Here is a 130,142-nt window from a genome sequence, read left to right as displayed (position 1 = left end):
AAATTAGTCAGTTTACTATACCTTGTTAAGCTATGCACCCTGATTTACAAACCATAGTGGCGGGATTCAGACGACGTGCTAAGCTAATGCCAAACAAACCACTTTATGGTTTGTACCTTCTGCCATTTCCTTTTTGCCCAGTCATTTAGTAAAATCAGTCAATCTTACTTGGAGATGTTAATTACATTATTCAATGAGAGTAACTTTCTTCTGCATTTTTTAAAAATCTTATACAGAATTCTGGCTGGTTACACTGAGTGCTATCAGACTCCTGAAACTTGGTTTCAGCCATGTGACTTGGAAGAAAAGGAAATATTTGCTGACCTGATTTGTGTATTACACAGGATCTCCTGCAAAACCAAGGCACATTTGAAACAAGGTGGTCCTTAAACCTCTTTGCGGCTTCAAGCTGTAGCTCTGATTGGCAGCTGTGTGCAGAAGAATGCCATATTTTTTTGTATTTTTCTCCAGTACAGAACTTGCAATAAGGGTAACCAAGTTTGAGAAAACAGTATAGAGAAAGAGTTAACTCTCCCACTTATCTCAGATAAGAAACCCACACACCTGCATTTGTTCAAGCAGATGATCTACAGCTGTTAAAAACAGAGGGAAAATGTTTCATTCTAAGTTAGGAAAGAAAAAAGTCTGACACATTCTGATTATACATGTCCAATTATCTATCATTAATCATTTTGGGATTTATTATTTTCCTTAGTATTGGCCCCAAAGGGGCACACATCCAATGAACAATAAATAACAATTCCAAAAAAACTCCACAGCAACAACCATTACAAGAAAACATTGGTTCAATCAATACGTGCATTATCCAGAAATAGAATATAGGATATTGAATAAAATGATAAAACTTAAGAGGCAAAATCCAAATAACTTACAGGAAGGAGAAATAAAGCTCAGCACAGATTAAAAAAAAACAGCAGTAAACAGAAAATTGATATTCTCATAATGTAAGATTTTCTACAATTTAACTGCAAAACTTTGGTTGGCAGCCAGAACTGTTCCTTGTGGCAGCTTTAAGCCAGCTTTTTAAGCATGGTTATGGCAAGCTAAGGGAAAATGGAAGTTTAACTCTAAAATATTTGGAAGTAGGTGATGGGGAAGGCAGTGCTAAGGATTCTCCTGACCCTTCTCTGCTCCCTTCCCCACCTTTCAACCCTAGGGGAAAAAGTTGTTATAGTATCCATGATGGTGTGATTAAAACTCTGCCACTGTGGACATCCCTATTCACTTACAAATTGATTATGCCATCAAGTAGCTTTTGACTCCTAGCAGCCATATAAATAGATTTTCTCCCTTACGATCCATGCCTAAGCTGTTCTTTGAAATATCCCAAAGGTGTTTGGATCACAACTGTAACTGGCTGTGGTTCATCTTTTTTTTCCTCTTTCCTTTCACCTTTCCCAGCATTAGAGCCTTTTCCAGAGTGCTGGGGCTTCACAAAAAGAACCCAAAGTAGCATCATTTTAGCCTGATCATTTGTGCCTTGAGAGAACTCTGGGTTGATTGGGGTTCCCCCCCCCCCATGGTATTCTCAGGAGTCTTCTCTAACACCATCAATTTTCTTCCTATCCTGCTTCTTTAAAGTGCAATTTCCCTTCCACAGAGTGATACGGGGAATACCATGTGGGTGGGTGGGTAGAAGGTAAAAGATTTCAAAACAGAGCAAAAGACAAGGAAAAATTACAGGGGACACTAGAGGTTTGGCTTTTCCACACACCAGCCACCCATTTAGTTTTAGATTAAAAGAATGTTCTTTTAACTGCCAGATGGCAAGAAAGCTCCTGAGTATTAGAGAGAGGTCTGCAAGCAACCTGCCGGCTTTGAGACATTGGCAGATACTACACTGCCTATCACAAACATAACTGCCAAGTCTTCCCAAAATAATTATTAGCTTGATGAGACATTTGCCTCTTCTAACAAAATTGCCCTTAAAAATAAAATCTCACTCCCCCATGGTATCATAAGACTATAGTTCTTAGAGAAATTCAACCACTTCATTGCAAAGATATAATATCCTATACGCTGAAAGTGAATTGCTTTTTTTAAAAAAGGAGGATCATTATTTAAATGTTTCAACTATAGTAGGGGTTTAATTGTTTGATGGCGCCACCGTGTGTTAGGAAACAGCATGGACTTGAATTAAACTAGGAAACGAGTAATGCTTATCAAAAATCTGTATCTGAAATTTATTAATGTATCTTCTAGTTTTTTAATCCATCTTTCCTCTGGAATTCCAAGCCCCCCTTCTCCAATTTCTCCCCAATCCTGAAGTAGGTTGAACAAGAGACTGATTTTAAGTTAATCACTGATCTATCATGGTTGAGGTTGGATTTGAATTTGAATCTTTCCAATCCTAATACAAATAGTGATTAAATGCCCCATATTGTTTCACCACTGGCAATACCTTTATTGTATTCAAGGAAATAATGAAACATAATCAGCTTACACATTCTCTAGAAGTCTTCCTTAGGTTTGGTGGTAGAAAAATGGTAAAACCAAGAAGTTATATATTTACTTAATTTCTTATTCAGACTCTGTGCTGCTACATTTAATATCTTGATTGATCAATTGATTTGTGCTACTAATTCCCATAAGCTCTAAGTGGCTTTCAGAATGCCAAACAAAGGGTTAAAAATATTGCATCATTCCAGTCAACATCCAAGGAGTGTGCATGCCTGTCTGTTGAACCTCCACATTTCCCAAAGCTTTCTCAGATGCCATCTAGGTAAGCGATATGGATTTGTGCACCAATGGGATAGAAAGAGGCAGTGGCTAAGTAAGGAAAAGGACCTTACGTTCTTACAACATCAACCTGGAACCTGAAAAATAAACAATGCAGTTTATGTTAAAAAAAGAAATAGAAAATAAAGTGTCCAGGGTGATATGTTTCTTAACTACAGAGAATTCTGGGAGTTGAAGTCCATCTGTCTGAAAATTGCCAACTCTGAGAAGCATTGATTTTATAGTGTATTAACAGTTGGAATGCCATATATACTGCTAAGCTTGTAAGCCGCCCTGAGTCTTCGGAGAAGGGCGGGATATAAATGGAATTAAAATTAAATTAAAAAATATATAGCATTGGTGATTCCATTTAAAAAAAATACTCAGGAGCTAAAAAAAAGAGTACAGTAACCAAAATTATTTGGAGTCTGCAATGCAATATTTTTTTCTGTAGGAAAGGAGAAAGTCTGTTTAATTTAGAAATTCCTTGGGTGAGTGAAATAGATCATCAAGACTTAAGAGAGGTTTATATTCCAAATCTGGGGGAAAAAATTCTGAGAAGTTTAGAACTTTGAAAGCTATACTGTAATTGACAAGAAATTTAGGGTAAGCAGAACTAATAACATTTAAGCCATCGTTTATTTACTCTGTGGTTAATGTATTAATTCAGCCACTGTAGCTCAGTGTGAAATACAAACTAAGCTACCATGACTTGTTTAACAATGGTTAAAATCTTTCTAGTGATATAATCCATGCTACAATTAACAGTAAGCACCAATTTAGAATATTTTAATGATGGATTGAGGGTGAGAGTGTGGCAAGTAAAGATCTGCCCACATGTGTCCTATCTCCCTGTACCTAAGAATGTTATGGTAAAGGGATCCAGGTAGCTCTTCCAGATGTCTGGCAAAAAAAGACACGTCCTCCATCTGGCAGTTATAACCTTGAAATCAAACATTGTCTGGCTTTTTTGAACTATTTTCATAACAAGTCATTAAACGTTTGGGTATTGTGACCTTGTAAACTGTCTATTAGTTTCTTTCCCTCATCTGTTGACACGACTTAACCAACTAGATTTGTGTTACTTATTTCCTGATTCCAGTATCTGGCTTCAATCCAGCCCCTTCAAATTTATGATTGCTGTAGTCTATAGACCACCTGACCTATCATAAGTTTCTATGTTGAAATTTGAAAAGCACGTCATCATCAATTCTATATTTTCATTTGCATACATTCTTGAAAATAAAGACTAGTTGGAAAGATATCACAATTGAAAAACCGGACTTTCTGATACTGCAGAAAGTAGTTTCATAGAGATGTAGGCTTAAGTATATTTTTGTCATTTGTTTGCTGTAATTTTTGTCATGGATGCCACAAAAGGTAAAGTGTGTGCCCTCTTTTCCTTCCCATTTATCCTCCTTTCCGTCCACGTTTTCCTTTGCTGTTCAAAAATTTTATAACTCCCTAGATCCAATCCACATCATGTGGACAAACCTTTTTTTGAGTGGAGCAAAGAAGCAGCAGATTCCTTAGCATCTCCTTCCACAATGTTATAACACCCCCCCCCCACACACCCCTCAATGTTTTGGACTTCTGCTCCCATCCTCCCCTAACTGCCATGGCCAAGTTTAGAAAAGCTGGGTTAGAGTAATAGGTATGGCTGCCAACTTTATTTTGCAGTTAGGTTGTAGGAGCCTTGTTCTGAGCACTCTTTTTGTTCGGGGGGACACAATTCAGAAGAAAAGGAGAGTGTTTTGCTTGCATTCTCATCTGCTCCACAACTTCTGCAAAAAATAGCTGAAGGGTCTGAATTTGCAACTTGCCCTCAATCTCAAAGTTAAGCAATTTATTATTATGGCGCACAAATGAGCAACTTTGGCATGAATGTGAATCTTCAGATTAAAAGTTCGGTTTATAGAGCATGAGAAAGGAAGGTTTCTGGAGATGCAAGGAAGGAAAATGTATTTTCCCATTTCCTTTCTCACTGAAGCATTTCCCATACTCTTGGAAGAGGGGCATATCACCTGTTTGCAGTTCCTCTGAACCGCTTGATATGCTCCAGTGCTTATTTTAGAATGCGCCCAATTCAAATCATCAGTCACTGGGGTATTTCCATAGTTCCCGGACACAGACTTTCAGGGCTGGCCACCTGGAAAACTGTAGCTTGTTAGCTTCTGCTGTCCTGGTGGTTAGGGGCTTTGTATTTGAATACTATGCACATTCAGTAAAATAAGCTACTCTCAGTTTCTTCTGCCGACATGTAATAAAAACATTTGTGATTTTCAAGGATTTCCGGTTTTGCTTAGATATCCCTCCCTCGAACAGGAGAAATCAACACAATCAGAGAAAAAGAAATTCAGCCCAGCACATTAATCTGAACAGATGCCATTCAAGAAAAATTGCGGTAGGTGAAGTTTTGTGGAAATGTGGTTCAGATAACTGGGAAAGCCAGATTCACTTTAACAACCGTATTACTAACTTAACTGCAGTGATTCACTTAACTGTGGCAAGAAAGGTTGTAAAATGGGGCCACACTCACATAACAAATGTCTCGCTTAGCAACAGAAATTTTGGGCTCAATTGTGGTTGTAAGCCGAGAATTTCCTGTATGGCCATTGGCTTTTTTCAATTTCAAAAGTCCAAGTTGTTCAGGAAAAAGTTGTTCTACAGTATTTGGGCTTCTGGGACATTTAACACATCCACAATAGCTGGGCTGGACCCATGATGCCATGCTGCTGGGAGGGTGGGGGGTCATGACAAATCTAGAGCATCCATTTGATCACAGGTAGCTTAACTATGAGCACATCCCAGTTCTCCCTACTATTGGATTTGCTTTCTTTCTTCAGAAGATGAAATGACAGAAGCCAAACATGGTTTATAAATGTGGCTCATTTTCACTCTTGTACTTAAAAATTAAATCAGTTAATTTAATATGGAAATAGAACACTGATCACTTTGTTCTTGTTCTAGAATGGAATTTGTCTCCTTTGCTGCATTTCCATAAAATAGGCAGTTCTGTTTAGCATTATATTCACATGCAGAAAAATAGTGCCCTAAAAGGTTTTGTAAATGCTAGTGGTAATCCGTAGGGTAGAGGAACAAAACATGGATAATATTAAGTGGAATCCAACCCTAACCTAAGCCAGGATCGATCAGCTAAGGTAATAAATTCAAAACATGAAATGATTGTGCCAAGAACATTTAAAATAATTTGAATCTAAAATATAGCCTGTCTTATGCTACTTTCTCAAACTAAATTCTCCATTTTATGCAGTAAACTTGGCTACTAAATAATTTTCTGTGGCAAAAATAAAACCTGAAAATTAAAATAGATGCCTCCAAACCCACTGGTTTGTGTTGTTCAGTTTCTGCAGTTAAAATTGCTAATGGACTTTTTATCCTTTCTCCATTTTCCTATTGCATATTTAACAGTTAAGTTAGGGCCCTCTTGCTACTCCAGGTAATATATTTTAAGTAATTGCAATTAAAGATAGAAGCATACACACTGATTATAGTCCCCATGAGAACTGCAATTTGAATTCACAGTCCTGAACTTAACACGTATTTAATTTGTGTTTGGATCAATTAACAGCATTTTATTAACACTGTTACCATTTAATTGTTTCATCATTTTACTTTAAAAAGACAAAAGTTCATCTGATAAACAGCAAGTTTTGGCAACAAAATTTTTATCTAGCATTGTAACATTTAATAAAGTATGATACAAAGTGTGCTGAGTCTTTGATTTGTACAGAAAATTCCTTATAATTTCCATTTCACATACAAAACCAAAGTGAGTTAACAGAAATTAACTATTTCATTTAACGACTGTATATTTTCTAAAGGAATGTGCTAATATTCCATACATAAAATGAGTAATAAGGGGCAGCCCATGCCAGAACCAAAATGTTTGTGAAATGGGTACAGAATCAGAACACGCATCCTCTGAACATGAATGTGAGATGGAAGATAACAGGGGAAAACGTAAGGCCATCAGAGATAATACTAGGAAGTGCTAAGAAGATGGAAAAGGATTAGTGGGCCATTTGGGCATGCTGAACTTGAATTCAAGCCCAGCAGCAGTGGCTGTGGAGAAATAAGTGCTGGAAGATTGAGATAAGGGTGGTGTGTTGTACTTGGATTTAAGTGCGGTGGTGATGGGGAGCATGATAGGTGGCGAGAGGAAAATCGGGGGTGAGGATAGGAAAATAAGTTATTTCAACTACATGAAAAATGCAGCACTTTCTTGAAAACTTTGGTCCCTCAAAGTTCAAATAAGATGATCCAAACCAAATGCAGCAATCTAAGGGTATCTACAAGGTATGGTAAAAAAGTTAAGGTAGTGGCTACGACAGTGGAATGAAACACATTTTTACGATGCACATAAAAACCAGGCAGGGATTCAACTGCACTGTCCTGGCCACCATCAAGATTTTTTATTCATAATCTGCAGCAATCACTACATGAGTATTAAAAAGTACGAAGCACTACGATCAAAAGGTCTTAATTTTAATCTTTTCTGAGATTAAAAAAATGCAACACCTATAGTTCCTGTGCACATCTTGATTTTACTATTGAAAATGCTATATATACCAGATAAGCTTGGATTAAGTACTTAATGAATAAGGATTTTCTAATAATCCACTAAGAAAATAAGTGAATGAATAAATTTATATTTTCACAATTGTGCTGGGTCGAAATAGCTGAGCAGTGACATACACCTCACTATCCTTAATAGATTTCAATCAGCCTCTGGAAGGTTAATATAGCACTATTGGTATTAATCAATGATGATTCATCAACTTGGCGAAAGGATTAGCAGGAGCAACAGTATGAAAAGGTAGAGGATGTTTTGAGTAACAGAAATCCACTAGGAACAAGCACAATAACTTATTAAATTGCTTTAACAGTAACTATTTTAAAGAACCCACACTAATACAAAATCTAGTTACGCAAACACACTTGGAAAGTTTAGAAAAGGCTATAGCTATTAATTTTAATGGAAGCATTATTAAAACACATCTTTTGTTAATGAAAGGAAAATACTGTACATTTAAGTTTCAAATTTACAAAGCACGGGATGTTTAGCTCATAAAGATCCATGATGTTCAGTTTAGAACTGAGTAACTGGGAAACTATAGACCAACACACTGGCAATAAAGAGCCAACGAGAAGAGGCAATTCTACATTATCATTACAAGTAGTTCTTGATTTACAGCTATTCATTTAGCGACCATTCAGTTACATCGACACTGAAAAAAGTGACTTTTAATCAATTTTCACTTATGAATGTTGTAGTATCCCTATGATTATTGTGATCAATTTGGATGGGTGGCAACTGGCATGTATTTAATGGTTGCAGTGTTCCGGGTCATGTGATCACATTTTGTGACCTTCTGACGAGGAAAGTCAATGGGGAAGCCAGATTGACCTAACAACAGTGTTACTAACTTAACAATTGCAGTGATTCACTTAACAGTTGTGGCAAGAAAGGTCATAAAATGGGGCAAAACTCACTTAACTGCTTTGCTTAGCAATGGAAATTTTGGGCTCAATTGTGGTCATAAGTCAAGGACTATCTGTATAAGGGTTTTAAAAAACGTATTGTCTAATAAAATTTTGTAGCAATGCAAATAAGCAAAACTAAATTACTTATTGTGTGACACAACTCTTGGAATTTAACCTTGTATTAATGGACAGATAACAACTGTCCATTTCCTATTTTTTCCATAAACTTAAGATTCCTCTCACTATTGCTAGATACTTAAGGATCATTTATTACTATGTATGTAACATGAAAGATGAGAGCATTACATTAATTTCAATTTGTCTATGGAAGTCTATCTTCTGGAACGTTCTTTGTGGACCTGTAAGAAGGTACTGATAACTGTCTATGTAATGTACGTTTAAGCTAGAACATATAAACATGAAAAATAGGGCATTAGGAAATGAACACAGCAGAAAAGGGGAAAAAACAGTCAAAGCCAAACAATATCCAGCTTTATTAAAGGTACATTTCTTAAAACGATCAATCAATGGTATTCAGGCAGGACATGGGCTACAATTCGCAATGTTTTACAACAATTCCAACTCCCCCACCCCTTTTTTTTGCACTACCAAAATGTAAAGTTACCATATAAAATCCAATTAATTGGAACAGGGAAAGTTTAGAGTGAGGGTGGACACTTTTCACATTTAGTATGTTGTTTAACAACTTTTCACAAACCTACCCTGACTTTAAGAGAAAAACAAAAACTGCAGAATTTTTAATCTGAAGATTCACAATAAAGAAGGAAATGTGGCTCAGTTATAAGCCATCCTTCTTCCCTCAGTATTTGACACCAGAAGTCTGGATTGCCTGACACTGTAAGAATGCATTTGGTTTTATGACAGCACGTATCAAATGCCACATGATACTCAGAGAAGTAATAAATGCAAGGGACACTGAAAGAATTAAAATGAGAAGTACAGCTTTAACATTTCTCAAACAGGCATTTTAGGAATTTCAGTATTGTCTCAAGCATTTCAAAAACCAATACGCACTGACAGTATCAGGAAATCCTCTTTGTGCCCATTAAAGATTCCCGCTGGCAAAATTGAAGGGGGACTTTTAAAAGCCCAGATTCTAAGTAACAGAGTCAATGACACTTGTCCCCTCTCTTCCCCCTAAAACACAACAACAAAGCATTCTGTGTGCTAACAACATAGCTTTAAAAAAAAAAGTAAAACAAAATTCTGCATTGTTATAAAACTTGATAAAAAATAGTATTTCAAACTGTACAGTCACCAGAAGTACACAGTTATCAAAAATTCACACAATTCACTTGGCATCCCCAGCACCTTCAGCTTTCTGTGCCTGAAAAAGAAATGCAGTTCATCAGAGAGCACTTTACGTTCTACAGTTACTGTTCAAATGTTTGTATGTAAGATGCAGCTATTGCCCAAATAATCAAGCACTCTTGATAGGAAAAAGATTTAAGCAACAAAGCAAATAATTTTATTATGTTTAAAATATTTCAAATATCTCCAGAACTATACCAAGTTATTTTGCAATTGTTTCATTTTATTTGCATTTGCAGAATTAGTAGTTGTCTCTATTCATACCTACATGTACATATTGTAATAATGTGCTAGTTTTTCATCAAATAAAAAAATATAACTAAATTACTTTTAATGTGAAAATACGGCTGTTTTAAGAATTCTATATTTCTCAATAGAAGATAAAGACTCTATTTACAAAATAAACCTACAGTAATGTTTTGTAAACACGACAAGTTAAATATGCAAATGTGGAACTAGAGGTTTTGAACATGAAAGTCAAGGAAAAAACATTTTGGTACCTGTATGTCAGTTTTAAATTATAATTAAAATGCTTTTTTTAAAAAACTAGACACTGTTAAGGAAAGGTTCAGGATTTATTGGGGATGTGATTACCGTATATACTTGAGTATAAGCCGAATTTTTCAGCCCACTTTTTGGGCTGAAAAATTCCACTTCGGCTTATACTCCAGTCAACAAAAAAAACTTACCGAGGACTTGTGCGGGGCCGAGGCTTTGGTGCTTCCGGGATCGCCCGCACCTCTCCCAAGCCACCGCCGTCCGAGACCTGCCGAAGTTTGGGGAGGTTTGGGGAGGTGCGCGCGCACCTCCCCAAACTCCGCGCCTTGCCTGCCTGCTTCTTTCCGCAGCGGAAAGAAGCAGGCAGGCAGGGCGCGGAGGAACGGAGACTTGCCGACGTTTGGGGAGGTTTGGGCGTCTCCCCAAACCTCGGCAGGTCTCCGTTCCTCCGCGCAGACCTGCCGACGTTTGGGGAGGTTTGGGCGCCTCCCCAAACCTCCCCAAACCTCGGCAGGTCTCCGTTCCTCCTGCCGACCTTTGGGGAGGTTTGGGCGCCTCCCCAAACCTCCCCAAACCTCGGCAGGTCTCCGTTCCTCCTGCCGACCTTTGGGGAGGTTTGGGCGCCTCCCCAAACCTCGGCAGGTCTCCGTTCCTCCGCGCAGACCTGCCGACGTTTGGGAAGGTTTGGGCGCCTCCCCAAACCTCCCCAGGTCTCCGTTCCTGTTTGGGGAGGTTTGGGCGCCTCCCCAAACCTCCCCAAACCTCGGCAGGTCTCCGTTCCTGTTTGGGGAGGTTTGGGCGTCTCCCCAAACCTCGGCAGGTCTCCGTTCCTCCGCGCAGACTTGCCGACGTTTGGGGAGGTTTGGGCGCCTCCCCAAACCTCCCCAAACCTCGGCAGGTCTCCGTTCCTCCTGCCGACCTTTGGGGAGGTTTGGGCGCCTCCCCAAACCTCCCCAAACCTCGGCAGGTCTCCGTTCCTCCTGCCGACCTTTGGGGAGGTTTGGGCGCCTCCCCAAACCTCGGCAGGTCTCCGTTCCTCCGCGCAGACCTGCCGACGTTTGGGAAGGTTTGGGCGCCTCCCCAAACCTCCCCAGGTCTCCGTTCCTGTTTGGGGAGGTTTGGGCGCCTCCCCAAACCTCCCCAAACCTCGGCAGGTCTCCGTTCCTGTTTGGGGAGGTTTGGGCACCTCCCCAAACCTCCCCAAACCTCGGCAGGTCTCCGTTCCTCCGCGCAGACCTGCCGACCTTTGGGGAGGTTTGGGCGCCTCCCCAAACGTCCCCAAACCTCGGCAGGTCTCCGTTCCTGTTTGGGGAGGTTTGGGCGCCTCCCCAAACGTCCCCAAACCTCGGCAGGTCTCCGTTCCTCCGCGCAGACCTGCCGACCTTTGGGGAGGTTTGGGCGCCTCCCCAAACGTCCCCAAACCTCGGCAGGTCTCCGTTCCTGTTTGGGGAGCTTTGGGCGCCTCCCCAAACCTCCCCAAACCTCGGCAGGTCTCCGTTCCTCCGCGCAGACCTGCCGACCTTTGGGGAGGTTTGGGCGCCTCCCCAAACCTCCCCAAACCTCGGCAGGTCTCCGTTCCTGTTTGGGGAGGTTTGGGCGCCTCCCCAAACCTCCCCAAACCTCGGCAGGTCTCCGTTCCTCCGCGCAGACCTGCCGACCTTTGGGGAGGTTTGGGCGCCTCCCCAAACGTCCCCAAACCTCGGCAGGTCTCCGTTCCTGTTTGGGGAGGTTTGGGCGCCTCCCCAAACGTCCCCAAACCTCGGCAGGTCTCCGTTCCTCCGCGCAGACCTGCCGACCTTTGGGGAGGTTTGGGCGCCTCCCCAAACGTCCCCAAACCTCGGCAGGTCTCCGTTCCTGTTTGGAGAGGTTTGGACGCCTCCCCAAACCTCCCCAAACCTCGGCAGGTCTCCGTTCCTGTTTGGGGAGGTTTGGGCGCCTCCCCAAACCTCGGCAGGTCTCCGTTCCTCCGCGCAGACCTGCCGACCTTTGGGGAGGTTTGGGCGCCTCCCCAAACGTCCCCAAACCTCGGCAGGTCTCCGTTCCTGTTTGGGGAGGTTTGGGCGCCTCCCCAAACGTCCCCAAACCTCGGCAGGTCTCCGTTCCTCCGCGCAGACCTGCCGACCTTTGGGGAGGTTTGGGCGCCTCCCCAAACGTCCCCAAACCTCGGCAGGTCTCCGTTCCTGTTTGGGGAGGTTTGGGCGCCTCCCCAAACCTCCCCAAACCTCGGCAGGTCTCCGTTCCTCCGTGCAGACCTGCCGACCTTTGGGGAGGTTTGGGCGCCTCCCCAAACGTCCCCAAACCTCGGCAGGTCTCCGTTCCTGTTTGGGGAGGTTTGGGCGCCTCCCCAAACCTCGGCAGGTCTCCGTTCCTCCGCGCAGACCTGCCGACGTTTGGGGAGGTTTGGGCGCCTCCCCAAACCTCCCCAAACCTCGGCAGGTCTCCGTTCCTGTTTGGGGAGGTTTGGGCGCCTCCCCAAACCTCCCCAAACCTCGGCAGGTCTCCGTTCCTCCGCGCAGACCTGCCGACCTTTGGGGAGGTTTGGGCGCCTCCCCAAACCTCCCCAAACCTCGGCAGGTCTCCGTTCTTCCTGCCGACCTTTGGGGAGGTTTGGGCGCCTCCCCAAACCTCCCCAAACCTCGGCAGGTCTGCGCGGAGGAACGGAGACCTGCCGAGGTTTGGGGAGGTTTGGGGAGGCGCCCAAACCTCCCCAAACAGGAACGGAGACCTGCCGAGGTTTGGGGAGGTTTGGGGAGGCGCCCAAACCTCCCCAAACAGGAACGGAGACCTGCCGAGGTTTGGGGACGTTTGGGGAGGCGCCCAAACCTCCCCAAAGGTCGGCAGGTCTGCACGGAGGAACGGAGACCTGCCGAGGTTTGGGGAGGTTTGGGGAGGCGCCCAAACCTCCCCAAACAGGAACGGAGACCTGCCGAGGTTTGGGGACGTTTGGGGAGGCGCCCAAACCTCCCCAAAGGTCGGCAGGTCTGCGCGGAGGAACGGAGACCTGCCGAGGTTTGGGGACGTTTGGGGAGGCGCCCAAACCTCCCCAAACAGGAACGGAGACCTGCCGAGGTTTGGGGACGTTTGGGGAGGCGCCCAAACCTCCCCAAAGGTCGGCAGGTCTGCGCGGAGGAACGGAGACCTGCCGAGGTTTGGGGACGTTTGGGGAGGCGCCCAAACCTCCCCAAACAGGAACGGAGACCTGCCGAGGTTTGGGGACGTTTGGGGAGGCGCCCAAACCTCCCCAAAGGTCGGCAGGTCTGCGCGGAGGAACGGAGACCTGCCGAGGCTTGGGGAGGTTTGGGGAGGCGCCCAAACCTCCCCAAACAGGAACGGAGACCTGCCGAGGTTTGGGGAGGTTTGGGGAGGCGCCCAAACCTCCCCAAACAGGAACGGAGACCTGCTGAGGTTTGGGGACGTTTGGGGAGGCGCCCAAACCTCCCCAAAGGTCGGCAGGTCTGCGCGGAGGAACGGAGACCTGCCGAGGTTTGGGGACGTTTGGGGAGGCGCCCAAACCTCCCCAAACAGGAACGGAGACCTGCCGAGGTTTGGGGACGTTTGGGGAGGCGCCCAAACCTCCCCAAAGGTCGGCAGGTCTGCGCGGAGGAACGGAGACCTGCCGAGGTTTGGGGACGTTTGGGGAGGCGCCCAAACCTCCCCAAACAGGAACGGAGACCTGCCGAGGTTTGGGGACGTTTGGGGAGGCGCCCAAACCTCCCCAAACAGGAACGGAGACCTGCCGAGGTTTGGGGAGGTTTGGGGAGGCGCCCAAACCTCCCCAAACAGGAACGGAGACCTGCCGAGGTTTGGGGACGTTTGGGGAGGCGCCCAAACCTCCCCAAAGGTCGGCAGGTCTGCACGGAGGAACGGAGACCTGCCGAGGTTTGGGGAGGTTTGGGGAGGCGCCCAAACCTCCCCAAACAGGAACGGAGACCTGCCGAGGTTTGGGGACGTTTGGGGAGGCGCCCAAACCTCCCCAAAGGTCGGCAGGTCTGCGCGGAGGAACGGAGACCTGCCGAGGCTTGGGGAGGTTTGGGGATGCGCCCAAACCTCCCCAAACAGGAACGGAGACCTGCCGAGGTTTGGGGAGGTTTGGGGAGGCGCCCAAACCTCCCCAAAGGTCGGCAGGTCTGCGCGGAGGAACGGAGACCTGCCGAGGTTTGGGGACGTTTGGGGAGGCGCCCAAACCTCCCCAAACAGGAACGGAGACCTGCCGAGGTTTGGGGACGTTTGGGGAGGCGCCCAAACCTCCCCAAAGGTCGGCAGGTCTGCGCGGAGGAACGGAGACCTGCCGAGGTTTGGGGAGGTTTGGGGAGGCGCCCAAACCTCCCCAAAGGTCGGCAGGAGGAACGGAGACCTGCCGAGGTTTGGGGAGGCGCCCAAACCTCCCCAAAGGTCGGCAGGAGGAACGGAGACCTGCCGACGAGCCACGGCTACACAGGGTATTCCTGTGTATTCAGGCTTGCAAAATGGCGGATCGAGCCTCTGCTGGCGGCAGAGGCTTGCAGAACGGCGGATCGGCTTATACTCGAGTCAATAACTTTTTCCAGTTTTTGGGGGTGAAATTGGGGGTCTCGGCTTATACTCGAGTCGGCTTATACTCAAGTATATACGGTACTTAAAATACAATACTGATCGGGAGACTATGGTGGCTTCCTTTTGGATACATGTAATTTCACATAGTAATTTTATTCTGCAGTAGTCACTGACTTCATACATGCTTCTTAGAAATGGGAAAAAAAATTGGAGATTCAATTGACTCTATGAACCAACACAATGTCTGTACTTTTTTTCTGAGCTATAAACGCAATTTGGTAATTCCAAATAAAAATTGATTCGATCTGATGATTCAAACTGATGATCTGATCCAATGATTCTATCTGGCTTGTTGATTCATATTATTCTGATTTGTGTACCCCAAATGCTTATATTATTTTAAATTGTCTGGAAATGAACAAGAAACATGATTAATACCCGCTTCTTTCAAACAGCATACATTAATTTATAAATTTCATTTCCAAAAAATAAAGTAACCTAAGTGTTAATAGTTATTATATACCTGGTCTGTTTTGGCATCTCCATTTTCTGCAGGGTTGTTTCCATCCTTGCCTGCATCAGCTTTCCCCTTCTTTCCCTTGGGTACCTTTTCACCTTTCTGATCATTGGAAACAAGAGTAAGTTAGCTAGAAGTTGATATATTAATTTACTTTACGGAAACAAAACATTTTCAATCCAAGTTGCATAGTGTTAAACTTACCTTTGGAGCTGCCTTTTTAGGTTTGGGTTCTGGCTTTGGAGGAGCAGGTTTCTAAAAATATAAGTACAATTAAGAACTTTGAAATCTTTGTGCACTTGACATGTGTCAACATTGTGACACAAATAATACTTGCTATTAAGAGTTCTTTACACAGATATTATTACTTTTACTAACTTATCTCTCAAAAGCATTTATCATAAAACATACTTACAGCAGATAACCTTGCTGATCTCCGCTGTGGCTATTTAAACATAAGAAGAAAAAAGTTAATTGTATTAGAATCAGCATGGTTCCTTTATAATCTGTTAGAATATTCAAAAGTATAATACAGTTAGTCCTAGACTTACAACTGATGCTACAAAAGTGTAATACAGATAGTCCTCAGCTTATAGTTGAAACAATTTCTGTTAAGTTACATCCAATTTTACAACTTTCTTTGCCACGATTCATTCATTCATTTATTGGGACTTATATGCCGCCCTACCTCCCGAAGGACTGAGGGCGGCTAACAACAATAAAATACAAATAGGATACAAATATTAAGAAGAAATTAAACTATACCTAGCCCCAACTAAAACCAAATCATGCAATTTCTAAGTGAACCTAGCTTCCCAGAATGATGCTACTTGCAGAAAGCCAGCTGAGAAGGTTGTAGTGATCACATAAGGCTAGGATGCTGCAATTTGGTGTAAATTCATTCCAGTTGCCAAGCATCAAAATTCTGATCACATGACTGGAGATGTTGCATCAGTTGTAAATGTGAGAATGGGTTGTAAACAATTTTTTCCAGTGCCATTGCATTGTTGGTCATTAAATGAATGGCTATAAGTTGAAAACTAGCTGTAATGAAAAAAACTCAACATTAAATATGTTAGTAAAGAACCATAAAAGTAAACAAATACCTCTTACCTCATCCTTTGCTTTGGCCTTGTCACCCTTGGTATCCCCTTCAGCCTACAAGAAATTTTAGACACAAAATGGTTGAACAAAACTAACTTCCAAAGATCCTACAAATTTGTATTTAAATACTAAATGCATAACACAAATTGATGTATAGCTAAATTTATATACCAATGTCTTGACTGATTCATTTGTACTTTAAATTTGCATACAACCTCACAACTAATTGAAATGTCTATTTTTCCTACATAACATCAAATAACATTTGAATATTCCTAAATTCCTAAACCTGACAGTACTGTATTTGTAAGTGGTAAACTGTAACGTTTTCTAATAGCAGAGTGGAATCAGCTCACTTTAAGAAACAAAAACAGCAAAAAAAAGCCACAACCAGGTAGACATTTCTTTGGATATTAGACTTTTGGCTGAAGCATCCAAATTTTGGAAGAGAATATCTGTAGCTCAGGGCTGAACTGTGGGTCTTTGATGCTGAGCTTGAATGTTTGTACCCAAATTTTATTTGCAGTGTCAAGTTTCTGAAGGATTATGCTTTCTTTTAGAACTGTTCCAGAATCGAATAATTTCTAGTGTTTAGAATTATTCCAATAAAATTAAAATGTCACTTTTCATATACTGATAAGCACTTTACATTTCTGTGCATTATGCAACCTTTAAAACTGTGCTTGTGAGTTGTGTGATAACAGCACTGACAGATGTCTCTATTCAGTTTATTCTTTATTCCTCAACACAGCAGCTCTAAGCAATATAATGACTGCTTTTATTTCAAAATACCATGACCTCAACCCAATCCATGTTAACACCCAAGATGTTATTTATTTCAGGAATTCTGATCTTACAGAATGAATACTCCTACAACTGCTACAGACTTCAGAAAATAATCTGTACAGCCTTTCTTTGCCTTAAGAGCATTTCTAAATTCAAACCACACACCACTTCCTCAACTCAGGCAGCCTCTTCCCCAACACGTAGCTATGAAATGAAACTCAGAATGCTTCTTGCAGAAGATGTGAACTACAAGGCAAGCAAGTCAAAACAAGAGCATGCTGTAATAATGACTCCTTGCACTGATGCTTTCGCTCTGAAAATTAGATGGCTTCAGCCTAGGCTTCCTTCGTTTTAAACAGCAAATAGGGGCTTCCGACAACAGGTGTGAGGGGGCAAGATTTACCCAGAACGCGCTAGGCAAAAAGAGGCATCATTTATCAGGCACCCTCGCTAATCCACAAGGCCTTTAAAGAGGGCTTGGAACGGGAGTGTCCATCTTACGGTCTTCCCGCCCTTTTTGAATTTACGTGCGGGGGGGGGTTTGTGTGTGTGGAGAGGAAAACAGGGCACAACCTCGTTATTTAAGCGGGTGAAGGAGGAGAAACGAGGCGCCCTCCTCCTTCCCGCCGCCTTCAACGGACGGTACATGTGGATTTCCTTCCGGTCAACGGCCCTCCCGCCAAAAAAAAAAAAAGAACGGATCGCCCTGCTTTCTTTTCCTTCTTCTACTCGACTACTTCCCTCCCTTCTTCTTCCCCCCCCTCCGCGCCTAAATCGGCGCGTGCCCCTTCTCCATTGGCGGGCAAGGCGAGCGCGCGGGCGAAGGGGCAGCCAATAATTAAGCGTTTTCTCGCGCTTCTCTGCGCGCGCGCTGGCCGTCTCGCGCTCTCTTGTCACCAACTACCCCGCCCCGCACGGAGCTTTCTCTGTAATAGTCGCTCGCAGAGTCAACCCCCCCTCCCTCCCTCCCTCCCGTCCCCCGCGCGCCGCCTTTCCTTCATAGGCCACCAAAAATGCGCGGCGGTTAACGGTCGCTTTCCCTAAGCTCCGCCCCCCTCCTCCATCCCCACTTTTTTAAGTCCCGAAGACGACCGTTGAGCCGTCTCGCGCGCACGCGCTTCCCCCCCCCCACTCGTTTCACGACCGTTAATGGCCCGAAGGCGAACGAAGCGGAGGGGGAGGGAAAGGGAGCGAGCCAGCGATCGAGCGCGGGTAGGGAGTAAAGGAAGAAGAGAAAGAAAATGGCGTCTGCTTTGAAAGCTCACCCCCGCATAAGCATCCCTCCCTTCCAAGTACACGAATTCTTCCCTCTCCTCCTTCCCCTTCGCCCCTCTCGCCTCCGGGCCCTTAAGTTTGTTGTTGTTGTTTTTTTTTCCCTCGCCGCAGCCACGTACCTTTCTCTTGGGCATGTCAGCGGCGCGTGAGGGAGGGAGAGCGAGAAGGCGGCTCGGATTGAAACGAGAAAGGCAAGATCTCTAGGAGGAAGGAGAAACTCGGACGTTTGGGAGGGAAAGCCGCGCAGAAAGGGAGGACGGAAAATAAAAACAAGGAGGGGGGGAAAGGGGATCCCGTTTGTTGGGCTCGCTCGTGTAGCTCGCGACCCCACTAATTTGAATCGGGTGTTTATAAAGTTTTATATAGAGCCGGACGCGGCCCAACCGGTTCCAGCCGGATCCCCACCGCCCCGATCAACCATTGGACAGAGCGGGTCACGTGGCGAGGGACAGACAGCCAGGGCGGGTTCTGTGAGGGGAGGTGAAGAACGCGCCCGCGCGCGCGCGCCCCCGCCCGCGCAACTGAACGTCCAACCTTTATCTCCGCCAAAGCGGCCGTTTGGTCCTGCTGCAAGTAGAGCCGGAGATTTATTTGCTGCTTGAAAAGTGAGAACAGGTAGAATAAAAGAAACAGGATTTCCCCCCTCCCTCCCCGCCCGCTGAGCCGAAAGAGATCGAGAAGGAACGGGGTTTTTTTTTCCCCCTCCCGAGGGAGTCGTCCCCCCCCGTTATGTATAAATCTAGCGAATTGATTACAAAATTGAATTTCAACGTCACTTTGGATGCCCCCCCCCACCCCACCGTGGTAAATAAGAAAGACGCCCGGCCCCGGTTGTTAAAGCGTCGCAAAAAAAAGTCATTCTCGGCTGGCCCGGGAGACGGTGCGAACTCCCCGCGACGATCCCAGAGCCCCCGCGGCTCAGGTCAGCCAGCCGAAGCTTGCGGTCTTCGGGGATCCAGGCAGCCTAACGGCTCTTTGCGGGAGGAGGGGAAGGCGGGCTTTCCCGGCGCACCTGGCCAGCCGGGGCGCGCGCTTTCTTCCGGAGGTGCAGAGCGAGGGACTGCCGGGCTTGCGGACGAGAGCGCCTATTCCCCACCGTAAAACCTCGTTTGACAGGAATCTGGGTGCAAAGACGGGGGAAGATGGTGGCCTCTTCCCTGCGCTGGAAGGGAAAGAGGAAGGTGCGGTCATTGCCTCGCCACGGCGGAACGCAACCCACAGCGCCCCCTTCCTTTCCCAACCTTGGCTGCCAAGTGGCAGGGTCTTAGCCGGGACCTGGCAGCAAAAAGGCTTCATATGAAGAAGGCGCCTCTCGTAAAAAGGGGGCGAAGGGATGGCTTGGTGGTCCACCTTTTTTTACCCGAGGCGCTTCCTTCGTGGGGTCGAGCGGGGAGCTGTCCTTTTCAGCACCATGCTGTCTTGCTACCACAATCCCCATCGACTCCCAAGGTCAAAACGCCTGCAAAGAGTAGCCCACCAACATGACCCGCCTCTCACACAACCGTACCAACTACATTTGATCAGCAATCGAAATTAGCGTTTCCTTTCATTGATACTTGGCAACTGGCCTTACAAAATATGGCCGATGTTCTACCCTTGTCGACTGTGAGTTGCCTAGAGGCAACTGGTTGATTACTCTGGGAAGATGATGGACAAGAGTCTTTTTATTTTTGAACCCAACTGGATTGTACCAGGTTGGAAGAGCCTAATTTACATATCTACGGTGTTTCTTCCTCTTCGGTCCCTGGTAGGGACTGAAACTAGCCTGCCACCTGCAAAACGTTCACTACCACTGAATGTGCAGCCATTCTCTTAAGACCACAACAAATCAGGTACAGTAAATAAGTACTAGCTAAATAGTTCTATTTAAAAAGAGACTAGATCTTTATCAGGTGAGCTACATGATTTTGGTTAGATAGTAGCTATGCATGGCTGGCCTTTCAGATTTTGTAGGGAACAGCAGCTGGTGATTCCAGATTTGTGGGAGGTGAAGAAAAGTAAGGCAAGATGATGCTGTTTCTCTGTAGCCACATTGTTGCTTTGAATTGACCTCCCATTGGAGATCAGACTTGCCTCCCTCACTTGTGATATTTAGAAAGCTATGAAAAACCAAATAATTCCGGAGAGGACTTTTGCAACCTTGCCAACTTAATTTCTTCTGCCATTTTTATTTCACTCCTTTGTCACCTATATTGGTATTCTAAGTGGTAATTTGAATCATAATTTTGCTGTATTCATTGTTAGTTGTTGAGAGGTTTTTTGGATACAGTGGGCATGAATTCAATAAGCTCAACAATTTTACTTTGAATTTTCTTTCTCTAAGTGAAAGGCATTAGAAAAATTAGATTCTCAACCAAACACACAACATCAACAATGGCTGGAACCCATCCTTTTACATTTAAAAAGTACTGGAAGACAGACAGTGTTTGAAGCAATTTAAAATACAGTGTTTAAAGTGACAAGTGCCCAAAGTACCCAGCCTCAATTTTTTAACCCATCTGCACTCTACACAATCAGGTTGATATAATTCTAGATTAAAACTATTGGAGAAAACACTATTATCTTCTTGTTGTTGTTGTTAGTTGCGAAGTCGTGTCCGACCCATCGCGACCCTATGGACAACGTTCCTCCAGGCCTTCCTGTCCTCTACCATCTTCTGGAGTCCATTTAAGCTCACGCCTACTGCTTCAGTAACCATCCAGCCACCTCATTCTCTGTCGTCCCCTTCTTCTATTGCCCTCAATCTTTCCCAGCATTAGGCTCTTCTCCAGTGAGTCCTTCCTTCTCATTAGGTGGCCAAAGTATTTGAGTTTCAACTTCAGGATCTGGCCTTCTAAAGAGCAGTCAGGGTTGATCTCCTCTAGGACTGACCGGTTTGATTGCCTTGCAGTCCAAGGGACTCACAGGAGTCTTCTCCAGCACCAGAGTTCAAAGGCCTCAATTCTTTGGCGCTCAGCCTTTTTTATGGTCCAGCTTTCACTGCCATACATTGCAACTGGGAAGACCATAGCCTTGACTATATGCACTTTTGTTGACAGGGTGATGTCTCTGCTTTTTAGTGTGCTGTCTAGATTTGTCATGGCTTTCCTCCCGAGGAGCAAGCGTCTTTTAATTTCTTGGCTACAGTCCCCATCTGCAGTGATCTTGGAGCCCAGGAAAATAAAATCTGTCATTACCTCCATTTCTTCCCCATCTATTTGCCAGGAATTGAGAGGGCCAGATGCCATGATCTTGGTTTTCTTAATGTTTAGTTTCAACCCAACTTTTGCACTCTCCTTCTTCACCCGCAACAAGAGACTCTTCAGTTCCTCTTCACTTTCTGCCATTAGAGTGGTGTCATCTGCATATCTTAGGTTGTTGATATTTCTTCCGGCAATCTTAATTCCAATTGATTCATCTAGCCCTGCCTTTCTCATGATGTGCTCTGCATATAAGTTAAATAGGCAAGGCGACAGTATACAGCCTTGCCGGACTCCTTTCCCAATTTTGAACCAATCAGTGGTTCCGTGTCCAGTTCTCACTGTTGCTTCTTGGCCCGCATATAGGTTTCTCAAGAGACAAATAAGATGATCTGGTACACCCATCTCTTTAAGGACTTGCCACAGTTTGTTATGATCCACACAATCAAAGGCTTTAGCATAGTCAATGAAGCAAAAGTAGATGTTTTTCTGGAACTCTCTAGCTTTCTCCATGATCCAGCGTATGTTGGCAATTTGATCTCTAGTTCCTCTGCCTCTTCGAAATCCTGCCTGTACTTCTGGTAGTTCTCGATCCACATACTGCTGAAGTCTAGCTTGTAGGATTTTAAGCATAACTTTACTAGCATGAGAAATAAGTGCAATGGTGCGATAGTTTGAACATTCTTTGGCACTGCCTTTCTTTGGAATTGGAATGTAAACTGATCTTTTCCAATCCTGTAGCCACTGTTGAGTTTTCCAAATTTGCTGGCAAATTGAGTGTAGCACTTTTACTGCATCGTCTTTTAAAATTTTGAATAGCTCAGCTGGAATACTGTCACCTCCACTAGCTTTGATGTTGCTCAGCTTTTCTAAGGCCCACTTCACTTCACATTCTAGGATGTCTGGCTCGAGGTCAGTGACCACCTCATTGTGATTATCAGGGACATTAAGCTCATTCTTGTATAGTTCTTCTGTGTAATTTTGCCATCTCTTCTTAATCTCTTCTGCCTCTGTTAGGTCCCTGCCATTTTGGTCCTTTATCATGCCCATTTTTGCATTGAACGTTCCCTTCATCTCTCCAATTTTCTTGAAAAGATCTCTGGTCCTCCCTATTCTATTGTTTTCTTCTATTTCTTTGCACTGTTCATTTAAGAAGGCATTCTTATCTCTTCTAGCTATTCTCTGGAATTCTGCATTCAATTGGGCGTATCTTTCTTTTTCTCCCTTGCCTTTTGCTTCCCTCCTTTCCTCAGCTATTTGCAAAGCTTCCTCAGACAGCCATTTTGCTTTCTTGCATTTCTTTTTCTTTGGGATGGTTTTGGTTGCTACCTCTTGTACAATGTTGCGAACCTCTGTCCATAGTTCTTCAGGCACCCTGTCTATCAGATCTAATTCCTTAAATCTATTTGTCACCTCTACTGTATATTCAACAGGGATATGATTTAATTCATACCTGACTGGCCTAGCGCTTTATCTTACTTAAAATCTATTGCTTGAATTATCTAGGAGCCCTAAATACTAGGGCAGTGTTTTTCAACCTTGGCTATTTGAAAATATGTGAACTTCAACTCCCAGGATTCTCCAGCCAACATAAAGTGACCAAGACTGAGAAACATTGTACTAGGGCCAAGAAGTCTACTATGACCACAACAGTCATCAGCTTAGTTGTTCACCCAGGACCCCTGTACAATGGGTATGAATGCTTTGGTTCATTAAGGAGCGACAACTAAGCACATAAAAAGGAATTTCTATTCACGATTCAACTTGACATTTCATTGTCAATTTATTCACCAAAATAAGCTCAATGTATCTGCTGACTGAGTTGTGGAGGAGCACTCCAGCCCACAATAAGCCATATGCAAGACTTTCACATAGGTATCTAGGAGTTTCTGCTAATGGATAAAGCAGATGACTGGCCATAGGACTGTAACACAGATATTGTGCAGTTATAATGCTGCATAGTAATTAGCCTTTTGTTGGATTCTGTGGCACCAAACATGAAAATAGTTGCTTTTTAGTTCCCTCTGTTCATCTAAATATCCAACAGGAATCAATGCTCAATGAAATAAGTTGTTAGACTGGACACTTTACACACACAAGCAGTATCTATAGTGACACCCACTGCAACCCTGAAGGGCTGGAAGCCTACCTTTGATTTCAGTATCATATAGGGATTTTTAAAGATGCAAAATATCTAATTCTCCATTAAGTATACCATTAGCCTTTTTTCAGGAAACTATCAGAAATTAGTTTTTAATGCAGAAACATTAACATATTATTTCCTTATCACTAAAAGATTTTATGTGGTTGGGATTTTTTATTTGTACTCTGTCACAGTAATAAAAAGGATCTTTAGAAATACAGATCAAATGAAGCAGCCCTTTCAAACATGGCAGTGGTAATGTAACAGGTGAAATTAGTGCTTGAGAACAAAATACCCAATAATTTATTGGTCACCATTTTCCCCTTGTATTTGGCCTGAGTTTTATTTTTAAAAAAATAGTTCCAGCAAGTTGTTCAATATCAATAGGCTTGACAACTGGTTCATCCCTCACGATTTCAAAATTAAATGCTTTAGAATAATAGAAGCATACTCTCATTTAGTCTTTGAAAAACAACATGAAATAATAGGTGGCTTCTTTGGAAAAACAAAAGAAAAACAAAACTATAAAAACTATTTATAGCTGATGCCCTTTATCTTTTTCAGTTATTTATATCATGCTGCACTTTTGTGTAAAAGGACATTTTGTAGTACTATCCAAAGGTAAAATGCCTTCTCAAACAAATCTGAAGATAGTGCATCACAAACATCTTGAAGTTCTGTTGTACCCAGCATATTCCCATAATCCAGAAGGATATATAGATTTAACCTGACATTTTCCTAGCTTACTCAAGTTAGAGGAACAATGCATGTTCCTCTGAAACTTACATATAAACCTATATCACATACTGGTAGCAAGAATGGAAAAACAAATGATCCAGAAACAGCTAATCTGTAAAAATGGAAGCAACAAAGAAAAGAATATACATTTAATTTATTCCAGAGTAAATCTGCTTGGCTGTATGCAATGGGATCTTTTTCTAATCTCCTCAGATGCAGCATCTCTGCATTCCAGTGCAAGCAGCTTTTCAGGATTCTGTTAAGTCTTTGAATTGTGGCAGAGCAAAACTGCAGTTTGGAGAATATGGAGCAATCCCTCCCCCCCCCCCCTGCATGCACAGACCTTCACACCTAGAAAGATTTGGTGTTATTCTTTTCATTTGTTAGCTCTACACAAATACCTTTTGTTTCATTAAATTTGGTAAACATACACTTTAAATATCATGGTCCCCAGCCATGTGCATGTACCCATAGAATAAACCTAGGATCCCATTTCATGTCATCCACTGGGCAGCAATTGGATTATTTGCAACTTGACTCATTTTTCCCCTCCTCTCCCCTATCCCCAAGAGGAACCTTTTTATCTTGCGGCTGCCATAGTTAGTTTTTCTAGGAAGTCCACCCTTTTATGCTCCAGGGCCTGCAAAAACCTTTGAATCCTCTCTTCCCGTTTAGCTTTGAATTCTTGCAAAAGTGTCCTGGATTTTTTAGTATCTCCACAAGTTGCCGATCCTTCATCTTTTAATTTCTGTAAGACTTGTGCCTTATCTGTTTCTAACTGTTGCCACTTCCTTTCTTCCATATATAAATCTCTGGCTTTCTGGCAAAAAAAAAAGCAATAATGATGCATTAGGTTTCTAAGCATACATCAGCATCCGTCTACCAGTACCCTCCAAATGTCTTGGACTTCAATTCCCAGGACCTTTTGTCAGTACAAAACATATAAGGCAAACTATATTATGATTTGTTTCACAGCATTCTCTCCTATTTATAAAATTCCCTTTGGCCAGCAAGTATTGAAATTTCAGTCCTCCTGTATATTTTTGTCTTTTTCCCCCCAATCCCTTTCCTCTTAACTGCCACAAACAATTGGCGCTGTCACTATTGAAGATCTTTGATGTTTATACCTTGCCATTAGTTTTTACACAACAGAATGTAATAGCTCAGAAAATCCTTACAAAATGAGAAGCACATTTGCAGCTCATTCCAGATCAGGTTGGGTTGTTGGGGCAAGACTGATTGTAAGCAATTATCATATTACTGTCACTGTCTGCACAATAAAGAATATCCATGGAATGAAAACCCAACAATCTGTAGGTCTTCAGGGCGCTATCTATTGTATCCTGTCAGAACAATCCTATCAACTGTTCGGATTCATTCCAACATCTGTTGTCTCTCCAGTGCCCCAAACCCTCTTGTGTAGCTAGGAATACTGATCATCCTTTGACTTTTCTCCACTATCCTTCCCATCCTGTCCCCTAGCATTAGTCTGAAAAGCCTCAGCAAGCAAAAGATGCTGTTTTTCTGTCTCCGAAAACTTGAGACAGGCAGCTCAATTATTTAAAGTACATATGCTGAGGGCTTGAGAATGTTTTTTTTTACTTAGCCTTTTCTTTCTTCAGTCTTACTTGTAATGCATTGTAGTTCATCTGAAACCGAAGGATGGCCTCGCATAAATTCCAGAATGAATAATCTGGCCACAGAACACTTTGAAACACGAGGCAAGAATGGGACGTCTGAGAAAAGAGAGGCAATTAATACACGGGTTAGAAAGGAAAGGAAGGTAATCAAAACATGCAACATTGCTAGATTATTTCAAAACAAAGTTCCTTTCCAGTTGTTTAGCAATTCTGAAATGGGCAGTACACGCTGTCTCCTATGTCAACTTGGGGGCAGGGACTGTAAAAACTGCTCAAGAAGAAGCAGTCCAGCTTAGAATCACAGTGTGTAAGGATTGGAAGGGACATAAAAAATATATCTAGAAAACTCCATTCAGTGCATCAGCTATACTAAGGAGATCTACACTATGCCATAGGCAGTATACAGTATATACTACAGTATATCCCTTGGAATATAATAGATATATGATAGTACTGTATATTATACTATAGCCCTTGGCAGCATGCATCAGTAAATCTAGAAAGACCAAACTATAACTGTTCCTGCCAGAAAGTTACAAAAGTGTCCTAAGATAGCCTTCTCCATCTTTTTTCCATGCTATTAATGATTAGACTGCACATTCAAAGGCAGATTTATTTTATTACTTATATTTGCAATTATGTTAATGAGTTCTTTTAATATAAAAATATCAAGCAGAAATGCTTAAAATAAAGTTGCTTTCTGGAGCTGGCACTGTCTTATATAGGAATCAGCCTTGTTAAAAGTATGGAGAAAGAGCCTGTAACAATTTCCGAAAGTGTTTTAACCCCAGATATAATTCTTTGTGGCAACAATATACAGCTTCTCCCCTGTTTTACCATTGATGAAGATCAGCAATGGGTATTTGTGAAAGAGCTTATAGTGAACCAGATAATGATCTACCTACTTGGTAGTTCCTTTACTAGGATGGCAGAATGCCACATTTTTTTCAATGATCTCTTTGAAAGACTTATAGCAGTTTCCAGGAAGAGAGTTCAGCGATTTTGTGGTTTTTTTAAAGAGGAGTGTTTATCATACAAGGTCTTTTCTTATATCCAACAACAAAACCCAGAGAGCTGAATGTCAAATGATTGCAAAGCAAGAAAATCTGATTTTGCTAATTAGCTGGTGAGATATTGCACTATAGATTTACTTACCTGCCAGAGCATAAAATCACTAAGTCGAACTTCTCCAGATGTTCTGATCAGAATGTCTGGGTGAGGAGATTTGCAGGAGTAAAGGCATTTGTCGATGAGATATTCTGACACATCACTGGGGGAGGAAGGGAGAGGAAATGAGAGAGGGAGGGAGGGAGGGAGGGAGGGTAAGGCAAAAACAGAGAAACACCAGAATTTACTTTGGGAAGCCTAGTCTTAAGATGCAATTCAAGAATTATGTTAATTCACAGTCTGAATTCCTATTATTGCTACAGTTTGGAGCAAAATTGACAACTATTAATGGCTATTAAAGTTATTATAGTTACTATTAGTTAATGGTTCATAGTTATTGGGTAATATTTATTAACTAATAAAAGTGCTAGTTATCATCTTTGAAGCCCTACATGGCACAGGGCCCAGTTACTTTAAGGACTGTTTCTTTTTCCTATCCTACTAGATTAGATTGGGCACACTGCAGGTCCTCTCCCTCATGCTGCCACCTGATGGGACCTGAGAGATATGTCTTCTTAGTGGCTGCTGCAGCCCTTTGGAACATCCTGCCACCTGAGATCTCAAGGATCCCTATCCTTTTAGCCTACCACTAGGCCTTGAAGGCCTGACTCTTTCCCCAAACATTGGACTAAGGTGGGGGTTGAGCTATGTGGATGTTTGGAGGGGAAGGATATTCTTGTTTTTATACATGTTTTTATGGATTGAAGTGAGCCACCTCGAGTCCTTGTGTGAGATAGGCAGCCATATAAGTCCTGTAAGTAACTAAAAACAATTATGTGACTTCAGACCAACAATGCATGCCAGGGTCACACAAGTTTTCTTGGATGTCTCTGGAGTATTTGGGATCTATTAAGGATAAGGAGGTGTCAAACTGCCAGCCCATGGGCTGGACGCATCACGAGGTAACTGTGCCCACCTCATTGTTGGCAATGGGGAAAAAGCTCCAATACGTCATGTGATGTCATGTGACATCACGAGTTTGACATGTCTGCTCTAAGCTAAAAGATCCCATAAAAACATTTGTAAATATAGTTAAAAACTGAGTAAGTTACAGCTATTCCTTGTTTAGAGACCTCAGTTAGAGAGCATTTGCAGATATATTGGTAAAAAAGTCATACAAAAATTCTGATAAATGGGTGTATTTACCACCAAATTTCAGGTGCCTGATAACAAAAGCCTTTAGTGTGAAACTGATTAAGATCTGGTCAGTTTCAGGCAGCAGCTGAGCCACTGTAATTAAAGTCATAGATGGGCTTGTTAACTTGCAGTTAGCTCTTTTTTCGGGAAGGGCTGGGGAAAAAAGCAACTCAGGAAGAGATAGAAATTTAAGCAATCTCTCCATACTGCAAAGGGCAAAAAAGGAAAATTAAAAGGTCAGGCACAGAACATGACCACTTAGTGACCATTTCATTTGACAACAAAGCTGCTGGAACGTATTGTGGTAGTTAAATGAGAAGGTGCAAAAGCTAGTGGTTAAGGCACCAGGCTAGAAAGCAAGAGACCATGAGTTCATGTTCCACCTTAGCCATGAAAGCTGGCTGGGTGACTTTGGGCCAGTCATTCTCTCTTAGCCCAACCCAACTCACAGCGTTGTTGTTGTGGGGAAAATAGGAGGAGGAAGATGTATTTGGGTATGTTCACCACCTTGAGTTATTTGTGAAAATAATAAAGGTGGGATATAAATAACTCACCCCAGGACAGATGCAGCCAACTTGCCACAGGAGAACTCACCACGGGACAATTCAATGCAGGATAACTCAAAGGACAAGTGAATTGCAGCGGGCCTTATCTTGCTTTAGGTTTGAACTGTCTCAAGTTAAAAGTCCTCGAGGCTGAGGTGAGTTACCCCGTGTTATACTGTCTTGCGATAAGTTGTCCTGTGGTGAGTTGGCCGGGTGAGTTGTCCAATGGTGAGTTGGGCTGGGGTGAGTCAGTTGCAGTGAGACAGCTGGGGTGAGTTGGCCATGACGAGTTGTCCCATTCTGTTAGTATCTGCTTCGCTGATTTTTCCAAGCATTTTGCATATCTATCGCTTTCAAAGTTTTCTAAGTACTTTAAATGTTTACGGAGTATTTATTTTTAGCCCACTAAATATTTTGAAAATAACTTCAAGAAAAAATGTAGATAGTTTCATAATTGACTCAAGAGTCATGCAAATCGTATGTTCTATGGTGTTACCTGGGTTGAAGCAGTCCTTCTTCAACCCCCCAAGCCAATTCTTTCACTGCATTACTGATCTCCTGTCTTGACGTGTATGCAAAGCCAATGTTCAAGAAACACCTTTGAATATGAAAAAGACAAATTATTCATTGTGTAGAGGAAGCAGACCATGGAATAAAGAACAAATCTACACAGTAGTAAGGATGACACTGTACAGAAGAAACCTAATCCCATGGACCTTACTTTTATTGCAAGAAAGGGGCCATTTGAGACCTCTGTGACAGAGTTCACCCACTGCATTAAACTTTATAGTTATGGCTGTAAGACTAGTCAAATTTAGTCTCAATTAATAAACTACTACTGCACTAAGCCATATGCTTAACATGATAACTGAACAAACCTACACTTCATTGGGTTCATTTAATATGTTAGCTCATACTGTATTCCAAATTTACAAGCATGATTATGTTTCCCCAGCATTCTATGTGAAAGCTAAAGAAATCATATTATGGCTACTGAACAAGCAAATCTAGCCTGTAATCAAGACTCAGCACTCCAATTTTTAATTTATTCATCATATTTACCTAGCCACCCATGTCACAAAATGTGACTGGGCAGCATACAATAAATAACAACTTAAGAAGGTGTTAGTTCAGACAGCTAAAGAGATATTCCATGTACAAAAGCAGTGTTCCTCCATATACTGCTGTAGGGAAGTAACAAAAGAAATTTGTGATGCTACTTGGTTGTTGATCACTGTAGTTGAGAGGACCCAACTAAGACCATCCATTGGGCTGATCATACTGAGCTTTCTTAAGAACCCCAATCTGCTGGAACATGCTTTTGAAAAGGAGGGCAGCAGAGAGACCCTTGGGGATACTGTATGGATAATGGGAGGTCAAAAAAGGACAATATGTAGCTAGCTCTCTGTATATGGGAAGCGGCGTCCAAATTAAAATTCTGGCCTGGTGTAGCATGGTCCTTGATCTGAACCCCCCCCCCCCAAACCTGCAGTTCTGGAGTAGGAGAAAACGTTCAAGAAACTAGAAACAAACTCACGTGTTATAATGCTTAGTTGCCAACACAACCTTAGCAATCAGTTCCTGGACATCCTGTGGCAGAAGAGTCAGATCGCCAAGAATTCGAATACACACGCCATGTTTCTCCAAGTTTTCTCTGAGGAGGAAGAATGGTGAAGAGAAAAACCAAATTCTTTAAAAAGAAAAAGGAAGCCAACCTAAGCAATATCTATAAAATCATTTGTATCTACAGAATCATGTAATTGAGACTTAATTATTCAGAAATAAGCTGATAGCTTCAAACAAAAGATGTGTGATGTGGGGAGAGAAACCTACTTCCTAATGAGTAAAAGAGGAAATGCAGCTATATGGATAATAATAAAGCAGCAAGAGGTTTGAAATTTTCCTATCAGGTTCTCCAGGCTTTTAATATACTGCCTGGCAAGTATTCAAATGGCATTAAAATTAGCAAACGTGTTATTGTAGTGGATTAAAAAGTCACCTACTACTGCAGGTAATGGCATTAATTTACTTAACTGCTCTTCATGATTCCAAACATGAATGGAAAAGCAAAATCTGCCCTTAGAAGTCAAACTGCTCGTGCATTCTTAGATGCAGCTTCCTCCCCAAAATTAAATAACCAAGCACCTAACTTGTCAGGCATATCAGTAATTGTATGTGGAAATACAAAATATTAAATAAATTTATATACATTGGCTTATCACTGACTGAATTTATGCACTGCAGAAAGCCAGAATATACTTTGTATGGTTTTGATTTAAAATGCTATATGAACCCAGCTATTATAGGGTCTTCAACCAACCGTGTTTAGCATGATGCATGAACTCAGCGGGTAATAATCATCTTTACTGAATGTGAAGGAGACTTGCACATTCTGAACAATTTAAGATAACTCACTTTTTTGGTACCATCAGAACTTCAAACTGTTGTTAAAACAAATGGTCATAAGTCAAGGGCTACCTGTATAATTGTGTGTGTATGTACATATATATATATATATATATATATATATATATATATATATATATATATATATATATATATATATATATAAACACACACATACCGTATATACTTGAGTATAAGCCGACTCGAGTATAAGCCGAGACCCCCAATTTCACCCCCAAAAACTGGAAAAAGTTGGTGACTTGAGTATAAGCCGATCCGCCGTTCTGCAAGCCTCCGCCGCCGGCTGCTTCGTTCCGCAGCGGAAAGAAGCAGGCAGGCTGCTTCGTTCCGCAGCGGAAAGAAGCAGCCTGCTTCGTTCAGGCTGCTTCGTTCCGCAGCGGAAAGAAGCAGGCAGGCTGCTTCTTTCCGCTGCGGAAAGAAGGCTGCTTCTTTCCGCAGCGGAAAGAAGCAGCCTGCTTCGTTCAGGCTGCTTCGTTCCGCAGCGGAAAGAAGCAGGCAGGCTGCTTCTTTCCGCTGCGGAAAGAAGGCTGCTTCTTTCCGCAGTGGAAAGAAGCAGCCTGCTTCGTTCAGGCTGCTTCGTTCCGCTGCGGAAAGAAGCAGGCAGGCAGGTCACGGAGATCCGGAGACCTGCTGACGTTTGGGGAGGTTTGGGGAGGTGCCCAAACCTCCCCAAACGTCAGCAGGTCTCCGGATCTCCTCCCCAAACCTCCCCAAACGTCGGCAGGTCTCCGGATCTCCGTGCCTTGCCTGCCTGCTTCTTTCCGCTGCGGAAAGAAGCAGGCAGGCAAGGCACGGAGATCCGGAGACCTGCTGACGTTTGGGGAGGTTTGGGGAGGTGCGCGCGCACCTCCCCAAACCTCCCCAAACTTCGGCAGGTCTCCGGACGGCGGCTGCTTGGGAGAGGTGCGCGCAATCCCGGAAGCACCAAAGCCTCGGCCGCGCACAAGTCCTCGGTAAGTTTTTTTGTTGACTGGAGTATAAGCCGAAGTGGAATTTTTCAGCCCAAAAAGTGGGCTGAAAAATTCGGCTTATACTCAAGTATATACGGTACATACATACAATTATACAGGTAGTCCTTGACTTATGACCATTTGTTTTAACAACAGTTTGAAGTTCTGATGGTACCAAAAAAGTGAGTTATGACGAAGTTATGACTGTTGCAGCATTCTGTGGTCATGTGATTGCAATTTGCAACCTTCCCAGCTGGCTTCTGATGAGCAAAGTCAACAGGAAAGCAGGCAAGGAAGGCTGAAAATCATGATCACATAATGACTGGTGATTCACTTAATCATGGCAAAATCATGGAATAATCATGGAATAGAAAAAAAGTGTCTTACTGTTCTTCAAGAAGACGGACGAATTTTTCTCTAGCCAATTGCATCAAGCCCTCAACTTCTTCTTGAGATCGCTTGAAATTCTCAATGCTAAAGGCATAAACTGTGACTTCCCGGATACCCAGACTCAAGCACCATTGTAATGTCTATAATAGAAGAGAAGTTAAGGCAGGAGTAGAATAACACCTTCATTTAGTCTCCCCATTTAGTGGATGCAATAGACTACAGGTCTGACTAGATATCCTAAACCATTGGGCAAGTCCATTCCAATTGAATCTGAAGGTAGCAATTTAAGTTAATTTTATATCACACAGTGATTTATAGGTATGTCATTGTATTATATTACTGTATCAAATGATGCAACATACAACACTGGCAGTGATTTGTGTAATTTAATAACCAAGTTGCCTTGAATAATTTGTGTTTTGACTCATGTTTGGGATTAACAGACATCTCTTCTCTGCAGCTGATCCACTTAACTGAGGTTCTTCTATAATTATACATTACTTTTCAAAAATTTTAGACAGTTGCTGCAAGAAAGCAAGTAACCTTTACTGCTGTTTAGCAACAAGTTTTCCCTTCTCTTAAATGAAGGGTGTATAATTCTTACTGGTTCAAGTGCTGCATTAGGTTTTACATGGAACACCAAGGATCGCATTCCAAAAGTAATTAGGACCAAGCCCATTTTGGGAGGAGAATTTAGATAAATTTAAGGAGTGAAATTCGCCTTAACAGTTGCAAAATAATCAACTTGCATTTAAAAAAAAAGAATGGAAAACATTTTCTCTTTTTTAGCCCACTAACTTTCCAAAGACTTAATATCACAAAAAAGGGATGCATCCTGCTAAATTAATTGACTGGAGTTGGTGGCCTGCAAATCAGATGCAATTGGTATATTGGTACATGTATACAGTGCATCACTGGCTTCTCCCTCGCAAGTTATGAACATCCAATATAGAAATATCCAAAGATACCTCTCTTTCTCAGAGGTAACAGTGTTTTCCTCCTCTCCACTCAGTGAACTGAGCAAGGAACAAACTCTAAGCATAGTTCCAATCTGATCACTTTCAAAAGGTTTTTGAAATTAGTCCCAAGTCGGAGCTACAGGTTTCCTGCTGGTTTTCTAACAGGGGAGTCGTGCTTTGGCACATCATAGTAATCACTTGGTGATAAATCATCTTTGCATTCCTGATATGCTCAGGAAAGATTCTTCCTACCTGTGTTAGTTTTGCAAAACCCTGTGAATGTCCTTCCAGCTTCTTCACATTATGCTTCTGAGCATAACGACGATTGCCGTCCATGATGAATGCAATGTGCTTGGGCATTGGTCCTGCCTGGAATTGAAGCAAGAAATATCAGCCCGAGACCAAGAGGTATACAGTCAGCAAAAGTGGGACCAGAATCATGTTGAGATGACCCTGCACTTGAAATGAACTCTCTGTTCTGACCTCAAGAAGTATCCCAGGAATAAATCTGCAGTCTCCTCTTGAGCAATGGATCTACAATCACCATCAAAACTGCTGACGGAGCTGCAGTTTTTATACTCCTGAAATACTTTGAGAGGAGAGAGGAAGCGTGAAAGAGGCAGAGAGAGAAAGAAAAAAAATCACAATCCCTCTCTACTAGTCCTTTAAAAAACTTTTAGAACCATCACTCCTGAGATGGGATGAAGATCAGAGAAAGAAAATATCGTTTAGAAGCTATTCTGCAAGTAGAAGGATGGCAGAACCATCGTCGGCTAGACAATGTCGGCTGGCGACCCCCAGGGGGAGAGCCTTCTCTGGGAGCGCCAGCCCTATGGAACCAACTCCCCCCTGAGCTTCGGATGGCGCCAGATCTCCAGTCCTTTCGCCGCGGCCTCAAAACACTCCTTTTCCACCTGGCTGACTTGGACTGACAGGGATTTTAATTATGTTTTTAATTTTTAACTCTAATTTTTAATTTATTTTAATTTTAATTTATTGTACAGGGGCCTTTAATTTTAATTTTTATTTTAACTTCTGTATTTATTGTATGTTATTGTTGTTAGCCGCCCTGAGTCCTTCGGGAGATAGGGCGGCATATAAGTCCCAATAATAAATCCTGGAATTTTACTGACATATACATATGAGATACATGTTTATTTTAACATGTAAATCTCGCCTTCTCTCCCATAAAATACGATGACAAGCAGTAAGAACCAATGATTCCAAGAACAGAACCAGAATTTAAAGATAGCAGCATGAAGATGCCATACAAGCTTTAAGGATGGACAAAATGTCAAAGCTACAAATTCTGGGAACATAACTTCGGCACTTACTAGCAAAATATAGTAGGGACAGCAGATATTAAAAATTCTACTCCTAAATTTAGTGAGTGGCAGCTTTGTGTGATTCTGATGGTTGTGTAAGAGTTACAAGCTTCAGTGTTCTTCTGCCCACCATATCTAAGCGTCACAGAAATTTGCCCTTGGATCTTTTACTCAAAGGTACATTAACAAATAGAATCTATATGAAGAGGAAGACAGTTCTTAGCTGGCACGAATTAACCATCATGTAGGGATACAATTCTCAACTGTGTTCTCTTCCAAAATTTTGGATAAAGATGCCCACCATCTGACCCGCCTAAGTAAGCTGGGTAGAATAACTGATGTTGAGGCCAAGGCATCTGGAAGGGCTTAATCTAAAGAAGGTGGTTCTTAAATATTAAACATTCTGATCTAATATTTCTAGATAAGCATTCCATTTCAGTAACTGAAGATAACATTGAGTTAGTACATACCTTTATTACACTAGCACAGAATCTCTCCAAAAGGGACAATTCACCTTCTCTTATCCACGACATGGTGCTTCCTTTCAAGTACACGTCTTTGAAATTAAGAGAACAAACAGTAATGGGCAGGAATTCTGAGACAGAGAAGAACCTTCGGATTCATAAGTATACCAACTCTTTGCATATGAAAGCCAGCAATGTCTTCCCCCAATTTTTGTATACTGGGACTGAAGGCTGGCCCAGCTGGGTATTCTGGCTGCTATACTCTGGACATATTTGAGGGGTGACAGATTAGGTGATATTATCCCTCTTATCCTCCCGCCCCACCAATGTTATTGTTTGCTTGGGGAAGAGAATATAGATTTCCACCTACATATTCCAACTAACCTAATGAAGCTGGTTTGGTACAGTAGTTAAGGCACCAGGCTAGAAAACAGGAGACTGTAAGTTCTAGTCCCACCTTGGGCCAGTTCACCAGAAGATGATGCAAACTTATCTCTTTGTTTCAGCCCAGGGTCTTCAAACTTGGCCCTTTTATGACTTGTGGACTCCAACTCCCAGAATTCCTCAGCTAGCATGCCTGGCTGAGGAATTCTGGGAGTTGAAGTCCACAAGTCATAAAAGGGCCAAGTTTGAAGACCCCTGGAACTTTAAGCACAAGGAGGAGAAAAGGAAACTTCATCTTTAAAAGACATGCAAAAAACCCTGCCCCAAATAATAAACATTAACATGGCTGTTTCAGTGAAATGATAGGAATAGAAGTACGGCATTCCTTTTCAGGTGGCAGGGATGAGATAAGGGGGGGGGGAGGCTGTTCTTTCTACAGGCTCTTTCCAAGCTAAACTACTCCTTTATTCAAACTGGTTTCCTTCTGACTTCCTAAAACCCTCTCTTTTGGGGGGGGGAGGGGCAACAATTTCAAACTAATTTACCACTGCTGTCTTCAGGGATTTTTAAAAAATCTTCCAGCCAAAATTCTTCTGGGAATTTTCTATACTTGCCCCTTTCAAATATGAGCTTATTCCAAAGCCCAGATAAGAATAGCCAGGTGCTTCTTTGGCCTCAGAGCTAGTGGTTTAGGAAGCTTCCATTACTGTGAGGGACAACAGTAATTTCAGAGACTAAATGTAACTGCATTATTAATATTTTTTTTCATTTAATAGTAGTTATAATAGAATATAAACAGATTAAAGATTAATATTTGCAAATATTTATTAATAAAAATGCACTGAATTAAGGGTTTGTTTTTTGTCAAATAAAGACCGCTCTCACGTCATATGAACACTTGTCAGTTCTAGTTATTTTACATGTGCAGCAGTGCAAGTCTGCACAGACTTTTGTTTCCACAGAAGCCAATTTAAATAAAATGTACAATAGCACACAGGGTCATCTATCCCATAGAGTGCAATCTTGCTTCCTGCGTACAGACTTAAATTTATATCAGATTGTCCGTACAGACTTAAATTTATATCAGATTGTCCCACTGGCTTTTTGCACTCATTTTACCTGCCTGGATTTGTTAGGATGGAGAAATACTATCCTTTCAGGTTAAGTCCTGCTGAGTTGGTTGAGCCTTATTATGTGAAGGACTTAAGACACATTGCATTACTAATGATCAGATTAATCCTCAGTCAATGGCTGTTAGCCCAAACCAACCAGCGGTGATAGGCACACACTGTATGCTAAGCTTGGTTAGCATTTAACCTTGGTTAAGCTTTCCCCCCCCCCCCCCGGCTCGTGCTGTTGCGCAAACTCGCCCAGTCCAGTCAGTTTAGGACACACCGCCCCTGAAAAGGCATGAAATGAAACGCCCGGGGAACGCCATCAACGACAGGGCATTTTGCACGTGTACGTGAGGATGCACATACGCACGCCATTGAGGTCCCGTGCAAAAGCACCGCGGTGGAAGCTCACCCCCGCCCTTAGAAACAAAGGCACAAGCGGACCCCGTTCCTTCCCGTCCCACCCGCTTCATTCAATCCAGAAACAGCGGGCAGTCCTCCAAGGCAGCCAAATGGGCAGCAGAAACGGCCCGGAGCGGCCCCGCGCGCGCGCCTGCGTCGCTACCAACCCCTCCCTCACCTGTCGGGCTCCAGCTGGCGCCTGCCTGCGCCTCGGCGGTCCCGCCACGACTCTTCTGCCAGGGGTGGGACGCACCCTTCCGTATTTGTCACGCCGCCCCGGCTGCCGGCTTGCGTCATTCCGCGCGCGCGAAGGGGGAGGGGGGCGGGGTTAAATGCGAGGCGGAGCCGAGATTCCACGGAGTCGACTCTGTTGATTCCGAGGCGCCCGGTGCCTTTGAGGGGGCCGTTGGGTGGCGCGCGGAGCAGCGGTTGGTTGAGGGGCGGCCCTTCCAGGGGACCGTTTGAATTTTTGCCCTCCCCTCAACCCCGCCGCCGCCTCCGCCGTAGTTCTTGAAGGGGTGGCTTAGAGCAGGGGTCTTCAAACTTGGTCCTTTTATGACTTGTGGACTTCAACTCCCAGAGTTCCTCAGCCAGGCACACTGGCTGAGGAATTCTGGGAGTTGAAGTCCACAAGTCAAAAGGGCCAAGTTTGAAGAACCCTGGCTTAGAGGATGTCACGGGTAGGCAACCTCGGCTCTTTTATGACTCATGGACTTCAACTCCCAGAATTCCTGAGTCAGCTATGCTGACTCAGGAATTCTGGGAGTTGAAGTCCATGAGTCATAAAAGAGCCGAGGTTGCCTACCCCTGCCCTAGTGGGTTCATTGGGGCAGTTGACTTCCAGGCGAGTGTTTATCACAATGTTTTGCCCAGCATTGGGGATTCTGGGAGTTGGAGTCTGCACATCTTAAAAGATGCCAAGTTTGAGCAATACTGGTCTGTAGATTGTAGCCTGTGATGCAGCACTACTACCTCTGCATAAATTGTATCCTTCAGTATATCATTCTCCAATTGTTAATTTTTTTTATTTGGAAGTATAAGCTAGTTTCTGCACTTGGTTTTTCCCCCAGTATTTATTTATTTATTTATTTTAATTCCATTTATATCCCGCCCTTCTCCGAAGACTCAGGGCGGCTTACAAGCTTAGCAGTAGCCTTCATTCTATGTATATGCCTGCTTATTAGGGCTTTCGCCCCCCCCCCCAAGCGGCATTATTACAAAGTCAGCTTAATTGCCCCCAACAATCTGGGTCCTCATTTTACCTACCTCGGAAGGATGGAAGGCTGAGTCAACCTTGAGCCTGGTGGGATGCGAACCTGCACTAATTGCAGGCAGCTGGTGTTACTTAAGGAGGCATTAGCCCACTGCTCCACCAAGGCTCTTTAGTCACTAAGGGCTTAATCTACAGTGTATTGAAAAGGGGGAATTATATTATTTTTAAAGGAACTGTTGACAAAGGATATTCCTTTCATTTAGAAAGGAAACAAAACAACTCTTTAACAACATTTCTTGTGGTTGTTTATTGTTATGAATGAAATGTATCATTTTCCCTTTTTTATTAAGACTTATTGAGAAAGACATCAAATCTATTTGGCAGAATTGCTATGAGGATGAAGGGGGTGGGGTGATAATCATGTGCAGCCCTGCCCCAAGCTTTTTGGAAAAATATATTGCAAATAATTTAATAGTTTAATTAGTAAGGAGTATGCCTTATCTTGCCAGCAAATATGTGGGCAGCCACTAGATCAGGGCTCTTCAACCAGTGGTACAGGTACCACCTGTGGTACATTGGCACCTGGCATACTAGAAAAGTAGCAGGGGAGGGGAATGAGCTGAACCAGTGGCAGCACCGCAGAAGCCTGAGCGAGAAATGGCTGGAGCTGCAGGGCTGTCAGGGCTCAGCAGAAGTGCTAGGATCAGTGCCAGGCTTCAGCTGGAGCTCGGTGCTGATCCTGGCGCTTTTGCTGAGCCCAGAATAAGCACCGATCAGCTGGAATGTTGCAGCATCTCCAGGATCATGTGATTTACATTCAGATGCTTGGCAACTGATTCGTATTTATGATGGTCCCAGTGTCCCAAGGTCATGTGAAGTGACCAAAACCTGCTGCAACTACCCAGCAGATGGCAATAAAAACCAAACACACCCACACCCCACCCCTGCTGCCAATCCTCAACAGAAATGCTCACAACAATGAAAACCTCGGACAAGAGGAAGAGCGCCACCGGGCGGACAGGCAGCTGTCTTGCTCAGCTGTGGCTTGGGGACACTTTTTTCAGTGCCTAAGCGAACAGTTGTAAGTCGAGAACTACCTGTACTTCATCACTTTTTTCCTTTTTTTTTTTGGGTCAAGTTTTTGACACCTTGCTAGGTGACTGGTGGTACTCGGATGTTGCCATATATTAAACATGGTACAATGGGTGAAAAGGTTGAAAAGCCCTGCACTAGATGAGAGCCCAGAGATACAGAAAACTTCCATGGTTTAACTGAAAGGAACTTGAGCTTAGATAGATAGATAGACAGATAGATAGATAGATAGATAGATAGATAGATAGATAGATAGATAGATAGATAGATAGATAGATGATAGATAGTTTAAAAGGAAAATTATCAAAGCAGTTTTTCCAATAAATTTAAGCTTATTCTACTGAATAACTAGCTGGTCTTGCACAACACACTAGACCAGGGGTGTCCAACTTCGGCAACTTTAAGATCTGTGGACTTCAACTCTCCAAATTCCCCAGACACCCTTGCAGTAGACCAGGAGTAGGCAACCTCGGCTCTTTTATGACTGATGGACTTCAACTCCCAGGATTCCTGAGCCAGCCATGTGAACTGGGGCATTTTGTGACCAGATATACCAATTTATGTGAAGATAGGTTGCATTTTACTAGGCGGTAATTATTGTGTGAGCCTTATGACTGTAAAATGATAATGAGAGGTGGTAAATAAATTAAATAAAAATAATAAAAGCAAAACTGAGAGGTGAAGACAGAGTAAAAATGAAAGATATCCATAGGGTGGAACAAAAAAGTCAAATTGGTGGCTGCAGTGGTGTAATTGAAGCTCTCCTTGATTTTGTGTGTGTATTGCACAAAAGATCTTTTTGAAAGAATCAGGAAAACTAGTTTAACTACTTAACTCACACCCACTTCCAGATTGAGAAGAGAAAATTGATATTCTAGTAGATAGTGTTACTTTCAGCAGTGAAGAAAGAGATTGTAAGGCAAATCACTCAAAAGCAAAGAAAATATATTGAATGGATGTGAAGCATCCAGTTTTGGTCACCACAATGTAAAAAAGATGTTGAGACTCTAGAAAGGGTACAGAGAAGGGCAACAAAGATGATTGGGGGACTGGAGGCTAAAACATATAGGGAACGGTTGCTGGAATTGGGTATGTGTAGTTTAACGAAGAGAAGGGTGAGGGGTGAGATGATAGTAGTGTTCCAATATCTCAGGGGCTGCCACAAAGAAGAGGGAGTCAAGCTATTTTCCAGAGCACCTGAAAGCAGGACAAGAAGCAATGGATGGAAACTAGTCAAGGAGAGAAGAAACCTAGAACTAAGGAGAACAGTTAGAACAATTAACCAGTGGAACAACCTGCCTCCAGAAGTGGTGAATGCTCCAACACTGGAAGTTTTTAAGAGGAGACTGGACAGCCATTTGCCTGAAATGATATAGGGTTTCCTGCCTGAGCAGGGGGTTGGACTAGATGACCTCCAAGGTCCCTTCCACCTTATGATGATGATGATGATGATGATGATGATGATGATGAATGCATGGTTTTATAGTGGTCAAAGTAGACCAACTTTTTCATGCTGCTCTGTACAGGAACATGAATCAAGACAGCAAGCAGAAACAGAGCTAAAACTGGGGATATGAGGCAGATAATATGTTGAAAGAATGACATAGATATCAAGGGTTGACTACTGTAGAGTCTACAAATCAAACAGCATCATCAGAAGAATGAAGAGATAATTGTTTAAAGAGGATCAGTATATCACAGACTAAAGATGGAAAGAAATACAAGGAGTAGGAGGCTGAATATGGAGGAATTATGCTAGGTGCAAGTTGAAGGGAGACAAGTTGATCAGTGGAAGAATTCCACAATGGAGAGCCTGAACATAGAACTATTCTTTATTGGTGGACAAGTTCAAAAGAATGTTCAAGACAAATCCAGAGGTAAAGATCAAAGAGACAAGAAACAGAATATGAAAAGTGGATGAGTCAGAAAGTTTTTTGACATGTCTATTGCAATCACCATTTCACAGATATAGCGCAATAACAATTTTGTATAGGCTTAAGTGTTGCAGAAAAATTGATATCCTTTCAGTGTGGGTTTCCCTGGCAGCATCAGGGAAGATCCGTTCTCATGCTTTTCAAAATAGTTCATTTTAGTTTATTCAATACAAGAAACCAGGTTAGAAGGAGAGGCTCACTGTTACAGGTTGTCTGTATAAGTCTCCCTTTCCCAATCCAGGAAGCATGCATCTGGTGAATGAAATATTCACTCCAAATAGCTGTTGTCTCCTTATCCAAAACTTACTCCCTTGTCATCATTTCAACCAAGGGACTGCATTTAGCTACCTTGGCTTTTCTTATCTTATGCCTCCAGATGTGTTGAATGATATCTCTCTGTGGCAGTATTGACTGTAGCTGTCTGTATACCACTGGATGGCTTTGGTGAGGCATATCAGGATTTCATTACTTCCTAGAGATTTTTAGGGCAGGAATGCAGAGACTTGGAAGAACACAACATGGAAAACCAGGCTTCAAAAATTCTTCAAAGAAGCATCCCAAAACTCAGGAGGGAAAGCAATACAGCTGAAAAAAAACTACCAGGTTGGCCTGGGCGCCTCACTAGCAGTTTGCCTGACTTCTTCTTCCAATTGACTTTGGGATTTAGATTTTTTTTCAAGTGATAGGAGACATTAAGTGGAATGCTACAAAGCAAAGTATCTTTTCCTTAGTGTCATCTCTTGATTCTTCCAATGACCCCATAGGCATTCTCCAAAAACGAAAATAGAGGGTTCTGCAGGATTTTGTTTGGAAATATTACTTCTTGCCCAGAAACCAAAACTATATTGCAGCGATTCCTGAAGGGGTAAGGTGAGTGCTTCACCGTCCAGAAATGGGGGCTTATAGTTGGCTATGTCCTTGTCAACCATTTTTGGGAACATAATTGCTCTCCTCTCATGGTAAGCATAAGGTGACAGCACATGCAAAATGCTCTCAGAATTGATTGAACCCACAGATGTGGGATTTCTGCAAATGTATTAAAGATATTTTTCCTTTTGCTCCCCCAGATATTGTGGTCAATATAGAATGAGAGTAATCCTTGGAGAAAGCAGCATGACCACGAGGTTCAGGATTCCATATTCCATGGATGTTTTCTTGTAAGTAACTAAGTTTTAGTGTTGTAGCTGTGCATCATAACAATGTAATATAGCTTTAAATGCAATAAAACAAAATCACAACATTTATAAAGATATACAAAGAGATCAAAACAAAATAAAGTCAGGGCTATGATTGAGAATTTAATTGTTTCTAAGTTTACATTATAACAAATCAGAAGTAGAAACTTTTGCAAAGAAACACAATCCTTTTATTTCCTCCCTCCTCATCCTGTCAGAACTTATCCTTCCATTCTCCCCCTCCCCCCCAACCATCTATTTTCAATTGTTGGTACTGGTCCTTCCATCTCCCCCACCATCCATTACAACCAATGACGTTTTCTGGATAGGAAGCGAAACATCATCTTCCTCAAAAAATCAGTCCAATTGCCTTTAAAAAGTAATTATAAAAAACACCTTTGAGAAAAGCAAAAGTAGCAATATGATTACTGCATTAATGGGAGCATCACAGTGGAGGTGGTTGATTGATTAACAACACATCCCATCCCTTATTTATATTTTTCATTTATATAGTTTTATTTTTTATGACTGTAACCATCCAGGGTTACCTTGAGGTAAGATGGGTGGCCTATAAATTTTATAAACAAATAAATTAAAAGCTAGTAAAGCATCTGCAAGAAGACCCCTTCTTGTAATGCATTGTGATAGAACGTATCTACTAACTTGAAGTACGCACCAAATGAGACATATTTTTCACACATGAATGTTGCCCAAAGAGCTGTAAAAATTAAGAGGAGTGGAAGCATCTTGCTCTTCCAGTGATCCGAACTGGAAATCTGGGAGGATATTGTTCAGTGCCTCAAGTTCTCATGGATCCAAAATTAAATCTACCTGGCCTTTATCCAAGATGCTGATAACCACAACATTCTGTTGGCTATCACACCTGCTCTCCAGGTAGCACATGGATTCTCCATTCCTAGATCACCTCTGAGATAATGCATATATTTTCAAAATTCTTAATTAGATTATGTTTCTGGGAGTATCCTTGCATGTTATTGGTCTTACAATACTTGCTAGAGGTATATTGGGACACCTAAGTACAGCTTGCAGAATTTCCAACCCGGTGTCACACTAGTTCCTAGGGAATTAGCAAACCAACTGTCCATTAAATAGATTAGCAAAAGAAGCTGAAATATTAAGAACATTCTCCCATTACATTCTTGTCATGACAGGAATGAGTGGAAGGGCTAATGAAGAGAGCTATTAATTTGGTAGAGTAGCATAAAATTCTCAAATAGAAAACAGAAAAAAATATGCTAGCTAGTCAACTTTCCTAACCGAAATAAGCCAATTTGTTTAGGCTTGGGGATGAAAGAAAATTGCGCCAAACTATGTCTAAAGTCCTGTAATTGTTCTAAAGCACATCAAAACATTCACAGATGACTGATCATTCTGAGTTAGAAAATAGAAGGCCTTTATGTTTTGGTTAGTTTGCCACATTTGAAATTATCGGTGTGATGTGTAGGGAATTAAAAAGAAAGCATAAAGCAGGGTTCCCCTGAATTTGACAACTTTAAGACATGTGGACTTCAACTTTCAGAATTCTGCAGCTAGCATTCTCTATGTGGCATATAGAATAAGGCTGTTGCATTGTCCTTTACTACACTGCTACACTAGACAGAGGTTGTTTTCCCTTGAAGAAATCCCTCTCAGAGGCTGAATTCATACCACATGCTAGGTTATAATGTGTCTTATTTGATTTTTAGTTCAATATGCTATGTGCACCCAGTCTTTGTGTATCCTGAATTACAACAAACAAGATCGATTTGCCAGATTATAAGTGCTTTTACCATGCGATGTGATGGGTTGTATGTATAAGATACTCTTTAAATTGTGAAATTTTTAAAAATGAGGAAAAGATAATGGAGAAAACAAAAAGGTGGGTGCATTTTCAAATACAGTTTGATACTAGGACAGTAAGAGAAGGTGTATAATGAAAGGCTTTTACAATCATGAAAGTGGGTGGGAGGTGGAGGATTAAGAAAAGCCGGTTCCTCCCACAGAGATCCAATCAATCCTGTAGAGGAACCTGAATAGCATCTGTGAACAAGGCCTGTTTTTCAAGCCATTTCTTTTAGGGCGGCTTTGATGCTCTGTTGAACGGACTCACATATATATAGCTTACAAATACTTCAGGAAATCTATTACATTAATTTGCTGTCTGGAAGCAGAGTGACTCCAGATTCGGGTTCCCCTGCCTCCACCATAGGGTGACTTTGAGCCAATCATGAGATTTTAGCAGAGCGTATCTCATAAATATGGGCACATGGATGGATACACACACACACACACACACACACACACACACAGAGAGAGAGAGAGAGAGAGAGAGAGAGAGAGAGAGAGAGAGAGAGAGAGAGATATCTGGCTGATGAAAATTACTACTGTTAGTAGTAGTTATTTTACTTTAGTACTTTAAAGTACATTAGTACTTTAGTAGTCCCCTACTATCGGTCTAATATAGTTCTGTTGATTACATTGCATTTTAAAAAGAGTCAGGAAGTGCAGGTTTGGGGCCTACTGTAGAAGAAAATAAAAGATTCTTTTGCAAGGTAACAAGAAATCAGAACAGTACCCCAATCAAGGAACTACAGTGCTGACAAACAAGCTAAGAGTAAACAGCAGCCTAATCGAGGAAACGCTAAGAACACTCCAACCAACCCTGACAAGGCAAGCCACTACAGGGGTAGGCAACCTTGGCTCTTTTATGACTCGTGGATTTCAACTCCCAGAATTCCTGAGCCAATTCTGGGAGTTGAAGTCCACGAGTCATAAAAGAGCCAAGGTTGCCTACCCTGCGACTAGGGTATAAAATAAGAGCAAACCCCGCTCTCCTCTAGCACTGATGATGTTTCTTTTAGTTGGGTATTGTAATGTCTGCAAGAAAACAACCAAGCTCAGAGCACCAAGGATTCCACGGTTCAACCCTGAATTACAAATATTCTCTTTTATTGATAAAAAGTTTATAGAGCAAGTCATATAGTCTTTTAAATTGTATTTTAGAAACCCATGGAATAATGAATGATTAAAAAAAATAGACTGTAAGAAAAAGCAGGAGAGGAAATGAGAAATGGCAGTTCTTTGGCTATATCAGAGGGAAAATACCCTAGGCTTGATGTGGTTTGGGTTGCTTTGCTGGTAAGATATGAGGCACAGGATATGTGGTTAATGCTGAAGGCATTGCAAACCTGAATGGGCCATTCAGTTTGCTTTGAAGTTCAGATGTTCAGTAGATTTTTGGGGCAGATGCATATATTAGAAGATTAAACAGTAAAGAGGGCCATTATGGTGTAATGATTAAGGCGTTGGGCTAGAAACTGGGAGATTGAATCTTGCCTTAGGCACAAAGCCAGCTGGTGTCCTTGAGTCAGTCACTCTCCCAGCTGTAGGAAGAAGGCATTTATGAAGCCTTGCCCCCCCCCCCCAAACTGTAGGGACTTGAGGGAAAGAAAACACTAAAAGGAGAGGAAACTGCTTCAGGAATAAGACAAAAGGTATAAGAGGGTGATAGCAAGCCAAGATATAAAAATCGGGCAGAATGTCACTTCATCGATGTCAAGAATCAATTTAGATAGAACAATCAATTCATGTTTTCAAGCTTGATTTAGAAACCTACACAGAATCAAAGTGGATTTCCAAGTTAATTTGAAAAAAAAAACACCCAACCCATTATGTAGAAGCACAGAAAGCATCAAATCAAATCTGAATCTTTCTGAGTAGATTTGGCCATATCCAAATTTGAACTGAATTTTTAATCTCAGATTCACTGGCAAGAGCAGAAATTCCTCAACGGTTGCCTCAGCACAAGCTTGACCAGATTTTTGGCTTGAACTTGGCTTAACGATCGTTAATACGTTACAGACTATGAAAACAGTTGTCTGCCTTCTGTTGGTACTCAAGGAGCGATTCCACCTTTATATCCTATAAACTTTAATTCTGGTGCTTTTTTCTCCTATTCCTCATAATGTAATGGAATTTCTGTTTGTTTTGAAGCTGGGTGTCTATTCACTTTTGAGAGAACTAACATTTCTGCCCAAATAATAGAGTATGAAACAGAAAGAATTTAAAGCAGGATTTAGAAGAGCTGATCATTCGTGTTAAAAAGGCAAGCTTAAAACTTCACCAAACGTTTGCCAATTCTGAGCAAATAAAACATGTTTTTATCCACCCCCAGAAAGAAAGCAATGCCAGTGACACAGCTAAGGTGTCACAGAAAGAAATCTCATCTTTTATAACCATCTACTTACCTCAGAAAATGGTAAGACAAACAGGTATCTCCCTCTAACCTCAAGTGTCATGCTATGGAAGATTAAACAGCAACAGCTCTACAAGTGTTTGAATGCATTCGGTAAGAGCTCTCTCCTACTACAAAGGTGCAACTATTCATTGACAAGAGGGCTGCTTTTGTATGGAGGCTAAGCAAGCAGAGGAAGTCATCTTGGTGAAAGTGTACGGTTTCCTCCAGAAGGATAGTTTCTACAGTCTGAGAAGTAGTCCTAACCAAACCCAGTTTCCCTCTTCCAGTTGATTAACATGGAGGTTGAAATCAAATAAATCGTGGCACTGAAGGCCTAGAGCAGAGCAGGAGAGCAGCCAGGTTATGGGGCCTTTGGGCAGGTACCTGCAGTTTACTTCCTAGCTGGATGGGTGGGTGGTGCCTCTGATACAGGCAGGGCATTGGTTCAGGTTTGGGTGTTCAGGGAGAAGCTGGCTGAAAGGGTGGAGCCAACAACCACAGGGCTTCTCCCCCGAGTGCTGCCGTAGATGGGTTTTGAGTTTGCTGGTGCTGTCGAAACATTGGTAGCAGACCTGGCAGGGAGGCAAGATTCATTTTGGTTAGCCATGCTGGCACATTGTAGAACACCATGGGTCATAGACACTATTCTCTCTTTACTTTCTAAAACAGTGTTTCTCAGTCTTCATTAAGATGTATTGACTTCAACTGACTGAAGAATTCTGAGAATTGAAGTCCACAGGTCTTCAAGTTGCCAAAGTTGAGAAACACTGTTTTAAAAGACATGTCTTGGCTCATAATAACCCTTAGGTTTGTTTATTGCTCGTTTTTTTTTCCAAAATAAGCCCCACCATGTTGGTGAAATGGCTGGCTTCCGGTAAGAATTTCTTCTTTAATGAGGTCCAGAAAGGTGGCTCCGGGATCAGACACCTGAATAAAATCCTGCTGGTAGAAATCTGCCCAGTAGGAAGGACCTAAAAGCCATCAAATCACCTACGAGAAGAGCCAGTTAGGATTTTTTTGGCTGTCAATTTGATGAGGAATGGGACACCTACCAGGCATTCATGTGGTTCCTTGCCTGAGTGGACAAGATGATGTTTCTTCAAATGAGCCAACTGGGTGAAACGTTTTTTACAGATCTGACACTGAAAAGGTCTCTCACCGCTATGTACTCTCAGATGAACCTGTAAGGGATAGAGTAATAAAAAGGGATTACCTGCAAAGGGATGGTAATATGGCTGCCAAATCCTGACTGCTTCTGTGAATGTTTATATGTATGGGGAAATCCCAGAGTGAAAGAGTGAAAGCTCGTTATAAAATTGGTCTGGTAAAAAAAGTTGGTTTTCCACTTCTTTCTTGTGAGTGGTTGTTGTTGTTCTTCCCCCCCCCCCAATTTCATACTCTAGCCCAGAGCTTTGCAAATTTTTTCAGGCCACAGAACCTGTTTTTGCTTTTTTTAAAAAATTCAGACCTCCCGATCAGGAGGTCTGAAAATAAGCTGCATTCAAGTTTTTCTTTTTTGCCCTTTGCCTGGGAGCACAGTTTAAAAAACCTTGGGCTAGCCTGTAGCCCCACTTTTTCATGCTGATCTGCCATTTTATTAATCAGATCCTATCTGGTTCAGACTGAATGTAAATCTCCTATAGTTAAGATTAACTTTGCCCACTAATCAGCAGGAACTAACTAGAACAGACTTTCCCAATATGATATTCCCTGTGTGTGTCTGATTTCAAATCCTATGATTTACAATGGCCGTGCTGGTTGGGGATGGTTATATTCTAAAGTGTATCGTGACCTCAAAGCATCTTTCTTATTTATTTATTTGCTCATTCATTCATTCAGTTTGTATAGCTATCCAACTCAATTGAGTGACTGGGTGACTTACAGTTCTAAAATTATAAAGCAATTCATCTTGGTTGGATGAAGAAATCCCTGTTTCTTAATCGACTAAAAATGGAAAGAGTGACTAAGAACCTAATAGCCAATGATTTGCAGGCCAAGGGCTCTTGCGTAACCTACACACAATGGTGGCAGGATATGAGGTCTATCTGTAATATTCACCATGATGCAAACAAGACTGTAATTGTGTGGGTGTCATAGGGCAGATCCATACTTTGTGTTTGACCCATTGCCAGTGTGAAGAAAGGGGTCTGTATTAGTGATAAAGATCATGTGGGAATGGTATGTGTGCACACATCTGGGAAAGATGGAGACTAGTTAGGAAGGAACGGTTACTAAAAGGAAAAGGCAAGCACTGGCAGATCGGTCCACATAGGAAATAGCCAGTAAAACTTAACTTTCCTCTAGGGATGGAAAGGACAAAAACAGGGAACCAACCAATCAATCTTGTAAAAGTTGTATTTTGAATGGAGCTTAAGGCCAGCCCTGTGGCCAGTTCGCTAATCTGGACTGGAATTTCTGAAGTTAGGTTAAGAAACCTCCAGGAGTAGCATGAGAGACAAACAACTTAGGCTGCAATGTGGAACTGCTTACAATCATTCCACCCAATCATTAACACACTGATTTGGATATACCTTCAGATTGGAAAGCTGCCCAAAGCTTTTAGCACAGACATTGCACTCATATCTCATTTTGCCATTCTTCCTGTTCAGGGGGTACGACTTGGACTTCTTGCCTTCCTTGGACATTGAGGAATAGTTTTTTGGAGTACTGAGGTTCACAGGCTCAGGCTGATAGAATGTTGGAGAAGTAGCTTTCAACTGTTGACTTCTGAAGTCATGAAAAAAAGTTGGATTCTCATAATTACAGCCCAGGAGTGAAAATGTTCCAGCATAGAAGGGGAACAGATTTGGAGCGTTGTATTTTCCTTGAGTCAAGATGGGAAGATAGACATTATGATATGTCCTGGGATATGGAGGTTGTTTCTCCATGATATCTTGGGAAGACAAACTTTGAGGTTTAATTTTCCTTGAATTGGTTAGTGATAGACCTGATGGGAAGCTAAGATCATGAGAAACCATTACAGATTTGGGGTAATGGGCAGTAGTGGTACTGCATATATGACAATAGGCATTGGGCATTTTGCTCATGTAATGACATTCTGAACAGGATGAATACTTGTTGCAAATATTGAGTTCCATCTGTGGTGAAATAATTGAGTGGCATGAACTAAATCCATAGTGATGTTGATTTTCTGTTCTCATATTTCTTTCTCCTGGGAGACCAAGTATCTCTTCTGCAAATTCAAACTTGGATTCTGTGCAGGAACTCTTAAGTTTCATAGGCTGTTTTTCAGCTATGTGAAAGACATCTGTCATAGGTTTTATGTTTTTGTGGCTTGTTATCTTCCTTGATGGCACATCCTCTTCATCTTCACTTTCGTCTTTCATTGTGATAACTGTACATGTTTTGTTATCTTTGGAGATCCTCTGCAGTGAATGAGAGGTCACCTCAAATGAAGGTTCTCTTGGAAGATTTCTCAAGTTTAGGCATTCTGTAAAGGAAGAATGAAAGCTACTTTTTATTATTCTCTTTGACTGACAACTAGATCTCTATCTCTCCTTGAGATGTTGAAAAGCATCTTTCAAAATCTTTAAAACTCTTTTAAAATAGGAGAAAAAAACAACTACTCCTTTATTGGATTTTTGTTTTTTAGCAAATGACAAATTACAGAATAAGATAGCTTTGATGGCTGTTACTTCTAGGGAAAACAGCTATAATGGATTATAGGAAATACAGTACTTATTTCTTCAAATTTACTCATTACACTTTATTTTCTTCTTTGTCCAAGTGCTCTTATTGTTGTGATGAATTTTATTTTAAGAAGAAGACAGACGCCAATCACAAGCCTTTGACTATATAAATTCGTAGAATAAATGTAACCTACATAGAATAGTATCCTGTAATACTGTATAGTACAAGCACAAATCAAAAACAGTAACTGTGAAGGAAATAAAGAATTCAAGCTATAGTTTCATCTTAACTACCCATTAAAATATAACACATATACAATACATATACAGTATCTATATAACATATAAGCATTCAGCATTTCAGAAAAAATAGAAAATTATAAATGAAGCATACTACACTAGTAATGTTCAATTTCTAAGTGTTTCTGTTACTTTTGATTAACCTAGTACAAGAAGCAGATTAAATACTGTACTGAGAATTGAACACATATTTGGTAGTTTATTCTTTTAAAATTAATGGTTATTTTGACTCTCCAGATTTTGGCAATTACAGTTTACATCACCATAGCCATGTTGGCTGAAGCTCATGGGGATTTGAATCCAATAACACATGAAAGTCCCCTGTCCACAACTATCTTTAAAATAGCCTCTGCTTTTAGTTTTGCAGAGTTCTAAGTCTGCAACTGCAGGGACTCAGAGGGGAAAAAAGCAAGGCTAAATTAAAGAGAAAAAGCCACTATCACGGTAAGCATTAAGGAATATCCCTTCTTCAGTGGAAATCAACTAACCAAAGGTGATTTGAAATAATGACCTTAATATAATCAGGGCTCCACTGCACATAGCTGGTAGATACCATAATTAAGATTTTTTACCCATTCAGTTGTGTCCAATTCTCAGAGACTGCCTGGACAAATTCTTGCACTTTTCTTGGCAAGGTTTTTCAGAAGTGGCTTGCCATTGCCTCCTTCCTAGTGCTGAGAGAAAATAATTGGCTCAAGGTCACACAGTTGGGTTTGTGCCTAAGGCGGGACTAGAACCCATGGTCTCCCAGTTTCATCTACCCTGAAGCCTTAACCACATCAAACTGGCTCTTAATTGCAATTAAGTTATCTCTCTATAATTAAATATGAGTTAAGTTACAATTATAGCTATAATTATAATTATAAACCAGATAACGGTATTAAATTTATATGGGTTCTTCTGAGATAATTCTAGGAACTATAATAAATCGACAGATTTTCTAATGGATAGGGAACAAGGCCATTTTCGCCAGAATTCTTGTTCTTCAAGATATTGGCAAGAGCGGATCTGTACAGTATTATAACATTCTCACCTGGTTCAGGTGTAAGTTCCCTTGGAAACAAGTACTGTAAGTGCCTGGATTCCCCGTGGGTAGGACAACCCAAAAGTTCCATCCCTGGTAAGATGGGAGTTATAGTATAGAAAAAGATCTCCAGGTTCTGCTGGCAGGCCATCAGGTTCTGAGCATGATAGGTGGGAGCTGGATTCACATAGCACATCCAATTACTGAAAATAGGGTCACTCACATCAACGAGGTGGTGAAGTTTTCCTTCTGCAGAAAAAACCTGAGCGAGAAAGAAAACAGAGAATGAGTGACCTATTGGGAAATGTTTCTTCAAACTGATTCTTTTTTCCCCCCCTGTAATCACATAGAGGGAGAGTCCTTGTGAATTGTATGTTATTGGAACTCAGTTCCATAGAGAACAATTTACAGAGCAAGTCTAACAAACAAGAGGAATGTATTGGTAAACTGGCATGTGAAGTTTAATACTTCCTCATAGTTGTGATTCATACAACTTAATAGTTTTTCCACCCACCCCCCAAACTCCCTGCAAGTAATAATCTACTTTTAGAGAACTGATGTTGCTATATTTTAGGTCTGAAAAAGCTATGGCTTCCAACTCACTTTATATGGTTCTCAGAGTCTCCAAATATAATGTAATCAATATGTGAAGAAACCTTTGAAAGTTTGTGGAACAATTTCCAGCTGCATTAGGTTAAAAATAAATAAATTTTGAATTGAACTGAATACTTTTATTTGGCCAAGCATGATTATGAGTCCTCCGGGAGAAGGGCGGTATACAAATAAAATTAATAATAATAATAATAATAATAATAATAATAATAATAATAATAATAATTATAATTATAATTATAATTATAATTATAATTATAATTATACACACACGAGGAATTTGTCTCCGTTGCAGAAGACAAATGCCAAACAATATAATAATAACAATAACAATAACAATAACAATAACAATAACAATAACAATAACACCAATAGTAGGGGAAAGTAAGAAAAATGATAAAAAGGATAAATAATAATAATGCTGCAGCCACACTACATGATAAATAAATATAGACATTAGAGAGCACTGTGAGAATTAGGTGTTCAGCAGAGTGAGGGCCTGAGTAAAAAGCCTGTCCCTCTGTCTAGTTGTTTTGGCCTGCAATGCCCTATAGCGCCATCTCGAGGGGAGGAGTTGAAGCAGTTTATGTCCAGGATGTGAGGGGTCTGCAGATGTCTTTTCAGCCCTTCCTCTGACCTGCGCAATAAACAGGTCTTCTATGGAAGGCAGGCTGGTTGCAGTTGTTCTTTCTGCAGTCTTAAGTATCTGTTGGAGTTTGTACCTGTCCTGTCCTGTCCTTGACAAAATACAAACAAATAAAACTCTGAATCTGTGAAAAGGAAAAAGGGTGGGAATCCTAGAGTTATTTTACCTGGCCTGAAGGAGAACCATCTTTTAATGATCAATACTTACCCTCCAAAAGTTTTTCCAGTCCATATGATTGGGAATATTGTCCCTGATGTAGATCTTCCCGGTTAATGGCCCGAAGTATGTACCTTTAGGAATGTACTCTTTGCTGATCACAGCTTTTATCTGAAAAAAAAAATGAATTAGTCAGCATAGTGAAGGCCGGCTTCATTTTTTTCATATTCTTCCTTATACATTATTTGAGAATGCAAAAAAAAAAACACCACTCCAAGATAGCATTTTCTCACTGTAGCTTTTTGGAGTAGTGATGCCAGTACAAATAGATAGAAGTCAGACCTGCCTCTCTATATCTATCTGTCTCTCCCCCATTCACCTCCAGCTAGGTGGCAGCACTTAGCTGATTTTACATGATTTACTGGACTTCCAAGAGATAAGCAGAGTTGAATCTGATTAAATAAAAGATCACCAGGAAGTCCTATGGAGGGTAAACTGAGAAATGGAAAAATGTTTAAGAAAAAAACACTGGCAAACCAGTTTCTACATTGGAAGTGAACTGTATGGAGGTATGTATGAAGTCACAGCAGTCAAGACCAACATGAAGATTTTTCTCTGTGCTTGTATGTGTGCGTGCACACACGCACATACATGGGTATTAAATACATTTGTGGTTTTTATGAAATGTAATCTGAGCTCATATACATATAAAAGAATCATGGACACCTACATGCATCTATTTGGGGTGGATCTTTTTATTCTTGCTGGATTCCTTGCAGACATACTGTTTCCTCTTTTAATCGGAGTTATGAAAATCTGCTTCTGAAATTCTGAAATGAGCAAAAGGTGGCTGTGGAGAATTCTGATTGGCGGGCACCAGCTAAAATGTTTTTGCAACAGTCACTCTAGTAAATGTGGTTTTATGAAGAATTCCATTGTAAAGATACATAAACTTTACATACTAATTTTGAGAATAGAGGAACAAACAAGTCTTCTTGTCCTAAAGGAATACCCAGAAAAGCAATGTCCACTCTTCATTTAGGAGTGCAGAGATAGTTGGGTTGAGGGTGAGTAACAAAGTCATTCAGTGGCTGGGTTTCCCCACTTCTAGGATAACATCTGTTTGAGATGCCGCTAGAATATGTGAAACTAGGCCCAGAATGTTTTCTTTATATACTATACCAGCTTCCTTCTCATATACTTCGATGGGAAGAAATTAATGTTTCTGTTTCTTCTTAAATACTCCAGGGGCTTGCCACTCCTATGCTATTAGGGATCCGTCTTTATTGATGCTCATGCTTAGGTGTTATCAGTGAAAAGTACCTGCAGGAGAAGTGGTTAATTGACTAGGGATTTCCATGACTAGGGATTTCCTAATAATGTTGTAGATCTCTGCTGAACTTATAGCCATTCAAAGCTATGAGGAGGATGGGAAAGCTCTGGCTTTCAGATTACTTTCAATGAAAGTAGTCTATATTTTGTTATAAAGAACCCAAAATGATAAAAGCTAGCAGCAGTGCAGATTAGAGAGGTTGTGTTGTGTGATCTGTCTAGGTGGGGAGAATATGCATTAATGGTAAAAGGAGGATGAGAATGTGTAAATATGCAGAGCTGAAACAATGGGAACAATGAGTTAAATTAAATTCTCTCTCTTGGGAGTGAGAATACTGGTAGTACCTTGTTGTTGGTGTCATGCTTGAAGTCCAGATTGAGTGGTAAAGAAACTTGAGCTGGGGGATGAATGGAGTGTGGCCCACAAAGCTGGTCCTTCACAATATAGGTGGATCGCTCCTGAAAAGCAAACTCCCTCCAGGGGATCCTGATTGTCTCTTTCATTCTTCTCTCAGTCCAGCCTCCATATGGAGAACAGAATCTGGAGCAACATTTGTGGGAAGGATAGAAGAATGCATAGTTGAATCCTTGGAATGGGAGAACTCAATAACAACCGTTTCATCATTTGTCTAGCTCAGGGGTAGGCAACCTTGGCTCTTTTATGACTTGTGGACTTCAACTCCCAGAATTCCTGAGCCATGCTGGCTCAGGAATTCTGGGAGCTGAAGTCCACAAGTCATAAAAGCCAAGGTTGCCTACCCCTGGTCTAGCTTATCTTTGGTTCACCCATATTAGTGGTATAAATTGTTATGTAAAAGATTGGAAAAATAGCATATCATCAGAAGTCAATTACCAATGTTTTTTTTTGTAACCCCAGTTAAAATGGGCATGAAGAGAAAAGGGATAAAAATCTCAGAATGTGAAAATCAAAAAGAGAGAAAAGAGAAAAAGCAAAAAGGAAAACAAGAAGTAATCTTCCAAAATGTATATTGCTACTCTCCATCTCTTCCCTGAGTGGTGCAGAAGATTTTAGATTATAGATTCAGCGGTCCCCCTTTACATGATAGTTTATATTACATTACCGTATTTCCTCTAGAATATATGGTCATTTTGATGGACTGGGCCCTGTTTTGCCTCCACGTCCCATCCTATTTTGATAAAGGGTTGCCTTTACTTGTTTTGTTTGTTTTGTTACATGTAAGTAATTAGAAGGTGTATCTAATGATATCATAATATGGAATATATTGGTGTATTGATTAGTAAATGTCTCCTTTGTCTCTTTTCTTTTGGATAACAATGGTCACTTGTGTTCATTCGTAATAGTTCTTTCATATATTAAGAGTGCTCTTGGAATGACAATATATGACTTTCTGGGGTTAAAGTATTAATTTCTTTCTATCTATCAATACTACCCATTCCTATTAAAATATACATCCACACTGAAATTTTAATTTAGATAGTTATGAACAAATATCTTGTCCTTAATTGCTTGATAACTTTTATCATGTTATGATTAAGGGAATTTAAGAACTAAAACAATTGGCATTTATTATGTGCTCCTTTTCATAAATTTGGACTGGTTACATGAGAAGAAATGTAAATCCTTTTGATATTGAAATAATATTAATTAATCTGCATAATTGCCCAGATAAGGGTTTTATAGAGGGCTATTAATGTTGGATTAATCTTTACTAGAAACTCAAAACCACAGTCTTTGTCACTAAATTGAAAATCCTGCCACCTCCTTGTGTTTAATTTAGCAGCAAAAATAAGCAGGAATGAACTGAGAGATGGTGGGTTAGTATCTCTCTTTATGCAAATAAAATTCCTGAAAATCTGCCCTTCTGCTTCAGGGATTATCCTAAGTGGGAAGCATTGTCATGAATCGGATTTTGTGTTGTAATGTTTTCATGGAGACATACAGGCTGGTGCCATGATGACATTACAAGCAATGTTGTTGGAATCAACAACACAGTGAATCATAAAGTAGCCAGCCATATTTTAGACTGGTCTGTGAAGGTAATTTATAGTTCTTCTGCTACGAGACCAGGAAAATTGTCCTAATTGATAAACTATGGTTCAGTTAACATGATGTGAAGGCAGCCACTGAGTTACCAGCTGAATTGATATTTCAATCCCCCTAATCTTGTGTCTTGGAAATACTGTATATAGAATCCTCAAGTGGCTTTCTGGTTGAGAATTACTGGAGTTAGAGTTCAACCCAGTCTATAACAACTAGACTCTGTTCTTATAAAAGGCAAATAGTGTGTTGTTGTTAGCTGTGAAGTCGTGTCCGACTCATCGCGACCCTATGGACAACGTTCCTCCAGGCCTTCCTGTCCTCTACCATCTTCTGGAGTCCATTTAAGCTCACGCCTACTGCTTCAGTGACTCCATCCAGCCACCTCATTCTCTGTCGTCCCATTCTTCTATTGCCCTCAGTCTTTCCCAGCATTAGGCTCTTCTCCAGTGAGTCCTTCCTTCTCATTAGGTGGCCAAAGTATTTGAGTTTTAGCTTCAGGATCTGGCCTTCTAAAGAGCAGTCAGGGTTGAACTCCTCTAGGACTGACCGGTTTGATCGCCTTGCAGTACAAGGGACTCGCAGGAGTCTTCTCCAGCACCAGAGTTCAAAGGCCTCAATTCTTTGGTGCTCAGCCTTTTTTATGGTCCAGCTTTCACTGCCATACATTGCAACTGAGAAGACCATAGCAAATAGTGTATTACCTAGTAATTCTCATTTATAATGACGGTATGTTCATTATTATATTCTGTGATTTAATCTGTATTCTTACTTGCTATTGCATTCTCTGCAATAGTGAGATGCCTTTTATTCTTTGCATTTCAGTGTTATCTATGGTATTCTACCTAGAATGAAGATAAGTATTTTTGCTGGACTTTTTCATCAGTACGATTCTGACAGCATGTCCTGGCAATCATATTTTGCATGGATAAGAATTACAGGAGCTTAGGCAAATAGGTATACAGTAAGACAAGGTTTCATTATGTTTTACCTAATCAAGCAGGTTCCAATAGAGGGTTTGAAGGATACATATCCTAAAAGTCTGAAAGAGTATGAAATACAGGAGTGGAAGGAATTTTAGTAGGCAGAGGCCATGCCCTTTGTATGACTCAAGTGCATCACTTGATCTGCTTGTTTGATACAGAATATTCATATTTTATTTCATAAGTCCCTTCAAGAGTGTGCAAGCTCTCAATTTTTCATAAACTCATAAAAGCAACTGTGTCTTTTCCTGGAAATGTTGCTGTAAGGCTCTGCTACTACATTAATGTTTGATCTGAAGTGTTTCAGGTGCTATGTTTCAGTCCCTGCATACTTTCAGATTTTAACCTGAAGCACTTCACAGGCCTAACGACAAATTATTTACGTGTCCAGTATTTCATCCAAAAAAAGCTTTAGTACTAGTAGTGCCCAGAATAGTGTTTTCCAAACTGAGATCTTTATGGTGTCAACCCTTACAATTCTTACTGCATGAGAATTTTCAGGATTTGCCATCCCAAGATATTTCAGTTGAGAATGCTGTTCACATACCTAACTTATTTTATGTTAAAAACCAGTTTATAAGATAAGATAGACCAACATATAATGACTAACTCAAGGACACAAAATGAACTTCATGGCTAAACAACAATCTGAATCTAAATCTTCCTAATCGTATTCCAATAAGTCCAATCATTATGTTTCACTACTGACATAGAATTACCTAGAAATCATTCATTGATGTATGATGCCCTCAAAAGAGGAAGGTCAAACCAGTAAAACCACCCATGTAGGAATAGTTTCTTTGATGTGGTAGCTGCTAAACAGCTGGTAAATTTGGTATCCATAAAGCTGTGCTTTTACCCAAAAGGTTATGTATGCATCATAATTTTCTTCCACATTAATGGTGTCAGCAAGATTCCTTGCGGGAAATTAACATCTCTAGTGCTTTCATCAAAAATGGGTAAAATGAAGCTGAAAAATTAGAAATTCAGCAGAAAACATGTCAACAGTGAAATAAATACACCATAGTTCCAGTAAATAATTATATATGTGTGTGTGCAGGGCTTTTTTTCTCATAGAACGCTCAGAACGGAGTTCTGGCACCTTTTTTGGATGGAACCTTGTAGGGTAGGGCAAGGCGGGTTGTATGACGTGTGAGTTCCGGCACCTTTTTCTTTTACAAAAAGAGCACTGTGTGTGTGTGAATGCATACACATGTGTGAATGTTGGGGGAAAAGAAAAGAACAGTTTATAAGAGATTGAACATAACTTTAAAGAAAAATTTAACAGAAATTTCATTGCTGAATAGTTTCGTGTGTGTCAGATTTTCCTAGAATAAAAATACTGACGTTTAATGCATTGCAAGCAAAGTCCTCTACATATGCTAGTTAGACCATTTTTAAATTACCTTCATAGGTCTTAGATGGGCAGTATTTGAACCCAAAGAGTTTTCACTGTCTCAAAATTGATTCCCCATGAGTTCTGGGAAACTTTCCTTTGGATAAATTGGCATAAATTTATAGCCTTTTTTGCTTGTAAGTAGCTTGATGACTGTGTGATAGATTTCCTAAAGCTGCATAGACTTTCTTCCCCAATCTGGTTCTGTCTATACATGAAACCTCTCCTTGCACGTGGCTGCTTTTTAAAGTGTGGCTAGCTTGTCCTTTTTCCTTTTGATTTTACCATTCTAATTTGGAATGCTTTACTCATTTCAGTTTTGGCTTTTATCAGTGCAGACCCTGAACACTGCAGTTTACCAAAGATGCTCATTACTGAGGAAGGCATCTTGGTTTTCTCTTTAAAGTACCTCAACCACTGTCCTTCCTCATTGTGAGAACTTCTCAAGAGTCTGAAATTTTTCTCCACCACGTGGTTGACATGCTTTCCATGCATGCATCCTTGATTCAGCAGAAAACTATAATGCCGTAAAATTGGTTGTCTCCTTATCCAATTACTTTCCTGCCCTGTTGCAAATTCCTACTTCTTTCAGTCATCTGGATTCCCTCTAGGTAATGGGTGAGACAACCTACTAGTTTTACGTGCCTGGAGAAGGATGTTCTTGGATGGTTTCAGAATAAGAGGGAAATACTGTTTCAATCAGTTATATCTAAGAATGACTTAGACTTGCCTCAGTCAGGAGGTCAGAACAAGATGAAGACATGTGAACTAAAGAAAATAGTCTCTATCTTCTCACAGCAGTTTTTCTACTGTTTATTGTCCATTGAAATCCAGTTGGAAAACATCACAATTCAAATAGCATTTGGTACTTTTTTAAACTATTTCCTTTTCTTGCTTCGAATGAAAAGAATTGATTCATTTGATTAGTTGAAATGGTCAACCTTTCATTTGTTCCCCATGTTTATTGGGCAATATTTGCCAAAATCAATGCCACCCATCTAGTCCAGTCATTTTGAGAACTTCTGACAGTCCCTCTTTTCTTCTCCTGTATTAGAAATTCTGCATTGCGTGACATCCTTCCCCTGTGCTCCAAATGGCACTTTTTCTTCTCATGTTTTGAAAATACTTCTCATGTTTTGAAAATACTGAAGTGTATTTCACTTCAGTATTTTGACTCCACTTGATTTACTGTTGGCACAAATCTTTACACTTATGTATCTGTGCATAATTCTTTTTGCTGAGTTTTTGCTTTTCTTTTACTTTGTTGCAAGCCTTCCAGAGAATTTAATTGGTTTTTTTTTAGTAAGTATGGTTTCAAACTATGAGATGGCCGGCACATGAATTTAATGGATAAAATAAAGTACTGTATAGTGAAATAAATGAAATGTAATAACTAAACATGTGGTCAGGAATAATCTCCCACAAATACCCTACTCTAAATCTCAAAACTTATTTTCCATGCAGTTTTCCTGAAAGCTGAATGAACATGATGTTCAACATGACTAAAGCATTCACGCTGCGAACACCTCTTTGTATTCTTATTTCCTTGCAGGTAATTTTTTAAAAATACAATATATAGATATCTTTGTCATTCTTTCCATTTAATCCTATGCATCATTTATGCTAGCCATTTTTATAATTTGTGCCTTACACTGTAATTTTCCTTTTGAAAGAAACAGTGGTGGTTTGGACACTTTTGTTCATGTTCACCAAAACTTCAAATGATAGTTTCTTGTTAATAAGAATTGCTGCCTGACCAAAAACCACAACTTGTACCAATATACTGAGCAATAGTATGTGCCAATTCCATTTTAGCTTAATGTGTTATATGAATGATAAATTTCTATAAATATCTCTGCAGTAAAAATATCTAGAAGAGCATATTATAGTATATTTATTGAGTTACATTATATTACCATAGCACCATCCATGAGGAGCCCATATTATAGATCTAAAAACACTTATAGTAATTCATGCCTTATTATCAGGTCTTTTTCAAATTTCACCCTGAAGAATTACAACCTAGTCCTACGGCCTAGACTTAGAAGAAATTCATCAGGCTCATTTGTAGGGTGTGTGAGTATATATGAATGCATAGACAAGAAAGAGCAATAGAATGTTGCTAAATATTCCAGCAAAAAACATAAAAAAGAGCCTTGGCTTCCACAGAGTTGGCTGGTAAAAAAACCAAAAACCTACCTTAGTTTGGATTGCTGTTCCATCATCTGTAAAGTCAGTTTTGGGAGAGCAAAAGGGAATCCACCTTGATATCTTTTATGCACGATATGAATAATTCAGTTTGAATTCACAGGAAGTGTCCTTTACTCTTTGGTTCTCACTTGAAGTGGGGAGGATACTTAAACCAACCTATGCCAAAAAGAGGACAGATAGAACAAGAGTGAAAACACTCTTTGTGGGTGCTTATTTTCTAAAACAAGAATTGCCCTTTATCTCAAATAAAGGAGATATCAGTTGCCTGATGACTCAATGATCAAAATACATTTTGCACATACCTAAGGGGTACTTTCCATATCCTTTCTTAGGATTTCACCCAAGAATTTGACCCAAGCTCTGATATATTCTGAAAACAAATGGCAAAAAACAATGTAAAAATAACCAGTGATATTGATAATATTTGACAGCAACTTCCATTCCTAAAAAAAATAAAATTCAAATACCTGTCCTCTGCTTCAGCATATCTTCCTATGGACCACTCTGGGTTTTGTCACATTTGTGAACGTTAAAGAAGTGCAAAATTCTATCACAGGTTTGTATCTGTAGAAGAAGAATGTAACTCTGGTCTTTGGAGGTTAGTTGGAGAGGCAAAATGGTTGCTCAGAGAAACATAACTAATACAAAGGTATAAGATGGCAAAGCAAGGACTAGCAATTTCCAAGGTAAAGTTGATCAATCTCCAAGAATTCCTTTAACCTGGAAAAGTGTGAAGAAAAAATTGAGAGTTTAAACTCTAGAACATGGGTACAGATATAAAGGTTTCTGGCATTTTTGCTGCAACAGTCAATTTTATTGTTTTAAAACTTCATTCTTGTCTGCAATAAAATTTCTAGTGAACCTCAATTATTTATTTATTTATATTTTAATTCCATTTATATCCCGCCCTTCTCCGAAGACTCAGGGCGGCTTCTTCCAAGTCAAGAGCTGAATACTGGGTGCAGGCCTGGAAACGGTAATTTGTTGCTAAATCCCAGTAATTTTTTTTCCTTTTCCTTATGACTAAACAAGCTTTTAATGGGTGTTTTGTTCAGTGTAAGGGTAACATCTCCATGTTATCAGTTTCTGGATCTGGATATATTCATACATGTTTTCTTAACAGCATTACAGAAGTAGTTTGCCACACTGGAAAGTGTTTTCAACTTCATAGTCAACCCAACTACTCTAGATTTCACAACAGTCTCCACGCCATCAGATGAATCTGTAGCTGGCTGACAAACTACTCAGCGAGTAGTCCTCAATGGTACTACATCTGCATGGAGAGAAGTAAGCAGTGGGGTACCACAAGGCTCCATCTTAGGCCCAGTACTCTTTAATATCTTCATTAATGACTTAGATGAGGGAATAGAAGGAGAACTCATCAAATTTGCCGATGACACAAACTGGCAGGAATAGCCAACACCCCAGAAGACAAGCTCAGGATCCAAAAAGATCTTGACAAACTTGAACAATGGGCCCTATCCAACAAAATGAGTTTTAATGTGGAGAAAAGCAAAGTTTTATATTTAGGCAGGAAAAACCAAAGTTTTAAGTACAGATTAGGCAAGACCTGGCTCAAAAACAGCAACTATGAGAGGGACCTTGGATGATCACTTGACTATGATCCAGTAGTGCAGCAGCAGCCAAAAAAGCTAATACAATCATGAGTTGTATAATCAGAGGCATAGAATCAAAATCACATGAAGTATTAGTACCGCTTTATTAAACCCTAGTAAGACCATACCTGGAATACTGCAAACAATTTTGGTCACCATACTACAAAAAAGAGGTTGAGACCTTGGAAAAAGTTCAGAGAAGAGCAACTAAAATGATCAAAGGCCTGAAGACTAAAACATACGAAGAACGGCTGCAGGGTTTGGATTTGGCTAATCTAAAGAAAAGAAGAGGGGTGACATGATAGCAGTATTCCAGTATTTGAGGGGCTGCCACAAAGAAGAGAGGGTCAAATTATTCACCAAAGCACCAGAGGGGAGGACAAGAAACAATGGTTGGAAACTGATCAAAGAGAGAAGCAACCTGGAATTAAGGAGAAACTTCCTAACAGTGAGGACAATTAACCAGTGGAACAGCTTGCCTCCAGAAATTGTGGGTGCTCCAGCACTGGAGGTTTTTAAGAAGAGACTGGACAGTCACTTGTCTGAGATGGTATAGGTTCTCCTGCTTGAGCAGGGGGCTGGACTAGAAGACCTCCAAGGTCCCTTCCAGCTCTATTCTATTCTAAAGTGCTAAGTCTACCTCTGTTCACTTTTTTACAACACATTTGGCTAAATGCTGCCACCTAGCTAAGTATTTTGTTTTGAATATTACTCAGTTTGTAAAGAATAATTTGGACTCAAGTAAATCTTCCTTATTTTCCTGGGCTCCAAGATCACTGCAGATGGGGACTGTAGCCAAGAAATTAAAAGACGCTTGCTCCTGGGGAGGAAAGCCATGGCAAATCTAGACAGCACACTAAAAAGCAGAGACATCACCCTGTCAACAAAAGTGCGTATAGTCAAGGCTATGGTCTTCCCAGTTGCAATGTATGGCAGTGAAAGTTGGACCATAAGAAAGGCTGAGCGCCAAAGAATTGAGGCCTTTGAACTCTGGTTCTGGAGAAGACTCCTGTGAGTCCCTTGGACTGCAAGGCGATCAAACCGGTCAGTCCTAGAGGAGATCAACCCTGACTGCTCTTTAGAAGGCCAGATCCTGAAGTTGAAACTCAAATACTTTGGCCACCTAATGAGAAGGAAGGACTCACTGGAGAAGAGCCTAATGCTGGGAAAGATTGAGGGCAAGAGAAGAAGGGGACAACAGAGAATGAGGTGGCTGGATGGAGTCACTGAAGCAGTAGGCGTGAGCTTAAATGGACTCCAGAAGATGGTAGAGGACAGGAAGGCCTGGAGGAACGTTGTCCATGGGGTCGCGATGGGTCGGACACGACTTCGCAGCTTACAACAACAACAAAAACCTTCCTTTCCTAGTCCCTTCCATAGACATATATGATAGGGAATATGAGAGTTGAATCTCAACATTTCTTGAGGGTATCAGGTGAGGGAAAACTTTTTTAAGCCTTTGAGGATTATCATCTGCAAATATTTATGTGCTAGCAAGACATTTTCTGTTGAGTAAACCCTATTAAGCTTAATGGAATTGGACTGTTGTATTAAGCCAATCAAAACAATACAAACAGAACCTGGCACTATATTTTTTGTATAAGTTTTGTGTTGAAACTTAGAGGAAACAAAGAGTTGTGACTTTGAATGCAGCATAAGACTTGATTACATATTAAGGAACTCAAGTTGAAGAATGACTTCATCTCAAAGGGACTGTATATGTGTGTTAAGGAGAGGGGAGATAACAAGATTGATCAATTTCAGTTGTGCATTTGGTACTTCCAGTGAGGGTTAATTGTGATTTAGTTCATCTTCAGGGAACCAGAGACAACATCACAGTTGAGATTGGTGCCCAAAAGCTAGCACTGGACACCGAACTTCCCCAGATAAAAGAGGAGGCACGATAAAGGAGGAGGCATGATCTCCAGATGGAAGTTCCCTGTGAGTTGACTGCAAAAATGGAACCTTTTGTGGTTTGCTTGCAAGTTGAGTCACTGGGAAGCACAGGATTCTATCTTCATTCAAGGCTGTGGTGCAACCAATTCATACACTAGAATCAACCAATCCTCATTTCTTAAACACATTTGTATATACTGTAATTATTCTTTCACCTGATGGCGATTTTCTTTTGCTACAGATCAATAGATGAAACTTGATCATATGAAAATTTCTGTAAAACAAATGACTGGAATATAAATTAATGGACATTTTAGGAGAGTAAATAGAATGGACATTTTAAGTTAGGGATAGAAAATTGGAGAGAGAGATGGATAATGTAGCTTTGCTGCAACTCATAAAGAAGATACTCTGTTTGAAATTTAGAAATATTCCAGAAAGTTTTGATGAAGATATTAGACTAAATGTCTAATTTAAAAGAGATTTGGAAGAGGTTCAAATGGAGGCTGACTGCTCCAAAAATTAACAGCTATAAAAGGAGTCTGAAAAAAAATAGTTCTGAATTGGGTGGAACAGGCACTGATTTTCTAATCTACTGGCCTAATTATGGATTATAAATATTTAATGTGAAATATAAATAGAGCAAGTGCTCCTCAGAAGGAAAAGCTGGGTGTTTTTTTTTAAAGCCCGGGTTGGGTTAAGTGGTAGCAAGAGAATGAAGGAATGAAAATAGGAAGCCTCTTGTATTTCTTCCCATTTCTTTCATCAGTTCTCTCCAAAATTGGTGTTTTTCAGTAGCTTGATCTGAGCCTTTCCTATAGCATGGGGAAGTTAGAGGTGGAAAGAGCGATCTCAGACACCTCCTCACTCTCCTATGGAAAAAGAACAAATGCCCCGAATGTATAACTGAACGTTAGCCATTTTGCTGTTGAATCAGGCCTGCAAGTGGGGTGTTAAGAAATGTTTTATTTATTTTATTTTTATTTTTTATTTTAATTCCGTTTATATCCCGCCCTTCTCCGAAAACTCAGGGCGGCTTACAAGCTTAGCAGTAGCCTTCATTCTATGTATATGCCTGCTTGTTAGGGCTTTCACACACACCCCCAAGCGGCATTATTACAAAGTCAGCTTATTGCCCCCAACAATCTGGGTCCTCATTTTACCTACCTCGGAAGGATGGAAGGCTGAGTCAACCTTGAGCCTGGTGGGATGCGAACCTGCACTAATTGCAGGCAGCTGGTGCTACTTAAGGAGGCATTAGCCCACTGCTCCACCAAGGCTCTATAAGGCTCTATATTTTGTCTAATTTATAGTCTTTTTTTTTAAAGGCTGCCCAAATTGGGTGCCACTACAGTGCGTAAATCAGCTATGAAAAGGAGGAAAGGTGGCAGTGAACCCTTTTGCAAAACTCACCTTGAAGCTGGATTCCAGGTGGAAAGTTTACTTAAGGGACTTTTTGTCCTTTTATGAGCAAGCATAAGGCAGAAATCCAGTAGAACATTTTGCATAGTGCAGATATTCTGTGTGAGTAATCTATATCCATTTTGTTCAAGGGTTTGGGACCGAGGCTCTGCCAGGAAACTTTTTAGCAACATGAGGAAGAAGAAGGTTCTCTGCCCTTTTCTTATAAACTACACATTCTATCTTTATTTATTGTCTCCTCTACTACTCCTTAACATCTGCCCTCAGTGTCTTTGCCCACAGCCACATTGACAGGAAAAGCAGAAGTAAAGCCCTCCCAGCAGCAAAATAACCCATAGTGAGAAACCACAATAATTCAGAGCAGAATAGTGAAAGATCAGAAATCTTGCAAGCAAATGTGCCCAGAGCTCCTTACTATACCAGTTTTACTAAAAGAGATGTACCTAAGCAATGTGCAACCTTCCGTGCTAGCTTCTGCATTGACTTTTTCCCTTCCACCCTTTTTTAACCACCCCTGGTAATTCTGTTGACTTGTTTAGGTACGTTAATATCTCCAAAATGTTGACACAACTGAAATGATTCGGTGGCCCATGGGTTGTGTAGTAATTTATAAAATATGTCTGTCTATCTAATTTTAATATTCACTCAGCATGCTTAACCACATCACTTACAAATTTAGCACCTACACCTACATATATCACATGCAAAGCTTTTAACTTTGATTAGTTTTTTGGAGTCTTAGTATATATGAACTAAGCCAAAGTAATTAGCTTACAGTTCAGTATATTATACAAACCAACAAAAACAGATTAGTTCAGGTTAATTAGGTTAATTAAATGAAAATCACATCCCCTGTCTGTCCATTCTGTCAAAGCCTGAACTTTTATTCTTCTATTTTTGAGTGGGTACAACTGTCTCTAAAATACCTGAATGCTTACTTCATTGTTATAAGTGTGAAGTTTCACAGCAGATATTTATCTTTTTTTCCCTAATCAATTTCCCTTTTGATGTTTTTGCTCTTAGGTTAACACCTTAGAGCATCATCTGGTCATGATAGAAGATACAGGTTCCAATTGAATCATGAATCATGAACCGGATGTATGAAGGTAACACAGCAAAGATAGTTGTGGTACAGTGGTATCTCACTGTGGTCTTGCTTTGCAAAGTTGCAATATCTCAACAACAAAAAAGCACACACAAAACTAAGCTATCTAAACTATGCAAACTTTGAGGGTGGAAGTTCATTCTCCGAGGTTGTGGGTTAGTTTCCAAACATTTCCCTTACCAGGTTAGGAAACATCTTCAGTGGAGTTTAGGGGCTGTTTTTTCTGTTTTTCTGTTCATAAAGACTTTGTGTGGTCAGCAGGTCTTGTGATGAGTCAGGTTTGGGTGTGTCAAGGGAGGGTCTTGTGATGGGGAGCTCAGGTCAGGTGAGGTTCAATGGGAGGTGAAGTGCTGATGGGGAGGGTTGGGTGGGTTGGTTGAGGGTCAATGTCATCGCTGGTTGTGTGGCTGATTTGAATTCTGAGGGGTTCATAGGTTGGTTTTAGGTTGATGTGTCTGTTGAAAGTGCAAACTTTGCTGCTTGGCCTCCCATCACCAGTGCAGCTTTTTTACGAAATAGTGTAAGCCAATAAATCAATAATCCAAAACTGTTTCCACCACAAGTTTTATAGGTAGATGTGTACATGATTTGTGGTTGTTTTATCTTACTTTGGAGTTTTATGTTACCTTTCACTGACTGTGGTCGCCAGGCCCATTGAACATAATGATTTTCTGGATTCACATATCCATTGAGCAATAAATTACCCAAACAAGTTGAATCCACACACACAAAAAAGATTCAAAGAGTTACAGACCCAACCAAGTTTAAACAATCTAAACTTTATCCATTGGCTCATGGTTCCTTCATGAAGAGCAGGTGGAAGTCATGGTCAAAAAGGGCTTCTGCACAACTTCACCTTGTGTGCTAGTTGCAGTCGTATCTTGATAGGGAGCCCTGCTCATAGTCAGTCATGCCTTGATCACCTCCTACTTGGACTATTGTAATGCACTCTAAATGGGTGCAGACCATCTGGAAACTACAGTTGGTCCAAAATTTTATAGTGTGGATAGTTATGGGCATATCCTGATACACTCATGTAACACCATTATTTTACTGCACTAATTTCCTGTAAATTTTGGCTGTGCTCCAGAGTGCTGGTTACTACGTATAAAGCCAGTTTTGAGTGGGTTAGTGATTCTCAACCTTTTGTTCATCACAGACCCCCTTTAAATACATTTTGTTGCCAGGAACCCCCCAAGATGTAACTCAAAATTAAAATCATAACATTTCTTCAAGCCTTTGCAGACCCCCTGGGACAACATTGCAGCCCTCCCAGGGGTCTGCGGCCACAGGTTGAGAGCCACTGGATAGGTTACTTCCCAAGGTTTGGTCCCAAGCTTCTTGGCTTGCTTTCAATTCCTAATTTTCTCTCAGGTACTGGACTAGGACTTTAGATGAGTTTGACTGTTAAATGATTTTGTATTGTGAGTATGTTATCATTGGTGTTGTGCTTAAATAAACAACAATGCTCATGCATCTGGTAAGTCTTTAACTGATTTGGATGTGTTTCTGCAGACATAATAATTATGTTTATGGTACATGTATTTATGGTGTTTTTTAAAAATCATTTGTGAATGCGCCAGGAAATTTATATCATTACCCAAAATTAAGACTGTTGTTTATTTATTTACTATTACATTTCTGTCCCTCTGCAATTTGAAGTTCTCTCAGTAACTGATCAAGTCTTTGTTTAACTTAAGTGGGTCACAAATTGAGTTGTCCAAGACAGAATGCTCTGTGTCTTTTAAGGCTTCAGAACATTTTCATCTGGCAAAATATAGTAAACTAGTTCTACTTCATTTAAACTCCCTCTGGTTCATTTCTGCTCTCTGAGCCTTCCTGTGAGGAGCTGCAGCCAAGTCTTTTCCTTATGGCAGCAGCAACTATCATCCAGGTTGCAGATTTTACATATTGATAGCTCTAATTTAAATAAATAGCTTCTTTTCTTTGTAAGTGCCTGTTTTGGCAGGGAAGTCAAAGCTCTGTCTGTTTTAGTGTGATTCACATCTTGCCTTTTTTGACCACGCCTTATGGACACTTCTGTGGCAACGTTTAGCTAACCATTGTTGTTCTCAAAAAAAACCCCACAACCCATTTGTTATGTATTGGGTTTGTGGTATTACACCACGTGCGTTGCTGGAGAGCTAACGGCTCTCCAGCAACCCAGACAGGCCGTCTCCAGTCCTGCAGTTGGTCAGCCCCAGGCAGCAAGCACCGGTTCAAACCTATTGGCTGCCACCTTAGGGCTAGGCTATATATTGTGGCTGGGTGCGGCCCAAGCTCAAGTACAGTTCCAGCAAGAATAAAAGAATGAGTTTCTCTGTACTCAGCCTTGTGTCATCATTCCTGCTCACCAGAGCCCACGACTTAACACCATTAATCATGATTTGTTAATTAGTACTTGTACGATTAACTCCCAGGAAATGCCAGGCTATAGGCTAGGCCTGAACTTGAAGAAATATAGTTAAGGAAGGTAATGGTTAACCACTTCCATAATCTTGTCAAGAAAACTACTGTATATGGATATTTCTACTTAATCACCAGGAAAAAAGGTTCATTCAAACAAATCTTCATTTTTTATTTGGAAAGAAGTCACTTGAGCTACATAAGGAATAAGCTTATGAATGCTTACTATATCTACCTACTTTTAGTAATCAGCTATTTAAAATTATTTTGTCTTGAATATATTTAAATGTTTATATTGATTGTATTGGCAAATGACTACCTATGGTTGTCATGGTAGCCACATGGCTGTCTCTTTGTAATAACCAGAAGCCAAACTGAGGGAATCTTTATTTTTAAATTTAGGTTTTCTTAGGTTTGTTTTTTGTTACATCTAACCAGTACTGGGCTACAAAGAAAAATCCTGTGTGGCTCCTAGGCTTGGCAGACAAAGGATAAAATATAAGAAAGATTAATTGGAGACACTGAAGAATTGTAATTTGGTTGGACAATAATCAACATTAAATCATAACTCAGTCTAATATTCAATCCCAGCTACAGGGACTTCAAATTAAACTTTCCTGATATGATTAGATATTTGAAGTTCCATATTTCTGCACATAATCTTCATATATTTTTACAGTATTTTTTTAAGGAGAAAAAGTCAGAACAGTGGAATGTTATTTTACTAACAAGTCTAAGAGCTGTCTATCATTGCAGACTGGAATTTTCAGGACATCGGATTGGCTTGTTTTGGATTTCGACTCCCCAAGTAGATGAAACCGTGATCTGAACAAGCTTGGTTATCTCTTTGGTATCTGGTAGTTCTCTATAGTAGGAATTGAGTAATCTGTGACCCATGGTTTACAAACCTCTTTCTTGCAATGGTGAACCCTGCTGAATTTCAGTGAAAACTGTGAGATGCAGAAGTTCCTGCTGCTTTACCAAACAAACAAACAAAAAGGGTGGGGCAGGGTGAGGGAAGATGCCCAAGCCTTTGTCCAAGCCTCAGTACCCTAAAACAAAAAGAAACTAAAAATTGTAAATCTCAGCTCTGCTTTGATCTCTGATTTCACTGTCTCACATTTTAAAGTGTTACTCAAAAAAGACTGACCTGCTTATTTATTTCCAGCCTGTATTATTTTTATGAATAACTCAACGTGGCAAACATACCTAATGCTCTTTACTCCTCTTATTTTCTCCACAACAATCCTCTGAAGTGAGTTGGGCTGAGAGAGAGGGACAGGCCTAAAGTCACCCAGCCAGCTTCCATGCCTAAGGTGAGATTAGAGCTTACCATTTCTTAGGTTCCAGATGGGTGCCTTAACCACAAAGTGAGCATTCTGCAAATCAGTCGAACAGTGATAAGCATTTAGCACTTGTAGGTGATTCTCCTTTAGATTTGGGATATGTTAAGGCACATGGCTGCATTTACACAATGCCACTTGATCATTGAATTGACCTATGTTCTGTATATACGGCCAGGACTGAGGATTTTTTAATTTTTTAACTTATTGTAATTGGGTTTTTTAATCAGAGTTATAGGGGTTTTAGATTTTAATTAAGGATAATTTAATCTATTTTAATTGTTATTAATTTTTGTATTGTGATGTTGTTTTAATTGCCTTGTGAACCGCCCTGGGTCCTGCGGGAGAAGGGCGGTATATAAGTTTAATAAATAACAACAACAACAACAACAACAATAATAATAATAATAATAATAATAATAATAATAATAATAATAATAATATTGTAAGAATGCAACTATTACGTCTTTACCTCACCTGAAGTGTTCTATGGTATGAACAAAGTACAAGCAATGTTTTTCTCAACTGTTAGCATATTGACCTAATGAAATAGTATAGCGTGATATGAATATATATATATGCAAGATCAGAGCAGTACCTAAAGGAGGACAGCTTTCCTTCCACCTTCCCCACACCCATCATGTAATCATGTGAATGTAAAATATTAAATAGCCAAATGGAGGAAGTGATATCTGAATTAATTATATTCCATATTGTAAGTTTGGGGCTAAAATGGTAACCAAATGCTACAGTCAGGAGATTCTATGAAAACCCACTTCTGTTTTTGCTGAATCAATATATCCAGAGCAGGCCATATCCTCAGTGATTGGAGTGGACAGCTGCCTGACAGCTCCTCAATCACTTTTTGGGAATCATTATAGATACTGACCAGTGCAGTGGTCACTGAGGAACCCCAGGAGGTGGGGGAGTATTAGACCCTGACCTCCAATATTGATTTTTGCCCTTAGGCAAAGGTCATTGATGTGCAAATAAAGAGCAGCAGAGAAGACAGCAGCCTGGAACTGCACATCAATGATGAGGGGGCCAGAGCTTAAAGTTTCTGTGGAGCTGAATTAAAATTTGTTTATGTTAGATTTTCTTTAACCCTCCTTTATTATTTTTATAAACTCAAATTGTGATGATAGTAGTAGATGTTTTTGGTATAGTGGATCTTCAGCCTACCACATCATGGATGGCCAGCTGTGCTTTGTCAGAGGTCTTTTGTTTTCCAGGGAGAAATCCTTAAAAGTGTTTCATCACACACTGAAGCATCAAGAGGAATCAAGAGCCATAATGAAGTTGGTTTGCTTATCAGCAAAGGCTTCACTGTCATGAAACACATTACTTAGGTGTAGTATTACATACAAATGACTTTTTTAAGAAGGGCTTTATTCAAAAAGATAATAACATTTAAAATCCAGCAAATCATCCAAATCAAAACCAACAATGTATTGTACGTCTCCAAGGTTTTTTCCCCATCAAGATAGTAATTGATGCTCATTTGTTTTCTCAGTTTTCTTTTCTAAAATTTGTTGCACCAGAAAATTGATTGTGACTGAAATTAATTAATTGTGACTGAAATTATTAATTAAAACAGTTATGGTTATAAAACCAATAATAAAAAATGAATCTATTGGGTTCCACATCAGAGATTCCCATGAGCATGTTAAAATATATTAAAAGTCCAATAAAATGAACTTAATAACTCAATAACACTGTATATGTCAATTGGGGGAGATGCATACAACTGTCATTATAATGTGTTACTGATCTTTACTGGGTTTTATTAATTTGTAACCAATCTTTGATTTGTACAAGCAGTTGATCACATTTCTCACTTTTATGACAGTTCTGCTTCTTTGTTTATTGTTTGTTTGTTTAATTAATTAATTAATTAATGCATGCTTTTGAATCAGTATTGTCTCTTGGTGACTGCCTGGAAGAGACCCTGCACTTTTCTTGGCAAGATTTTGCCATATGATAGGACAATGTATTCAATGAGCCACCAAGAAAGCAATGAAGCGTGAAGCTGGCATGCCTCAAAAAAAAAACATTAAATCCAAAGCAAAGGATGGAGAAATGTATTTATTTGCATTTTCTCCACATTATTTTGGACGGTAGAGTGAAAGAGTCACTTTTCTCTGTTTTATGAAACTTCATCTTGAGAGAAGCTTCCTACACCTTAAAAGCAGACATGTCAAACTCGTGACGTCATGTGATGTCACGCAACATATCGGGATAGTTTTGCCATTGCCGGCAATGGGGTGGGTGCAGCTTCCGTGTCATGTGTCCAGCCCGTGGGCCAGCAGTTTGACACCCTTGCCTTAAAGCAATGATGAATCCAACCAACACAAAGTCCACTACTGATGTTAAACTGCTGATGTTGCCTAATTACAGGGATGGTCCAATGTAGCACAGCATGATGTCCTTCATGGTTATATTTTGAAGCATTGTTGGATATAGAATGCACACCTCCATTCCTCATGTTGCAGCACATACCTGGGGGAAATGGGAGGACTGGGACAGAAGATTTACAGGCTGTCAACAGCAGGGCAAAAGGTCACCAAGGGTCAGAAAGTCCATTTTAGAAAGATCACCATCCACTTCTTTCTAATGAAGCCATGATTTGAGCAAGTGACCACCATGCAAACCAACCATCATTAAAGGAACAGGGAAAACTATATTTCTTTGACATTGCCTGGATAGGACTGAGAAATGCAGACTGATGATCTCTACCAAATGCTCCCGGGCTGCTGTTGGCACATTACAAAAGCAAATTGCATAGGAACCGCTAACCTTATTGATGATTAATATCCTACCTTTCTTTGTGAAACTTAAGTATGGCTTCCAGTTTGTTTATATTTATTTATTTATTTATAAGCCATGGTTTATGTAATAATGATTAAATAGTAGAGGTTTGATTAATATAGCATGCAAAACCATAAACTATGTTGTAGGTACAAATCATAAATGTTGGGTGCACACAATGGAGCCAAGGATGAATAAACTACATTATTCCTCCTTAATATGATGTGTAAAACAGATAATCAGTTATGAAGCAACCATCCTTAAAGCTGGTGGGACTCTCCTGTCAATATTTCTTTTTATGATCAGTAGGGGGTGCAAAACAGTTTCGCTTTGGAAGAATCTTGAATTTAAATATATGGGAAATATTGTATTAAATCTGCAAGCATTTTGAGAAATTCAAAGTACAGAGATCAATTTTCAAAAAAGTCTTTAGAGATAGAGAGGAATGCAAACATTTGTTCTGTAAAATTGTAATGTTGCTGCCTTTCAACACAGATCCAAAGCACAGTCTTCCAAGGTGCTTGGTGAAACAGCAGCTTATTCTCTGGAATTACCATCTATTTTTCATCTATTGTATGACACATATGAAGACCACTCATCAAAACAGGTAAAAGGGATAAATGTATCCATTGTAAGTGGATCTTCATTTTCCTTCATTTTCCTATTGCTTAGAATCTCTTGCTTTAAGTGGGAACAGTCAACTTCTTGAGGTCAGACGCTGTAGCCTTCTAATTTGAGGGGTTGTCTAATGGCAATTTGGAGCAGGATAGCATTGCAATGATCTCACTGGAGTGGACAGACTTATTTATCCTGCTATATATATTTTTTGAGCCAGAAAGAATCTGGGCAGCTTAGAGCTACTGGATCTAGCAAAAATACAGACAACCACTAGATGTCATCAAGACTTTTGAAGCTCAGATCTAGTAGCTCTACAGCAGCCCAACTTGCTGGCCAGGAGTGGAGGCATTTCATGGCTACAATTGTATAGTACAACACATTTACAGTGGAATTGCTGAATTAAGCCATTTTGTAGGTTTTTACAATGCACAGAAGTGTAAACTAACCAAATGATCTGGATTTATATAATATGCAACCTTCACAGACATTACACAAAAATTCAAAGATTGACTATCACTTATTAAATCGATCTGCTGTCCATCTTGCTATTCAAAGCAACTCTGAGCAGCTTACAATATAGTAAAAATAGAGATCCAAAAGCAATTATGAATATAAAAACAGATTAAAATTGTAAAAGATTAAATACAAACTAAAATAAATGTTTAAATAAATACATTGTTAAATATAACATGGTTAAACCTAATAAGCTTAGCACCTTACTCCTATTTAAGCATGTTCTGTACTAACAGCCTATTTCTTGTCTTCCTTTCTTCCCTTACGAAGTCACAGCTGCAAACGAAGTTGCTGTCTTGCATTAAAATGTTACACTTAAGGTGAAGTGATATTATACCCATAAACGTAATAATTTTCTTCCTTCATCACATTAATGTTACAATTTTAAAATTGGAATTCTGGGCTGTATCTTGTAATAAACCCAACAAATGCTGCCCAGAGTCACTTGTTGAGATGGGCAGTTATAGAAATCAAATAAATAAATGTAATTCAAATAAACAAACAGCTTTGTTGGATTGCTAATCCATCAGAAGTGCCTGTGGAAGCATCTTGTCAACACCTTTTTCCACTCAGCTCCGTTCTTCTTCAGTGAGACAGTCAGCATAAATCCTTAGGTCAGTCTGGTTGGAGTTGAGAGCCGGTACCCAATCACTGGGTTTGCTTGGGAATTGAATCACATAATCAGATTTCATTTTTCAGTGTATGAAGGACTAATTTCTACTCAGCAAAGTGTGTTGTGCAAAAATAGCCAGTGTGCTTTCTGTATTGCACAAACCTAGGCAATTAAGATTTACTCAAAGAACTATGGTTGAGCACACCATGATCAAGGTGATGTGCAAACTCAGCCACACATTGTTTTTATTAATCATTTACATTTCTCAGAAACCATTCTGGCTGAAATGCAGTGATGCAAATGCTTTAAACCAAAAGCAAGCAACATTCCTTGTAGGCAGCTTTATAGCCCTTTTAATGCAATCGCTAAGCCTTTTGGAGAATTAATGCCCAGTTATTGTTTTAAAGAATAGTTCAAAAATTCCAGCGCAATAGTTTTATATGACTTTGGGTGGTTAAGGGATGTAGAAAATTACAGAGATTATTTTGGAGAAGGAACGTAACAATTAGCAAGGGAGGAGAACATTAGAAAGCAGCTTAAGCTTAACGCATTCACTCTCTTTGTTACAAGAAGGGAAAAGAGAAAATGTCAGACATTTAAGATTCTGTACAGTCTTTCTTATAGTGTTTGTTTCCTCACCTGGCCTACTCTGACGGGTTGAAGGAGAAAAAGGCTGAAAATGAAGGGTCTGGAATGCTTTAGGGCCACCGATTGTCCACTCCAAACTGACACAGGCAGATGGTGTGAGTACGCTCAAATGTCCTTTTTATTCTTTCCAAACCGAAAGGAAGTTGGGAAAAAATAATCTAATGAGGTTGGACTAAAAGACCTCCAAGGTCCCCTTCCACCTCAGTTATTCTGTTATTCTATTATTTTAATGGTGTGAGATACTGTCTATCAGCTGGAGAATGCTCAGAAAACTGAACAGAGTGGGACCAAATTGACTAAACTGGGAGAGAAAAGATTTGGCTTGAAAATGCACAGGATCCAATTAGGGACCATACAGAACAGGATAACATCAATCCCCCCCCCCTTGGGGGCAGTGCAAACCAAGGATTCAGAATGCTGCTGACTCCTTCAATCCAAGCTCCTCCCTCTGGTCACATGACTCAGAGCAGTATTTCTGCAATGTGCTCTGTGCTTCCTAGTGTGAAAAATATACTGAGAGCTTCAAAACAAGGGGAGAACAAAAACATACAAAGGCAACCCATAGGAATCCACCTGGATTAGACCCTCAATGACACACACACACACACAGACACACACGTACACAGACCCTGATTAGTTCCTGGAGAGAAAGAGCACACACAGATGCAACATGCAGCCCAGAAGAAAATACAGACATACTTCTATATCCCTGCTGTTAAAGGAATTAGAAAAGATTTTCAAAACCCATGCTCTGTGTGATTTCCCTAACTTGTTTCTATTGCAGTTCCACCAATTTCTGCTAAAGTAATAGTTGCGCTGGTCTGTCTGTTCCTAGAGTAGCTAACATGTACACCTGCGAAAGAAAAAGAATAAATGTAATTATTCCAATCTCAGACCAAACCAAATAGTTGGGGAACATGGTTAAAGTCTATGCTGAAGATCATCATTCTAATCTCTCCTGAAATTTCAAACCCACCAAGAAATACCTTGCATAGCTGGCTTGCAAGGGTGCAGTGGAAAGAAGGTAGATCAGATCTGGATCAATTAACTAGGAAAAAGGAGATTGCTGTGAAAGGATCTTTAAAAGAAACCAGGAGTGTTTTTTGTTTCCAGAACCTGATGGTGTTTCTGGCATGAATTTCTAGTTAAAATGTGTTCAAAGAAACCCTTCTTGATTCCCAGTATAGCTGAGTTCTTGCTTGGTAGACATATTTTATTGGCCAGCAACTCTGGGCAGTATACAGTTAAAAAGCACAACATGACTGGCCCAAAGACAAACTTTGGAATTAAAAAAAAAACAACACTCATGTGAGAGGCTCAGCCTTCCACCCTACAAAACTACGCAAACTATAACATGGCTTTCTAATCCATTGTTCTCACTGGTAGGCTGCACCAAGAAAGTTTCCAAAATCTGGTCGCTTTTGCTTTAGGTATCTAGTTGCAGAGCAGCATTTCAAAAATGAAACTGGAGATTTTCAGCTCTTCAAAATCGGTATCAGATGTTCCTGAATTTGGAACTAAGAGTAAATTTATAAGAGATTTTCATGACAATCCCCTCTTCATTCCCCTCCCCTCATTTATTAAACATGTTGGTCTATGAAGAATGAGATTAGGTAGTTTCTCTTTTAGGATGTCAGCCATTGGCTGCAGTTTAGTAGCTCTATTTGCACAAAATTCTAAGTATGCCCAGGGTTCTGAATGAAGAAGTATTAGTGTCTATTTATTTATTAAATTTCTATGCCTCCCATCTCATTATTGCTCTACTAATAATTTTCACTTGGCTATGAATGCTTTTATTCATGAGGAGTATCTGTTATGGGTTTTAAAAGCGTTTTTTTGCATTCAGTTTTGTGGGGATTTTCTGCAGTACAGGATCACCAATAAGATTTTAAAAAGTGACTCAAAGAAGCCATATTGTATTATCAGTTAAAAGTCCACTTTGGTAACCTTGCAAAGAGATCCAGTCTATGTCCTGCAGGCTTAATCTAGAAAAGGGGAAGTAAGGTTTCATTCCAAGGCTCTTCCACTTACCTATGAGAGCAGGCTTCATTTGTATCTATCTCTCCAGCATTTATCTATACCTTTTCCAGCTATATAGGAAAAGCTATACAGGAAAAGCTAATACAAATAATATTGATTTATCTTTTTTTTTATCCAGACACTTTAAAAATGGTTTAGCATAGGGGGCAATTTTTCCTCCAGAGCCCAAGTCCTTCGTAGAAGTACAGAATTAGTTGGGAAAAGTGAGTGTCAGTTGCCTGCTAATGAGAGATGGAGAATTTCACCTCTAGGTCGCCAGTTCACACTGAGCCTAGGTCAGAAGTCACAAATGACCTGCTGGCCATAGTATTTACAAGTCCTGGAATTTTGCCTGGGCTCTTAAGGAACAAGGCTACACATCACACATGAGAACTTTTCATTACAATTGTCATTAATTACCATACTTGTCAGTGGTTACATCAGGAAAATGAGAGAGTGAATTTGTTAAGAGACAAACCCCATATTTCTATAATTGCAAGGGGTACCTTTGCTTTCCCCCAGAATTTGCCCTTGCAAAATGACATTGACTTGAGAAAAGGATGAGCAAGATCAGGCAGAGTCTCTGTGTGCAAATGCACTGGAAGACCAGGAAGCAAGGTCTATGTCTACCTAGGAAGATTGTCTCACAAGAAGGAGCCATTCATCAGTTGTTTCATGCCCTCTGCCAGAACTACCATGGGTTTGAAGAGCTGGAATGTAACAATTGGTGACTAAACTTTCACAAACCATAGCTAGGTTCATAATCTTGCTATGCCATGGTTTGCTTATAAATCACCACAGCTGCGATCATGTAGTTCATGAAGCCATTAGCCAACCAAAACACATAATGGCTTAACACAATGTGTGAACTCAACTTTTATATAGCTTTGCAGTCTGTTGTGAGCCATCTTGAAGATTATTCAGTTGGAAAAATCAGCTGCAATTCTTCTAAATAAATAAATGTTTGACTATCACATGATTTTGACTTATGTCTCTGTTTATACAACAAAGGATTGTACTGGCTTTTTTGGCTGCTGCCACACACCGCTAACTCATGTTTTAGTGTTCATCCACTAGGACTCCAAGGTCCCTCTCACTGTTACTGTTTTTAAGCCAGGTTTTGCCTGATCTGTACTTGTGCAGATTTTCTTACCTAAGTATAAAACTGCTTTTCTCCATATTAAATTTCATTTTGTTGGATAGGGCCCATTGTTCAAGTCTGTCAAGATCCTTTTGGATCCTGAGCTTGTCTTCTTGTGTGTTGGCTATTCTTGCCAGTTTAGTATCATCTGCAAATTTGATGAATTCCCCTTCTATTCCCTCATCTAAGTCATTTATGAACAGTACTGGGCCTAAGACAGAACCTTGTGGTTTACCCGACTGCTTCCTTCCTTCCATGTAATTGTAGTACCATTAAGGACTACTCATTGAGTATGGCTTGTCAGCCAGTTATGAATCTATCTGGTGGTGATGCTGTCTATCCCACATTTTTCTAGCTTACCAAGAAGTAGGTTGTAGTCTAGTTTGTTGAATGCCTTACTGAAATCTAAGTATACTATGTCCACAGGATTTCACTGGTCTAATTTAGTCATTAAAGAATGAAATAAGATTGGTTTGGCATGATCTGTTTTTAACAAGCCCATGGTTGCTTCTAGTTTTAATTATTTTTTTCTAGATGTGTGCAGATCTGTTTTTTGATTATCTTTTCCAGTATTTTTGGTCTATAGTTTCCTGGGTTTGTTTCTTATTGTCCTTTTTTTGAAGATGGGAACCACATCGGGTCTTTTCCAATCCTCAGGTTTTTCCCTGGTGTTCCAGGATTTTTGAAAGATATGGTACAACGGTTCTGAGATAACATCTGCCAGCTCCTTCAGAACTCTGCAATCTGTCAAGTTCCGGTGATTTATATTGGTCAAGTCAGATAGGCTTTCTCTTACCATTTTCTTGTTTGTTTTAATTTTTATTTCTATCTTTTACGGTTATGTTTTTGGTAGGTTGAGCTATAGTTCCTTTTTGCATGAAGACTGATGGAAAGAACGCGTTAAGCAGTTCAGTTTATTTCAGAAAGCTGAAATGGTGCCTGATTATTCCTTTCCATTTTTCAGAGCTAAATAATTTTACTAGCGTAGATGCAGGAATATTGAAAACAAAAGTCACGACTAAAGACAAAAGCGAGTCTTAACAGATTTTGTTGTGATTTCATTTTATTGTTCCAAATCCCCTCTCAGAACCCTGGACAGTGTGTAACCATAGTATATTTCAGCACCCTGGAGAGCACAAGAGCATCATTGAGCGAGCAGATCAGCACCTTGGAGAGAGCGTGAGATTTCAAGGGAGTCCTTCATCTATTTTTTTCCCCATCCTTACTCAAAATGCAACTCTCTTCGTTTTTTCACATACACACACAAGCAGGGCTACAAGAAAATATAGAAACTGGAATGACTTCAAGACATACTTTGAGTATTATAGATATAATGCAGTTTAAAACTGGTTCTCTCTACACTGTTCACTGACCATACTTAATGAAATAGGATTTATTGATGAGTATTGCATTACACTGTCCCATTTAATACTGATTTTCTTAACTGCCAGCACTTGTATTCTGTGAATTGCTTTTCAAAGAGGATGGCTTTCCCTTTAAATTCCCACAGCATCTTTTCTATTTTCAGGATGAACCCCAGTGAGAAAAAGCGAAGATTAAATAAACCCAATCAAATAAAAATAAAATATGAATGCAGAACCTTCAATACTGGGCAGCAGCCCTCTTGGGTTCTTTGTTTAACCATTAGTTATTGGTAGAGATGAGATTAGTCTAGCTTTTATCAAGCTGTCCAGCATCTCTACTAGGCAGCACTTCCAAAAGACTCGAATCTATATGATGATTTTTGAAACTGATAATAATCTGTGAGTTTTAATTAGAACAGAAGTAGGATGGTGCTAGAGGCCAGGACATTTTAACTGTAATCTTCCTTATGTGAAATGTTAATAGGGGAAAAACATTTTCTTTTATTAATGTCACCAGACAGGCCAATCCAATGTATATCCTTTGGGATGTAAATTCTACTGAGTTCAGTCAACAATTAGTATATAGGATTGGTGCCTACATGGACATTTGAACAGCTACAAGAAAGTCTAACATGACATTCTTTGTTAATAAGATTGCAAATAGAGCATATGATTATAATAGAAGTCCATAAGTTTCTGTGTCCATATATATTACATGATAGGGAAATATCTTATAAGCTTTATTAAATGCATCTGGCTATATTAATGTTTTGTTTTCATATGCTCAAATTTCTTCCCACCGATCTTGCAAATTTCTGTAATTCTAACTGCAGACGTGTGTTCTTTTTTTTTAAAGTGTTCTTCAGATTACTTAATATGTGAAAGTTATTCATATCAAATTTCTGATAACATTAAATTCAGGAAAAAACTGAATGGAAATTTGGTAAGTGAGCAAGAGAGCAAAAAAGGTTTTTTAGTTAATAAATAAAAATGAAGTAAGAGCAACAGATATTTTAAGGTTTGCAGGCTTCAAAACAGGTGACCGAGCTGTGGTAATCAGCTCTAAAAATTATGCCCTCGTGTCATTTTCAGAAACATAGTGACAGCAAGATTAAACCAGAAAGAATGTATCTGAAATACAGATGCAACTGTGTTATTGTGCTGAACAACACACATGTATGAGAACTTTATACACATACACACTTTGATCAATTTCTTTTCCAAAAGCTGTTTTGAGTACCATGATGTATAAACTACATATTTGTACTAGATATAACAATAACAACAACAACAACAACAACAATAATAACAATAATAATAATAATAATAATAATAATAATAATAATAATAATAATAAAGTTGGAAGGGACCTTAGAGGTCATCTAGCTGTGATTGGAATAGATGTTGAGTATTCTTACTCTCAGTGCCTCTCCCTCAACTATTTCATGCAAATACCCAGATTTTGGGCACCCATGCTAACATTATAAGAGTCTTCTAAGTTTACAGTCAGTACATCCAAGTCAATGCCCCTTCATTTCTTTGGCAAACACCAGTCTCTTTGCATGATGCTTTGTGTGACCACTTAACCATCCCCTCCCCAGGCTTGTTTTAAGCATCCAACATGCAAAGGGTCTTATGCATATTGATAAATTATTTTTACTTCCAGCTCTGCTACCAGTATTTAAGTAAAATTTAAAGAGAAGAGACGAGGGTGTATGGGAAAGTTTCTCAAAACGAAGTTGCTGTCCCTTTAAAGAGTTCAGCCTTGCTTCAGGGAAATAGCTGGCTGTTATTGTCCAGTTTGAACTGAGCACCGGAAATGGAGAGGCTATTTGCCCTCCCGAGTTCGTACTGGTCACTCCGGCCATTGTCCTCGGCCAGCCGTGAAATCTCCCCCAGTCCCCAAAAAGGAGGGGGAGGGGTTGAGGGGAGGGAGGCAAACTGGGAAGCTCCCCCTTCCTTCTCTTTCTGCCCCCAGACCACAAGATGCCTCACAAAAATCAGGCATGACCTCTTCCCCGCCCCATCTGCAACCCCTCCACTGGCAGACTCAAGATGGGAGGGGGGCGGGGAAGATGATGAGGAAGAAGGAACTTTAGACCTTCGGCTCTTTTCCCCTCCAGGATCATCAAATGGGCCATTTCTGCTCAAAAATATGTAAAGCTAAATGTAAATCGGTTTGGAATGGGGGGTGGGTGGGTGGGGGGTTTGGAATAGGAAAGGGACAGGAGCGCGCAGGAAGCGCAAATAGCTCCAGAGCTCTGGTGAGCTCAAGGCAGAATCCCCTTCCCCTCCCTCAATTTGGGGGAAGGCAAGAAACCAAATCGTTTCAGATAAGAGCGGCCCCCCCATTCCCAAGAATGTGCCCGCGCATCTCTCCCGTCCCTCGTGCCCGCGTTTCGGGGGAGTTTCCTCCCCTTCATCGATCATCGCCTTTTGGTGCTCTGATCGCCTCTCATTTTAGCCGATTGTCTTTTAAGCAGCCACCGGGCCCCGCCCAACCCAATCCATCAATCCTGGAGCTGCGGCGAGATAATATAGACATCAGGATACATCCACCAGCGCCCCTGCCTGCAAAGGAGTCTCAGCCCAGGAGTGTGCTCCAATCGCCTTGACCACCTCTCCCCTCCCGCCCAGGATTTGATTAAAACCGGGTTGTGCCCTGCAAAGCCAAGATCTGTAATGAACGTAAACAAACTTGGTTAACTCCGCCAAGGATTTTATTGGGGGGGGGGGAGAAAGCAAATAGTCTCTTCTTCCGATAACTTTTCAAACTAACTGACCGATGGGAATACCGCGAATATCCTTTCCATATTATTTTATAATTCGTTGATTTTTTTTTAAAAAAATGACCAGCCTCTTCCTTGTAAAACAGGAGTATTTGCGATTACACAGCTTCAGAGTGCATATTAAAATGTAATACCTCAATCATTTCAAAGTTTTCACTTGATTTAAGACTTTAGACCTTTCATTAGCTCGATCTAAATTATTTAAAAACATTCTCCCGTGGAGAGTAAAAGCTTAGAAAACAAAATAAGATTGGTTTCCCAATTACCGCCTTAAATCTCACAATATCCGACTTTCTCAGTTTCTGCTGTAGAGGTTTTACGAAGTATATTTGTAGTAAAAAATAAGCCTTGTTTACGCATTGACATCTCTTCTTTATAGCAGGAGGTGGAGAGAATTCATCTAATGTTTTACATAAATGTTCTATTTGCAAAGAAAATTTTAAAAAATGGGAGATTATTTTTCCTAAATAAGCAGGACTTTCACATTTTCAACCACAGCCTGAATTTCCTTAGGATTCCCATTAATGATCTTTCTCTCCTTTTGAAATATCTATCAATCCTATACATATGCACAGAGACAATATAAAATGCATTCATACTCCCAAACAGCCTGTTTTCCCTCTGCCCCTAGTTTGAGGAATACACCGGGGTAAATCGGAGATCATTCTAACTTACCTACTAAAGAAAATATAGGGATTTTTTTTAAAAAAATAAATAAATCACTTGCGATCTTATTTCTCTCCCGAAACGCTGGAGGATGACATAAAAAGGGAAATGGAGGGACCAGATTAGCCTTCCTCCTCGTCCTCCTCCCTCCATTCCCAAAACCAACCAGAGGAGATTCCCAAAAAGAATGGCGGGCCCGGCAATCAAGGCCATTCATCGAAGAAAGAGGCTTAACTTGCTAAAAGTAGCAAAGAATGGAGAGGGAAGGAGAGGGAGGGGCCTCTCTTTTCAAACAGGTCGTTTAGGATCAAGCTGATTCGATCCTAACCCAAAGGGCTAGGCAGGCAATAGGCGCGTGTGTCTCTCTGGGTGTCAAATTATTAGAAACTCCCGTCTCTTGGCAATAGCAGAAACGAGTCCGGATGGGAAGAAGGCGCTCCTTACCTTCCCCGGCAGGTAAACCCGCCCCTCCCCTCTAGTTTACCAATTCGGGAAAAATACCGCCCGCCCCCCCTCCCCAAATGGCTAAAGTTGATGGGTGCGATCGTCACGTGGGAAAAGTGTGTGTGTGTGTGTGTGTGTGTGTGTGTGTGTGTGTGTGCGTGCGCGCCCTCCCGCTGCGCGTGGCCAGCTTCTCCCCACCTCGTGATCCCGAACCCAACAGAACCCCCGAACCTGACCGCCCGGCGGGCTCCCCCTTTATTTATTTATTTATTTATTTATTTATTTATTTGATTTGATTTGATTTGTACACCGCCCTTCTCCCCAAGGACTCAGGGCGGTGAACAGTGACATAAACATTCATCTTCCCAAGGAGAGCAAGGCTGATAATGTGTGAAAACGAAAGTTGAAGAGATTGAGGGGTGGGGGTGGGGGGAGGGAAATGTTGGCTCAGCGGGCGTGATTTTAAAAGTTTTGACACTAACCAGGATTTCTGCCGCCCCCCGCCCCCTTTTTCCAGGCTCCAGCCTGCCGGACAGGCGGCAGAAGGTTACATTTTTTGGTCTCCAGAGAGAGAAGAGCGCAGAGCTGGGGGGGGGGGGGGAGAGGAGGGGAGAGGAGGCGGGGAAGGGAGATTTCGCAAGGTTTGGCGTTGGGGGAAATTTCTATTGTCTCTCCGAAATTTGGGAAGCCATAGGAGGCCTCGGGCCCTCCCACCGCTATTGTTGCCGCGAAGATGTAGCAAACCTTTTGGGCTGGCTTTTTCGTCCCTCCTCTTGTTTTGAATCTTCCCCCACCCCCTCCTGTCCTCTCCCCCCTCCCCTCCCCTCCCCTCTCTCTGTTTTTTGGGGGCTGGGGAACTGCGGTGACACCCTCTCCGAAGCAGGCAGGCAGAGAGGAGGGGAAGCGGCTCCTGCTAAGAGTCCACCATTTCCATCAGGGGTGCAGAATGGGGTCTGTTTCTAACCAGCAGTTTGCAGGTTAAGTGAAATTTTTCCTATCCAATTTTACCTCTTGTAAAATGTAGGCCTTTCTCCCTCGCCTCTCTTTCGTCTTTTTTCCCCTTTTCCTTCACCGTCTGTCCATCCTTAGTTTGAAGAGGGAGGGGAAAAAAAAACTTGCGCTCGAGATATTTCTGGTTTCTTCTGATACCGAACCCTGCCCCCTTGGCGTTAAAGGACTTGCCCGTTTCTACCTCGCTTTCTTTCTGTTTTTCTTTCTTTTTCTGACTTTTTTTTTTGAAGGAAGGGGCAGTATATCCTCTTCCTTGGCTTGCCATGTGCTTTTTCTTTTTGGGAAAGGAGGTGGATGAGAGAGCCCGAAAACTTTATGCAGTATTTGGCAGCTGGAGATATATTATTATATTTTTTTTTAAAAAAAGAGGGATTGGGTTTTGGTGTTTCCTCCCTCCCCCCTTTTTTTTTTTAAAGGCGCGTGTACAGATTTCCAAATGGTTTACGAGAGGAAAACATTGCCCTTTGTGGCTTGCATTGTTTTCCCTTCAGATTGCATTTTTGCATTAGACTGCTTCACAAGTCTTTGCAACTTGGAGAACTTCGAAATGCACCAGGACCAGGAGCTTTATGGCTTTCCTTCCCCATCCCTCCCTCCCCACACACCCCCTCCCTAAAAATATCCACCGGCTTCGCTCTTCCCTTCCTTTCCTAGCGTTGCGAAGTTCGAAAGGGAAACGCAACAACTATCTTTTCATACATTTAATATGTTGCCGCCCTACGGGGGGTTTGGGCGAGCGAAGGGAGTTTTTTTCCGTTCCTCCACTCCCGGGATTGTATCTTGTTCAAGGGATTCCTCCCCGGGGATACCACGGAGGGACGATGAAAGGGGGGTGGGGTGGGTGGCTTTCCCCTGCGCCTATCCCCAAAGAAGCCAAGGCTGCCAAGGGCGCCCGTTCGCCCAACCGCTCGTCAGGATCCGAGGATGCCTCGGCTGGGCTGGGATTCCAAGCTGCTCTCCGGCCGAGCGGGGAACGGCGGGGCGAAGAAGGTGTCGTGGGGCTGACCCGACGGACCAGCCGGTTTCCCCCACCCGCCCGGCGGGTGTCGCGTGGCTGGGCGCCCGCTTCCCCTTCCCCCCCTCGCCCGCCGGCAATAGGAAAGCGAAGGGAGCGGGGCTTTCCTGGACTCGCCTCGGCTGATGAACCGCCTGTATGCTCCTAGGTGGCTGCGCCAAGGCGGGCGAGGAAGAGCCCAGCGGGGATTCGCCCAGGCCGGACGAGGAAAACCAGCCCCTCTCGCATGGCGCCGGGATCTGTAAATGGTTCAACGTGCGGATGGGCTTCGGCTTCCTCTCGATGACCACCAAGGAAGGCACGGCCCTCGAGTCCCCGGTGGACGTTTTCGTGCATCAGGTAAGCCCGGGGGAGGGAAAGCTGGGATCAGGAAAGGTGGGTCGGTTGGGAGGGAGCGCGCTTCCTCCAGGAGCGCTCTCGGGAGACCGCTTGGGGCCTAAGAAGCCGGCCGGCCTGGGGCCTTCGGTGCTGGGCGCAGCCTGGAGAGAGTTGGCGTCGACGCGCAAAGTTTAGGAATTGCGCCTTGGGGCGGGCGGGCGGGAGGCTTTTTTTTTTGTGCGGAAAGAGGCTCTCCGGAGCGCTGCCGGTTGCCACCTTCTCCTTAGAGCAGCGTTTCCCAACCTTAGGAACTTGAAGATGCGTGGACTTCAACTCCCAGAATTCCCCAGCCAGCATAGCTGGCTGGGGAATTCTGGGAGTTGAAGTCCACGCATCTTCAAGTTCCTAAGGTTGGGAAACGCTGCCTTAGAGGCGCGGGAGGCAAAGGAAGGTCTCCGCTTTCTCTCCTTCGACCCCCCCCCCCCAAAAAAAAAAGCCTCGGCGGAGCGTGTTTGGTGGCTGCGCGAATTCGGCTTCCCCGCGCGGCTTTTGCTTTTGGGGGCGTGTGGGCCTTTTCTACGTCTCCCCGCACCCCGCCCGGGCTTCTTTCCTCTCTGGAAGGCAGAAGGACCCCCCCCCCCCGCGCTCCGTTCCTGGGGCTCCTTTGCTTCCCTTCACGGTTAGGGTTGAAGGGGTAGCTTGCTGTAAAGCGGTATCTGCTTGATAATCAATTTCATTTTTTTTGGTTTACTTCCCTCTTTTTGTCTAAACGGGCCGCTTGGGAGTTTTGCCTTGTAAAAATGGGAAGGGGAGCCGGAAGAACCGCCGGCGTTAAAAGCGAGCCGTCGTGGTCACACTAATCACGATTGCAATGATGGGAGGGGAAGAAGCAGTTGCAAAAATCTCCACAGGGACTTATTAAGAGTGTAAAATCTTCCTTTCACAAATGGAAGAGGAAAATATGGATAGGAAGAAAAGGCCTTATTGCCTTTGATTTCCATGGGTTGGAGAAACAAGGAAGAGGGTTGCCTGCCACAGTAGAGAACTAAGGTGTCATAACTAAATCAAATATCTTAGTTTGTTCACTTAGCTTGTTAACACTGTATATTTGGTTTGGCGTGGCAATTCAAACTACACTAGGTTGGCTTGTACAACATCTTGTTACAAATCATGGTTTAAAAGAACAAATGCTGTGTTCACACAATCCACTAAGCTAAAAGCAAACTAACTGGGTTTACAAAGCATTGCTTTGCACGCTTTCTAAAACATAGTGGGTGAAATTGCCAGCATCCTGCCTAAAGTAACTAAGCATGGAACATAAAAAGAGGGTAGAGGACTACTGGTCCTCCAAATGTTGCTGGACTCTCAGGAGTCCCAGCCAGCATGAGGGGGGAATGCTGGGAATTGTAGTTCAGCATCTGGAAGGCCATCCTTTCCTCACTTATGAAAGGACATAGAGTTAAAGCTTTTGTGCATTGTTTATAATAAGACATTTTACTAAGAAAGGCCTTGCTGGCACAATGTTTCTTGGCTTGCAATCGTCCAGTAGGCATAACAGTTTCTATGCCACTGATGTCAGGATGATCTGCCTCTGATTAATACATAGTGATTGACATGCTTCCAAACGTTGCTTGAAGCCACTGCAGTCTAGTCTATTTGAGAGTAATTGCTTTCCAGATGTATGTGTGTGTGAGAGCATCCTGTATATACCTAAGGTTCAGATAGCTGTAATCAGTACCAAGAATTCTGGGACAAGGCAGCAGTACATTTTTGTGAATGAAAGCTTAACCATAATTATCAGGCAGAATAATCTCAGGTACTGTGCTACCATCTCCTAAATTCTGAGAATTCAGGGAAAGGCTGCCCTAGGGCAGGGGTCCCTACCCCCCCCCTCTGTAGACAGGGCACAGGGGCCGTGGCATGCCAAAAACCAGACCATGCAAACAAGCAAAGCCCCATCCTCACATGCAGGCAGCATTCGAAACCACAACTCCTCCGGTCCACAGAAAACCTCTCTCCACAGAACCGGTCCCTAGTGCCCAAAAGGTTGGGGGCCTCTGCCCTAGGGGATTATTCAAAACCATAGGAATTACCAAGACTCAACTGGCCTTTAATTAGATCCTGCAATGCTGTTATGTTATTAATACAATTTTATGAAAGACTTCCAGAGGAAACAGTGACCGAAAATGGGTGTAGTATGAGTGGTACAAGGAAAATTGTCTATAGATGCAGGATTTTTTGTTTTACCACAGAAGTGTAACAAAACTCTGGGTTTAAAACCAGACCTCACAATGAGGATAATTTCACAAATGATTTTAAGGGTAAGAATTTCATGGAAGTTGGACATAAGTGTTTAGAATCCATTATCAAGTTTTATCACCTTCCTTGCTTAGTTTATTTGGTATCACCAAGATGGCTTTTAGGTATCAGAACAAAATGGAGCTTCCAGTTCAAAGATGGTCTTCTAGATTCTTGTAGAAACGCCACACAATATTCTATGTCCATGAGTGTCAGAGTTGCTGGCCACAGCAGGGAATGGACAGGAGATAGGTAAATGTTATTGAATGTGTAAAGCAAATATTTGTGTCCCATACTGAGGAAAGAGAAATTTACATTAAAAAAATTGCTTCATGTTGAATTTGAAATACAAGGTACTTTTGTTTTCTTTACCCAAAGTTCATATCAGCTGACAATAAAATGGCTGCATTTTATATTTTATCCCAAAATGGAGGAAACATTGTTTCCTTGCCCCAGCTGCAGCCCAAATTTTTATAGTACATTACTTAATAGAGCCTTCTTGACTGATGCTGGCTTTGAGTGCAGTGGGACTTCTTTCAGAGTATTCCTGTACTGTAAGTCTTTCCACATTTTAAGAATGATTGACTAGGTTTTTTGCTCTCAAAATCATGCTTCCCATTTTCTCATTCCTGTTTTCCAAATCCCCCTCCCCTTCCCATTCAGCCTATTGAATAATCCTAGTGAACTCAAAAGTTTGCTCATTATTTTGGCTGATCCTGTTAAGAGCTATCAGCCAGCTGTGGATTTTACTTTTTCTCTAAATGTACCACATGTCTTCCTTTGCTTCTTGAAGGTAAATAATTTGTGAAAAGTAGCACCTTTTGATTTTAATTCCCTTGCAAGGGCAGGATAGCCACATTCCTCATTAGGCAGTTTTCTTCACTTTAATCATGTTTGCTCTTACTATATCAGATAAAATACTGCTGCACAATTTCTGGCTGGTACTTATTTTCTTTGGGGCCATGCCATTCTTGATGGTATTATGCTATCATTCACGTGAAACCTCTTTCTGTTTACACAGGAAAGATAAGCAAAAAGAAGTTCTGATTGTAGATGATTTTGTTTATACAGGTTAAGGAACTATAGTGCAACATGGGTGCTGTAAAAGTAGATTTGAATTTAGTGGTTCAAGGTCTAAATTATAATAAATGTATATGCATGCTCCTGATTCAGATGGAGAACTGAATGTTAAGATTTGATCATGAGTAACCCTTTTGAAACAAAACAACTGTTCAGAAGAAAGCGTAATTTAAGACAGAAGAAAATAATTAGATTGTAACAACTAATTGGAAGAAGCTTCAAGTTATCTTTGCTTGGAAACAACCTTTCCTGGTCCTAAATGACTTTAGTACTGAAGTGTGCATAATGCAATCTTTGGGTAGAGGTACAGCCTTTGTGCAACAATCCTCAATACATAGACTCAGAAAAAAGCCCCATTAATTTCACTGAGGAATAATAAGGTGGCCAAACTACAAACAAGATTATTCAGAAGAAAAGGTATGTTGACTTAGAAGCAAACTACTGTCCTCAACAGATTGGAATCCATAGCAGATATCTCAATGCTGTAGTGTCACACATATTTACCTTGCTAAGTTGAAAGGACTTTGCTTTGAAGAATGCATATGGGATTGCATTTTCAATGGTGCTAGTTCATATGGCTAATTGTAGGCAGTAATAGTAGTCTTGCACAAAAAAAGGGAGTCCAGATGTTTTTGGCTATTGTAATGATTTTGCTATACTCCTTATTATAGAAATATGAATACTACTGTTTCCTTAATTTGTTTGAAATACGTGTGTTTGGAGTACAGGAGGGCAAGGAAGCTCTCAGCATCAAGCTAGTATCTTCCTCTTTAGATGGACTAACCTGCAAACTCCAGGCTGAATGTTTTTTTAACTTTCATCCTTCCTTTCCCCATTTATTTTTTTGGTTGTTGATATAAGATTTGTCGGGAAGAATGTTGGCGATCTTAAACGTATCCTATTTTTTTTGGTTAGCCCTGATAAAGGAATGGCCCAGCTGTTGATTCTGATTCTTCACCCTCTTCCTTGTTTCTATATTCTTTTAAACACCCAGGCATGCTTTTCTAGCCACGGTTTCAGTACATGGTGTGCTACTGTACTGTCAAAATCTTGGGGAGCTTCTTAGAACTGTGTTACACGTTGTTTTATTTAAATCCCTAGTATTTTAGCTTTCATAATGATTATGGCATAATGATTATTAGGACAGGTGGACTCAGGTGGTACATTGAATTCAGATATAAGGGGCCAGCCTTTCCTTTAGGTGAAGAGTCTCAATCTTAGGTCCCAGGGCCACAAAAGATCTCTAAAAAGCTTTGAATGTTTCCCCCCCCCCAAAAAAAAACTTGACTACTAAATTTTAGTGCAACAGAAGGGAAAATCATGAACTATGTGTGAGAGGGTCCTATTTAATATTTGACCTGCTTACTTTTATGAGTATTGCCTCTAGCATATTATCATAGCATATCATTATCAAAATCAGTCACAGCACCTTGCCAAAATTAGCAATGACTATTGCCCCAGAGAAGGTGCATCCCTTGAAGTATGGGGGGGAAAAACTAAAAAAGCTTTTTTTCTGCCTATGGTGGCAGGTGCTGTGGGATAGGCAGTAAAAACAAAGGGAATTGCTTTATTTCCAGCTCAAGTTGACAAAGTTACACATCTCTGCTTTAGGTGATGGAAAGTACCCAAATGGCTGAAGGATGCTATGTTTAAGATTTCCTGGAAAGTTGCAGTCTATCTAGCAGTGTTGAGCAAAGTATCTTAGTATATACAGTGTCATTTGAATTTCACATTCATAACCCATATTTCTAACATGATATATTTGCAATAATTCTGTAAGGAAAAGTAAGCTAGTTTATTATACTGTATCTCCATCACCAAATGAGTTTCACGGTTGATCATGGATATTCCCAGCTTTAGAACAATAGAGCAATATTCCTAACATCGGTTTGCATTTAAGCGACTTAGGGCACCAGGGAAGATGAAAATTACAGTAAAGCATCAATCCAAAATCACCAGAGAAGATCGTAATGCAGACTCTTTTTTGGCCTGGTCCAACAAATAAGTATATCTTTACAGAGATTTCCAGATTCCCTGGCATATATCAAGATGCAGGAAGAAGCATCTGTAAAAAGAGGTAGAAATGGCTGATGTTGGAGAGGATGGAATTGTCTTGGTTTCCGATGGGGAAATCCATAAGCCTTGAGGATAAGTATTCTGTAGCTTTTTGGACTACAGATTTATCTGGGACAGACCACACTGGTGATTGATGGCATTGTCATTTCTCTGCTGATACATTGCTGACAAGAGCAGGCTTCAGACTCTCCCACGAAAATGGTTGGAAACTGTTACGAACTGTTACTGTGGATTTCCTTTTACTGGTAGAAGAAAATATAATTGGATCAAAAGTGATTTCTTTTTCCTTAAGCAACACAAGGAAATAATGCAATTTGAGTGACATTGGTTCTTGCTGTTTTATGAGAGCAAATGACCAAAGCTGTTTCTTCTAAGTTGTTTTTTAAATATTACGGTCTTGAATCTGGCCTTAGAGTGGGTGGTTGACATATATCAGTTTTCTCAAGCGCTATTCAACAATTGCAAATATGGAACTTCAGAGGGCATGTCATACTAGTCTTCTTCCAATTTCCCTGTGCTGATGGGGAAAAAATGAGGAGCAATTATAGTTTTAATTATAATAATTTTTAAACTACCGTAATTTTCATTAAAACTAATACCATAAAGGGGGGGAAACTATAAACCCATATGAATTTATTAAACTGTAATTAACACAAAATTCCACAAGTTAAAGCTGTACATCATGACAACACTAGCAGAAGAAATCTAAAATAAGACATAGTGTAAGTTTAGTCAGAGCCTGGACAAGCAGGTAGATCTGTAATTGATTCTAAAAGCTCAGCATCTATTTATTTATTATTTTATTTTATTTGGATTTATATACCGCCCTTCTCCCGAAAGGTGTTCTCTTACAGAATGCCATAATTCAGACACCTATATACATTATAACTTAAAATCAGGGTATTCTAATGGATGATACTGGTTTCCTAGTCATAGTGGTCTGCAGAGAGCATAAGTAAAGTAAAGGTAAAGGTTCCCCCACACATGCGTGCTAGTCGTTTCCAACTCTAGGGGCCGGTGCTCATCTCCCTTTCAAAGCTGAAGAGCCAGCGCTTGTCTGAGGACGACTCCGTAGTCATGTGGCCGGCATGACTAGATGCCAAAGGCGCACGGAACGCTGTTACCTTCCCACCGTAGTGGTCCCTATTTTTCTACTTGCATTTTTACGTGCTTTCGAACTGCTAGATTGGCAGAAGCTGGGACGAGTAACAGGCGCTCACTCTGTTATGCGGAACTTGGGATTCGACCCGCCAAACTGCCGACCATCTGAGCAAATTTGTCAACTGGGCCACAAAAATCCAAATGACCACTAGATAGCAGCAAAGGAGATCATATTCTTTGCTGCCAACTATTGGTGATCTGAATTTTTTTAGAGCCCAGGTATGCTAGTCTACAAAAGGGACGTGGTGGCTCAGTGGGTTAGGACGCTGAGCTTGTTGATCAGAAGGTCGGCAGTTTGGCGGGTCGAATCCCGAGTGCCGCGTAACAGAGTGAGCGCCTGTTACTCGTCCCAGCGTCTGCCAACCTAGCAGTTTGAAAGCATGTGAAAATGCAAGTAGAAAAATAGGGACCACTACGGTGGGAAGGTAACAGCGTTCTGTGCGCCTTTGGCGTCCAGTCATGCTGGCCACATGACCACGGAGACGTCCTTGGACAAGCGCTGGCTCTTCAGCTTTGAAACGGAGATGAGCACCGGCCCCTAGAGTCGGAAACGACTAGCACACATGTGCGGGGGAACCTTTACCTATGCTAGTCTACTCCATATAATTAGCTTTGTTAAGGAATGGAGCAAGTAACAAATAGCAAAGGGGAGCTTTATATCTCTTTTCAAGTCACTTAAAAGCGGAAGCTGGACAACTCCATTTCAGATATTGCTTTAACTATGGCCTAACTTAGCAGATTGCAGAATGGAGCTACTATATTGTCGCGTTTATGTGTCCTGGGGATCGAGAAGTTCCAGCTCAAATTCATAGATATATTAAAGAGAATGATATTGAAGTGCTTTGACCCCTAAACTCTTGCATCAAATGCTTTTTAATATGTCACTATTTTGTTTTTGTTATTTCTCAAATTGTTTGCCCATATTGCATGATATAGGAAGATGAGCCACAAATGAGAACTGGACATGAGTTAACAGATGACCAAACTGTTCGGAAACCATCACAGGAAAAGAATACAAATCTGGCTTCTTTATCTATGCATTGTGTCCTCAAAAAACCAGATGGGGGATTTCTTTAATTGCATGAGGGTCAGAGATAACCCGCTCCTGGTCATTTACATATGTGAATGATAACCCACAGGAAGTAACTGTGGAAGAAAGAAGGGAATTGGCCTCTTTAGATCTATTAAATCACTTTATTACAGGAACCAGGTTTGAATAGCCTTTCTCAGCAGGGGGTTAGTTTCCATCTCTTTCCCCCCCCCTCCTCTCTCCAATCATCCCCTCCCAGTTGTCTCATCTGATAACAAAGCAATCAAATTTTTGGTAAAATGGAGAACAGATTGACTTGTCTTCTGTTTTCTCACCTGGCTTTGCAGTCTGAACAGATAACATCCAGTGGTCCAGTACGTGAAAGGCCACTTTTAGATAATCATCCATTATGCTGTTGGCAGCCATTTTGCCTCATGTGGTTTTCATTCCTGCTAAATCTGGTTGACTTGGTGTTCGGTTAACAGTTGGTGAAGTGTTGAGTTGTTTTAGAGTTTCTCTTTGGGGAAAATATTTTTCACGGGCATATTTTGCTGGTCAGTGGATCCGTAAGGCTCAGTAGCAGCCTCAGGCAATGATTTTCCTTCCCCCAAATTCAAGCAATTAGCAATGTGTGTGGGGGTAGAATTTCTCTATCTTCCCCTGTAGCTGGAAAGGTCCTGTTGTTGCATTGAATTGATCCATGTGTGCATGTTTGCTCTCTCAACTTAGTAGACCTAATCAAGAATTCTTTTGTGGGCATTCCTCTTAGGAATTGAGAAATATATGAGAACATTTCAGGGCTATCTTTTTCTTTTATTAGTTAATATACAATATATTTACATTGGGAACCACTCAGTCCACAAAACTGGTAACACAGAGAGACCTTCCTGTCTGTATGAATCAGTTTTGCACATTAATTTTGACAGCACTAAACCAATCAGGTGGGACAAGTATAGCTCATTCAAACATCCTGTCCAACTCCATGTTTCAGTCAAGTAAGGACAATTATCTCAGTCAGCTTGTCTTGAGGTCTCTCTTCTTCCAGGTATAATCAGACTTCAAATTTGCAGGATCCAAGGTGTGTGTGAGTGTGTGTGTGCACACATACACAGACATACACACACGCTAAGGTTGAGAAACATTGTTCTGCCAGCATTTTAGCTTCAACCTAGCAGCCCTGAGATAATCCCCCCTATGCTTCACCCATTACTATTATTTTTGTTACCAGATTCAGCCCTTTTTTGAATCCTCTTGATAACTCTTGAGTCATTAACTAAATAGAGTAGGTTTACATATAGGACAATAGTTCTCCTCGAAAACCTAGCCATGGTTACAGTTTGAAAAAGTTGGTATGCTGAGTGAATCTAAAAGTGGAGACCTTGAATTCAAATCACCCAATGGTTTATTTAGATTCCAACTCAGTTGCCTCTGGTCCAAATTCCTGGATTTAAAATTCTAATCTCCCTCCAATTATGGAACTTTTCTGTATGTTGTGGCTGATTGGTATTGTAGTCCAGCACCTCCAAATGATGGCATACCAGAGAGGGTTGCTTTAATAATTAGGCCCCACCATCTAGGGCTTCTTAAGGGATGATTGAGGCACCCACAAGTTAAATGTCTTGCATTAGGAATGAAGCTACACATCAGAGATGCTGGATGAAAAAGAGGCAGTCAATCGGAGAGAGAGGTCTGCCTTGCTGGCCAGCATTTGCCTCCAGGGTGAATGTGTGCGCTCAGGTCTCTTAAGGGCAAATGGAGCCAGGCGGCACCTTTTTTTGAAAGGGCACTGCGGGAAGAAAATGCTGAGATAATCAGGCCATTGTCTGCAAGCCGCTTCTCTCTCTGGGATTGCTAAATTCCTGGGAAAGGCCAGGAATTACTAGGGAAGAATTCATTTGAGGATGGATTTGCCTTGGAGACGTTCAGTTCCTTGGGGTTTTTTTTTCTTCTTCTTTTCTTGACCTGGAACTGCTTCCAGTTCAACAGAGCAAAAGTTTGACCAATCCTACAGAAATCCCCAAAACAGAAATGAATTGGGTAGATGCCGCAGAATTCAATATTAAGAAACCTAGATCAGAGTAGTTTAAATTAATTAGGGGACATCTAAAATGCAGTGTTGCTCATCTGTCAAAATCAATGCTTTTCTTTTAGCTGGGAATAATTGATGTTGCAGTTCCATCTGGAGTGTCCCAAGTTAAAGGAGGACATTTATTAATGTATCTAGATTGGTTCTTGCTTTCTTTAAGGCTTCATTTCTTTTCATTCAGCTAGGATGCAGCAGGGATTTGCAGAAAGTAGATTGGAAAATGCAGGGGAATGCTTGGATCCTGGCTAAATAATTGGTGAGGAGAGCAGTTGAAAAAGTGTTCTGTGCACTGTTGAATTAAGGTACTGTTGTGGCAAGAGGATAGTTACCTTGAAAATCAGGTATACAGTTTGGAAGTCAGCCTAGTTAGTCTGGTCCAGTCAACTTTTCCCATCTGAACCTCCAGATTATAAAAGTCATCTTCCAGAATGCTCAGCAATGGCCAGCCACTCTGGAGAATTCTGGGAGTTGACGTTCATGCGTCAAATTACTGGAATTTTGTAACGTAATCCCAAACTCTACTTGGAAACCTTTAGGAAGAAAATACCACCAGTTCATCAGTAATTTTATATGGAAAATTTTTTGCTTGCTGATAATGTTAAGCTGAAATCTACAGTATTTTGTCTTTCTGTTCAAGTTGGATAACAATAGTCCAAAAGATAAATAAAATAACACACACACATAAAGTACAATAAAAAAATATAGACATATTTTAAAGTGCTTCTTTCCCAGAGTTTCTCTGAGGAGAAATAGAAACATCATTAGACTAGGGTAGATTCCTGTGCTGGATCCTCCAAAATATTTCCCTGCTATGTATACAATCAATATCTTCCACTCTCTTGGTCTCTATGCATTTATAACATATCCTATAAATAGAACTATCCTTGAATGAAACTTTTGTAAGGCATTTTATATGAATTTTTAAAAGGAATTCCTTGACTGCTTATTAGTTCTAAACCTGGTTTAAATCCCTAAATGGTTCAGGAGCCAGTCCTAACAGATTGTGTTGACTTTGCTTTGAGATCTTTGCTGAAAGCCTTTTTCACCAGCTCAAGTCAGTCATTTCAAAGAGGAGGGAAGGTAGTGTAGAATCATTTAAAACCAGTTCTTCTCTTTGAACTATCATTCCTAGTGCAACTTCTATCCTTAACTGCAATATAATAAGTCTACATGACCCCCTGTGAAACATGGATCAATAACTGTACTCTCCTTGAACCAAATCATGACTACAGAGTTATATGCTGCAATGGACTAGTCAGATTTTTCCATCACAAAGATTTCCCATAGCCAAAGTCGCTGGTGGATATTGTATGCATGCTCAATAATGAGACAAGAGCCACATCTCTACCGGATGTGATCCTTTGGTGCACATTCCATCTGGGAAAAACTTGATTTAATAGAAAAGAACATTTGTAGCTCAGGGTTGAACTGTGGGGTTCTTGGTGCTTTCTGAGTTTGCTTTGAGCAAACCTCACTCCTTTCTAGCACTGATGGTGTTGCCTAGTTGGGTAATGAAATGTCTGCAGGAAAACAACCAAACTCTTGAGAGCACCAAGGACCCCACAAAGCTTGATTTAGTTTACTTGTGTGAGCTTAGCTTAGGCTGCAATTGTATATTTAATGAAGCTTACTTTTATGTAAGTATGTGTGGCACTACATTATCAGTGTAAGGCAGGGGTATCAAACTGCTGGCCCATGGGCCAGTTGCATCATGCAGAGGCCGCGCCTACCCCAACTCTGGCAATGTGAAAAAAGTCGTGATATGTCATGACACATCACGTGATGCGGCGAGTTTGACACCCGTGGTGTAAGGTCTAGTAGTGAACAAAGATATGATGTAAATTTCTTTAACTGTACAAGAAAGTCGGTCATCTTGAACAACAATTATGTGAATGCCCCCAGTGAAGGGGCAATTAACAATTGTCAGAAACAATAAGCACGATATATGTAGTGCCATCTTACATCCACCTATAGTTCAACAAGATAATGGATATAGACTGGTAAAAACTAAAACTTTCCCTGTTGCAAAAGCAAACAAAGCATAGTCACTCACACAAATTGCTTTGGTTTGATCTGATAGATGGGGGGGAAAGCCACATCACATCTACTTAGCTTATTATTTATTCATTTTTTACTACTATAGGGTTTTAAAAGAATGAATGTCTCTGCAAAATAACTATGGTTCACTGATTTGCAAGAAGAAATGAGGATTAGCCCTTTGCCTCTTACATGCTATTTCGTTCTGACCTCATTTAATATAGATAAACTTCAGGAGAAGTTTAGTTAGTATAAAGTTGTATATATCTGAAGAAGGGGATACTAATCTGCCAAATAAAATTCCATCTAACATTTACAACAGTTCTTGGCGGATTTGTGACCTGCAGTAATTTTTTTTAAAAAGAAATATATATAGCAATTAAAGGCCCTTTTAAACCATTAACAAATTCTTAAAATTCTGAAATATCTAGGTCAAATCTTAAATTGTAACAGAAGAGGACCTGATAGACCTCTAGCCATATTATTTTATATTATAAGGCTCTGTTATGGAAAAAGTGTTAGGCTAGAATCCATTTGTTAAGTCTTTAGGTCCTGCAAGGGACTTGATTGTTTTTTTTAAAAATTGTGATAGCATCTGCTAGGGACCAGACAAACTTTAGTTCATTTTCAAAAATACAGGAAGTTGAATTGATTATTTGCTTGATGTCATTAGCATTTCACATCTTTTGCTCTTACTGACTCTAACATTGTCATCCCATGCTGTTTTAAAATGTTTTGCACCCTGTAGCAATTGCAGGATGTATGACTAAAAGCAATGTTTGGAATGTTTTCAATTGGTTGATCAATCCTATGAAAGACATCTCACCCCCAAATAGTTACTTCTGGGTCTACATCTGGATTGTGTGAGTGCCTTAGAGGTTATCAGGCAAGGCAGGTTTCTAGATAGCTGTCATTTCCCCAAGTACGGGGTAGAAAGATGGTGAGAGAGATGGCGGTAGACTTCCTGATTCAGGCTTTAAAAATTATGGCCTTGGAGCTGAAGAACTAGTACAATATAGGTAACAAAGTCCAATTAAGCTTTGGTTTTGTGAAATGGGCTTGTTTTCTGGACAATATTGTTTTATTTGAATTATGACACAATGTTATGGCTTTTGTGCTATTGGTGAGATCCCCTGGTTGTGATAGCCCAATCTCTTAAATAAGGCTGACATGTTAAGTCATAGTTTGTGTAACATGATTTGTTTACTAAGCACAGTTAATCTAGATTTGCACATTGCATTAAAATGGAGTATGGTTGAATCTATGTTTCCGTAATAGCTTGTTAGGTTTTTGAAATAAAGAGAAACAAAAGAACAAAGGGAAGTGAGTGATCGTTCTACATAAAATCTTATTTTGGAGTATGTGAGTAAATTTTATATATATAATTTATACACTTAGAACAGATCAGAAAAAAATGGCAAAAGCTCATTTTATACCCACACCCACATCCCAATGTGAGTAAATGTGAGTAGCAAATATGCTGTCTTGGCTTTTCAAAGGTGGGATACAGATTTCGTTTAATTAATTGATGCAGAGTTTGGACTTGTGGATTAAATAAGTTTGTTGTTATAGTAATGGCTACTATATAGTACTATGTAAAAGTAAAAACTATATTATCTTTTTCTACTATGCTAAAAATTTGTTTTAACGTTTGTATTGACTGTTTTTTAAATGCCCTGTAAACTGCCCTGAGTCCTTCGGGAAAGGACGGTATATAAATCTAAATAAATAAATAAATAAAAAGAGTTGGTAATCAATGCTTTTCTTTTTCTCATTTTCCCCTACACTTTCCTCTCTTCCCTTTTCCTGCCCCTACTTTCCCACTATTTTCATTTTCCTTTGTATTTTATATTCTAAACTACTAAAATTCTTTTAAAAAGAGAATGACAGCTGTAGAAATCAAATAAGTAAAATAAGCAAGCTTCTGCGGAACAATAAAACTTTCATTCCCATTCAATAATATTTTTAATAAGTCACAATCTTAAGTTCTGAAATTTTTCCAAGTTTTATCATTTCCAAACTTTTCTTTGCCAAAGTAGGGATTAGAAATCTTAAGTGAAGTTTTCTGTGGAGAGAGAATGAGACAGAGAAAGAGAGAATGAATTGCCATTCAGGAATATAAATTATATCTTTGGTACAACATTTATGTGCATGGTTTATTCTGGATTCTGATTCATAGTCCATTTCCATGAATTGAAAGAATATGTAAAAAAAGATGCTCTTTTCCTCTGTCTACTGATAGAGCCAAGAATCACTTCATGCCAGACTAGCTAGAATAAAAACAAAAGATATTGCAATTTTGCTCCTATAGGTTAAAATAAATTCCACCTTAGAAATGGTGATAAAGGAAATATAGTGAAAAATGCTCAGTCCAAATTACAAATAAATCAATCAAATTTGGCGTTCTGCCCATCTTTGATATTCCTAATAGGAAACTGTTGAGAAAAGGCAAAGAAATGCACCATTAAATCAAGAATGTGTCTTATGGTTTCATCCATGTAACAGAACTGTATATACCTCTGAGCTGGCCCAGGAATTAGCAGCCCATCTCTATCACTCGTCAGTGACCTTAAGCCAAAACAGTCATCTGGGCTGATAATTTAACGTGGTTATTAATCCATTTTCTGAATATGTACGATACATTGAATCATAAACAAAGTCCACAAGCTGAGTTGGTACATCAGGCCAAACCATTAAAAATGCAAAAACTGAGAACACCAGTTACTGTAGATTTAACATTTGGAGCTAGTTAAGTGTATGGTGTGAACACAGCATTTTCAGAATCTAGTTTATAAACTAAATTTTTATAAAAGGATCTATATGCAAATCCTCACGTGCGCCCCTTTCTGTATTTACTTTAATGCTGATGTGGGCATTTTGGACAAAGAACAGCAGAGCATTGGGTAGCCATTTAGATAACCAGTGGGCAACTAACTCTGAAAGGATCTTTTAAACATTATTATTTTTTCAGTAAAGTACTGTACAGTCAGGCAGAACAGGGAACAGGGCAGATACCATATAGGCAAGAAAGACATTAGAATCTGGAACATATGAGAAATTTACATGGATGTGGCTGAAGACTGCATTTAACACATGTGCGATGCTAGAGGACAACAGTAGACACTACCATTGTGCAAAACAAAATGAATTTTACTTGTGGATCTTTTAAGGAGAGTTTTGTTGGACATCTCCTCTCTTCCCCATCAGCATAATTATCTAAAATATATCTTGCTGCCTACACTACAGCTGTCTGTTTTCAGTAACAACCATCAGGTTGCTTCCAAGGAATACCAAAAAACCAGGCTGGAGGGCTGAGAATGCCCAGCTCTGATCTGGGTGTATGTTGGTATGGTGGGAATAAACATTCCCGGAATCAATGAATAAAGCTGGAGATGATCATTTATATCCTTCTTTGGGACTGGTGAGGAAAAAGGAAGCTGTGCGGCCACCTCTTGTAAATGCTTTTGCCTTGTTCAGATTTCAGCAGGAGTGTAATGGCTTGCTTATTTATAATCTCCAGTGGCAGAATTTATGGTGGGAAGTTTATTTCTGCTGTGGCCATTTATCTGTTTGCATGATGGTAGAATATTGCATTTGGGTGTTGTGTTTGTTTAGCCCCGTTTTTTTAACAAAGGGGGTTTCGCTGAGATTCATGAAGGCAGCAGAAGAGAACAGTAAGGGTGGGTGGTCAATATCATTCAGTTTGTTCAGATCTGAAAATGGCTGCTGGGTGACTCCTTCCCCAACTTTTAATCACTCTATGCTTTCTGTTTCGGATGTTGGTCCTACCCTCTCCCCTGTGGTCCCTGCAGATGTAGGGTACTTTCATCAGCCAGTGCAACTGCAACAGATCCTTGATTATGTTGCTACGTCCCATGGCTGCAAATGCACCACTGCTGCTGGAATAGAGCATTTGTATTTTATGATTAAAAACCCTGTTTATAAAATTGGACTAAATGGCCACCGAACATACTTTTTTTGTTGTCTTGGCATGGTTGGAGAATCCTGTGTTGGGTTTTTTTTTTTTAAAGAGGACGGCAGTTCTGCTGGTATGGGGACAGATCTGGGAGGGCTGCGGACTCCCTTCCACCAAGTATTCAGGGCTTTGGGAATCCCCCCTCCGCCCCGCCACAAGGACAACTTTTGTCTTCTCCTCCTTCTCCTTTTCTTTTTCCTTCTCCTTCTCCTCCTCCTCCTCTCATTTTTTTTGGAGATGGCCTGGGAATTTTCCTGCTTTGTGTGTGGTGTGCTGGGATGAGGGGCTTTGGGCCTCTTCCTTTCAGATGCAAGGGGGCTATTTGACTAATTCAATGGGGCTTCAGTTTGATTACCTATCTGATAACAGAGGAATTCGAACAATGTGTGTGTTTTGGGAAGGAGGGGGAGGGCCCAGGATGTTCTGAAGACCACCAGCTTCTTTTGCAGGTCACTTCAAAAGACCCAGGGCAAGAGGGAGGGGGGGCCCGGGGAGGGGGGACGGAGCCTTCCTTGCAATTTTCTCTCCCTTGTTCCCCAAGGGAAGACAAGATTGCTTTTGAGGGTGGGTTGGGGGTTGACCAATCTCTCAAGCACTCCTCAAAATAAACAGCAGTATTTCACATTTCACTCAGCTAAGAGAGAGGCAGGCGCTGGTGTAAGCGGGTGGCGGCTGATGTTAACTCCCCCCAATTATCCCTGAACTCCTCCCAATTATCTATATTTATCAGAAACGTGTTGGTGTCAGACCTCGATGTGTAAATGGCTATTTGGAAGATACTTTGTGGACAAGTCCATACGTAGAATCTCGGTTTGAGCTGGATTGTCAGATGCCTCTTAATTTGTTTGTCTCTTTCAATACTATCCAGATTTAGATCATTGTGGTAAACCCAGGCTGTGGAACCAGCAGCCAATTTTGACTCCCAAAATAGAACTTTCTGAGTTGTGGTTCTCCCTGTTTTGAAACTTCCCAGGGAAAATCTCACCGGATCTCACAAAACTTAAAACCGAAGCAACGGCAGCTGACATGAGGAAGAAGCCGGTGCTCTGAGGTTACATGAAAACCTGTTGAAAGCTGCATTTTGCTCCAAAACATTGTATGGTATTTCTGTTGTTTTTACAGGTGGTCCTTGACTTATGGCCGCAGTTGCGCCCAAAACCAAGGCAGTTTTTAAGGGAGTTGTGTGCCCCATTTGACGACCTTTTTTGTCACGGTTAAGCAAATCACTGCAGTTGTTAAACGAATCATGTCATTAAGCAAATCTGCCTTCCAACATTGACTTGGCTTGTCCAAAGCCTGCTGGGAAGGTTATGAATGATTATCACATGTCCCCTGGGGCGTCAGAGCACATTGTCAAACGCCCAAATTTTGATCATGGGATCACAGGGATGCTGCAATGGTCACAAATATGAAAAATGGTTGTAAGTCACTTTTTTCAGTGCTCTTGTAACTTTGAACAGTCATTAAATGAATGGTTGTAAGTTGAGGACTACCTGTAATTGTCTGCTTTTATGCCTGACGGTTTTACTTTTGATTTTTATATTGAATTGATTTTGTTGCCAGTTATTTTTGAACATCCCTTTGCATTCTTTTTCAAGAAAAAGCAGAGTGATCATGGTGGGTGTGACTTGTTTATAAAGGTACTGTGGGAAGATCTTGAGAAGCTTCTCCAGGTTTTTTCAAAAGGAAATTTCTTCGTAGTGGACAGGATGGAGTAATTTAAAATAGTACCAGTTTTATTTCATTTTTCTAGGTCAGTTTTCAAACTTAGGAACTTTAAGATGTCTGGATTTTAATTCCCAAAATTCCCCAATTAGTATGTTGGCTGGGGAATTATGGGAGTTGAAGTCCAGACCTCTTAGAGTTGCCAAGCTTGAGAGAAACTGTTCTAGATGGTAGGCATAATAAGTCAATGTGGGAAAAGAGATTCTCTTAACGACCACATAATTCACTTAACAGTTGTGGCAAAAAGTTTATAAAATTGGGCACGACCCACTTAACTGCCTTGCTTAGCAATGGAAAAGTTGGGCTCAATTGAGGTTATAAATTGAAGACTGGCTTTGTAAAACATGCTATGCTAAATAATTTGTCACTTAGCAGAATCTGGGCATGCTGTCATCTTCTATTATAATGTGGTTTGTTTGGGGATGATAATATATGGAAATACAATTGATGTTTTGTACACCAAGATTTAAGATTTAGTATGTTGTGTGAATCCAGCTTTTTGTAAAAGTGGAAGCCAGTTTTGGCAGAAAGGCAGGATAATGACCTGCTAAAAAGAATTTACCAAGAAAACACTCTCCTGGTATGCAATGCAGCTCTAATGGATGAAGAAAGTTTAGTCTCCTGGAAGATACTCTGTGGGAAAAGCTGATTTGTGGGAAACGTTTTTTCCCCTCTGTGATTAAAAGCAAATTGATTTAGATTGTAGGAGGTGTAGCAGCAATATGGCGGAGGAGACCAGACTATCTTTTTGAATTATTTGGGATTGGAGGTCTAGAGCAGAGGTCTCCAACCTTTGGCCACTTTAGGACTTGTGGACTTCAACTCCCAGAATTCTGGGAGTTGAAGTCCACAAGTCCTAAAGTGGCCAAGGTTGGAGACCTCTGGTCTAGAGGTCTATTAAGCCTGTTGGAGAATTCACAAACTGATTTGCTTTTTGCCACACTTGTGCACATGCATACACACATATATGAATATATCTACCAAAATTGCTCAGCAACCAATTTGGTGGATGTACTATATATTTGGCAAGAATCTAATCTATGGGTGAATTCTTTTCCAGGCATTGTATTCCAGGTGGGATGTGGCTGTCTTAAAGAGCATTTGAATGAGTGTTAGCCAACTTCACCTGATTTTGAAAAAGCTTGGAAATGTAGCTAGATTGGGAGCTGAAAAACATCCTGGAAGAATGTAATAACAAGAAAAACTAAAGGAGCATATGCATGAAATTATTAAATGTCGGTATTAATATAGTATATTACCTTCTTCACAGCCAGCAGATAAAATTATCTTAACAGTGTGCAATAATAGTATGCGTGCAAGGCAAGCAACATTGATGTGTAAATGGTGATGTTTGCAGACAAAGGCATCATGTCTGTTTTCTACCACAAAATAGTACACAACATAATTTTTCACAGCTTTCCCCAAACTGGTACCCTTCCCGTGAATGGGCTGGGAATTGAGTTATCCCAATATACCTAGAAGGTGCAAGTGTAGGAAAAACTTACTATGCTAACTAAAATAATGGGAGTCATAATTATTTGCAAGCTTGATTCAAAGGCTTATTTTCTTTTTGTTGGATGTTGGGGTTCCTTGTAACTATTGTTTAGTCAAAATTGTAAGGAGAATGGTTTTCAGCATTCTTAGAGGCTGCTTATTGAGGCCACCTACCCATCTCTATTTAAATGTGTGTGTGTGTGTGTGTGTGTGTGTGTGTAAACTTTGCCTAGTTCATGTTTAGGCTCACATGTTGTTTAAAGAGAGAGGGTGTTGCCTAAATAAACTGATTAGCTGATGCACCAAGGTCAGCTGTCCGATAATTATTTGAAAAGTGTGATTCACGGGGTTTGCTCCCTTCTTTTTCAGCATGTAAATAACCCCCAAACCCACCACTTTTGACTTACAGCAGAACTCTCCAAACTTGGCAACTGTAAGACATATGGACTTAAGCTCCCAGAAGTGAGAAATTCTGGGAGTTGAAGTCCACAAATCATACAATTGCCAAGTTTGGAGACTCCTGAATTAGAGCAAAGTGGAAGGCTCAAAAAGTACACATGCCTAGGGGTTTTTGTGGGTGCGCACACACACCCCCACCCACCAAAAAAAAAAAGGAATGAAGAGCCAGAGAAGAGGTTGTTTAGCCCTTCCTCATTTATTTCCCCTCCTCCCTAATTTCTCCTGCCTTTTTCCAGCTAGGAGTTGCAACTGTCCTTTTATTAATGGCCATCATGGAGAAAAGGGTTTTGGGGAGTGGATGATAGAAGGAAAGAGGAAAGCAGACTCCTTTCAACCTCTTCAGTTGTGACTAATCTCTAGCCTGGCCTTGGCAAAGATATCTAACTACACACAATAGTTGGGATTATGCAGTATCCTATATGAAGCCAAGATGGGGTTGGTAGTTAGTGAATCAGTGTGTTTGTGTTACTGTAGCCATTATCTTAGCAGGCAGTGTGAACCAGGCCACCACATTAACTTTTTAGTTTAGGCATTACATATTATGTGACTGCAGCAGCAGTGTTTTGTTAACCCAGATTTAATACATTGTATAAAGCAAGGCAATATGCACATGTCAAAACTGAGATTGGAATGCAGCAACCTAAGTGTTGGCCCACTCAGTTTCTTGCCATAGAGTTGTGTGGATAGATAGTATGGGAAGCAAGAGTGGTACATACAGGTAGTCCTTGACTTACAGTCGTTCGTTTAGTGACCATTTGAAGTTACAACAGAACTGGGAAAAGTGATTTATGACTGTTTTTGTCTTACAACTGTTGCAGTGTCCCTTTAATCATGTGATCAAAATTCGGGCACTTGGCAACTGGCATGTATTTATGACAGTTGCACTATCTCAAGGTCATGTAATCACCAATTGCGACTTTACAAGTAAAATCAGTGTGGGGGAGCGAGATTTGCTTAGCAACTGTATGATTCACTTAACAACTGGCAAAAAGTTCATAAAATGGGGCACAATTTACTTAACAATTGCCTTGCTCCACAATAGAAATTGTGGGCTCAGATGCAGTTGTAAGTCAAGGATTAGCTGTGTGCAGCCCTGAATTCATGAAGGGAAGGAAGGGTATAAATCTAATTGATGGATTGTTCAGTATTGTGTTATGTTATGTTATTTACAGTTATGTTATTTACAAAGAAGGCATGTAAACACTCCAGGGCAGTGACAATTGGAGTGGCTATAAGCTTAGAAAATGAAGTGAAATAAAATGAATGTAATTTTTTGCTTTGCACACCAAATACTTGAATAGGGCCAAGGCAAGTAGAATGGGCTAGGATAAAATCTAAACTAACCTAACCTAAATCCAGTTTAATTCAGGTTGAATTACAATGAATATGATTATTCCTCTACATTATTAGCATGACGTGTTTACCCAGGTCAGTTAAAAAATCTAACAAGTCTGGCTGTACAATAATGTAAGCTTGATCATTGCTGACTTTGGGACTGACATTTTGGTATGAATCCGGTTTTGTTTGGTGAGTCTGGTTCATGATGTGGTTGAAATGCTTAGAAGGTGAACTAAGGTGACTAGATTATGTAATTCACATATTTCTCCCCTTTCCTCCCCTCACAACGATTTGCTTCATTAAAAGTTACAACTCGCTGGGAAATTTTAGAGGGTGCCTGATGGCACTTTTTGGATATTATATTTATTTATTTATTTATATCAAATTTTTAAAAACCGTTCACAGAGAGACTCTGGGAAGTGAACAAATTAATGCCCATTGCAGTTGAGGGCATCCATTTGGGAAGTGCCAAACTAGTATAGTTCAGGTAGTGTAGTACTACACAACTGCTTTTCAGCATTCTTAAATATGAAGTTGCTTACCCTTGAGTCCCCAGGGAAGTGCCATCATCTGACCTGTGTTACTGAACAACTCACGAATGAGGAGTTTGCTCCATTCATTAAAGGAAAAAAACAATGAAAGACAGGAGGAAAGGAAAGAAAAGGCTTGCTCTTCTCTCTTGTGTGTGGCAGATGGCCTGCAGACCCAGAAGGGGACAGGCTGGACCAGCTCGAAAATGGTTCAGGCAAGAGCAGCATGGACAGATTATTAATTCTGCTATGCCACTCCCCTCCCCCTCCCCAAAAGAGCTCATTTTAATAGTAAGCGAGTGTTTTGAGAGTGTCAGCTGAGAGTGTAAATTGGCCTGCTGGTAGGAGATTTATGTGAGTTTGTGGCCTAGCCAAACCAGGGGAAACTTGCAGTGAAACAACCAAAATTAAATATTGTGGCATCGACGTTTGGGAAAGATAATCCCCTTTCACTGGGATTTTGACCCGTAATTGTGAACTGACTTCGATGTGCTATAAATTTTGGGGAAATGAAGCATTTAATTCTATCTCTGAACACTTTTTCTCACCCTCAGCACTGTTTTTAATTTGGAGCAAGTGCTTTGTTTGTTGCACTTTTGAACAGTGTCACACAGTGTGTGGTGTAGTTGGTTCACATGGTGTGGTGGGATGGAGGGTTTGTTGTCACTGTGTGTTGGGGGGAGAGAGCACGGGGGGAGGCTCAGCTAATCTCAATGTACACATGTTGTACTTTGACAATAAAGGTTTATTTATTTATGTGCTGCTCACACTGGCTATGTTCAAAAGTCACAACTGGCTAGGTTCATCCCAGATAAGGTAAAGGTAAAGGTTCCCCCGCACTTCCGTGCTAGTTGTTTCCAACTCTAGGGGCCGGTGCTCATCTCCGTTTCAAAGCCGAAGAGCCAGCGCTTGTCCAAGGACGTCTCCGTGGTCATGTGGCCGGCATCACTAGACACCAAAGGCGCACGGAACGCTGTTACCTTCCCACCGGAGTGGTCCCTATTTTTCTACTTGCATTTTTACGTGCTTTTGAACTGCTAGGTTGGCAGAAGCTGGGACGAGTAACAGGCGCTCACTCTGCTACGCGGCACCTGCCAAACTGCCAATCAAGCTCAGCGTCCTAACCCCCTGAGCCACCGCGTCCCAGATACTAAATCGTAAATTATGATTTACATACAGGCCACTGTAGTTGAGTTTGTATATATAATAGGCCAAGCCAAAAGAGAGGGGTGTTCTTTTGTGCGTATTGTGTATTTCTAGTCAAAATGTATAAGATGTGCTGGGGTGTTTTGTTTTTTTAGGAAAACTTTTTAAAAAAGAAACTAGCTCTTCCAGCAGACCCTGGGCCCTAGCGACTTGTGAATTTGCACAAGATATTTTAATTCTTTTTCGTTTCCCTGATGCAGTGTATCTATGTATGTTATTGTTATTTGTTTGTTTCTTTATTATTTGACTTTAGTACAGTTCAGGGACATCCAACCCTGATAACTTTTAAGATGTGTAGACTTCAACTCCCAGAATTTGCCAGCCAGCACACTTAAAGTTGCCATGGGTGGACACCCCTGTTTTTAGTAGGACTGTTGAAGATAAGGGTGGGGGTGGAATCAGGCAAATCTCCTGGTTTAATTCAACTTTCTGCAAAGAAAATGACCCTGGGTTAAAACACTGCCCTGAGAGCAAGTAGGCTTCCCCACTATGGACTATAAACTCTCTTTAAAACAGGAGCTGAAATGAAATAGGGATTTGGGGCATTCCAAGCATATGGTTTCTATTAAACTATGTGCTTCACTTCCTGGGGTAAGGTGTGATCTGGAATAATGTAAGATAATTTGCATAACTGGCCTCAAGTACGAGTATGACACTTAACATTGGGGAGGGAAGGACTACAGTTTTAGTGGGGGATTATATAAAGTGAGCAAGGTTATGTTATGTATATAGAATTCCCCCTGCTTTTTTTCAAGGGGTTGGTTATATGGAGGGGGACTCTCTACATGGAAGTTTCTTTAACTGATACGAGTTAGCTGAAGTTGGAGTTTAAAAACTTTTTTTTTTGCTTGTGAACTGTACTAATTGAGACAATGTATTATCTGACATGGTATCAATTCCAGCAAAAATCATTGCTATGTGTTGGTCCTTATTTCTACCTAAGAAATATTGGAAACCTGTACCTGCTATTTTATTTTATTTTTATTTTATTTTTTTTTTGCAAACTTATGTAGCCGCTAATGAAACTCTGGACAGTGAACACCACCAAAAAAAGCATAACACAGGAATTAATTATATCAGTGATCAAATTTGTATGAGAAACTAGCTCTTGCTTTATCATTTCACTTTCATACTTGACCAGCACAAAAACATACATAAATAAACATTTCTTTGTAAAAGTTGAGATGAAATTGTTGTGGAATTCAGAAATGAAACAAGTAGTTTAAGAAGAAGCTCCCATAATGGGTGACTTGAGGGAAGAAGACCTGAGAGTGGTAAGGCAAAAGCTCCTGGGACTACAGAACAAGACAGAGCAATAATTGATCTATTCTTATAGCTGAGAATGAATTAGGAAATGTGTAAGGAGGTGGTCTTTAGAGACCTGATCTGCGGTTCAAACAAATGGGGGGTTGGGTTCAAAGGAGGCTTCCAATCAAGCTGATTAGGTTTTGATTGGTTAGAGTCTGTGGACATCCATACTGTTTCTGATTGTTTCAATTTCTGCAGATGTGATTTTACATCGAATTACTCCTGAGTAATGACCGTAAGGCTAAGAGAATGACCTTATTGACTGTTTTAATAAAATCTGAACAAAGGTGCCATGCAGCGCTTTTGAAAGTAAAAAAAAAGTGTTTCCAGAAACACGGGGACATCTAGGTAGCACTGGTCTGTAACTCTGGATGTCAGATATTTTCCCAGGATTATGCTGAAGCAGCAGAGGGAAAAATGCAGCATAGAACATAGAATCATAGGATTGGGAGGGACCTCGGAGGTCATCTCGTCCCTGCTCAATGCAGGAGGCCGTATACCATTCCAGTCAAATTCCAGTCAAATTCATTCCAGTCTTATTCTCAAAAACCTCCAGGGATGAAGTATACACAACTTTGGGAGGCAGGCTGTTGCATCGATTAATTGTTCTCACTGTCAGGAAAATTCTCCTTAGTTCTAGTTTGTCGGATCTCTATTAAATAAGCTTCCACCCATTACTTCATTCTGGTTCTTTGGAGCAGGGCTCCCCAACCCCAAGTCTGTGGTCTAGTACCGGACGAGAGCCTGTTCAGAACTGGACCACGGAAGTGGTGGGCAAGCATGTGCATGCAAAGCTGCATTTGTGAAAATGGTGTGCACATGTGCAAAACCATCCTCTCCACACACACACACACACACACCCCCGTCTCCGCTGGGCCGCCGACTGGAAAGGTTGGGTACCCTGCCTTGCAGAATAAATCAATCCCCTCTTCTGGGACAGCCCCTAGAGTTATTGGAAGGCAGCTATCATGTCATCTCTAATCCTTCCTTTGAATAGGCTAGATCAGGGGTAGGCAACCTTGGCTCTTTTATGACTCGTGGACTTTTAACTCCCAGAATTCCTGAGCCAGCTATACTGGCTGAGGAATTCTGGGAGTTGAAGTCCACGAGTCATAAAAGAGCCAAGGTTGCCTACCCCTGGGCTAGATACACCTAGGTCCCTTAATTGTTCCTCATATAATTTAACCTCCAGACTAAATTATCTTTGTTGCTCTTCTCTGCACACTTTCAGCATCATTTCTGTATTATAATGGCCAGAACTGGATGCAGTATTCTTAAGTGTGGAGTCAACCAGTGCAATTTAAAGTGATATTATTTTGGTACTATCCCTCTGTTGAGGCAGCCCAGGATTGTATTGACTTTTTTGGCAGCTGCAGCACACTATTGGCTCACACTTAAGTGGTGGTCCACCAAGAAACCCAGATCTATCTCACAGTTAGTACTGTTGATCCAACTATCTCCTATTCTATATTTATGCATTTGATTTTTCCTGCATAAATGCTGGTCCTTACTTTTCTCACCATTGAACTGTATCTTGTTGGATAGGGCCCAATATTCAACTTCTGTCAAAATCCTTCTGAATTTTTGAATATCAAGTGTTGGCTGCTTGAAGGAGTTGCTGACAATTCTCCCTTGTGTTTCAAAGCCTTTTTGCCTTGAATCCAAAGCTGATAACCTAGAGAAGTTTTGAGTGGAATATAAAGTGGGGGGGGGGAAGATAAGGATCACAGTGGGGAGGTGATGACAAAAATTGACCAAATAGTACTAACTAGGACTACTGTGGATTTCCTTTGGAGACTGGGGTCAGTTCAGTGGGGGTAAACAGATCTCCAGGGACTATAAATTTCTCATCCTCTAAGAAAAATGAAAATATTATAATTGCTGTCCTATAACTAATTCTGTGGGGTTACGCTACATTGAATTCCTCTCCAGTGTTGGTCTGACTATTCCTAGAATATTGCATTCAGCTTGGGGCACCACCTTTTAGGGAAGACATTGACAAAGTGGAACATGTCTAGAGAAGAACAGCCAAGCTGATAAGGGTGCTGGAAGGGAGGAATGGTGGGAGGTGTTGGGTATGTTTAGCCAGGATAAAGGTTAGGTCATTGTCTTTGAATATCTGAAAAGCTGTTATGTAGATGCTAGGGGGGAGCATTTCTGAAGAGTTGATGCAGAAACACAACAAATATGTGTTTAAATTGAAAGGAAATACACTTTGGTTGGGTGTCAGGAACAATTGCTTATAATACAACTATTCAGCAATGGATTCCTTCAGTGATGGAGTCACTTTTTTACTGGAACTGTTTAATCAGAGGCTCGATAGCCATCTGCATTTCCTGCATTTTAGAGAGACTGGGCTGAATCAATGTTTCTCAGCCTTGACAACTTGATGTGTGGACTTTTAACTCCCAGAATTCTTCAGGCAGCTAACTAGTGGAGGGGAATTCTAGGAGTTGAAGTCCAAAACATTGGGTAAGAGATAATCTTGATACCTGACTTGATCCAGAAGAAATTCAATGGGGGCTATTATATTACATAGTTCTCATAGCTGGATTGTTTATAGTGATATTGGAAGAATGTTGTTTTGGAGGTTGTGTTATCGGCCTTTCAGAGTTAAGTGTTGTTCTCTACATTTTCAACTAGCTTAAAATAGCCCCAGGAATGTTCTGAATTCAGAATTAAACATACTGTGTTCAGATTTATTAATCAAAAGAGATAAATAAATAACAATGAATATGAACATATATAGAAGCAAGTAGCCCAGCATACCAACTATGTTCCTTTCTGGGCAGAGAAAGTTGTGTAACTTGTATTTTATGTCAGTATTATTCCGATTCATGGCATACGGAGCTGCCTTTGCATGTGATCCCAAGAGTTAGTTAAATTAAACATCTGCAAATTTGTGGATGGATATGTGTATCACTTTTTTTCCCAGTGCACAATATATTCTCTGCCTTGCAGTCAATATTTTATAATTTCCTCCAAATCGCTGAACTGTTCTTCCTGCCCCTTTTTTTTTTTCTGGGCTCCAGAGCAAACTCCACATGGACGGTTTCCGCAGCTTGAAAGAAGGAGAAGCAGTTGAATTCACTTTCAAGAAATCCTCTAAAGGTTTGGAGTCCATCCGAGTCACTGGCCCTGGAGGGGTTTCCTGCATTGGTAGTGAAAGGAGACCGAAGGGAAAAAACCTTCAGAAACGCAGGTCGAAAGGAGATCGGTAAGGCTTGATTCAAGGACTTATTCAGTGATTCCAGAAACCTCTTGACTTAACAACAAAATTTCAAATATTGAAAAAGCAAAGGATGTTCTGTGTATTGGAGGTACAAAGTATAAAGAAGTTGGTTTTGTGAGAGGGTTGTTTTTTTTTTGCTAGAAAAAGAAACAACAAGTTAAATTAAGTTCGGAACTTTCTTTTCCAGCAGTTTGGCATATAACAACAACAACAACAATAATGTTGGAAGGGAGCTTGGAAGTCATCTAGTCCAACCCCCTGCTCAGGCAGGAAACCCTATACCATTTTAGTCAAATGGCTGTCCAGTCTCTTCTTAAAAACTTCCAGTGTTGGAACACCCACAGCTTCTGGAGGCAGGTGGTTCCACTGGTTAATTGTTCTAACTGTCAGGAAATTTCCCCTTAGTTCTAGGTTGCTTCTCTTTTTGGTTAGTTTCCATCCGCTGCTTCCTGTCCTGCCTTCAGGCGCTTTGGAGAACAGCTTGACTCCCCCTTTCTCTGTGGCAGCCCCTGAGTACTGCTATCACGTCACCTTTCTTCCTGGATATTACACATCCAGCATTCTTAATTTATTTCATTATTTTGATTCTTTCTCACCCACTGAGTACTCAAGATAGTTAATAACAATAAAACCTTGTTTGGCCTTCTAAATCCTTCTAAATTGTTCATTTTTCACCATCATCATGAGAGCTAGAAACTTGTATAATGCTAGTAGGAAGAAACACTGATGTCTAACATTCCCACCAAGATAAAGATGATAACAAAAAGATAATTTAGTCAGTTGGTTTTAGTACAGGGGTAGGCAACCTTGGCTCTTTTATGACTCATGGACTTCAACTCCCAGAATTCCTGAGCCAGAATTCCATGAATCATAAAAGAGCCAAGGTTGCCTACCTCTGGTCTAGTAGTTAAGATGCTGGCCTAGGAACCAGGAAAAGACCGTGAGTTCTAGTGCCTCCTTAACCATGAAAGCTGATTGGATGATCTCGGGTCAGTCACTCTCTCTCAGTCCATCTCAGCTCACATGATTGCTTTGGGGAAAATAATAAGAGGAAGAAACATTAGGTATGTTCGCTGTAACCTTGAGCTATTAGGGAAATAAAGGTGGGGTAAAACCAAATAAGTAATTTCATCTGCCAGATGTCTTCTGGTATAATGGGAATGGCAAATAGGCATGTAGGCTCACCAGTGGAGGCCTAGGAGAAGAGATGTCTGTTTTAAAGGAGTGGCAGACTGCTCTGGATGTGTTGCTCTGCCTCTGGAACCCTTTTCACTTTCAGATCCAGCATGATAGCAATAGACTTGTATACCACTTCATAATGCTTTACAGCACTCTCTAAGCAGTTTACAGAGTCAGCCTATTGCCCCCAACAATCTCAGTCCTCATTTTAACAACCTCAAAAGGCTGGAAGGCTGAGTCAACCTGGAGCCAGTCAGGACTGTACTGCTGGCAGTTGGTAGAATTAGCCTGCAATACTGCATTCTAACCACTGCACCACCACACCTCTGCTATATGTGGCTATGCATACATGCCTACATAAAGAGCACCACTTTGCTTAAATTAGTGGCCTTAATTCAGCTTCTCTCAATCCGGTGCTCTCTGGAAGTGTTTGACTACATCATTCCCAGCCATTCCTTTGGTGGAGGCTTGGCCAGCAATTGTCCCCTCCTTCTACATAAGATGCTTCCTTTTGACTTTTTAATGAGTGTCAGATGCAGATTTCTAGGAGAAGGGCAACAAAGGAAAAGCTCAGAGTTCTCTCTCTCTCTCTCTCTCTATCTCTCACACACACACACACACACACACACACAGAGCAGCTGAATAGAAATAGGCTAATGTCCCCATTCATGTATTTGCAGTATGGTGCTACATGGGATGGGTAATGGCTCATCCTTTGGCCAACCTAGGAAGAAAGGGAACATCAGGCAGACTTCTCATAGCAATACATGGAAAAATATGACTTATATCACTTGTCCTAAGCCACGTGCCCTCCATATATTCTAAAGATCCTAGTGGCTGTGGGAGTTGCATTGTTAACACATCTGGAAGGCACCAGATTATCTTACACTGGCTGTATTCCTACAACAGTTAACTGGCTGATACAGATCTAGCCATTTGGCACAGCATACGAAGTGGTTAAGTTTAGGCCTTTTTGCTGTCAGCCTGGATGAACTCAGCCCACTTGCTCATTTAATAGTTCAATGTATGCACAAACCCATGAGAAGGGGTGATTTGGGAACTCTGTAAGTCTTACTGATTGAAACACAAGCCTTTAGGCTAAACCCTTGGTTCATTCAGGGTCATCTATGCTTTCTGGCCCTGTAATATCTTAAATAGGCCCCAGACTATTTAAGAATCCACTTATTCTACTAACATAATACAGTTGGGAGGATGGATGCATGGAATACTTTTATTGCTGAGTTTTATTGCCCATTTGCTGAGAAATGTCCCAACACACCTGAAGGCCATCAAAAACCTCTTGGCTGTCTGGTTGGGAATCCAGATGTTCTTAACATGTTTTCAGATAACTTTCCCATCCATTGCAAGCTGCAAAACCAAAACTGAAAGGTTATGATGGGCATAGTCATAGTCCAAAACATCTGGAGGGCATGAGGCTGCCGCATGTCATATCTTTGCTTTTCCACAATTTTGAAAAAAAAGTCTTCATTAATATCAATGGGGGAGGTTCCCCCTAGTGGTTAAAAAGACTTGTGCATTCTTTTAATTCATCCAATTTTTGAAGGTCTCACTGGGAAAGTTGCTGGATCTCCCTTTACTACAACTAGTCCTCGACTTACAACCACAACGGAGCCCAAAATTTCTGTTGTTAAGTGAGGCATTTGTGAAGTGAGTTTTGCCCCATTTCTGACCTTTCTTGTCACAGTTGAGTAAATGACGGCAGTTGATAATTTAGTAACCCCGTTGTTAAGTGAATCTGGTTTCCCTATTGACTTTGCTTGTCAGAAGGTCACAAAAGGTAGGTCACATGACACTGGGATACAGCAACAACAGTCATATAAATATGAACCAGTTGCCAAGTATTGGAGTTTTGATCACATGAATATGGGGATGCTGCAAAGTTCGTAACTGTAAAAAACCGCCAGTCACTTTTTCAGTGCCATTGTAACTTTGAATGGTCACTAAATGAAATGTTGTAAGTCGAAGACTACCTGTACTCTTCTTCAAGGGAGCAATTGATTCATACCACACTGAAGCAGGGTGTGTGTGTATCTCTGTGTGTATGTGGTGAGAAAGAGAGAGAATTTGAAAAACAATGGGAGTGTTGTTGATATTTCTTTGACTTCCCAATCTAGCTATAGCTATGAGGTTTCCCAGTGAGGTCCTGACTCAGTGTAATCAGATTGATTTTATTTAGGTTTGATTTATATCAGCCAAGGTCATTATAGGGTTCTGCTACCTAGGTTTAACGCAGATGATATAATTCTTCTTTTATTTTGGCTGGGTTATGATAATACAGACAGCTATGGCTTTCCCGGAATAACTTTCCTGATTTCCCCTTCATCTCATTTTCCTCTTTTTTCCCAGATGCTACAACTGTGGTGGCCTGGATCATCATGCCAAAGAATGCAAGCTCCCTCCGCAGCCTAAGAAATGCCACTTCTGCCAAAGCATTGCCCACATGGTGGCCAACTGCCCTATCAAAACGCAGCAGTCACCCAGTTCTCAGGGAAAGCCCACATACTTCCGGGAGGAGGAAGAAATGCACAGCTCACCCTTTCTTCCTGAAACCAGGGAATGATCTCTGGAAATCAGTAGGAAATCTGCCCAGTTGACCGGCTTCAGGGCATCAAGTCAGCCAAAAATGGGAGCAGAGAATCGGCATTGGCTCCAAGCTGTGGGTGAACAAGCACTGGGCAGGAGAGCAGCAGCTTTTATCTTTAGCAAAGGCAAAAAACTGAGTGGGAGAGGAAACCCTTTCCTCCTTTTAGTGGGTATGGAATCCGGGAATCCCTTTCCCTTTGTGAAATTGGAAGCAAAGAGCCAAAGGTACCTTCGTGAGCTTGGCTTACTTCACCAATCCAAGTGAAGATCGGGAAAATGCAAAAACCAAAACCTGAAATTATGGATCTCAGGACGTGTTTGTACTTGAGTTAACAGTGTGTGTGTGTGTGTGTGTGTGTGTGTGTGTGTGTGTGTGTGTGTGTGACACAAGAGAGATTGAAATTGAGATTTCCTCACATTGACAAGACTACTGGAATACAAATGGAAATAACTTTCTAAGACAATCCGAGGCTCAAGGAAGGACGAGTCCCACTTTAGAATGTCAACAGCATTGCAGGCCTTTAGGGACACAGACTCCCCAAACTGCCTGTTCTGTTATTTTCTTAACAGAATATAACTGAATCCCCTCCATTTTCATATCTGACCTGGGATTCTTTCGTCATTAGGGAAAAGTAAGAACCCCATGCTTTTAGATGTTTGTGGGACCTGAAGGAGCATTGGCAAGCGCAGGAGTCTTGATTTCTGCCAAAACAAACTCAGAGAGTTAGATCTGTTAATCTACTGTGCCATGCAGTGGTATAGCCATGCTCCTTCCTGCATGTGTTTGGCTAATTCAGATGTTTAAAACACACCACCACCACCACCCCACACACAAACACAAACACGATACCCAGACACAGACCTAGAAATGCAAATTTGGCATTACATTTGATATTGCCGTCCATGTGACTACCATATTTTTCGTTCTCTAAATGGGTACAAGGGTTCTGAGTTTAAATATGTGTTTACTTGGCAAGCCCACTCATCAGATGAAAACTGCTGCTCCGTTGCCCAGCTTAACTTCTGTAGCTCTGCCTTTAATTTATTTTGTTCCCGCGGACAGCTGGACTTGCCGTGTGAAAAGCGGGAGGGTGGGTGGACCACCCTCTGCTCTGAAGCCGTGATGTGAAACCTGCACTACGAAGTGCGTGCGTGAATGATGCATCTTTGGGTTTGTTGGGGGTGGGGGGGTTGCTTTTCTTTGGGAGGAAATGTTCCCTTGTTTTAAAAGTATAAATATTCCATTTTGTATTTTTGTATATTTTAAACTTTTTTAAGAGGGGAAAAAAGGAAGAAAAAAAACGACAGGATTCTGCAATTTATTCTCAGGTATTCTCAGACATCTCAGGGATGGAAGAATCTCGGCAGCTCTGGGGCTGAATGGATCAGCGTTGAACAGCACAAAGAATAAGAAAGCCTCTGTTCTTTAAAAGTTTTTTGGCTCTATCTTACAGTCTCTGTGTGTATGAGTGGATTGATGTTTCTAAATGCTGTATTTTAGTAGATTTCTTCTTTTCCCTTTTCTGGATACAAGTGAAGGTAAAATGATTTGTGGCACAGTTCAGAGGAAAGTGCTCCACGTAGACGCTTCTGTGGGGCTTCCCTCCTTTCCTCCTCAAAACTAAAGGTTTCTCCAAGGACTGCCTGTGGATCAACAAGCCAAAGGGAACGATATCCCACAGCTGTGCAAAATATTGGTGATGCTATATGTAGCCTAGGATAGTTTTGGTGTCTGATAGGATCTCCTTCTCTGTTTTACCTGTCCTTAAACCTTTTGACTCGTTGACCATTTCTGCATCTCATCTCTAGCAGAATTTCTTATTCATGCATTTTAGAATCCAGATCCGTATTATCCTTCACCTATCGGCATTTCATCTAATGTTCAGATTCTGCAAGTCTAGAAGCTGGGATAGGAATGGGAGAGAATCGGCAAATCGATCAGAAACCTCCGACACCTCTGGACATTAAGAGAAATGTACTTGCTGTGTTAGGCCTATCAGCAGACACTCCCACTCATCCAGGTCAGGATGTCTTATATTCCAAGCCTCATGAAGTATTTGTGATAGACCAAACATCCATCTCTCCTTTTCATTTTTTTGGTCAGGAAAGGAAAAAAGAGAAATTCTATTTCATCTGCTGCCCTCTCAGTCTGTCCCAAACCCCCAGATTAAGGATGTCACCTCAGTCTCCTGAATAGTAGGACTTGCCTGCTGGAGGTGACATTGAAAGCAGGAAGGGATGTGCAAAGATGGAGAATTAGGTTGGTTAGGGCATGTAACACTGCAGATGTTGATAAATTATAGCTGCCAGTATTTTTGCTATTAGCTATTAATGGCACTGAATTGTAATTTGAAACAGCCAAGTTCCTAGATTTCTTCTCTGCTCAACTTAGGAATTTGTGTAGGATCTGGTGCTTGGTAACAGTTTTCTCGCAGCTGTTAAGGGTGAATTTAGTATGCAGCATTCTTAAAAACATCTTAAGTGAAACAGAGAAAACCCAAAATGTGTTTTGGGGACTTACAGAGCTGTTCCATATAATTCCTCCTCTGTCTCACCCATCACAAAAATAGTGGCAATGACATGATGAGAAATATGCAGCTGGTTAATTTTAATACATTACTGTTATCTACCTCAGGATTATTTTTGATGTCAATAGGTGTCAAATACAATAGAACCAATTAGGTTAGTTATCTTGCTCTAGATTGGTCAAAGAAGGAATGCTTCCCTAGGCCTAGACTGTGCCCAAAATTTAGATTGTGGCACCTTGTAGTTTTGTATCTGATTTTTATTAAGAAGAAAAAGGTTAACTTGACACTGTTCCTCTTTCTAGATGTTTAGTCTGTGTAAATATCTCATGTAAAGTTGTCTGATTTCTTCCCAATTTCTTCTTGGATTATTGTTTACAAACTTAAGAAAAATAGCCAAAGCAGGAGGTTGTATTTGCACCAGAGATATGGGGGTAGGATTCCCTCTTTGTACTTTATTGTAATTCTGCCAAGTGAGAGCTGGTGAAGTCCCCTCTCCCCATCTCTCTTGTAACTGCTGAGATCATTGGATTTATGGATGACGGTGATTTATCTGTTAAGAGCATTGAATGGAAAGGAAAATCATGTTTTGAAACTCATTGTAGTGAGGTTGGATAGCATCAGCGGTAGCTTTTAGTCGCTCTCATTTTCAAAAATGGGAAGGTGTGAGATTTCAGAGGTTGAAAGAAATATCTTAAAAGTCCTTTGGTCTGGTCTTACAAATAAATTGCTGTCTGGCTTAGGGAATGAGAGTACAATTTTAACAGTGGTGGACACTATGCATAAAGAGTAAATGGTGTGAATGGCAGGCAGGGTAAAGCCATGTCCGCACTCAGGGTCATTGTGGTGTGGGGGAATTTGAATGTACTGGGGCTTGGGTGGGTGGGTAACCATTTCTTGCATGGCTCCATGTTTGTGTCCTGTGAGACAAAACGAATGTAACTCCATGTTTACTGCTAGTAACCAAAGCTTGTTTTGTGTTAAATTCTTGAATTTTAATTAAGTGGATAGGTGGGTGGGAGGGAAGGGGTGGCAATAACAGGGCGATTGTTGGGTTCTTTGGGGGGGGTAATGTCTTGGCTGCAGGACTTTGTCCAAACAAGCAGCTTTCCTGCTGATTTATGTCTTGCAGTGACATCGGAAATTCCCAACACTGCATCTTTCTCTCTCCCCCATTCCCATTTTTATACCAGTTATGGAAAATGTTGGAAATGAATAAAGTTGATGGATAACAATGTACTGTGCTTCTCTTCTTTTCAGCAAACAAAATCTTCCTTTGGGTCAGAACAGTGTTCTTATTTATAGGGCATACAGGTAATCCTCAACTTGCAACTGTTCAAAGTTACAACGGCACTGAAATAAGTGACTTATGACCGTTTTTCAGTTACAACTTTTGCAGCATCACCATAATCATGTGATCAAAATTCAGATGCTTGGCAACTGGCTCGTATTTATGACCATTGCTATGTCCCGAGGTCATATGATCCTCTTTTGCAACCTTGTGACAAGCAAAGTCAGTGAGGAAGCCAGATTCAGTTCACAACTGGGTTACTAATCAACAACAGTGATTCACTTAACAACTGTGGCAAGAAAGATCATAAAATGGGGCAAAACTCACTTAACAAATGTCTCACTTAACAACAGAAATTTTGGGCTCAATTGTGGTAAGTCGAGGACTACCTGTATTTAAATAGATAAGCTGGGATGGAGAGAAACTAAACTTCTTGTGTGAATTCCAAAATTAATGAATTTACAAAATTTATATATACCCACTCACCTTAAATACATAGCTTGGATAGCCCACAAGCCATAAAATATGTATTTTTTTAAAAAAAAAAACCAAAAAACACAAGCATAATTACATCAAGGCTTCACAAAAGAATGCAATGTAAAAATTATTGAAGGGCTACTCTTAAGTCGCAAGCAATCTCACATCATTAGGGAATTCAATGAACTCCCTCCTGTATTCTCAGTTAACATCTGAGAAGATTGACAAAAATCCTTATGACATTTAACGGCAGCAAAATATAAAAAGACTTTCACTTGGCAGCCACCTAAGTCACTTACTCAGTGTCTTTGAAATGTATAGACACTTAATGCCCAGAATTCCCCAGCCATTTTAAGAGAAACGCCCAGCCTTTGCAGCTCTGAAGGACTAACAAAATGGCTGGCAACTGCGCTCTCTCTCTCTCTCTCTCTCCCTCTCTCTCTCTCTCTCTCTCTCTCTCTCTCTCTCTCTCTCTCTCACACACACACACACACACACACACACACACACACACACACACAGAGAGAGAGAGAGAGAGAGAGAGAGAACAAAAGAAACAGTTGTCATCTCTTCCCCCCCCAAAAAAAATCTAGGCCACCCTGAGCAGCGCACTCAGGGGCAGCACCAAGGCTGGGCCTAAAGTAGAGGACCTGTTTTGCTCTGATTCCCAGTGTGGGCAGCTGTAAAAGAAAGGAGGATTACCTTAGCAGCGATAGACTAGATCTGCTACCAAAATGACATGGGGGAAACATGGCATAAGTCCAAAACAAGAAGGCGTGCACAAAGCAACTCAGACACCCCCCTAATTTACATGAGTATAAGGGTGAGGGTGGGGATGGAATTAAAGCACAGTTGAACTTGCAAAATTCTGTTTCTATAGCGAATAACTAGTACGTTTTGAGCCTTCCTTTGGAGTTGATATCGTGAATTGATCTATATAATGAAGTGACAGCAGCAAAAACAGTTGAAATGTCTTATTGGTCCTAAAGGATCAGGTTAGCTTCCTTCCCCAAACAATACCTCTAGATGCCAACAGCCCTCAGTGAGCCAGTAGAGCCTTTATTTACTCTTTAGGTGTTCAGCTTCCTCCTGCAACTGTTGCTGCTTGAACCCATAAGCTTTTCCCTTTGTTTTTATCAGCATGTCATTGTAACTGCACTCCCCTTTCCTATTCTCAGTTGTGCCCCTAGCCCACAACTACTCCCCATTAGAAGCTCCCACACTGGCTGTCTTTGAGGAACATAACATTAGTTTTCTGGTGAGACTTCCAATGACCGACAATTCAGCTGCTGGCCAGGGTCCCAGAGTGACACACCTGGGAACTGTCAACAGCTGTCACACCTTTGCAACCGGATCCGTTTCAGCAGCTGGGAAGCAAAGGAACAGAAGGTAAACGCCAATACTTTGCTACAGAAATGAAGCAGTGAGGTTCACCTTGGTCAACAGGCTCTGATTGTGAAGCGTGGCAGCTTCAGCTCATTTCTTTTTCGTTGATTCTTTCCAATGACCTCTGGATGGAGAGCCAGGCACCACTTTTACCCACATTTGCCTCACGGACTAAGAAGGTGGGCTTAAGGAGACAGCTGTCTGGCCTCTGGTCAAGAAGTGAACTCAGCCTCAAAGAACTTCATAACTCAAGACGTGAGGATAAAAACGGTCCCAGTTTGGTGGGAAAAACCCTCCATCAGACCCACAGCATGGACAAAAGAAGGAAGGAACACAGGAAGCAAATAATCCCTGAAGGGTGAGTGTTCAGGAAAGGCCCTGAGATGCCTCTGGGGGTCTGCATAAAATTCTCTAACCTACCTCCTATCTGTTGGACTACGAATCTTTCTTCCCCACTCAGCATGGCCCAGGGCAGGGATACGGGGAGTATAATTCAACTTCTGAAAGGCAACAGTCTGGGGATCCTATTGACTTGGTTTGAGGTTTTTCCCCAACATTGTATTTGCAAAAGATTTTTAATTAATGATTGAACTGACCCATTTCCTGCAACTGCAATGTAGATAGTCCTTGAATTACAACAGTTCATTTAGCAATTGTTTGAAGTTACAACGGCACTGAAAAAAGTGACTTATGACTTTTTCACACTTAAGAATGTTACAGCAGGAGTCCCCAACCCGCAGTCTGTGGACCGGTACGGGTCTGTGGCATGCCAGCAACCAGTCCGCACAAACAAGCAAAGCCCCATCCATAAGATGCAGGCAGCACACAAAACCACGCCCCCTCCGGTCCGCGGAAAAACCTCTCTCCACGGAACTGGTCCCTGGTGCCCAAAAGTTTGGGGACCTCTGTGTTACAGTATTCCCAAAATTCAGACGCTTGGCAACTGACCCATTTATGACGGTTGCCGTATCCCAGGGTCATGCAATCCTCTTTTGCAACTTTTTAACAAGCAAAGTTAATTGGGAAGCCAGATTCACTCAACTGTTGCAGGAAAGGTCATAAAATGGGGCAAAACTCATGTAACAAATGTCTCCTTAACCCAAATTTTGGGGTCAACTCTGGTCGTAGGCCAAGGACTACCTGTATATATTCCACTAAAACTAACCTAGCTTTACATGACATAGTAAGTCACCAACATCTCCCCCTCTCTCCCCCTCCCACATACATATCTCATGTCTAGGATGCTATGCAGATGCAGCCTCTACTATATTATATCCTTAAACAGAATGTATAAAAATGGTGTACTGTGCTTCAAATGTATGTTGGAAATGTGTCCAGCAAAAAGGGACATTTTTCTCTATCATGCTTGGTGGACATGTAAAAAAGCTAGAAAAATCTGGATTCAAGTACATATACTGATTCAGAGGATTTTAGAGATCAACATATAATTCAGATCAGACCTCTTTTGGGATTGATGTACAAATAGTTGGAAAAAAGTAATAGAAAGGAAATTTGTTTTTATGTATAATATCTGCAGTGAGATTACTCTATGCAGAAAGATGGAAACACTTGTCCCTACCACAATAGAGGAATGGTTGGTGAAGGTGATGGGACTTGCTCAATAACTTGACATTATTGGAACTTGATTCCTGGCTTGTCAGTTCTCAGACACCCAGGAATCCCAAAGCTCTGTCTTTGGATGTGTTATTGTCTGAATGGCAAAGAAGGACAAATTCTGATGGTAATTCTTGAATACACAACACCTGAACAGTGGCTCCAAGTCAGGCATATATTTGTTCGTGAGCATTAAGCTCGAATCTCCTTTGATTGATTGATTGATTGAATGTATTCAAGATATCTCTTTATTTTATAAAAAGAATAGGAAATGCCATAATTAAAGCCCCCTTTTTTGTTGGCCCATTGTTCCTTAGACTTGTTGTGTTGTTTTTCATTGCTTTCACTGTCCCATCATCTTGATGGTGTGGGGCCAAGCCGGGCATGGCATCATTGCAGAGATAATGCTTTATAATATAATGACCAGCTGATATGGGAGGAGACATTAGGAGTGGTGGAACTGAACTCTCTGCTGTCTATTTGAACTCTAGTTTGCAGGCCTTATTTGGATTAATCATTCTTTTTTTTAAAAAAAACCAAGATTATTCATGTAATAAAGAGCATTGCCTGTTCCAAAAATATATATAAACTGAGCACACGTGTTTTCTTACAATTTTTTTCCACCTTCTTCATTTTATCTTAAAAGAACATGGCAGGTTCCAATTATGTGAAAGATGCGAAGAACCACATACTACTTTGACCTCAAGAAAAGTACAGGCAGTCCTCGTCTTACAGCCATTCATTTGTTTAGTGACTATTCAAACAACACTGAAAAAGTGACTTACAACCAACAACAACTTTATTATCACTTTGAATGTACATCAATCGGCATACATCAAAAGGAAATTTCATTGCAAACAGCTCTCAAAGAGTCACCACCTCCAATATACACTCCTTGTTCGCGGCCAGCTCAAGTTTCAGATCGTCCATTTTATTCTCTAGGGAGCGAAGGATGGCACAAACAGGACGAATGGAAACGGAGCTCCACGTGGATTAGCCCTCAAATTAGCTTGTATTCCTGCACGACAACCTTGCCTTCTTTCCTTTTTCTGATAATGTCTCTTCCACCTTTTCCTTTTCGGCCCTGGAGCATGCTGCCGCCACCACCAACTCCTCCAAATGCCTCCCTCTCTTCCTCTGGGCCTGCTGACAGCCTTCCTTCCATAAACCCCCGGGACCTCTCTGCTTCCTTTGGAAACAGCCCTGATTTGCGTTAGAATCCGTCGCTGGACCAGCAGTACTCGCACTTACAACCAACATGGTGTCTCTATGGTCATGTGATCATAATTGGGGTGCTTGGCAATCAGTATGTATTTACAACAACAGTTGCAGTGTCCCATCTGCCTTCTGGCCAGGAAAGTGAATGGGGAAAGCTGGACTTAATGACTGCATGGTTCACTTAACAGCTGCGGTGATTCTCTTAACAATCATGGCAAAAAGTCATAAAATTGGGAATGTCTTACTTAAAAACTACTTCATTTAACATTTAACAACAACAATTCTGGTCTCAATTGTTATAAGTCAAGGACTATTTGTACTGCATCGCAAAGTGATGAGTGCATTTCTTCTTTGAAAAAGGAGCTTGCACTAGAAAAAGTAAACAGATCAACTCCAAACTCCATTTGAATAATAATGCTTTAAATAATTGCCATCATCTTGCTTTTCAATATATGTAACCTCTGGAACATTTTTAGGCATCCATTTATTTTTCCAAACTGATATTCTGGAACAGTTTCCTAGTTAAAGACCACTGGGTGGCTTCCACATTTCAGAAGGGAATTGAAATTCAGGGACAAATTCATGGTGGATGAAGGGAAGGAACAAAATGGTTCATTCGTTGCTGACTCTTGTTCTAAACAAGCCTGATAGTTACCAAATAGCCAAAGGCCTGCATCTGATGACAAATGTAGATTTGATTCAGAATCTGTGACAAAGTAAATGTCGCCAATTTGTCTGTAAGAGTTCAGCTACTTTTATTGCCCTCCTTTCCTCTTTAAAAAAATGCTAACAATGCACCACTGGCCATGTTGACAGGGCATTATGGGCCTTGGAATCTGAGATGCCCAGAGGCTATTAAGTTCCGAAAAGTTGGTGTAAGCACATTTTTTTTTATTGTTTCAGGAAACAAGCAGCAGCTGAGTCACTGCATGGATCTTAGAGGGATCATCTTTCAGATTCTATTTTGATTTCTACCCCAAGGCATTTTGTTGGTGCTGTTTTATTTCCCTTTTTGCCTATGAGCAGCTTTACACTGCACTTCGGCTGGCTTCTGCAATGGTTTGGAATCCATTCGGTCACCATTCAGTCTGAGAATTTCAGAATTTTGTGCTCAAAATGTATTTAAATTATTTGCAAACCCAGCTTGTCTATCCTGTCCAACAGTGGAGGATTCTCATTTGAAACCACAAAGATGAAAGCCTGTGATGAAAATGAAGAGAGCAAAATAAGCATGAATTAAATGCACACCCAACAAACAGCAAATAATAAAAGCAATAGAATTAATAAGATGACCTTATTTAAAATATGTGTGATGGAATGGGGGAAATAAAAGAGGCTTTTTCTGCAGGAAGGGTCATAAAATGGTGTGGGAGACCGAATTCTAGCTTAGGCATGAAAACTAGTGTACAGCTAGTCTTCAACTTACAATGATGTTAGTGAGTATTTGAAGTCACAATGGCACTGAAAAAACTGACTTATGACTGTTTTTTATACAACCGTTGTAACGCCCTTATGGGCATGTGGTTAACATTTGGATGCTTGGCAAAAGACAGCTTGGGAAAAAAAATTGCAGGCCCATGGGCTGCCTTCTTGCCCTCCCCTTTGAGCCTTTCCCCCAGCATCAGCAGGGAAGGGTTGCCAATCAAGCTGCAACCTTGAGACAGATATTGGAGGCGAATGGAGGAAACCTATCTTCTTGAACTCTGCAAGGAATAGAACAAAACAGAATAGAAATAACTTCATTGTCACTTTAAATGCACACTAATCAGCATACATTAAAATGAAATTTTGTTGCATTCAGCTCTGAGTACTTAGACAATTTGTTTAATAACCATTTAAAGTCCTTGACTAAGCCATTTAAAGGCACTGAAAAAAAGATTTATGCCAGTTTTTCACACCTAGGACCATTGTAGCATCCCCATGGTCACATGATCAAAATTTGCACACTTGGCAACTGGCATGTATTTATTTATGACGGATACAGTGTCCTGGGTGTCATGAGATCACCTTTTCCGATCTTCTCAGAAGCAAAGTCAATGGGGAAGCCAGATTCACTTAACAACCGTGTTACTAACTTAACCACTGCAGTAATTCACTTAACAACTTTGGCAAGAAAGGTTGTAAAAATGGGGAAATGTTGGGCTAAGTGGTGGTCATAAGTCAAGGACCACCTGTAATGGTTTATGGAAATGGTCTTGGGAGACAGGAGGAAGAGCCACAGATTGGACAACCAGTGTGTAAAAGATATGTCAATTAACAGAAGGAGGGAAGGCATGGGAAGCATCTCGCACAAACCCTCTCCATTTTTCCGGAGAGTAAATGAAAAGAGGGGGAAAAAATACGTTCAGACTTGCAAGATTCAGTTAATGTAACTACAATAAAGGTAAAGCTAGTCTTCCTTTGCTGTCCTTTTTGTCTGGACTACTTCACAGGCTGAGTGACTTTGTCATACTTTAATCATAGAGGGGAGGAAGTAGTAGCGTTCGAAGTAGGAGCTCTTTGCTGTTGATGTACTGCAACGTGTACATGAACACACATGGATGAAGGAAAGTCACAATTGGCTGGGCTCATTACATATGCCCTGAACCTGTGTGGCTGGCTTCAGCAAGCCAAACCAGCCACATTCATTCTTCGTCTACTCTACTGGTCTAGGAGAGAGGGGAAAAAACAAAGAAAAAAAACCTTGCCCTTGGCAGTCTGAAGCAAGAATTAATCCAGCTGATGCTGCCCAGAGCAACACAACCTACCATCCTTGTGCTGTATCCTTGCTGGAGCTATGTCTGCTAAGAGTGGAAACCTCAAATACCCAGAAAGCGCCAGGTTGACTGTCTCTAACTTGAAGAGGTATAAAGCAAACATTAATTACTGAGGTAACGCCATTGTGATCTCTCCTTTCCCTTTGAATTCAAGGCTTGTTTCAACATTTTTCCTCCAGAGCAAGGGAGAAGGATGCCTGTGGGAAGCATGTTGCTGCAGAATCCTCAGCCTCCAAGAAGCGGCGGAAGTCAGCGTTAAAGGTCAGCCTTACTGCTTTCCAAGGCAGATGCCACGGGAAATATTGTTGTCTTGGTGGGAAGAGGTGGCGGAGGTTGATGATCTATCATTCCAGTACAGTGTTTGTCAACCTCAGCAACTTTAAGGGATGAGAACTTCATGTCCCAGAATTTCCCAGCCAGCATGCTGGTTGGGGGATTCTGGGAATTGATGTCCGACAAATCTTAAAGATGCTGAAATGAAGAAACACTGCTCCAGCAACTGTAGAAGATGCCAATTTGCTTCAGTTCTTCCCACCTAACTAGTGTCCTCTACATCTGCCAGGGTGCAATTTTTAAATTTTACTTTTTAAGAATTTTTACATTTTTTTAAATTTTAATGTTTTAGGCTTCGGTTTTAGACCCCTCTAGACACATGTTCAGTTGTTATGTAGGTTTAGAAAAATTCAGAGATGTGTTACTTTCCCTGAACAAGAGTGTCCTCTACTGAGAGCAGAGTGTTACTGTACAGTGCTGGGTGTTTGGCAATGTGCACACAGTACAGTACTTATCTTTTAGTATATTCTGTGATAGTATCTTAACCCATTGTTAGCAGTTGTTTATATTGATGCTTATAGTCAGAATGACAGATCTCCCTTCTTTCGATGCACATTTCATTCATTTATTATAAAAGTTTTGCTCTGCTTCTCTGGCCATTTGGCCATCTGTAAACCTAACTGAAGCATCATTAAACTGAATATTTGCTACAATACTTTTTAAGACCATGGGACAGAAGTAAGCAGATGCACATTAATGCAGAAACTGGCTTCTCAGATGCATCGCTGGG

At 40.9% G+C, this 130,142-nt stretch overlaps 3 protein-coding genes and 1 long non-coding RNA gene across 5 annotated transcripts; 2 read left to right on the top strand and 2 right to left on the bottom strand.

Moving 5' to 3' along the window:
* Nucleotides 1-8,717: 8,717 nt before the first annotated feature.
* HMGN2 (high mobility group nucleosomal binding domain 2) lies at nucleotides 8,718-18,704 on the bottom strand. Its single transcript, XM_083369882.1, has 6 exons — nucleotides 18,412-18,704; nucleotides 16,241-16,285; nucleotides 15,543-15,572; nucleotides 15,332-15,382; nucleotides 15,134-15,229; nucleotides 8,718-9,595 (listed from the first exon to the last, which is right to left on the bottom strand). Exons 1-6 carry the CDS (start codon nucleotides 18,424-18,426, stop codon nucleotides 9,560-9,562), a joined length of 273 nt encoding a protein of 90 aa, XP_083226008.1. The 5' UTR covers nucleotides 18,427-18,704; the 3' UTR covers nucleotides 8,718-9,559.
* Nucleotides 18,705-24,491: 5,787 nt separating this feature from the next.
* On the bottom strand, nucleotides 24,492-37,536 carry DHDDS (dehydrodolichyl diphosphate synthase subunit). The gene is made up of 9 exons (XM_083369874.1): nucleotides 37,436-37,536; nucleotides 35,363-35,448; nucleotides 33,820-33,936; nucleotides 32,606-32,748; nucleotides 30,379-30,495; nucleotides 29,338-29,439; nucleotides 27,148-27,262; nucleotides 25,981-26,088; nucleotides 24,492-25,172 (listed from the first exon to the last, which is right to left on the bottom strand). Exons 2-9 carry the CDS (start codon nucleotides 35,423-35,425, stop codon nucleotides 24,933-24,935), a joined length of 1,005 nt encoding a protein of 334 aa, XP_083226000.1. The 5' UTR covers nucleotides 35,426-35,448; nucleotides 37,436-37,536; the 3' UTR covers nucleotides 24,492-24,932.
* Nucleotides 37,537-53,688: 16,152 nt separating this feature from the next.
* On the top strand, nucleotides 53,689-75,447 carry LOC310644657. Of its 2 annotated transcripts, XR_014493333.1 has the most exons (7): nucleotides 53,689-53,865; nucleotides 60,492-60,579; nucleotides 66,304-66,358; nucleotides 67,196-67,278; nucleotides 70,940-70,999; nucleotides 74,330-74,441; nucleotides 75,236-75,447. It is a non-coding gene; the product is annotated as an uncharacterized lncRNA (long non-coding RNA). The 2 variants fall into 2 exon arrangements; XR_014493334.1 differs by lacking the exons at nucleotides 53,689-53,865; nucleotides 60,492-60,579; nucleotides 66,304-66,358; nucleotides 67,196-67,278; nucleotides 70,940-70,999 and adding an exon at nucleotides 71,930-72,375.
* Nucleotides 75,448-85,595: 10,148 nt separating this feature from the next.
* On the top strand, nucleotides 85,596-117,789 carry LIN28A (lin-28 homolog A; the record flags this gene model as incomplete). The annotated part of the gene is made up of 4 exons (XM_083369880.1): nucleotides 85,596-85,626; nucleotides 86,824-87,014; nucleotides 113,830-114,014; nucleotides 117,576-117,789. 4 exons carry the CDS (start codon nucleotides 85,596-85,598, stop codon nucleotides 117,787-117,789), a joined length of 621 nt encoding a protein of 206 aa, XP_083226006.1.
* Nucleotides 117,790-130,142: the final 12,353 nt, after the last annotated feature.

This window comes from Vipera ursinii (assembly GCF_947247035.1).
Source record: "Vipera ursinii genome assembly, chromosome: 9".
Classification (NCBI taxonomy): Eukaryota; Metazoa; Chordata; class Lepidosauria; order Squamata; family Viperidae; genus Vipera; species Vipera ursinii.
Note: the sequence above shows the minus strand (reverse complement) of the source record. Positions and strands in the feature narration are given on the sequence as shown.

Bases quoted from the DNA above. Each gene is read 5' to 3' on its own strand.
- HMGN2 (XM_083369882.1), bottom strand. The intron at 15,383-15,542 runs GTAAGTATGTTT...TTATATTTTTAG, and splicing joins GATCAGCAAGGTTATCTGCT to AAACCTGCTCCTCCAAAGCC. The intron at 9,596-15,133 runs GTATATAATAAC...TTTCTTTTTCAG, and splicing joins GAGATGCCAAAACAGACCAG to GCACAGAAAGCTGAAGGTGC.
- DHDDS (XM_083369874.1), bottom strand. From the start codon at position 35,425: ATGTCGTGGATAAGAGAAGGTGAATTGTCCCTTTTGGAGAGATTCTGT. The intron at 27,263-29,337 runs GTAACACCATAG...TTCCTCCCCCAG, and splicing joins GAAGGACTGCTTCAACCCAG to TGATGTGTCAGAATATCTCA. The intron at 25,173-25,980 runs GTAAGACTGAAG...TTTTTTTGCCAG, and splicing joins TGAACTACAATGCATTACAA to AAAGCCAGAGATTTATATAT.